We start from the raw sequence: 129,673 nt of genomic DNA on the forward strand, positions 1-129,673 counted from the left end.
TGCAGTACGCTACCCGAAAACACGTAACCTGAAGTGTCCGTAACACTGTATGACTTTACAGTGGTACCTCGGGTTACATACGCTTCAGGTTACAGACTCCACTAACCCAGAAATAGTACCTCGGGTTAAGAACTTTGCTTCAGAATCAGAACAGAAATCGTGCTCCGGCGGCACAGCGGCAGCGGGAGGCCCCATTAGCTAAAGTGGTGAATCAGGTTAAGAACAGTTTCAGGTTAAGAATGGACCTCTGGAACAAATTAAGTACTTAACCCGAGGTACCACGGTAATGATAATTTATTTATACGCCGCCCAGGTAAAGGTAAAGGTAAAGGTACCCCTGCCCGTACGGGCCAGTCTTGACAGACTCTGGGGTTGTGCGCCCATCTCACTTAAGAGGCCAGGGGCCAGCGCTGTCCCGAGACACTTCCGGGTCACGTGGCCAGCGTGACAAAGCTGCATCTGGCGAGCCAGAGCCGCACACGGAAACGCCGTTTACCTTCCCGCTGCTAAGCGGTCCCTATTTATCTACTTGCACCCGGAGGTGCTTTCGAACTGCTAGGTTGGCAGGCGCTGGGACCGAGCAGCGGGAGCGCACCCCGCCGCAGGGATTCGAACCGCCGACCTTTCAATCGGCAAGTCCTAGGCGCTGAGGCTTTAACCCACAGCGCCACCTGTGTCCCTATATACGCCGCCCAACAGAATATTAAAAACACAATAAAACATCAAACATTAAAAACTTCCCTAAACAGGGTTGCCTTCAGATGTCTTCTAAAGAAAAGTCAGATAGTTGATTATTTCCTTGACATCTGATGGTGTCAGATCATTTCTGATCAGCCCTCTGCCTGATTCCCTGTAACCTCATTTCTCGCAGTGAGGGAACCACCAGAATGCCCTCAGAGCTGGACGTCAGTGTCTGGGCAGAACGATGGGGGTGGAGACACTCCTTCAGGTATACTGGGCCAAGGCCATTTAGGGTTTTAAAGGTCAGCACCAACACTTTGAATTAGGCTCAAGCATGCTGGTCAAATGAGGCTGGTTATCCCACATTCTGAATCAAAGTAACATGTTTTTCCATTAAGCTAGGTGCAAACTATTTGTAAAACAGCAATGCTTAAATGTCTGAAATATCTTTGCAAGGGTGGATGATAGGGAGAAAACCCTAACTGGTTCATGCCCCTGTGAGCTCTCATTGGCCACATCCCGATAACTTCTTGGTAGCCCCATTGGGTCTAGTGGGCACCAGCTGCCACCAGTTCTCCCCCTGCTGTCAACACTTTGAATTGTGCTTGGAAACGTGCTGGGAGCCAATGTTATTCCTTGGTGTGGAGGAGGAGATAGGCTGTATAGAGAGATCCTTCTAAACTTTGGATCCAGCAACTGTTTAAAGATAAGGCAGGCTAGCTTCCTCTGTTGGGGGAGATAGGCTCTGTGATGGGCCATTAATGGAAACCAAGGAAAGGGGCTCTATATGAGCCACTAAATGGATGACACACAAACACCCAAGCTCATGGTCAGTTAGAAGACAAAGCCAGAGTTTGGAGTGCAGTTAGGCAGCGATGTGACTCAGAAGTAAAGCAGCAAGCTGGAGAGCAAGCTGGAGAGTCAGAGCAACGCTTGAGAGCAATGTTGGATTTCTGTTTGAATCCAAGTCTGGGAGAAACAAGACCCTCTTGGGGTGCTGATGCTGTAAGCTAAAGGTAAAGGAACCCCTGACCATTAGGTCCAGTCGCGGATGACTCTGGGGTTACAGTGCTCATCTCACTTTATTGGCCGAGGGAGCCGGCGTACAGCTTCCGGGTCATGTGGCCAGCATGACTAAGCCGCTTCTGGCGAATCTGAGCAGCGCACAGAAACGCCGTTTACCTTCCTGCCGGAGCGGTACCTATTTATCTACTTGCACTTTGACGTGCTTTCGAACTGCTAGGTTGGCAGGAGCAGGGACCGAGCAACGGAGCTCACCCCGTAGCGGGGATTCGAACCGCCGACCTTCTGATCGGCAAGTCCTAGGCTCTGTGGTTTAACCCACAGCGCCACCCACGTCCCGCTGATGCTGTAGATATGTGTAAATAAGCCATCTATCATAAAGACACCATAGTCTCTGCTGTGCTTCATTCCCACAAACCCTGGTTAAGCGTGCCTGGAGCCTCTGGAATCTCGCACCGCTTAGAGATTGGGGAGGTCACCAAAAATACGCAAAGGTGTGGAAAGCATGCTAGCCTTTGTGCACAACTCAACTTACCTGAAGGCCTACCTTTAAAAAATAACTCAACTTAAATTAAAAATGAGATCTAGGCAGGAAGGAGTTTTTTTGGGGGGAGGGGGTGGCGAAAGAAGCTAAAGAAGTTAACGTATCTATGAAGAACATTTACAAAGTCCCAATTTGACTGAAGAGGGTAGTAAACCTAAGGGGGAAAATACTTTTTACTTCTTTAGATAGTCAGGCTACCCTGTTCTTACATTGATATCCCTTTGAGAACTCAAAACAGCTTACATATTGCTCCCAGAGAGTCTTCTGCTAAACAGCCTGCTAAATTTCAGCAGTAAAATTGCATCATTTTATTTTTAGACTATTCCCCCCAAATCTCACAATACATTTTAACCCTTCCATGTTACCCCCATTTTCAGATGGGGAACAAAGGCTGGGAGACTTGTTCAAAGTCAAACGTATCAACCTGGCTTGGAGGATTCATGACTGAAATGCAAGCTGTTTACGCTTTCCTGTTTTTGTTTGTTTCGTTTGCATTTAAGATAAAACAAGGGCACAGATCAGCTGAAGGTAAACATTTTTAATCCCCATGGTTTATTGGGGGAGAGTTAGAATGTTCCCTTGAAATCAGCGGAAGACAAATGTTCCCAACTTTGACTAGATGGGTACATCTGTAGTTGCCGGTTTGGAAAGCTTCATTTATACCAGGGTTTCCCAAACTTGGGTCTCCAGCTGTTATTAGACTACAACTCCCATCATCCCTAGCTAGCAGGACGAGTGGTCAGGGGATAATGGGAATTGTAGTCCAAAAACAGCTGGAGACCGAAGTGTGGGAAACTGATTTATACTGAGCTGGTTCACATGCAATGCTAGACCATAGTTAAAAATAAACCACCGTTTAAAACAAAATTTCAGTGTGTTGGTGAATGCCACTCTAATATTGTAGCTGCTTTGCTCCTCACCCGGCTCATCCTTTTCAGCAGCCAGAAGGAAACAAGTCACAGCACTGACCAGTGTCTGATTTGTTTATCTCCAAACAAACCATAAAAGGAAGCCAAGATTTGTTCCTGGCTGTTTGTGGTTTGCACATGACGCTAAACCAGAAAGCTTGTTTGTTTCCTCCCATGTACTTAAAAGGAGAAGTGGTGGAACAGCACCATGGCATTTTAAGACAGCACGCACCAGCACATTGCCCATTTGTGGTAAACCATTATTTATTTTTAACTTTGGTTTCAGATTACATGAGAACCAGCATATCGTGCTTGAAGCTTGAGGCAAAATGACAAAACTACAGCTATGCTGGTTCTTCCAAAAATGTTGGTCAGTTGTTTATAAAACCCAATAAAATGAATAAATAATGTTCATCAATTAAAGATAAATTAAATTGATTAGCTCCTGACCCAGGTAAGATGAAGTTGCAGCACTCCTGCTAGAACGGTTTCATTATCATTTAACAAGGATTGTAAGACGCCCACACAAAAGCAGTGTAGTGTATGCAGCTAGAGAAAAGGCCATAATGTACTGACAGAAGAGATGGCCGTCCAGAGCTGGGTTGTTTTTCTGAAGGAGGTGCTTAAATCTACAGCAGTAGGAAGGAATTCAAAATACTACAATCCACAGTTAGTATTATTTCTTTTACCAGTGAGAGAGCTCAGGATATGGGCACTAGAAGAAAGAGTTTTTAAAACAGATGATGCGCTCAAGGAGGAAAGTTGATAGCTGCCAAACTATACAATAGCTAAAAATACAGGTGAAACTCGGAAAATCAGAATATTGTGGAAAAATTCATTTATTTCAGTAATTCAACTTAAAAGGTGAAACTAATATATGAGATAGACTCATGACATGCAAAGCGAGATATGTTATAATTTTGATGTTTATGGCGTACAGCTGATGAAAACCCCAAATTAACAATCTCAGAAAATTAGAATATTAAATGAAATCAGCAAAAAAGGGGCCCAAACCAAGTACTGAGTACAGGTGCATGCTTCTACTTCTCAGAGGTCCAATATTGCTCTATTTGCAGTCCTTGTTTTGCTGATTTCCTTTAATATTCTAATTTTCTGAGATTGTTAATTTTCATCAGCTGTACGCCATAAACATCACAATTATAACAAATAAAAGCTTGACATATCTCGCTTTGCATGTCATGAGTTTGTCTCATATATTAGTTTCACCTTTTAAGTTGAATTACTGAAATAAATGAACTTTTCCACAATATTCTAATTTTCTGAGTTTCACCTCCATTTCCAGAGTATCTATCCTTATCCAACAGAGGAAGAAAACTACCAGGAACCATAAATCTCCCTATCTGTCTAGTATGAGAATTCTAATGACAGCACCTTCCCAGTGTGGTCTTCTTCCCAATGCTCACATAAAACAACTGAACTGCACAAGAAAAATATAAGATTCTTCTCAATAATTTGCAGGGCATGAAAGTGATATAAATTATTTTCCACAAAGGAGACTTGCACTTCTTGTCTGCTTGCTCCTTTGCTTAAGAAACAATACAATGTACAATAGAGAAATGGGCATGTGTATGTAGGACAATTCTCTCTCTCCCTGCCTCTTATTCTAGATTTACAAAATATGAGTTCTATTAAAGCAAAGTACGCCACCCAAGCTTACTGTATCTATGCAGAGTTGTGCCCTTCTGCTCTAGAACATCGCTTCTCCATAAATGACCTATGTGGTAACTTGATTTCTAACTTGAAATACTTCCATACAGCTTCCACCAAACAGGTAACACAATAATATAGTACTCCGAGTTTGTTTTTTAAATTAAATGTTCATCTGGGAACACTAATGGGCACCAGAGTGCCTGGGGCAACCCAGTCAGATGAGCAGGGTACAAATCAATCATCATCATCAACTTTATTTCTCTGACACTGACAAAGTTTCTCCTCCTCTTGATGTTGAAATATATTTTAATTACTTATAGACGGGCCAGCATCGCTCTAGATATCAGATCGTACTGCGTTCCAAGGAAAGCTCCGAGCAACACAAGCTATTCAGCTGAATTTGGCTGCTGATCAGCCCAGGAATTAATTCAGAAGTTTAGTCTAAGCATCTCCAGGATATGACCTTAATAGCTTGCCCTGAAGGATGATACCTCCCTGTTTGGTTAATAATAGAAAATGTCCTTTAGGCAGGCAAGATAATTAATTAGTAACTAGGTTTCCTAATTCTCCTCCCTCAGAGGGAATATTTTCTTTCTCGTTTTTGGGGTGGTTTTTTTTTGCAGATTAATGGAGAGTTTGTTGCATTATTTAATTATTTTAATTCATTTTCTTACATTTATGTCCTGCCACGTCTCCTGTCCTGGAAGAAAGTGTGGTACTTGTGTTTTCCAGACAGGAACTGGCCAGACCTGTTGAGTTTTATCCAGGTGGTGGCTTCATGTGCCTTCATACCATATTCTTGGGAAATTCTTCTGAACTAAGTCAGTTTGGAGGAGTCTGCAGCCTCTCGCAAGTTTGCACATTCTCAGCCTTTCATTTCATGCTGCCCACAGAACCAGAACGTGTCACGCAACAAGCTATTATTAAGCTCCAGGAAGTCCACCATTAGGATGGAATGACAGCCTCTTACTTACTTCGTACAGCTGGCCCATCGTAGCGCTGGTGGGAGGAATGGTGTTGTTGACAAAGAAGAACAGGGCGTCCTCTGGCCTCAGGTGGATTCGCTTTCGGATCAAGAAGTAGAACTGGCCAACTACAGTTGGTGGGGAGAGGAAGAGTAAAAAAAAAAAAAAAAGCTATATTGGCAATCACTCAAATTTCAAAACCCTGTACCGCATGGGTAGGCAAACTAAGGCCCAGGGGCTGGATCCAGCCCAATCGCCTTCTAAATCTGGCCTGCGGATGGTCCGGGAATCAGCGTAGTTTTTACATGAGTAGAATGTGTCCTTTTATTTAAAATGCAACTCTGGTTTATTTGTGGGGCCTGCCTGGTGTTTTTACATGAGTAGACTGTGTGCTTTTACAGGGGTACTTCAGGTTACATATGCTTCAGGTTACGGACTCCACTAACCCAGAAATAGTACCTCAGGTTAAGAACTTTGCTTCAGGATGAGAACAGAAATCATGCGGCAGTGGCGCGGCGGCAGTGGGAGGCCCCATTAGCAAAAGTGGTGCTTCAGGTTAAGAACAGTTTCAGGTTAAGAACGGACCTCCAGAAGGAATTAAGTTCTTAACCCAAGGTACCACTGTATTTAAAACGCAACTCTGGGTTATTTGTGGGGCATAGGAATTTGTTCATTTTCCCCCCTTCAAAATATAGTCCGGCCCCCCACAGAGTCTGAAGGACAGTGGACCGGCCCCCTGCTGAATAAATTTGCTGACCCCTGATGTACAGTTTCAGAGATAAATAGCTGAGGGGCCACATTTCCCCACATATACGTGTCCACATGCCGAGTTCTTTCTTGGAGGCCCTATTCTGGTAACCCCTGACTTCTCAAGTGAGGTGGAGGGTGACAAGAGGGGTCCTTCTCAGTTGTGGCCCCCCAGTTCTGGAACACTCTCCTCACGGAAGATTAATCTGGCATCTACTCCCATGCTTTGTGATAACAAGACTTGATTTGCCCAGTGCTTCTTAAACATTAACTTTTTAAAAAACAAAAACCATTGTTCTATCCTTCTCCTACGTTGTTCTAGTTTTGTGTTACCCAACTCCTGTTTTATTATATATACTTTTGGTTTCTTACTGAAATTCTTATTGCTAGCTGCCCTGAGATCATCGCTGAGGGGAAAGATACAAAAGTACTAAATGAGACTCTTAATCTCAAGGTTCAAGACCCATGTTGGGCAAAAGATTCCACAACGTACACATAACTGGCTGTAAAGTAACATAACATTATATATAATAAAACTGTAATTTAATCGTCATATCAAAAAATTGCAAACTGGTCGCTGGCTGCTCTCTTACCCCCCCACCCTATGGCCATAGTGGTGCAGCTGGGGGAAAATGATGTGGCAACTATTGATTGCCTTGCTTTGTGCTCCCACCTCAATCCAAAAGGGATTTGGAGACATTGGCTGCCTTATTCAGTGAGAATAATTTGGTCTCACCTGTTGCAGAGGCACACCTGGCGCAGTGTTTCCCGCCCGGAGGCCGCTAAAAGGGCCAGGAAGCGCATTAACTCTGCTGTTTGTGGGAAGGTATTGGAGCTGGGTGGTTTGGTATTCCCCACCCTAGCATTTATTTTAAGGCGAAAGCCCTTTACCGGGCGGATGGAGTGCACCTTTCTGATTTGGGGAATGATATTTGGTGGGATGCTGTGGCTGAAAAATTAGGTTCCTGGTTGGGTTTGTGAGTGGTTGGTGGCGAGCGTTAAAGCTCGGGTGGCGGTTAGGCATTGGTTATAATATGCTGGTGGTGGAGGGGTCAGGATAGGCTGTGCCTGCCCCTCCTATTGCGCTGAAGGGAATTCCGTTAAAGGAATCCTGGGGCTTGCCATGATTTCGTCCAATCCCTGTCATGGGACCAGGGCCGGCAAGCTTTTGGGGAGCTGCTGGGGTGAGCGGCGTGGGTCCGACGCTTAGCTCAAATGACCCCCAAGTTTGACTTTCCCTTCTACTGGCTACCGATCGGACCTCGGGATGTCAGTTCTGTCCCAGGCGGGGGGACAGGTAGTCATAACCAATGTCTAAACAACCACTCACTGATTTTGTATTTTAATAAAGTTGTGGCCAAAAACCAAAACTAAAATTACGTGTTATGTGTGAAGTTATTTGAGGCGTGGCCTGGGGACCTACACACACAAAGCGTGTTCTCCAATAAATGAGAGCACGTGTCGCGGTGTGGGCCGCCGGGCCAGGCCTCTTGTTGCCAGGCAGGTTAAGAGTTGTTGCCTGGCATTGTGATTGGGTAACCGGGTTGCTGGGGCAAATTGTATGTTGCAAATTGGGCGGGTGGGACCATAGTCTTTAAATACTGGTGCACTCTGGTTTCTCTTTCTCTTTGCAGAGAAAAGATGGCAATTCCTGATAGCAATAACGTATCATATTACTATTAACCTTCTATATGTTTTTGTTGTCGTAAAGTCCAAGGATAGTCAGGTCTCTGACAGGCAACTTCTGCGTTCCTGTGGACTATTTTGGCTGGAAAAAGCCTACTGGAAAATCTCCTGGAAACCTTGTCGCTGAAGAAGCCCAATGGGCAAAACAAGGGTATATATCCTGAGAACTGGTCTATCATCAGCTGCCTTATTGTTACTAAGTAGCTCTGTTTGTTACACTCTCAAGACTTAGGACTGTGCAGAAGGCAAGTTCGTTTGTTACACTTTTAAGACATAGGACGATGCAGAAGGAAGATATCAGTATGAAATGGCATTGCCAACAGGAACTGTACATTGTAATCGTTGGACTTGACAATCTTTGGACCTGACTATCCTTGGACTTTACGTAAGAATTAAGTATGTAACCAGAGGTACCACTGTAATACAACCTAGGGAAGTTATAAGTGCCATCATGGTGAAATTTAAATCCAGAACTGCAATTTCCCCACTGATCAATCTTATTTAGATTTGTTTTATAGAACTATAAAAGAATAAATACTTGGTATGCAAGAGGATAAATGGCCAGGGTACAATTCTCTGCTGGGGGGGGGGGCAAAGTAACCACAAGGTTAACTTTGTTTTGTTATTTTGGTCCTAATTGGGGGATGACAACTAGCAGATGGATGGCCTGTAATCTCTATGATGGATGCTTAGCAGCTGAGAAATCTGAACGCTGGCAACTGTTGTAAACAAAAATTGCCCTTTTCCCTTATGGGGTATCCAAGAGCCCATATAGAGTCCTTACATAGGATCCCTATTGGTAGGAGACAATAACAGAGGCCAACCAGAGAATACTGACAAGCAAAGCAGCTAGTAAGCCTGATCTTTATTGATCTGTTGCAACAGGGTGCTCCCCTCACCCGCAGGAGAGAGAAGGGACCCAGAAAAATGGCACACAAGGCCTTATAAAGACTTTTGAAATTGCCACCTTGTAGATCAAGACCACCCCAGATACATCATACCAACATCAGAGAAAAGGGGGTCTAAAACAGAAATTTGAATGTTGTTTTTCTCCTGTCGTTGTTTATCTCCTGTCTGGCAGGTTACTTGATTGGATTTCCTGGGGAGCCTGGCTAGTCTTTTGTAATGATAAATACTTAGTTCCTGGGCCAGGTCACAGGCTCACACCCTATTCATATCTTAAATGTGTCCTTAAGGCAGGGTTTGTGAAGGAAAGAGACAATGGGAGGTTTCCCACTTTGACCTTGCAGAGAAAACATTTGCTCAGTTTAGGAATCAAAATGGTTCCAGCTTGGCCTTCCTGTGCTGATCTATGTATGTGCATAGTTGGTACACTTATGAACATTACCATATATCTAAGACCATAAAATTCCTATCACACAACCTGTTAAGGTTGTTTTCAAGAACAGCTTCACCCAAGGTGTCGAGAACCACTGAGTTAAAATTCCATGAAACTGCATTCACCAGAGTTTCTCATGCTGTGCTATGAAGATAACAAAAAGTTTTCCCGAAGGCAATAAGACTGAGGGAAAGAGGATGCCACCAACTCTATCACTTGTTGAAAAACCTTCCTTAAAGACCAATGCAAAAACAGATTACAGAATGTGACTTGTTTACCTGTGAGATCAGATGGAACCAGGTACTTCCTCTTGTCCAGATCAGGTACTCTGGCTTTGGGCGCCTTCTCCACAATAACCTGGACAAAAAAAGGAGCAGGAAGAAAAATAAGAACAAAGAGAACAAGAGAAGCTATGCTACCTTTCCCTGTAACTGCAAATTCTCCCTGTAGAGCTTAATAAGGAAAGAATGCACATCAAAATTCAAGCCAAGTAAAACACAGCAATGTGAGGGTCCTCAGTTGGATTAGAAAGAAAATATCCCATGAACTTTCCACAGTAGGAACACAAGTCGCATAACAAGAAAAATAGCAACAAGAGATGATTGTTTACACCCACAAACTTTTGACTCCTCTTCATAGTTTCTAAGGCTACCTAATACTTACACATATATAAATCTGGGTTATTCATATGCAACTTCATTCAGCCTGTTAAAGCTGCTGTTTTGAACGTGCATTATATATATATACACACACACGCACAGCACTGCTAGTGGGTCTAGACCTCAAAATCAGTTTCGAACTTTAATTATTATACATATATTTTTCTCAGAAATGTTTCTAGTTTTGTGTTAGTACAGAGTGACTCTGAATATATTGCAAAAGAAATTACTTAAACAACTTTCCATTTGCCTGTAAAACTTCAAAACAACTGCTTTCAGATACGCCAGTGGCAAAATGTGTTGTCCTTGACCCAAAATGTGCTGTCCTTGGCCCAATATATCTGTATCTAGACACCATTTAAAAAAAACTTTCCTTGGGCTGCCTCTAAGGGAAAGTTTGTTGAAATTGCTGTGTGGTGCAATTGCATCTTTCGCCTAGCAAATTTTCTCACTTGAGCCTACTTTTATCCTTCACTTTTTATATCCAAACAAGTCTTAAATCTTTGTCTCAGTAACACAGCCATGGAATATTTATTCACCTCCACTGAACAAGTTTAAAATGCCCCCGACTCCATGAATTTAAAAAACAACAACAACCCAACAACCGTTGAATTGTTAGCTTTCCTAATTTTCCACAGCAGGCATTCCATGGGGTCAGGTTGGTCACTGCATGAAAACCTGTCCATTTCATTAGTTTCCCCTAGTTCATATAACAAGACATATATATTGAAGTTTATAGACCTTACTGGTGAAGAGAGAGAGAGAGAAAGTGTGTGTGTGTGTGTGTGTGTATGCTACAGGGGGTAGGAAACCAATGAGTTAAGAGACAAAGGAATTTGGGGGGGGGGGCAGGGGAGCAGGGCTGGATCCATTCGGAGCTAAGGCCCTGCACATGTATTTTTCAATTGCAAAGAGCACCAAAGAAGGTGCTTTGAGGCACAATGAGATAATCCTGTTTGTTTGTGTTATTTCTTCTGAAATTAAGGGGGGACCATTGAAAGTATCTTGCACAGGGACCCTGCAAAATCCTGGGAGAACACCAGTCCAAGAGGACATGCACTATGGAGTACAAAAACAAACAAGGTGGTTAGCGATGCAGCCTTCTTGCGTTAGTAAAACATAAGAAGATCACAAAGACATTTGAGCTGAAAGGTATCATCTCAGCTATCGCCACCTCTTTCTCATCCCTTGTCCTCGCTTATCCCTAATTTAAAACTCTGCAATGTTTTATTTTGTTGTTGTTGTTTTTTTAAAAAAATAATATAGCTGCAGAAAGCAAAGATCTCGTAAACGTAATAGCAAACTCAGTTCACTCTGGGGGGATCATTATGTAGCCTTGCACAGGAGGGAGACCTGGGGGAATCCCAAGAGCTGCAAAAGTAGCGGGGGGGGGGGGAGGGACAACAACTCAGTGCAGTGAGAACTGAGCATGTGCAAAGGGCACAGAATGATGACCAAGGATGCAGAATAGGAAACAGGAGAGGAAGAGGAATGGAAAAGAATGTTTAGGAAGCATGGCTGGCTGGCTGGCTCCTCCTGAACAGTAACCTTCCAGGAGACAATCATTTTGTTGCAGGCCCTACTTGTTTTGTAGAAAACAAAGATAACGCTGGCTCTTGGCAGATATGTCTGTCATTAGGTAGCATCTGCTGTGGCCACGGATCTGTTATAGAAAGGAAAAGGGTGCATGCTGGGTGCACTGCAGTGGAAAAGCCGGTGGAACGCAAGGATGCTCTGGCCCACCCTTGCCAGGCGTTTCAAAGGATCTTCCCACACAGACAATTGTACCTTTTGGTACGTAAAGCCTGTGCTTTGCCAGTGTGGATTTCATTTCTGCCACAGGCCAGAGGGAGCCTCACCAGACACCTGCATGAAGCTGAAAAACGCCCTGCACAGTCACAGAACAACAAAAACAAAGGCTTCAGACGGGATCCGTCTTCCATTCTTCCTGCAAATGAAGCACCATACTAGGCCAAAAGCACTTGCCACAAACTCGGCTGCCTTATGCTTTTATTCCAGCCTTGGCCTAATCCCCTACTCTTCCAGCCCTCAGTTACACAGTCTGTTCTTCTAGTTCTGAGATTGTTTACAGTTTTATCATCACCATCATCATGCCAGACATTCCTCCCCAGGAATTCCCCTTGGGCTGATGTACTGAAATTGCCGCACTGATCTGATCCTGTGTCATCTCCCTTCAATGTGGGAACACCCCCCACTCCCCAGGCTAAGTGGTTGCCAAGAACATCTGACAGGTTGGGAATATTTCGACACAAGTATCCAACCGCTCCTATAAGGCAACCTCAGTCTGCCCATCTGCCAAACGGGGGGGGGGGGGAGGAAACAACATTAATGAAATGAAACTATCTTGGCGGCAAGGGGCACATGACGAAGGAGGAAAATAATACAGTAATAGCTGCGCTTTGATATTCTGAATTGAAGCTCATTTCGTTCCGGTTTAGACAGATATCCGGAGTCATGGCAAAATTGTGAAGCAAGGTGCGCACTACTGCAAGCACGGATTGCTTTGAAGGGCCAGAAAAAGATGGGGCATATGTGAGGCGCTTGTGAGACCATGACTTTGCTTTTCCTGCGTCCTCCCTGCTCCAGTTGCCTGCTTATTACTCTGGCACTGAAGGACCAGGAGATGGAGAGGCTCCAAAAGCAGGCCAGAATCTATGCATCTCAACATTTGGGATGGTGGAGGGGGGAGAGAGCTCCCGAATCTCCTTCTGAAGGTGACATCATTAACACATCCATTGTCCTTCTGCCTCCATGTTTGCTTGGCGGCGCGTGGGGGGGGGGTGTGTGTGACGAGGGAGGTGGCACAGGGGATTTTAACTCCTTCCTCTCCACCAGACCTCAAGTCCAGGAAAGCGCAGGAGCCTTTGCATTCCGACCCTCTAATATTGGGGACCTGGCAGGCCAAAGGCACCCGTCTCCTCCCTCCCTTAAATCTTTAATCCTGCTTCCCTCGCCTCCAAACAAACCCCCCAGCCAAGATCATGCACACACAAAAAAAGCACGATTATTGCACCACTCACAGGCACCCGATCTGGATATTTCTTCCGGATTTTCTCCCCTTCTTTTTTCCTGTACTCGAAAGGGTGGTCTTCCTTGTACTGGAACTTCATGGCTTGTCCCAAGACGCCAAGTCTCTTCTTTTCTTTCCCACCCCCTCTTTTCCTCCTTTTCTCTCTCTTCCCTCCGAACCGGCAGCTCGCAAGGCCTGCAAGGATCTGGAGGACGAAAAAGCGATCCCGACGCTGCAACCCCGCGCGCTATCCTCTCGCTCGCTTGTTTCTCCAGCAGCTGATCAAAGGCCACCCAGTGCGCACGCGCGCGCCTTCCGAGCCCGGGCATTGTGACGTCGCCGGCGCCGAATCTGCATCGGCCTCCCGCCGGCCCGCCTCTTAGATTGCACCATTGCAAGGGCTGCGAGCGGGGAGGGCCGTCCGCCTGCAAAAACGCACGCCGAGTCTCTCGGCTGAAGCTCCGGCTGCACCGTCCTCGAGAAGATCGCCGTCCTGGTGCCACAACCAAGTGCCTTGCAGTTCTGCTGGCTGTTAACGGAGAAGGGTGGCAAAAGCGTCACATTTCCTGGGCCAGCAACCCTCGGGGTGGTCAGTGGAGCGCTCCCACTGCCCCCCATTAAAGGAGCTGCGAAGTCCCGTCTTGGCTGGTGGGAAAGTTATAGCATAGGATGTAAAACAGTAAATTGATGGTGATAATCAATCAAACACTCACAGGTGTTTTGCATGCTACAGTATAGATATAAATCTGGGCATGTGGATATAAATAGATAGCAACCTTGTTTTTGAAAAATTTATTGACATGTTTATAATATAGGTAAAGGTAAAGGGACCCCTGACCATTAGGTCCAGTCGTGGCCGACTCTGGGGTTGTGGCGCTCATCTCGCTTTATTGGCCGAGGGAGCCAGCGTACAGCTTCCGGGTCATGTGGCCAGCATGACTAAGCCGCTTCTGGCGAACCAGAGCAGCACACGGAAACACCGTTTACCTTCCCGCACTTTGACGTGCTTTTGAACTGCTAGGTTGGCAGGAGCAGGGACTGAGCAACAGGAGCTCACTCCGTCGCGGGGATTTGAACCACAAACCTTGTGATCGGCAAGTCCTAGGCTCTGTGGTTTAACCCAGAGCTCCACCCGTGTCCCTTAATTGTAGGGATAGAACTACCTAAATTGTATAGAAATTTATTCATGTATACGACTACAGCGGCAGGAACGCTACTTGCCCCAAAATGGATAGAAGCAGAAGTTCCAGCAAAGGAAGAATGGATACAAAGACATACGGAATATGCAGGAATGGTGAAACATCGAAAAAAATAAGAAATCAAGATAACAAACTTTTTATAAAAGAATGGAAATGGTTTATTGAATATTTGCAGATAATTGTAAACAGATAAAGACAGTGGCAGGATTATTGTAATAACCTGCAGTTACATAAGTGTGTGTGTGTGTGTGTGTGTGTGTGTGTGATAAATAAAAGAATAAGTTACCGGTAAGTTAATTTGGATAGGCATGTATTCGACAAGTGCCAGAGTGCATGGAAATGCTGTTTACCTTCCCGCCGCAGTGGTACCTATTTATCCGCTTGCACAGGGATGCTTTCAAACAGCTAGGTTGGCAGGAGCTTGGACAGAGCAACGGGAATTCCCTCCACCGCGGTGATCCGACCTGCCAACCTGCCGGCTGTTCTTTCCAAGAGGGAGAGGGCAGGTGGGCAAGCCATGCAGGTAGCTGCTCCTAGTCGCTGTCATTTGTATACAAGCAAGCATGTACATACCCAGTTTAAAAATTGTGACCTATGAGAACAGCAGGATAGGTTTAAACTGGGGATATTTCCTTCCGTGTTTTTGTAGCCAGAAAGAGAAATCTAGCTACAGCCTCTGTTAATCATTTGCTCAGACTGGGCAAAAGGTAGGCCATGCAAGTCTAGCAGGTTTTCCAAATGCTTCTCCTGCCTATGGGGCCAATCCTATGGCGAGATGGCCACCTGTCATGGATGCGTTAGTTGAGATTCCTACATTGCACGGGGTTGGGCTAGATGACCCTCGGGTTCCCTTCCAACTCTACAATTCTATGATTCTGTGGTTCTGTTATTCTAAGTGGGCATGACGGTCAGAAGCAGCCATCTTTGCTGCTCAGGGTAGCCCATCCATGAGGCAAACTGAGACAGCCACCTTAGGCAGAGGAATCCACAAGGCGACTCCATTGGTGTGCCCTCCTCACCGCTGCCCTCTCCGCCAGAGAAGCAGCTATGGTGGCTTCTAGGTTCCAGTGATACCTTGTTAACCCCTTACTCAAGGAAACAAGGGCGGCTCAAGGAGGCCAGGCCCAGTGAGCACAGGAACTTGCCCTGGTCAATCTTGCCCCATGAGTCTAAAGGCCTTCCCACAGTTACCGAATTCTCCTCCTCTCCCAGATCCTTCCCAAGCAGTCTGAGACAGTTGTCATGCCTGTCTTTGTTCCTCTCTCGTCATACCTCTTCTGGTTCTGGGAGAACAGTAGGCAAGGGAGCTGGTCGCTGCAGGAGGAGGAGGCACACTACCTTCTTCACCAGCCTGAGTCATCCCTGCCTTTTGAACACCCTCCACTCCAGCTTCCGCTTCTGCCTCTGGTTCCGGACTTCTCTCTGTCGCAGACTCTCTCTGCTCACTAAGCCCTGTTACCTCTTCAGCTTCAGACACTTCCTCCTAGGCTGCTCCCTCTTCTCCCTCTGACCACTCATTGTAGTTCTACCACCAATACCCAGGCTCTCAGCCTTCTTCCCTTGGGGTTCCCCAGCTGGTGCTTCCCTCTACACCTCTGCACCCAACTAAGTCCATGACAGGGGCCTTGCTTAGAGTGTTTGACTAGGACACAGGAGGCCAGGGTTCACTCAACTATCAAGCTCAATGGGTGACCTTGGGCCAGTCACAGTATCTCTGTCTAACCTACCTCTCAGCGTTCTTAGGGAGGAGGACCATAAACATCAGCCTTGGAGGAAAGGTGGGATAGAAATGGAACATTCACATAAACGATGCAAGGATTCTTAACCAGAGTTTCCTTGCCTTAAAGCATGGGTTCCCAGTTTTTGGTCCATGGACCAGCTTCATTCAGTTGGTCCACAGCACATATGCATTAAAAATTAACATTGATTTTTTAATTGTATTTTTGCTGCTATTCCCTATATTGTGTTTTCTTTTATTGCCATTTGAATTCTACGGAATGCAAATGATAATACAATCAAATACGGTATTAAGAAATAAAACAGGCATTAAAAATACAGCTACAAAGAAAAAACTGTCTAGCATAGGGCAGTGCAATTCCTACAGCAGGGAGGAAAAATCATTAAGTGATCCACCAATACCATTAGCAATTTTCAAGTGATCCATGTTGGGGGGGGGGGGTGAGAGTTTGGGAACCACCAGATTTCAGAAGCACATGTGGTTTTCAGTTGGACACCATCACCTAACACTCACCAGCTGAAATTGTCTGAGATCTTTGTTATTTCCTTCCCCCCCAATAATTTTTATTATCTCTTTTCCAAATATCTTAAACACAATACAGCTTAACAATATTATTCTCCTTTCAATCTATATCTTATCCGAATTAACTTCCCTCCACTCCTCTTCTGGCTTCTCTACATTGCTCTTACTTAAGCGTGATTACTATATATACATTCTATAAATGTCTATAATTCCTTAATAAATGTTTGCATTATACTTTAAACATACCTTCCTTATTATATTACAGCATTACATATTGTGGTCTAACCAAATGTTTACAATAAACGTTATGAGTTTAATTTCAGTCCTGTGAGCGTCTTTATTTATGTACAGTTTTCTCTAAGTATACCATAAATTTGGACCATTCTTTTTGGAATTTCTCATTGCCCTGCTATCGGATTCTTCCAGTTGGCCTTGCTATTTCCCCCCCAAAAAATAATAATTAAAAAATAAATAAAAAGAAATCTTTGTTATTTCCATGCCACAGCACTGCAGATAAACACCTCCAGCTTTGCTTATAATTTGCAGCGCTGATCTAACTATCACATGCAGCACAGAACTGTCTCTTCCCTACCCAGCTGGGAATTAGCTAGTCACACTGATGTGGCTGGTGGGGGTGAATCAGTGCAAGGCAGTGTCCCTTTTGCAGGGCACATGGCATTGTGCACAGTCCTGCTGCGACTCAGGAGCTTGTGGAATGAATGCTGCTGCGCTGTGTGAAGAGAAATCCTAGCAACTCTGCAAGAGGAAGGGAGGAGGAGGAGGAATAGACAACAGCAGCATGACTCAGGAAAGTGCCCTCTTCTCCTGCTGGATGTTCCTGTTTCGTAACTTTCTGCTGCTGCCGCCGCTGCCGCCACCCCCTTCTCTCCTCTTGTCCTGGACTTGAGCTGGCCCAGCTAATTCTTAGCATTTCCAGGTCTTGTGATCACCTGCCTGAGGCTGAGTCCCGGTGTAAACAACTGCGTCAGATGACCTTCAAAGCAAAGTCAGAATTGTGAGCAGAAGGCACAGCAGGGGGAGAACCGGTGGCAACTGGTGCCCCCTAGACCTGATGGGGCTCCCAAGAAGTCATGGGGTTGTGGCCAATGAGAGCTCACAGGGGCATGGTTTTCTCCACCCTTGCAAAGATATTGCAGACATTTAAGCATTGCTGTTTTGCAAATAGTTTACACCTCACTAAATGGAAAAACATCTTACTTTGGTTCAGAATGTGGGATAACCAGCCTCATTTGACCAGTATGCTTGAGCCTACAGTGGTACCTCAGGTTACATACGCTTCAGGTTACAGACTCCGCTAACCCAGAAATAGTGCTTCAGGTTAAGAACTTTGCTTCAGGATGAGAACAGAAATCATGCTCTGGCGACGCAGCAGCAGCAGGAGGCCCCATTAGCTAAAGTGGTGCTTCAGGTTAAGAACAGTTTCAGGTTAAGAACGAACCTCCAGAACGAATTAAGTACTTAACCTGAGGTACCACTGTAATTAACATTAACATTAAGAGTAAGCTGTCCTTTGTGGAATTATAGGGTCAGAACTACCTAAAATGTATAGAAACTTATTCATGTATGCTGCTACAGCGGCAAGAATGCTACTTGCCCCAAAATGGAAAGAAGCAGTGTGATAGGAATTTTGAGGTCTTAGATATACAGTGGTGCATCGCAAGACGAAATTAATCCGTTCCGTGACTCTCTTCGTCTAGCGGTTTTTTCGTCTTGCGAAGCAAGCCCATTGACGGCTTAGCGGCTTAGCGCTATTAGTGGCTTTTAGCGGCTTAGCGGATAAGCAGATAAGCGGCTTAGCGGCTTAGAAAAAGGGGGGGGAGGAAAAAAACCCCGCAGGAACTCGCAAGACATTTTCGTCTTGCGAAGCAAGCCCATAGGAAATTCGTTTTGCGAAGCACCTCCAAAACGGAAAACCCTTTCGTCTAGCGGGTTTTCCGTCTTGCGAGGCATTCGTCTTGCGGGGCACCACTGTATGTTAAATGTTCATAAGTGTACCAACCAAGCACATACATAGATCAGCACAGGAAGACCGACCTGGAACCATTTTTGATTCCCAAACTGACCAAATGTTTTCTCTGCAAGGTCAAAGGAAAATGGAAAAGCCTCCCCGTTGTCTTTTCCTTCACAAATCCTGTCTTAAGGGTATGTCTGTGTTTGAATAGGGTGTGAGCCTGTGACATGGCCCAGGAACTAAGTATTTATCATTACAAAAGACTGGCCAGGCTCCCCAGGAAGTAAGCAGGCAATCCAATCATGTGACCATTAAACAGGTAACCTGTCAGACGAGATAAACAAGTCATTCAGATTTCTGTTTTAGACCACCTTTTCTATGATGTATGTATGATGTATGGAGGGGTGGTCTTGAGCTCCAGGGCAGTGAATTTAAAATGCCTATATAAGGTCTTGGGACGCAGGTGGCGCTGTGGGTTAAAGCCTCAGCACCTAGGGCTTGCCGATCGAAAGGTCGGCGGTTCGAATCCCTGCGGCGGGGTGCGCTCCCGCTGCTCGGTCCCAGCGCCTGCCAACCTAGCAGTTCGAAAGCACCTCCGGGTGCAAGTAGATAAATAGGGACCGCTTACCAGCGGGAAGGTAAACGGCGTTTCCGTGTGCGGCTCTGGCTCTGGCTCTGGCTCTGGCCAGAGCAGCGATGTCACGCTGGCCACGTGACCCGGAAGTGTCTCCGGACAGCGCTGGCCCCTGGCCTCTTAAGTGAGATGGGCGCACAACCCCAGAGTCTGTCAAGACTGGCCCGTACGGGCAGGGGTACCTTTACCTTTACCTTTATATAAGGTCTTGAGCGCCATTTTTCTGGGTTCCTCCTCCTCTTCTGCGGGTGAGGGGAGCACCCTATTGCAACAGATCAATAAAGATCAGGCTTACTAGCTGCTTTGCTTCTCAATATTCTCTGGTTGGCCTCTGTTACTTTCTCCTACCAATAGGGAACCTACGTAAGGACTCTATATGGGCTCTTGGATACCGCAGAAGGGAAAAAGGGCAGATTTTGTTTACAACAGCAGAAGTCCCAGCAAAGGAAGAATGGATACGAAAACTTATCGGGATATGCAGAAATGGCGAAACTTCCCGGAAGAATAAGAAATCAAGATAACAATTTTTAAAAATAAAAGAATGGAAATGGTTTATTGAATATTCACAGATAAATTGTAAACAGATAAAAACATTGGCAGGATTATTGTAGTAACCTGCAGTTTCATAGGAGCATATATTTAAAGTAGATGAATAAAAGAATAAATTTAATTAATCTAAAATATGCAGGAAATGTACAAAAAATAATAATTAAGGAACCGCAGAAAGAGGAGGAAGGAAGACGAGTTTTGAAATGTTAGAATGACTGTACTATTGAAACTATTGAAATATATATAACTGAAAATCATATATATATATATATATATATATATATATATATATATATATGAAAGCTTAGCGATAGTACTGTTCTTGTTGCTTTGCTAAAATTGTACTGTGATCTACTTTACAGGGTTGCTGTGAGGATAAAAGACTATGAAACGCTTTGGCAAATTTAAAATGCAGTTACGAAAAGTAAAAAGCTGCAGGGGGTGATTCAGACAAGAATGCAGTTTGCACAGCCTGTTGGAGCATAGATTACACCCTGCATGCTTCCCCTTATACAAAGATACAAATATGGGGATGCCTGTTCCAGCACACAACCACACATCGGATTTCCTGATGACCTACATATAATGTCCATTGTTCTTAGATCTGAATATCCTGGTTGTGTCCCAGATTCTTTTTCCTTGCTATTTAGGTCAAGTCTTCATGAATCCAAATCTGCCTCCCGCATCCCTCCACCAATTCAAAATCTGGGTCCACGCCTTTGCTCCCGTTAGCTCAAGGTGGTTTTTGTGGGTCTCCTTTTCTCTATGCCTATTTTATCCTCACAGCGACCCTGTGATGTAGGATAGGCTGAGAGAAAGTGACTGGAAAAGACCACATGTTTGATAAGCTAAAAATTTGTTTATGTACTTACAAACTCTTCAAGGATCAGGTTCATGAGCTTTTCCATAAATCAGCCAGAACAGCTGCGTAGGCAGTGAAACTTGGTTACGCTATAGTGGTGGAAGTTCCTAAATTATTGGTATAGGAACTAAAGAGTGGCCTTTAAGAGTCATAAGGCTCTTCACATGCTGAGCATCTCAAGTAGGCCGGGGGAACAAAGGTTTGATTACTTAGTCCCTCCGAAGGTGGGCTAAGCCTGGCAGAACAGCTTACTCTTAAAAAAAAATATGTATTTGTACTTTTCAAGTTTATACATTTTGTCAGGGAACTGCCATCGGAGAGTCAGGTGGTGGAAGGGCTCAAGGAGGCTAGGAGACCCTCGGATGCTGAGGAAGGAACCAGCAGGGGGAGAGAGAGAGTTCCCGCAGAAACTCAGTCGGAGGGAGGGCTCCAAGATACTTCCAGTGAGAACAGCGGAGAAGTCTCAGGACCTCCGCTGGGGACGCCTACTCCGCGCAGGAAACTGTCACGCAGAGAATCCAGAAGGAGAGTTTCTGTTAAGGAACTCTTATGTTGGCGTAAATTCCGGAAGCGCCCACTGACGGATTCTGCCAGCGATTGAGGTAGCCATGCTCCCATGGCTCTGCGGTCTGGGAGAGTCTTTAGAAACTGATTGCATGAGTTGAGAACTCAACCATTTACGCACAAGCAGCCCCTTAACCCATAACAGCAATCCGTCAGTCTTCGGGGAGGTGGATGTCAGGGAACTGCCATCGGAGAGTCAGGTGGTGGAAGGGCTCAAGGAGGCTAGGAGACCCTCGGATGCTGAGGAAGGAACCAGCAGGGGGAGAGAGAGAGTTCCCGCAGAAACTCAGTCGGAGGGATGGCTCCAAGATACTTCCAGTGAGAACAGCGGAGAGGTCTCAGGACCTCCGCTGGGGACGCCTACTCCGCGCAGGAAACTGTCACATAGAGAATCCAGAAGGAGAGTTTCCGTTAAGGAACTCTTATGTTGGCGTAAATTCCGGAAGCGCCCACTGACGGACTCTGCCAGCGATTGAGGTAGCCATACACCCATGGTTCCGCGGTCTGGGAGAGTCTTTAGAAACTGATTGCATGAGTTGAGAACTCAACCATTTACGCACAAGCAGCCCCTTAACCCATAACGCATTTCACTAATTTTACCATCATTTTGACATTTCAAAACTCGTCTTCCTTCCCCCTTTTTCTACAGTTCCTTAAATTTAATTTTAATATTTTCTGCATATCCAAATTAACTTAATTTACTCATTTATTCATCTTATGAAACTGCAGGTTGTTACAATAATCCTGGTAATGTTTTAATCTGTTTACAATTTATCTGTAAATATTCAATAAACTTGATTTCTTATTCTTTCGGTAAGTTGCGCTATTTCTGCATATTTCCTAAGTTTTTGTATCCATTCTTCTTTTGTCGGGACTTCTTCTTTCCATTTTGGGGAGAATAACATTCTTGCCACTGCAGTCTTAGGTGAATAAATTTCTGTACTGTTTAGGTAGTTCTAGCTCTATAATTCCCAAAAGGAAAGCTTCTGGGTTGTTGTTTTTAAACAAATGTTATTTTAAACATATTTTTCAATTCATTATATATCATTGCCCAGTAAGCTTTAACCTTACTACAAGACCACCACATATGATAAAAAAAATTACCTTCTTTCTCTATGTATCCCTAATCTTTCTTGGGCTAGACTCGCTTTCATCAGGCACATCATTTTTGATAACCCATGAAGCTTATGCAATAATACGGTGTAATAAGGTTCATATAGTTAAAGCTATGGTTTTCCCAGTAGTGATGTATGGAAGTGAGAGCTGGACCATAAAGAAGGCTGATCGCCGAAGAATTGATGCTTTTGAATTATGGTGCTGGAGGAGACTCTTGAGAGTCCCATGGACTGCAAGAAGATCAAACCTCTCCATTCTGAAGGAAATCAGCCCTGAGTGCTCACTGGAAGGACAGATCCTGAAGCTGAGGCTCCAATACTTTGGCTACCTCATGAGAAGAGAAGACTCCCTGGAAAAGACCCTGATGTTGGGAAAGATGGAGGGCACAAGGAGAAGGGGACGACAGAAGACGAGATGGTTGGACAGTGTTCTCGAAGCTACCAGCATGAGTTTGACCAAACTACGGGAGGCAGTGGAAGACAGGAGTGCCTGGCGTGCTCTGGTCCAGGGCGTCACGAAGAGTTGGACACGACTAAATGACTAAACAACAACAACAATACTGTTATAGATTTGGGAGGAGGACAAACCCCCACCCCTGCCAAATGGTAGTATTTTGATGAGTGGGATGTGAAGGGAGAATGCAAGCTATAGAGGAATTCTTGAGCTATCCAAAACGACCTGGCCAAGCTAGGACCATTAAGAAACAATAGAGAGCAACTGACAGCCATTGGCAATGCCTGTGAACATAGTCTGGGGGTTTGGAAGGTTGTCAGAGTAACTGTGTGTTTTGAGATGACAGGAAAAGAGAGTCTGGTAGCAAAGGGTTCCGTGAAGGAGAAGGAAGGAGGTTTGTCTGGGATTCATTTTTGGGTAGACTCGCAGCAGGCAGTCTGGGGGAGATGCCTGGGTTCCAGTGGTGTAGCGAGCCACTCGGATGCCCGTTGTGGGGGCATGTCCTGCAGCCGGGGGTGGGGCGATCCACCCGTGGGGGCGGGGTGAGCCTCTCTGATGCTTAGAGCCTCTCTGCCGCCTCGCCCTCAGCTGTAGGGCAGTTGAGGGAGAGGCAGTAGGCAGACACAAGTCCCACGCTGCTGCTTCAGGCAGCGCAGAACCTGCAGGTGTCTAAGTCACCATATCACTCCTAAAAAGTTTCGTGAGCTCAATTTTTAAAAAACTCATTTTGTCACACCCCCCTCAGTGATGACACATGAGGCAGACTGTACCCCCCGCACCTGCCTTACTCCGCCACTGCCTGGGACTCCTGGAATGTTCTGCTGTGGTGGACAAGCCCCTCTTGATATTACCATGCTGTAAGATCTGGACTCCCTTCACGCAGAGTGAAGGTGTAAATAGGTGAATAAACTATGTTTCTTAAAGCTACAAGAGTCTCCTCCATGTCTCCATTCTTACTTCTCCATAGGAGAAGGTGAAAAAGGAATAGGTAAAAGGTAAAGGACCACTGGACGGTTAAGTTTAGTCAAAGGCGACTACAGTGGTACCTCGGGTTACAGACGCTTCAGGTTACAGACTCTGTTAACCCAGAAATAGTACCTCAGGTTAAGAATTTGCTTCAGGATGAGAACAGAAATTGTGCGGCGGCAGCGGGAGGCCCCATTAGCTAAAGTGGTACCACAGGTTAAGAACAGTTCCAGGTTAAGAACAGACCTCCAGAATGAATTAAGTTCTTAACCCAAGGTACCACTGTATGGGTTGCGGCGCTCATCTCGCTTTAAGGCCGAGGGATCAGGTGTTTGTCCACAGACAGCTTTCCAGGTCATGTGGCCAGCATAACTAAACAGCTTCTGGTGCAACAGGACACTGTGACGGAAACCAGAGCACACAGAAATGCCGTTTACCTTCCCGCCGCAGTGGTGCCTATTTATCTACTTGCACTGGCATGCTTTTGAACTGCTAGATTGGCAGGAGCTGGGACAGAGCAATGGGAGCTCACCCCGTCGCGCAGATTCACTCAAAAGGAATAAACCTAGGGGGAGGAGAACATTTCTGTACTTCCTGGTTACCAAATAGCAAAGAAGCAAGCCAGAGGAGCTGCTTCATCCCTGAGCAGATCACACCCTTTCTTCTGTTGCAATTTGTTTAGTCGTTTAGTCGTGTCTGACTCTTCGTGACCCCATGGACCAGAGCACGCCAGGCACTCCTGTCTTCCACTGCCTCCCGCAGATTGGTCAAACTCATGCTGGTAGCTTCAAGAACACCATCCAACCATCTCATCCTCTGTCGCCCCCTTGGTCAAAACTCTCCACTATGACCTGTTCATCTTGGGTGCCCTGCTCGGCATAGTTCATAGCTTCTCTGAGTTCTTCAAGCCTCTTCGCCACGGCAAGGCAGTGATCCATGAAGGGGATCTGTTGCAATACGCACAAACTATCCACAGTGAACCATTTATCCACCCAGTCATCCAACAGTACAGTATAGTCTGGCCAAGTTCCAAAAATAAATGCAGATATTTCAGGAAGTAGAAATAGAGAAATGCATAAACAAAACTATAGGAAGAGATTTGCAATGTCCACTGTTGCTCTCTCTCCTCTCTCTCTGTTAAAGGTAAAGGTAAAGAACCCCTGACAGTTAAGTCCAGTTGCAGACGACTCTGAGGTTGCAGCGCTTATCTTGCTTTACAGGCTGAGGGAGACGGAATTTGTCCGCAGATAGTTTTTCCAGGTCATGTGGCCAGCATGACTAAACTGTTTCTGGTGCAACGGAACCCCGAAACCAGAGCAGCACACGGAAACACCTTTTACCTTCCCACCAGAGCGGTACCTATTTATCTACTTGCACTTTTTGGCATGCTTTCGAACTGCTAGGTTGGCAGGAGCAGGGAGCGAACAACAGGAGCTCACCCTGTCGCAGGGATTCAAACTGCCGACCTTCTGATCGGCAAGCCCAAGAGGCTCAGTGGTTTAGACCACAGCGCCACCCACATGTCTCTCTCTCTCTCTGTTAGGAAATATTAATTAAATAACCAAGCTGCCAAACTAACAACCATTCCCTTCTTTACATCTGCCCTGTAGAGTGTGCTTCTGAGCATGCTCAGAACAGCTCCCACATCTACCCAAAAGCTAACCCAATTGACCTTACATTAGCTGGGTTGCAATAACAAAAGAGGAGGGTGTGGGGAATGGGAGGTTGGCTCACCTGAAAGGTGGATTTCCTGGGAGTCTGTCCATCAAGTGGGTTATACTGCCACCTATTATCTGAAATCAGAAAATGCACTGGGAATTTAGCTTAACTATGGTGCTTGGAGTTCTGACAAGTTCATTTCATGATGAGACAAACCCAGGATACAGTGGTGCCCCGCAAGACAAATGCCTCGCAAGACAGAAAACTCGCTAGACGAAAGAGTTTTCCATTTTGGAGGTTCTTCGCAAAACGAATTATCCGCTAAGCCGCTAAAAGCCGCTAAGCCACTAATAGCGCTAATCCACTAAGCTGCCAATGGGCTTGCTTCGCAAGACGAAAAAAACCGCTAGTCGAAGAGAATCGCGGAACGGATTCTTTTCGTCTTGCGAGGCACCACTGTACCTGCGATCAGTACAAGTGCAGTACAGACAAACAGAGAGGGGGAGAAAGGCAGAGAAAAATCAGTGCAACCAATAAGAAAACACACGGGTGCTTGATAATAAAAGAATACAGTGGTACCTCGGGATGTGAACGGGATCCGTTCCAGAGCCCCGTTCGCATCCTGAATAGAACGTAAGACACGACGGTGCATCTGCGCATGGGTGGGTCGCATTTTGCCGCTTCCGCGCATGCATGTGACGTCACTTTGAGCATCTGCGAATGCGTGATTGGCGAATCCCGGAAGTAACGCACTCTGTTACTTCCGGGTTGCTGCGGAGCGCAATCCGAAAGCGCTCAACCTGAAGCACATTCAACCCACTGTAATAACTTTTATGATTGTTACAGCACCCTAAAGACACCCACTCAGAACACTCAGGATTAATAAATGGGTGCATTTTTGCCTAGATTAGCAGGATATGGAGAAGGACTGCAAGCCTGTTCCTAGGAACATCAGAAGCATATCCTCCAACATTCCTCAGATGAAAAGAAGGACATTTCTTGTTCCCCCACAACTGACCCTCCATGAAGCCTGCATTTTGTGTGTGTGTGCGCCCGTGCAGAGCATTTCCTATCTGTAGAAAGGGGAGCGCCCCCACCATGACACCAAAGGTACTCAGCACACATACCCTTCACTGTCCTGACAAAAACCCTTAATCCCTATGTTATTTTATTTCATTCTTTGGTGGATTTGCAAAAAGAAACACACACATCAAAAAATAAATTTTAGAAAGAGGCAGGATTAGACACAGATGCACAAAGCATTTTTTAAAAAAGCAATCGAGACTCCTTGCGCTCGGCTCCCCCTTTCTTCCAGCCCTGACCTCTGCCTGCATCTCAGAGGAGGCACATCACACAGGGCTGCGTCCCAGTGGCAACAGCCTCTCCTCCTCCTTCCCTGCTCTCCAACAGCCACTATGAGCTGCCCAAGGGAGGATGCTAGCAGTGGTGGCCATGGACAAGCCAGGGAGAGGCAACGGGGTGTTCGCTTCCAGATGCCACCACTCTGGACAAATGCCATCTCATCCTCCTCCCTGAGCTCAGCGTTGGTACTGATGGGGGAAATAGGGCATCTCAGGATCAAATCAGAAGCCAGGGTGGCCTCCGTAACTCTGGGACTGTCCCTGGAAAACTGGGACACTTGGAGGGTATGCAAAAAGGTTAGGCGTGTCGACATGCAGAGGGCCGGGAGGCCAGCTGGGCCGTCTCCTCCCAGCCATCCTGCTGCGAAGACCATCACCTCTGCTCTGACGTAAATCAGCGACTCGGGCTTCTGAGACAGGGCACACTATCAGCAGATCAAACTGCACACACAGAATAGGCTGGAGGCTTGTGGAAGCATACTATAACTACAGAGCTCAACCTCAAGAGCCAGTGTGGTGTAGTGGTTAAGAGTGGTGACTTGTAATCTGGTGAACCGGGTTCGCATCTCCGCTCCTCCACATGCAGCTCCTGGGTGACCTTGGGCTAGTCACACTTCTCTGAAGTCTCTCAGCCCCACTCACTTCACCGAGTGTTTGTTGTGGGGGAGGAAGGGAAAGGAGAATGTTAGCCGCTTTGAGACTCCTTAAGGGGAGTGAAAGGCGGGATATCAAGTCCAAACTCTTCTTCTTCTTCTACAGATTTATTAATCATAAATCAGAACAAAGAAACATGTCGTCTCTCTCTCATGTCGTCTCAGAGAGAACAGAAAAAGCAAAAGCTATACACAACGGAAGTCCCCAGCAAGCTGTGCTGGAATGTAAACGTACATGTGACATGCAACAATTCCACACGTCTGCTCCTTAAGGTGGAATGGAAATATCAACAAGGAGAACCCACTTCCTCCTTGTCCGAGGAAACAGAGGGAGACAGCAGTCCTTGCTCAATAGACTCCAGAAATGCCTCCTTAATTTGAACAGAAGACAGAGGCAGCACTTGTGGACTACAATGATCAGCAGGAGGGAAAGATTGAGAGTGCAGAAAGGTAAAGGACCCCTGGATGGTTAAGTCCCGTCAAAGGCGACTATGGGGTTGTAGCACTCATTTCACTTTCAGGCCGAGGGAGCCAACGTTTGTCCACAGACAGCTTTCCAGGTCATGTGGCCAGCAGCACTAAACTGCTTCTGGCGCAATGGAACACCGTGATGGAAACCAGAGCATTTACCTTCCTGCTGCAGCAGTACCTATTTATCTACTTGCACTGGTGTGCTTTTGAACTGCTAGGCTGGCAGGAGCTGGGACAGCTATGGGAGCTCACACCGTTGCGGGGATTTGAACCGCCAGCCTTCTGATCAGCAAGCCCAGAAGGCTCAGTGGTTTAGACCACAGTGCCACCCTTTTCCAGGTTGAGAGCGCAGAACCTGCTGTTGATGAAGTAGACCGGCAGATGGCACCAGAGGCTGGTGCTGAGCATATCGGCCAAATAGGGGCTGCCATGGCGTCACCTGGCCAGCAGGGGGAGTGGCAGACGGCCCTCTGTGCTGATGCAATGCATCCCACCTGCTGTGGCAGAGGAAGTTCAGTAGAGGGAGCCTGGAAACTGCTGGTGAAGAATAGGTTGTTATGTGGCAATAGGTGCAAACGAAGACGAACCCTGTGAATATGCCCACATCAGAGGGGCCCATTGGGGAGTCAGACAAAACAGCTATCTTGGCCCCCTTTCAACTGTGGTCCTCACCCAATTGCTTATCACACCTGCAGTGTTTTTGGGCCAATGTTTTGCAGAGAGTGCTCAACCAAAGGAGGATTTTAGCTAGCCATGTTTCCAAAAGGAGAAAAAAAATGGATTTTATTGGGTGTATAAAGCACAGAAATAATACAAATATAATAGCCACCCCTCCCCTCACACCCTCCTTATTTCTTCCTACAATAGCTTTGCAGTGATGGAAGACATCGTTTGCCAAAGTCAAAGATTGAGTGTTGTTCAGTGCTCACATTTCAAACGACAAAGATTTTTAGCACCTATAATGAGAAGGCCCCCTGGCCAGAACCCCTCTGACATGATTTTATATCTCCTTGCAGACACAGATAAGTATGTGACCTGGCGTGTAGCACTCTTTGCAACTGCCGCTAGGAAAATGAGAGCAAATTATATAGCCAAGGTAGCCACCAACTGTAAAGGAGATGAATTTATTTGACCCTATCTACATCAAGCTATATTCTATCCTTATAACCAAACTCTGAATATAATTGCACATTGTATTAATTAACATTATTTTTTAATATATTAGTGGCCATGTGATAATTTTAGCTTATAAATTTTATTGTTTAATGTCTTAAGTTGTATATTAAGGTACTTTTATAGCTCTGTTTAGAGTAGGTAATGTCTTGATAATATAAATGTTTTAAGTTTTTTTGTATCAATCCAGAATATTTTCTTATAATTGTTGAATGATTCTGTGTACATTGCGGCAGCCTTTGGCTATGTGCAATAAAGCTGACTGACTGACCAACGACAAAGAATGAGAGCCGTAGTCTGAGGAAATAGTGGAGCTACCAGAAGAGTGAGCATTTGATCTTTCCGTCATGACATCCAGATTTACGTGTAAATTTACGTAGCAAATAAAGTGTCTGGCTTCTCCTTCCCTTAGGAGGCCCTGGTGTTGTGAGTGTCTTCTTGGCAATTGCCAACTTCCAAACATTTGTACAGCACAATCTGTGTAAGGTCTTGTAGGTTTATCTACCGTATTTTTCGCTCTATAAGATGCACCAGACCACAAGACGCACCTAGTTTTTGGAGGAGGAAAACAAGAAAAAAAATATTCTGAATCTCAGAAGCCAGAACAGCAAGAGGGATCACTGTGCAGCGAAAGCAGCAATCCCTCTTGCTGTTCTGGCTTCTGGGATAGCTGCGCAGCCTGCATTCGCTCCATAAGACGCACACACATTTCCACATTTTTTAGGAGGGAAAAAGTGAGTCTTATAGAGCAAAAAAATACGGTATGTCTGAACGATTGCCAGGCATGCGCCAGCCAGAAAGCAAGTTAAACAGCTTTGACTGATTTAAATGGCATTTCCAACACTCCAGGTAACACAAGCTGAATTTCCCAGAATTTGTTTTGGCACAACTAATAAGTGCCATGAAGTGTAGATTGAAGAATTATAATAACAGCACACACAAAACGAAATTAGTGCTAGCGAATAAAATCTGTTTCCAGTTCAAAAATTGGACAAATACTTCCATAGCCAGTTGATTTAGCTTAAACTCATTAAATTAGCAAATGGCACAGATACTGGCATCATATTTATGTTATTTATTAATAGCTTCTACAATAGTTTATTGATTTAAAGTATTTTATAGCAATACAAACAAGAAACAAAAAACAAAAAAACCAGTAGGAAAGGAACCAGCAAAGCAAGTCTGTTTTCTTGGATGGGTTAGTACTATACAAAGTCAGATCAATATATTCATAAACAAGGACTCAGCTATTCAGCAGCAAATAAAACGTTTTAATTGTGTTGTGTGTTTTAAGTGCAATATACAATGTGACACTAGATGGCAATGGTGAGCCTTATGGAAAATTCAATGTATTTTTCAAAATGCTTTTTTAAAAAAATAATAATAATTTCAGAACGGTTTTTATATGTGTGTAGATTCCACCCAAGAGCAATATGGGGGTGGGGGGTGGGAAGGGAGAGAAGAGGGCAGATGGAAAAAGGATAAACTCCAGCAGAACCCATTTGGCATATAGATCATGTGGAACTCTAAATAGGAGTCCCAGGTCTCAGGATGTTTTATGTTCTTTGTGCTTCCAGCTAAAGGTGGCCTTTTCTTTTGCTGCAAAAGAAAAAGGTCTCCCAAACATAATGCAATCGGGGAGCTGTCCGATCCTTCCAGTATTTGATTTAGCTAATAGGATTTGCAGGGACCAATCTCATTGCCCTCCATCAAGGCAGAGGACACCAGGAAGTAATGGTGTACAGCATCAACATTTGAATTAATACAGGACAAGGCTAGATCATAAGTTTTGAGTGCTGTCCTGGCTTCACTACAATGCCAGTGCAAATCTGTAGATGAAACATGTTTGTGATAGAGGAAAGGGAGGGAGGTACATGCCAGAAAAAAACAAGCTTTTGTTGGAATAAATGTAACCTAGCTGCAAGAACAACAAAGGTCCGTATAGTTAAAGCTATGGTTTTCCCAGTAGTGATGTATGGAAGTGAGAGCTGGACCACAAAGAAAGCTGATCACCGAAGAATTGATGCTTTTGAATTCTGGTGCTGGAGAAGACTCTTGAGAGTCCCATGGACTGCAAGAAGATCAAACCTCTCCATTTTTAAGGAAATAAGCCCTGACTGTTCACTGGAAGGACAGATCCTGAAGCTGAGGCTCCAATACTTTGGCCACCTCATGAGAAGAGAAGATTCCCTGGGAAAGACCCTGATGTTGGGGAAGATGGAGGGCACAAGGAGAAGGGGACGACAGAGGATGAGATGGTTGGACAGTGTTCTCGAAGCTACCAGCATGAGTTTGACCAAACTGCAGGAGGCAGTGGAAGACAGGAGTGCCTGGCGTGCTCTGATCCATGGGGTCACGAGGAGTTGGACATGACTAAACGACTAAACAACAACAACAACAAGCTGCAAGAAAGAAAAGCTGCCAGTACCACAGGCTCAGATGTATGCGGCTATTCAGCTCCCTTTTCTAATCTGCCATCAGGCCACCTTGCACTGAATTTGATGGCTGAATCAAGGAACGGAAAGACCCCAGGTTTGTTTACTTCCTGCAGTGTTAATAGTTTGTAATTCAACCATCACGCTTCACCCAGGTCCTCAGGCATGGAAAAAGAGACCCAAAGAATTAATCGCACACCACATCTTTTTTTAAAAAACCAAAACAAAACAGTATTTCCCCCACTCAAATACTTTAATGGCCTCCTTCAATTAATCACCATTCTCACTAATCATGTAATGATAACTAGTGATAGTTTAAGGATTAAGGACTCAAAGGCAGGCAACCTATTATGTACATCATTAAGAAGAAAACACCACACAAAAACTCAAGGCAGGAACGGATGGTCAGTGAATAAAGATAGATCATGAATTGAAATTCACTGCAAACATTTGTGTTGTGCTTCCAGGTTATATTTTACAGCATTAGTGATCGATTTAAGAGTCCAAGAGAAATACAAACTTTGGAAACGCATGTAAAATCTCTGCTTTTGCATACAGTGTATTGCCACATTGCTACAGGTTGCATGCAATTTATTTAATGCATCGTGCAAATAATAATAATAATAATAATAATAATAATAATAATAATAATAATAATATATTTATACCCTGCCCATCCGGCTGGGTTTCCCAAGCCTCTCTGGGGAATTTGAGAATTGTAGCATTAGAAAACACTACAGCTACCAAAGGAACATAATTTGAAGTGGTCTTGGCAGTACTTGATTATGATCTGGTTCATCAGGAGCCTTGGCTTGATGGTTGATCTGCTTGTTGTCCTTTCTCGGCGTCCACCGACTGTTTCTCCTCCAGCTGTGACTCTGGAGCTGGTTCTCCACTTCTAGCCACTCTGAATCTACTCATGTGCACAGCCTCCTCGTAAATGGGGGGTGTCTCCATCCCAGCAGGGTAATGTATGGCTGGGAGAACGCTGTGGGAATGAGCTACTGCAAGCATTCTTCTAGCAGCTGGACCAAACACCGAATGGAAAGCTGAAAACAAGAAGAACACACAACTCTCCAGGTTACTTCCAGTACCTTAAATATCAGGAATGAGCGAGGATAAGAATGACCCCAATGCTGTGACTGATTGATGGTCGAGGGGGCTTCTGCCAAAGGAATGCGCACTGCAGAATGCATACAGAGTGCACACAGAATTTATTGTCCAAGATAACACAGAAGAGACGTAGTGGGAGGGGGCAGGGGGGGGCCATGGCCCTGGGCACTCATTTTTAAGGGGTTGCAATCAGGTGCCCCCGCAACGGGCACAGAGTCCTGGCAGCTGAGGGTTTTTATTAAAAAAAAATTATTGACAATTTCAACAACAAATTATCAAAACACATCATCTTCATTATTTCCCCCCATTCCCCCCACCTCCCCAACAAACCCTCCCCTCCCCCTCCCCCCTATGACTTCCCTCAGCTTCTCTCTGATTTCTCAACCAATGTTAACTTCTGCATATTATAAAATGGTATACATCCTTATATTATCCGTCTACTATGTTTATCCTCAATAATTTTGTGTATGTTTACTCAAGACCTGCCAAGGAGCCCGATTCATTTTGCTGTCTTTTTAAATAATTTGCAAAAGGTTCCCATTCTTCTTTAAAGTCACAGTTGTCCTTGTCTCGTAATTTGTGTGCCAATTTTGCCAGTTCTGTGTAGTTCATCAATTTTTCTTGCCACTGTTCTTTTGTCGGGGTTTCCTCATTCTTCCATCCTTGTGCAATCAAGACTCTTGCCGCTGTTGTTGCATAAATCAATAAATTCTTTCTTTTCCTTGGCGGGTCTTATCCTACAATCCCTAACAAAAAGGCATTTTTGGCAGCTGACGGTTGGCGGCAGGTGGCTTGGTTTAGTGGGCAGGTAGGGACGCGGGTGGCGCTGTGGGTTAAACCACAGAGCCGAGGACTTGCTGATCAGAAGGTCGGCGGTTCAAATCCCCGCAGTGGGGTGAGCTCCCATTGCTCAGTCCCTGCTCCTGCCAACCTAGCAGTTCGAAAGCACGTCAAAGTGCAAGTAGATAGATAGGTACCGCTCCGGTGGGAAGGTAAACGGCGTTTCCGTGCGCTGCTCTGGTTCGCCAGAAGCGCCTTAGTCATGCTGGCCACATGACCCGGAAGCTGTACGCCAGCTCCCTCGGCCAATAAAGCGAGATGAGGCCACAACCCCAGAGTCGGCCATGACTGGACCTAATGGTCAGGGGTCCCTTTACCTTTAAGTCAGAGTGGTGGGCAGAGTGGAGGCAGTCGGTGAGGAGCCTGCTGGAGGCGGGCTCCGTTCACCCTCCATTGGGCTCCACACATGCTCCCCTGGCGTTCTCCTCCCCATTGCAGCTGCCCAGTCCACCAGGAGGGCACAAAACTTGCCCCGCCCTGTGTGCCAGCAATCCACGCTATGCCACTGTAGCTGCTTCTACAGCTCTGGATATTGATACCTACCTAGGGGCAGAGAGAGGCTGCGGCTGCAGTTTCTTTGTGCCTGGCCCGGCAGTTTTGGCGGAAAGAGGAGGGTGGGCGCCAATGTTGCCACCCACTCTCCTGGACTGTGGCACCCGAGTGTACCCTCTGCACCGCTTTGCAAGCTCCCTGCATTCTCCACCCCTCCTTGGGGGACATCTCTGCACACCCGCCCCGGGCAGCCTTTCCATACGCTCCACCGCTGAATACATTAAAAAAACTGTAGCATCTCTTCATGGGAAGGAAGCAAGACTGGGATAACGGAAATGCAAAACGATCTGCTTCTTCCTTGGATGAAATGTCTGAGACCGCTCTGCACCATTACTGGTTTTGCCTCAAAGGCAGATGGAGATTGGAGTAGAGTCCTTTCTATTGATTTTTTTTTAAAGTTTATTTTAAATTTTTATTTGATTTTTCAACTTAAAGTTTTACAGAGATATATCACACATAAATCGTTAAAACAAGATTCCAAGGAATCTCCTGGACTTCCATCCTTCCCTATGTAGGTCCTATTATTAATCATTTCCTCCCGGATCTTTTATAATACAGTGGTGCCTCGGGTTACATATGCTTCAGGTTACATATGCTTCAGGTTACAGACTCCGCTAACCCAGAAATATTACCTCGGGTTAAGAACTTTGCTTCAGGATGAGAACAGAAATCGTGCTCCGATGGCGCAGCGGCAGTGGGAGGCCGCATTAGCTAAAGTGGTGCTTCAGGTTAAGAACAGTTTCAGGTTAAGAACGGACCTCCGGAACGAATTAAGTACTTAACCCGAGGTACCACTGTACTCCAAACCTTTTAACTCTTCCATTATGTCCAGAATCAACCTGAAACAACAAGTGATATTCCAATCCTACTAACGATTTTAACTGTTTACAATGGTCTTTAACATAAGCTATAAATTTCCCCCATTCTTTATTAAAATTTTGGTCTTCCTGATTTCTGACTTTTCTGGTCATTTTAGCCATTTCAGCATACAGTGGTACCTCGGGTTAAGAACTTAATTTGTTCTGGAGGTCCATTCTTAATCTGAAACTGTACTCAACCTGAGGTACCACTTTAGCCAATGGGGCCTCCCGCTACCACCACATGATTTCTGTTCTCATCCTGAAGCAAAGTTCTTAATCCGAGGTACTATTTCTGGGTTAGCGGATTCTATAACCTGAAGCGTCTGTAACCTGAAGCATCTGTAACCTGAGGTAACACTGTAGTCCGTTAACTCGATCTGCCATTCTTCTCTAGTAGAAACCTTTCTATAGATTTTAAGCAGCTAGCAAGGGACTAGTATGGTTGCTCAACTCACAAGTGATGGTGCTTTGAAGAGTGCTGTCGTGATCAAATGCGATGACTGTGACTTCATAGGGCTGGGAGTTGTCGTCTTCCCCGGCTGGGTGGCAATGAAGGCAGCAGTACCTCACACAGACAGAGACGAGGCCGCAGAGGAGCAGCAGCCCAACCATCACAACCACAAGCCCAGAAGTGGGGGGGAAAGAAGGGGAGAGTCAAAACCACTGCCATTTATTGTTCATACTAAGTAGGAACATGGGCATAGCCTATGGTTACCAGACGTCCCCGTTTCCCAGGGACAGCCCCCAGATTTACAAATCCGTCCCTGGACGAAATCCGTCCCCAGAATGTCCCTGGATTTCATTTAATGTCCCCGGATTTATATTTTAAGTGTTGTAGATTTATTCGTAGGAAATGGATGTTGCATGATTGGTTCAACGGCACAAGGCACATCATATGGGGACTTCCAGCGACGCAAAATGGCGGGTGCCACAGCAGCGAGCAGCTCCTGAAGCCAGCCAGAGTCAACTGCGCTACCAGACTGGCTCCGGGCTGCTGAGACTGCCGCTGCTGCCACCACTGCCAAGGGGGAACCGGGGACGCCCGGTGCATCAACTGGGGGAACCGCTGACACACACACACACACGTGCGCGACCCAAATCGAGCCAGGCGCAAGAGCGCCCAGCCAACTGCCCAGCAGCTCTCCGGGGCCAGGAAAACCCTGGAGCCGACACAGGGAGAAGGAGGAGAGGAGAGGAGAAGGAAGAGAGAAAGAGGAAGGAGAAAAAAGAGGGGAGCCCCGACCTTGCCGCACCGCTGCCACCACTCAGGAGAAGAGGTAGGAGAGCAACAGGAGGGCAAGGACACGTGGCTGAGCCCAGGACCGACCCGAGCCTACTCCATGGCGGCTAGCGCTCCAAGACAGCAGGCCAGGGCCCAGTGGAAGACCATGTGACAGAGGAGACCACAGAAGAGAAGATATTACTTCTTAAATTTTTTTAATAACTTTTTAAAAATATCTCCCCCCCCTTTTTTTTAAATAAAAAGTATCTCTGGATTCCTTGAAAAAAATCTGGTAACCTTAGCATAGCCAGGCTTTATGTTGGGGGGGGGCAGGCTTCATGTTGGGGGGGGCAGAACCTCAGTTAGTTAAGTATTTTCATTGATTTACTTGATTTAGGGGGGAAGCTGCCCCCTGTCCCCCCCCCCAGTTGTAGGAACCCAAACATCATGAATCAAGTGATGAGCAGATTTCCCAGCACTCCATCCTTTTGTTCCAAAATAAGTCCGTTTGCCCCTTCTCGGGTTGGCAGGTTTGTCGGCGGCCCCCCAGGCCTCCTCTGTGAATCGGCCTATCGTCCTCCAGCCGCCAAATTGGCCAATGGCGGGAAGAATTAGAGGGCAATCCCCTGGGCGCGGGAACAACTAGCCAATACCGATGCTTGGCCCCATGCCCAGAGCAAGGATAAATTCCTAGCCTGCTGGGCATTTTGGCTTCTCTCTCGCTGCGATGGTGCACACACCCCATTTGAATGGCAATGCCCATCAACCTTTGAGGGGCTTGGCCACCTCAAATACTTTGGAGTACATAGGAGTTGGTTCCTATGTCTGCAGTTTGTTCCAGAAGCAGAGCAATTCAATTTGTTCCTTCAGTCTACAGTCGTACCTTGGAAGTCAAACGGAATCCGTTCCAGAAGTCTACTCAACTTCCAAATCATTTGGAAACCAAAGCACAACTTCTGATTGGCTGCAGGAAGCCCCTGCAGCCAATCAGAAGCCATAGAAGCCGCATCAAACGTTCGGCTTCCTAAAGAACGTTTGAAAACTGGAACACTCACTTCTGGGTTTTGATCATTTGGGAGCCAATTTGTTCAGGAGCCAGGGTGTTTGAGATCCAAGGTATGACTGTATTTGCCCTTCCTGTCCCACTCCCCCCGCCCCACATCTAGAGTGACAAAACACTACCCAAAGGCACTCTTGAACTTTGTTTCTGTGTGGTGTTTTATCAATGCACATGTGCAGATTTGGTAACTGAGAAGAAAAAATATATGAACTACTGTTGGAACCTACTGTAAACCACATGTGCACATTGGTCTTGAGAAATTTAGAAGCAGGACATCAAACAATGAAGAATTTCTAATTTACCAATACAGTGGTATTTTGGTAGTCAAATGCCTTAGTTGTTGAACAAATCAACTCCCGAATGTCGCAAACCCGGAAGTGAGTGTTCCGGTTTGTGAACGTTTTTTGGAAGCCGAACGTCTGACAGTGCTTCTGCAGCTTGGTTTTTGAACCATTTGGGGGGTCAAACGGACTCCCGAAATGGGTTAAATTCAAGAACCAAGGTACGACTGTATCATTTTGGAAGGACACTGGATGCGAGGGGACACTTCCTCCTCATCTAGTCCCTGAATCCAGAGGGATATAATATTAGGGCTGCTGGCTGAGGTAGTAGACTTGAATGTGCACCATAGCATTTTAATCTGCAGGCTTTACAGGACTCACATGTCCTCTGCATTAACAATCCATCTATGTAGAAAACTAGTACAACGATAATATTATGGCTAGTCCTCTCTCTGTAATGGTAGTTTTCTATGCTGGGGTATGTTAATATTTTAAACAGAGGTGTTCTAGCCCTATTCAAAGTGGATCTTTTTGGAATTAATGGTCATTTAGGCCCATTAATTTCACTTGCTCTACTCTGAGCAGAAATCAGTTGGATACAAGCCCCAACCTGCAGATTAATGTGGCACAGCCCTAGCACAGGTTTGGGTCTTCAGTGAAAATTAGGCTTCAATGGAAATAGAACTCAGCACTGCACAGAAACTCCAGGCTGTCACAATGCACATTCCAGGACAGCTTGCAGCTGGTGGCATCATTCATCAACGCAAACATCACACAACTGACACAGTTACAACATGGTTTTTTCCCCCAAAAAGAATCTTACCAGATGTACCAGAGATGGATCCAGTTTTGGCTTGAGCAGCTTTGGGGAGAACTGGCGATTCAAGAAAATGTTAATATCACAGAAATAAAAGCCAGGTTTGCACATCCATGAATGCCCCTATTTCCCTTTGCTTGGTTTCTCGAGATTTGTTAAGAAAGGCAGGTATGAATATATTAGATTAAATCAATAAATGATTTGGTTTTGCAATCTGCACAGTTACTTCAAACATCTTAAGCCTCAGCCATCTCTAATACTTCTTTTCTTTGAACATCCCAAGTGCAGATAAACACAGGAAGATTACTGGGTGATAACAGAGGGCTGACAATGAGATGCTTATTTGAAAGAAGGCGGGCAATATAAGCTTTTAAAGTGAGACTGTTCCTTTCAAGACCACGTTCAGCTGGTTCCAAGTAGCTCAGATCTCCTCTTCTGCACATACAATTTCCGCAGCGCTCACTGACATTATTTAAGGATCTCTCTAAGCCTGGTCCTAAGAGGCAAAGAGGTCTAGTGGCCTTCAAAACTTGGATTCACGTTTGAAGCATGTGGTCTAGGGCTCACCTTAAGACTAATTCTGGAAAGCTTGCTTTGCTGGAGAGGGTGTGATACCCCCCCCCCCGATACTCCCACACCTATGGTGAGATTGTGAGAAAGTGCAGGGGTTCTGCCTTAAAATATTTGCAAACTGGGCAAGTAACCAAGCCCAAAATCACCCCAGAGCCAGCATTGACATGCATCTCCATTTTCTGGGGAAGAATGACAATTCCCAGACATTGCAAATCCACAATGACAAAACTCTTAGTGGCAGAGTGACTCAAATTTTCCAAAAATTGGGGAACATCTGAACACATTTCCATGAAAAATTGTTAAAGTAGGCTATGGCAACTGGGCGTTTAGGAGAAATTGACACAAGAACATAGGGAAACCCACACCAACAAGTTCCAAGTGACCCAATACAATATCCGTTTCCCTGCCTTGTTCATAGCTGTTTTCCTTTTTTTAAGGGAAATTCCCTTATTCCGAATAGGATTCCTCGCAAGAAAAGGGAAAAGTTGACAGCTATGGCCTTGTTACTGAAGGGGATTCAGATAGGTGGCCCCCAAGTCCCCCTCTTATTTTGGACGTTGGAAGTTGGATGCCAAGTTCCCCGAAATTTCTTGGGAGTCTGTAACTTCTGGTCAGACTCTTTAAAATGGCTGTTGCAGCCCCCTGCACAACGAAACCAGTTAGGAAACGATGGCGTTTGTTTCACCACTAAATACACTTTCTCGAGGACCCAAGCTTTCCTTACAGGGGTCAGCAAACTTTTCCAGCAGGGGGCCGGTCCACTGTCCCTCAGACCTTGTGGGGGGGCGGACTATATTTGGTGGGGGATGAACGAATTCCTATGCCCCGCAAATAACCCAGAGATGCATTTTAAATAAAAGCACACATTCTACTCATGTAAAAACCCACTGATTCCTGGACTGTCGGCAGGCCGGATTGAGAAGGCGATTGGGCCGGATTCGGCCACCCAGACCTTAGTTTGCCTACCCATGATGGAGACCATTGCCAAAGTGTGTGTGTCTCCCCCTCCCTCAACCTTCCCCCTGAAAACTGAGGCAAAATTTCACTTAATTTCACTCAAAATTTCAGTCAGCTGCAAGAAGCAGTTAATTCCATGAACATACTCACTGGTCAGTGCCTGAACAGCTCTCCTGCAGTGTCACCTGAGGAACCTTCAAGAGATGAAAAAGTCAAAGTGGCTTTTATTCTTTCCTCTTCATCCATTCCATTTTTAAATCATAGAACTGGAAGGGACTCTGAGGTTCATCTAATCCAACCTGAATATGCAGCCAGGCCATACAGGGATCAAACCTGCAACCCTGGATGGACATTGGGAACGCAACCGGGAAAGGGGGGAGGGAAATTTGGAATCCAAAGGGTGTTAAATTATATTTTATTCTTTTTTTAAATTCTTTTATGTTAATCTGTATCTTATATTAAAGAGGGGAACTCGTGGAAGGGAACAGGTCGATTTTAGGGGATGGGAAAATATTTTTTAAATTGGGTTAATGATAATAATTTTAAAATTTGGGGTAAGAATTTGTTGAATCTATTTGAAAGAATTGGAATACAAGAGGGGGTGGGGAGGGGGAAGTCCTGGAAAGATGATATTGAAAATAAGGCCTTAAATTTGGATGTTTTTCTTTTTTTTTGTTATATTTGAAAATCTTTAATAAATATTATTAAAAAAACAAAAAAAAACAAACCTGCAACCCTGGCATTATCAGCACCACACTCTAACCAACTGAGCTATCTTTGCCCTCTTCCTCAAGGGATAAAATATTAATTTTTGTTCTCCACCCCAGCCAGATATTTCATTCTCCTCTCTCTCTCCACCACATGACTTAGAGAGGCTTTCTACATTTTACAATACAGATCCCTATTTGAATTCTAATTTCCTGCTGGCTTTCCTTTCTGGCCAAACTGAAATCCAAGGTGCCTTACCTGAGACAGACATGTCAGAGCAGAGATGGTCACAACTTGGCTCGTCTTCCCCATCAGTGAATCTTCTGTTGCTCAGTCTTCTGTTGTCCGAAGCTGGGACCTCCTTGCAACCTCAAGTTCATCATGCGCCATCTTCAAGCTGGCATAAGAGACACTGAAATTGCCTGGGGGCGCCACATCTCACAGCTTTTATTCTTTATACTTTTGCCCCCATCACGTAGCCTTTCTTAGAAATTCACACTTCCTATCTTTTAGCTCTGATCGATCTTCTATAAGGACACACACAGAAATATAGGCAAATTGTACATGCATAATCTCAGTAGCTTATACCTCAGAAAGTCAAAGAAAGCTGAGGAGTGTCTTCTCCTGGTGCCCTGTAAAAAGTGCTCCTGTATCACTCTACCTGTCCCCTTGCCTTCACCACCTCAACCCCCAGAACATAGTTCAGGATAAAGCAACTGACCTTCTGCTTTACCTAGGTTGAGAGGTCTGTTCCTCTGCCTCCTGCATCTATGTCCTTATCGCTTTTCAATGAACAAGAGGCGATACTTGAAAAACGACGGAAAAAGCATTTCCCAGTATTCCACCCATGTGTTCCACTAATCCCCCATGGCCTCCCTTGCTCCAAAGTTTCAAAAAAAGCACCAAAGGTATAAACATTAATCTGTAGCAAATGATTGCTACTTCCCTGTTTAGACCCACATGCTTTCCACGCTTTTTACTTTAGTGCCGTTTGGCTTTCTTCTCTCAATTCTCCCTCAAGCGGTTACATTAAACAGTCTCTTAACGGCCTGTTTCCCCCTTGTATAATAACCACTATTACATTCCTGCATGTTCCACATATAAATACATGAGCTGAGCATGCAGATTTGTATATAGCAGTAGGGGAGAAATGGTAAACATTTCCGAAGAATCCATAATTCAAATTTCAGTCGGTCATAACACAATCGGTTTTTGCGCTTAATAATCCTTCTGCTCTGGGGCTGTATTGCATCTGAAAAAATCTGGCAGGTGTTTTACCCTCTGCTACAACCGTGACAACAATTAAGCTGGTGAATCATTACTCTGGCATAATTTTCCGAGGCAGTGAGCAGAACCGATGGATTTTTTTTAAAAAAAAAATAGCAGTCACGCAACTAGAATTTAAACAGGCATGTCAGGTGTATATGCTCCAAGGAGAACAGCATGCATATAAAAGTGCAGAAATACAGACAGCAGCATGTTGACACGGATGCTAGATCCAGAAACTGACTCTGTTTGGTGCTGGTTCAGGAGCACCTGACCCCCAAACAGAACTGAATATTTTCCCCTAAATATTTTGCCCTTCAAGGTCAAGGTCCTGAGTGGAATACCGAGAAATACTTTTCCATTCATTTTTCAGGCACCACCACTTCTTCGCTGCAAAGCCATAAGCACATAAATGCAGAAGGGGATCTTTGCAAAAACCCCATCTGAAAGGGCCCTATATCTAATAATCTAATGGGCAAATAAAAATTATAAGTTTTTTTCCCCATATGTTGCTCTGCAGGTTTAAATTATATAAATATTAATGCTAAGATAAATTTATGCTGTAAAAATGGCAAAGCTCCGTTTTGCGTGTGCTGTATATGTGTCAGCCAACAATTTTCAAAAAGCAATTGGCAGAACAGGTAAACTAATTCTGCACAGTGGTACCTCGGGTTAAGAACTTAATTCGTTCTGGAGGTCCGTTCTTAACCTGGAATTGTTCTTAACCTGAGGTACCACTTTAGTTAATGGGGCCTCCCACTGCCGCTGCACCGCAGCCATGAGATTTCTGTTCTCATCCTGAAGCAAAGTTCTTAACCCGAGGTACTATTTCTGGGTTAGTGGAGTCTGTAACCTGAAGCGTCTGTAACCTAAAGCGAATGTAACCTGAGGTACCACTGTATTTGTTTGCTCCGAAGGTCTCCTCACTGAATTCAACCTAATGAGATGGGAGAATTAAGGAAAAGGAACGTATGCCATACTAATTGTTCTTTGAGAAAGCCAAAGAGCAGAAATTAGGTCCATTCCGCATCAATTCAAATTTCTGAAAAACAACAGACATATTTTCACATGATTCCCTGTTTAAAAATAGTCTTTACTGGGGAGAAGCAAGAGCAGAAGAAGCCACATCCACAAAGATAAGCAGAAATGTTGAGTTTTTCCAGCATACCCAACTGCCCCCAGCTCAAATATACAGTACATGATGATGATGCTGATGCTGATTTTATTATTTGTACCCTGCCTATCTGGCTGGGTTGCCCCAGCCACTCTGGGCGGCTTCGAGCATACAATAAAACATTAAAACATTGTATAAAACATAATAAAACATTAAACATTAAAAAACTTCCTGAAACAGGACTGCCTTCAGATGTATTCTAAATGTTGCATAGTGACTTATCTCACTGATATCAAGAAGATTTTTCAGCACAAAGAACAATCTTGATGCCTTGGTTAAGTTTCAGCACTTAATGACTCTGCATGAATGTTTAGTCATGAAATTGGGGTTAAGATTTGGGAAGAAACAAGATTAATGTTTTGAAACATGTCTTTTGTTCTAGAGCTTCCTTTATGAGACAATCCCCTTTCAAACCAATATATTCCCCAGCATTTTAAAATGTAAAGGTAAAGGCACCCCTGACCATTAGGTCCAGTCGCGGACAACTCTGGGGTGCGGCGCTCATCTCACTTTATTGGCCGAGGGAGCCGGCGTACAGCTTCCGGGTCATGTGGCCAGCATGACTAAGCCGCTTCTGGCGAACCAGAGCAGCACATGGAAACACCGTTTACCTTCCCGCCGGAGCGGTACCTATTAATCTACTTGCACTTTGACATGTTTTCGAACTGCTAGGTTGGCAGGAGCTGGGACTGAGCAAGGAGAGCTCACCCCGTTGCTCAGATTCACTCAAAAGGACCACAGTGCCACCCACGCCTTTCCAGCAATTTACTAAACAGATAATCAAAGTTATAACTACTAAATCAAGCCCACCATTTTCCAAATGAATATTCCATATCTAGATGAGTGGAAAGATAATGCTGCAGTACTATCAGAGATCTGCTTTCTCCAGAATGTTATACAAAATTTGTTGTGTTTGATGATTCCTCTTCAAGGTGAAAACTTGTATTTCCTTCTAGATTCTCAGATTTGTTGGGTGCAGCAGGGGTTTTCCAGCATTTTACTAAACAGAAAATCAAAGTTGTAACTACTAAATCAAGCCCACCATTTCCCAAATGAATATTCTATATCCAGATGAGTAGAAAGATAAGGAACAGCTGCAGAACTATCAGAGGTATTCTTTGTCCATAGAGTTATACAAAATTTGTTGTGTTTCATGATTCCAAGGTGACAACTATTTCCCTCTGGATTTTCAGATTCTTTGGGTGCAGGAGCTTTTGCCAAGCGATTTCTTAAGCGCTATTTGAACATCTTTGTTTCTCAGGCTGTACACCAAGGGGTTCAACAAGGGAGTCACCATTGTGTAAGAGACAGAAATAAAAGTGTCCTCATCTAGTGTGTATCTGGATTTGGGCCTTAAATAGATAATGGAAGCACAACCAAAGTGCACTACGACCACGATAAGATGGGAGGCACAAGTGGAAAAGGCTTTATGCTTCCCAGCCGTTGTGGGGATTTTCAAGACAGTGTTAACAATTAAAAAGTATGAGAGAAGGATGAACAGGAATGAGCAAAATACAACCAAAACACAAATAATGAAAATGACAATTTCTCCTATGTAGTTTCGGCCACAGGCTAATTCAAGCAAAGGTGCTAAATCACAAAAGAAGTGCTTAAGTTTATTTGGTCCACAGAAAGGCAAAGTAAATATGATTATAGTCTCTGAGGTGGAAAAAAGAAATCCAGTTGTTGCTGAACAAGCCACCAGCTTGGTACCGAGTCTTTGATTCATCAGAATCTGATAACGTAAAGGTTTGCATATGGAGACATATCGGTCATACCCCATCACTGCTAGAAGCATACAATTTGTACACCCAAAGCCCAGGAAAATGCACATCTGAGTGGCACAACCAATGAAGGAAATGGTCTTCTTTTCTCTTAGAAGATTTGCAAGCATATTGGGGATAATGACAAGTGAGTAGCAGATTTCTGAGAAGGAGAGGATGGAGAGAAAGAAGTACATGGGGATGTGGAGGTTGCAGTGATGATGATTATATTTGCCATCAAAGTGACCAGGTAAATTAGAGAGAACACCAGAAACAATGGAATCTGCAGGTCTGGGAAATTGGAAAATCCAGCAAGGATAAATTCTGTCACCACTGTTTGATTTCCTCTTCCCATTGATGCAGCATCTGAAAATAAACTTTAAAAGCGTTACAGATTGCAACAGTGCTCGTCAGCTGATGTTTTATACAAAAATACTGGGGGGAAATGCTTGTTCATAAAATTATTTTTTATTTTTTGTTATTTAGTAAATTTACGTACTGCCCTTCAAGTGAATATCACAAGCCAGTTTGCAACATAAAAACACAAAATGCATAACGTGACTGTAAAAATGCAATAACAATAATAACTTACAAGGAAGCAGGTTGGATGTTGAGCTCTTCCAAGTGACAGCAATTTGCCACAATATCCTTTATATGATGTTTTTATTTAGCATGGAACGATGTAAACACTTAGAAATCCCACCTGATATCATCTCCACGGTGTTTCAAAACGTAAAATAATCAACCATCTTATTATCAGTGGGAGTTGTTAAAATCTACAACTAATGTAAAAATACATGTAATTTTATTGGGTGTATTTTCCCCCCTAAAACTGTTGACTTAATCTATATCGATACATTTTAGTATGTCTACTTGATTTTCAATTTTTATTTTATCATGATGAATATTACAGTTTGTTCTGGTCTTTCTGATTAAGTGGTTTGTGAATATTGTTTAATAAATAAAACAGCTGGGTTAGCTGCATCAAAGTGACCTCCTCCGGATACAAGTGTGGGCAGTGTGTATGGAGGTACATGTCATGTGACAAAGACACATGAGAGCAGAAGTGTTAAGTCGTGGGTTGACATAGCAGACGACACAGCGATTTCTCCAAGCAGCTCTTTATTTTGTAAGCTGGAATAGAACTGACGCAAACAGCTCAGCCGGCCTGCTTTTATAGGCAGCCAGCTGTCAACATTGTAGCAACAACAACCCAGAGTTTCCCGCCTAAAATAACTGACGTGGACCTGAGTGAAAACTATCTACAGACCTGAGTGAAAACTATCTACAGTATCCCCCTGCTGGCCCAGGGTGAAACTTCACTACATAACAAGAAGCAGCAAAGCAGGCTGGGAAGTGCTGGGACAGCACAGTCATTTGGGCCTACTAAAGTTATTCAGGCCTAACTGCCAACTGTTGAATCACCCCGACATGTGACTTAGTAGCCAGTTTATCTTTTGTGCTCTCTGTAAGATGTGAGAGTCTGTCTGCTTCAGCTATGAACAGTGTTGAATAGTGGGTAGACATAGGAGACGATGCAGCGATTTCTCCAAAGCAGCTCTTTATTTGTAAGCTGGAACAGAACAGAACTGAAGGGTTCAACCAGCCTGCTTATATAAAGCTCCACAGTAACCATTTTCTGTAACTATCCAATCACTGAACGTCACTTTCGATCCCTTATTTGCATATGTGGACCTGAACTATCTACAGTATCCCCCTGCTGGCCCAGGGTGAGAACTTCAGTACATAACAAATATTATGTGTTTTATTTTAATTATCTCATATTTATCCGCATTTGATAACTTTTTTTCAGCGGGGGTGGAGCAATAATGGGAAGTTGAGGGACCTGCACAGTTCCTTGGGGCTGTCGTTTTCATTTCACGTGAAGGATCTCAGAGGCTCCTCTGAAATTTAATTGATTGATTTCCCCCTCATCTGAAAATCTCAGGGCATAAAAATACAAGATAGAAACGCAAAATACAGAAGAAAAACATAAACAAACAAAAACCACCCCCCTTTCCCACAAACACATTTAAAAGAATAGAAGATGTTACCTCAGCCCAAGGCCTCAGTTGACAACAAACGTTTTTGCTTGGTACCTATAGGTAGTATAATGAAGGCAGCAGGCGAGCCTCACTTGGGAGAATAAAGCCCCTTTTATAAAAATTCCTCCTCCTTCTTGGTGCCCGCTTGTGGACCCAGAAACATGTCACCTCTTCCTTCAGCATTTTCCTTGGAAATGCAGACAGGGCACTGGAAGAAAAAGGGAGAGAGGGTAATGTCTTCTGCTCTGAATCTCTCTCTGTGTGTTGGGGGGCAGGCAGGGGGCAGAGAGAGTTAAAGGCCAAAGGTCTGGTTATAGAAGAAACCTTATTGCCTGGTGCCTAAAAATATATGATGGTAGTCCCAGTGCAACTATACAACTGTGAAGCCTATTCTATGTGTGGTAAATTTGTCTGTGAAAGAGTTCTGCATCTTGCCAGGGAGATTGAGAATCTTAAGTTCCTCTTATGCTTTTATCCATTTTTTGTTTTAGATCACTTTTTTCAGATTCGTTGCTTTTGTTAACATTTCAGTTTAATATTAGTTCAATAAGGGGCTATATTTCCTTTTCAAGGGGGATTCAGCATCATAAGTTGGTTTGTGGTGTCGTTTATCTGGGTCTGAGGTAACTTCTGTTTCTGCTTGTCTTACTTTTGTATTGTTAAACTTTGGCTGTATCCATGCTACACATTTAAAGTTCTGTGATACCATTTTGAATGGTGGGGTTGGGGCTCCCTCAGGGTGAAATCCCCAGCTCTCATTCCCCACCCCAGGGTGTGGAGGGCATCCTTCAAAGTCACTATGGCCTCATACTCCTTCCAGTATTGGAGGCAGCCTAGCTTACCTCAGAGGGTTGTTGCCAAGATAATTTGGGCAGGGATAGTACATCATGTATACCACCTTGAGTTCCTTGGAGGAAAGGTGGGGTGTTCAAGTAAAAATAAAGCACCAAGGAAGACCCCCTGAGAGTACAAATGTGTTTTTTGGAAGCTGCCTAGAGGTGGTGAGTTAGCCAGGTGGAAAGAGAAGGTGTAGCCCACACCCTAAAATGAAAAGGCAAGAACTTTCAAACCACTGGAACAGATAATACACAATGACTAAATGAGGAAGAGCCGGCCAGCCAACACCTTGGGGAGACAGGCGAGTTTTTATGAGGTGTTGGAAACTGGATCACAGTCAGGGCCCATTTTTTCTTCTTCAATTCCCATAGGGATGCGAGGCAGGGGGTGTTTGGGGGAAACTATAAGGGAAGCCCAGATCCAGCTGCCCTGGTCCTCCTGGTGAGGGGTAAATTAAGGGGCAGGGCAGGTGCTTGGAAGTTGGATGAGGATACCAAGTGTTGACATGGGACTGACATGGAGAGAGAGAGAGAGAGAGAGAGAGAGAGAGAGAGAGAGAGAGCGAGAGCCCACAGTCCATTGGGTGAGGTCTTGGCCAAGATCTGACTTCACAATGGGCTGCAGAATGTTTTGTTTCCCAGGAAACCAGGTGAGTTGTTTGAAAGAATCCTGAGATCAGTTAAAAGCTCATTCAACTGTCTCCTTCAGATCAGTTGACACTGCAGATGTCTGTCTCCTTCAGAGAACTGTCTTTTTTGGATCAGTTGACATCGGAAACATCTGTCTCCTTCAGACAACTATCTTTAGCTCAATTGAAAGCCCAGACAATGGTCTTCTGCCTCCCCTACTGCCACAGAAGGTAAGGTAAGTGGGGAAGATGGGAGACATTCTGAAGCCTTGTTCTCCCCCCCACCCCATCGGCAGTTTTTAAAGATGCTCCTTGGTTATTTGACCTTCATAAATCCGATGCTCACAGGGAGTGTTCTGGTTAATTTTCTGAGTTTTTTGGGTTTGTCTCCATCCAAATGGCAGGAGAATTACCACCTCCCCGTTCCCCCCAAATCAGTAAAATGCTCTCCCCACCCCCAATTCTATCACCCACAAATAGGAATTTCTAGGAGCTCATATTTCACTCAGCCCTAAAATACACACTCCACCTCTGCAGGGCTCATACCTGCACCCTTAAATACTCCATCCCTCAGGTGCATTTCCAGCATCTTGAATTGGCCAAGATCTGACTTCACAATGGGCTGCAGAATGTTTTGCTTCCCAGGAAACCAGGTGAGTTGTTTGAAAGGATCTTAAAAGCTCACTCAACTGTCTCCTTCAGTTGACACCAGAGATGTCTTGCTGCTTTAGGGAACTGTCTTTTTTTTTTTGATCAGTTTACATCGGAGACATCTGTCTTCTTCGGAGTCCAGTAAGTAAATTTTTATTTATACCCCTCCCTTCCCGGCCTAGATCGGGCTCAGGGCAGCTAACATCGAACGTCAAATACATTAAAACAGAAACAATTGATTAAAATACAGCTTAAAAATTAGAATCAGGAAAAAATCAAATGACTGCCCATGAAATTACAACCGTAGGGGTCAATTTAGCATCATAACACTGGGTAACTAGCTAGCTACTTACTGTCTAGTGTGGAAAGTGGAGCAAAGGACCTTTTTGGGAGAGCAGACCCTGGGATCAGTTCTGCACTCAAAATGAAAAATTGTGTAACTGTGCAAAGAGATGTAACCGGCTGCAACCTTTGTCTGTTTAAAAAAATGTGGTGACTTGACACATAGGTAAGAGAGGCTTTCCAACAGAGAGGTGCCAAAATCTCCTCAAAATGTGTGGCTGATGGGCACCATCTGCAAGGAAAATGGAGGAGGAGGCAGCCCTCACCTGGATTTGGAGAGCTTATTCTCATTTATTTGTTTTTATCTCTTTTTCACATCCACCATGTCCACTGCTGGTTGAGCTCATGGAAGCACCCCAGAGGGACTGAAAGATAGATTTTTAAAACCTCATGTATAATAGCACTCCCTTGAGCCCCATTGATTTATAATTATTGATATTAATTGAATTTATAAATTGATTTTTACTAGAGAGTTTCAAAACAACTTGTAAAGATTTAAAAGGCCAAGATGCCATAAAAGCAGACAGTAAAATACACAAAATCCTCAAAGTGTTCTCCACTGGCAATGTGTAACGAGGGAAATACATATCTCCTTCCTTCCCCTGCTAAAAAGCTGAACCCCAAGAGAGGCCCATAATCAATTTAGGAGGCTAGAGACGTTTAGCACAGACTCTTTTATGACACCTCAGCTTGTCCTCTCCTCTGCATAAAAACCAAGTCCCTGGATCTGTGGTCCAAGGCAGACCCCTCCTTGCTGCAGGACAACCTCTTGGATTTCGCGGACCTGAGCTTGCAGAAGTGGAATGACACTATTGGTCGTGATGACACTTCCTCATGTCTCCATGGGAGGTCCAGCCATTCACAGGGAATAGGGTCATTCTGTGGCTCATACCTTCAGAAGAATGGGGAGCGCCTGGTGAGTTATTTGCTGGGAAGTGGGTCCTTTGCCCTTGTAAGTGTAGACTGCAACTTTTGAATTCTCAAAAATGGCCATGAGTGAATTTCCCTCCAGCCAAGACCAAAATAGTTTGTAAAGTGGGACCTCTCTAGCATTCTGATGCAGGGCCAGGGGAGCAAAAAGGGAGTGGGGCTTCCTGTCCCTGAGGGGTGCTGTAATGTCTTCAAGGAAGAAGAGAAATCCCTAGATGAACGAGGTATGCATGTTTGCATGTTGCACTGGTAACCAGAACCACCAGCTGCATACTGCTGTCCAGGTTGGCAAAGGACCATTGCTCAGTTGTAGAGCATGTGTTTTTGCATGTGAAATCCCCAATAGGATCTGCAGGCGGGGCTGGGAATGCCCCCTGATAGAATCCCTCTAGAGAACTGCTTCTGCCAGTCAGTGTCAGGAGTGCCTGCAGGAGCCAGGCCCTGTGACCGGTAGGGCTTCGCAGGACTGGGGCTTTCCTAAGTTTGTTCTGAAGAGGCAAGGCACGTCCGCACAGGTGAGGCCTATTGGTAACTCACAGCACCTGGTGGCAAGAGCTGGGAAGGGATATAAGGTCAGCATTTCCCTTTGGCTCTTTGCCACAGCAACACGCTTCCTGCCTTGCTACATTTGGCTTCTTGACTCCTTGCTTCCTGATCCTCAGACCCTTGGCTCCTTGACTCCTGGTTTCCTGACCCTCGGAGCCTTGGCTTCTGGACTCCCGGCTCTCTGACCCTCAGACCCTTGGCTTCCGGACTCCCGTTCCTGTCCCACCCCGCCATCTTGCCCCTGGTCCTGACATCCTTTGACCGCCCGTAAACCAGACCGTGACAGTCAGTGTTGACCATACTGAGCTAGATGAGCCAATGTGGTTTGAGTCAGTAGAAGACAGCATCCTGTGTTCTCATTTAAATCAACCCTTTGGGACTGTGAGGACTGGAATCTTATTTTATGTTTAAGCATGGGAGAAACTAGGCTTTATTTCCCCTGGGTCAAAGACCCAGTTTGGCACCTCCCCATGAACATTTGCGCGCACACATACAAATATGTTGGGAGTCTTAATGGCGCTCCCCTGGAGGCCTTAAAAAACCTGGCTAGCCGCCCTCACCCCTGTAGCTCTGGGTCATAACTCTTTGGTGGAGCACATGCTCTGCATGCAGAAGTTCAATTCCATATGGCAGTGATGGCGAACCTTTTAGAGACCGGGTGCCCAAACTGCAACCCCAAGCACACTTATTTATCGCGAAGTGCCAACACGGCAATTTAACCTGAATACTGAGGCTTTAGTTTAGAAGGGAAGGGTGGCGCACCTGTGTGGAGAGAGAGTGGAGCAATACAGTGGTGCCTCAGTTTTCGAACAGCTTAGTTCTCAAACTACTTGGAACCCGAACACTTCAAACCCGGAAATGAGTGTTCTGGTTTTCAAACCTTTTTCGGAAGCGGAACATGCTCTGTTCTGAGTATAACTTCTACTTTGAGTGCCACACTTCTGTTATGAGAGTGAGGGAAGGCGGGCTGGGCGGCAAGCAAGTAGGCCTCTGCCACCCTCCAGCGCTGAGTCCCTCCGCCACTGCCGCCACAACAGCAACTACCCCCTCCAACTCCTGCAGCCCCGGTGCTGAGTGAGGGAAGGCTGGGCCGGGGCGGCAAGTGAGCAGGCAAGGGATGTTGGTGCCACACCCCCTCCAGCCTGCTCCTGCTTGCAGGCAAGTGCAAGTGGGATCAGGCTGCTCTGCTAAGGAGCGTTGCTGCTTGCACGGGAACAGGAGCTGGATCGGGGCTGCTCAGCTGGGGAGGTGCAGGCTCCATCACACTTTCCATTGAGGGGTTTGTGGCTGCACTCCCCTCAAGGGAGTCGTTTAACGAGCTCCCACCTCCGCATCAGATCCTCTGCAACCTGAAGGCAGCCAGGCTAATAGTTGCTGAGGTTGGGGAAGGTGGAGGCAGCCCAAAAGCTGCATCTGAGAGCCCCTGCACCACCTGAAGGCCGTGCTCCTAAGCTGAACTGCCCACCCCCCCCTCGCATGGGGTGCAATGGGTTCTCCACCACTGGTATAGCCTTTCTTTGGGCATGGTTCTGAAAGAAATTAAAGTTTGAGGTTTAAATTATATGAATATGAATGCTAAATAAATGCATATTGAGAAATTACAATGCTCTATTTTGTATACAATATATTGTTATGTCCTTGCCAACACGTTACAGAAAGCAAATGTCAGAAAAAAAAACATATGAAGGCAAAAGAGCAGAAATCAAGTGTGTTTGGTTACATAAATTCCAACCTTTGAAAAAGCAACAGATATGATCCCCTCTTTAAAAATAGCAATTACTGGGGACAAGGATAAACAGAAAAAGCCACCTCCACAAAGATAGGCAGAAATGGACCCCAACCGAAATATACGGGTACCAGCCATTCAACAATAAATATTTTGACACTTCAGTCTCAGCACTATATGAACTTGAAATAGTTCTGCCGGAATGTTTGGTAGTGAAAATGAGGGCTAAGATTTGGGAGAAAACAACAGTCATCTTTCGAAATGTTTCATTTGTTGCAGAGCTGAATGATTACAGGTTCATTTATGAGAAAATTCCCACAACCCAATTTATTTTCCAGTGATTTACTACAGAGAAAATCAAAGTTGTTTGTAAATGCTAAAGCAAGGCCACATTTTTCCAAGTGAATATTTCATATACAAATGAATTTTTAAAAAGATGAGAAAAAGCTACAATACTATTTGAGGTGTTCTTTGTCCATTAAACTACAGATACAGCATTTGTTGGGTTTCATAATTCCTCTTCAAAGTGGATAACGCTTAATTTTCAGATTCTTTGGGTGCAGGAGCTTTTGCCAAGCGATTTCTTAAGTGCTATTTGAACATCTTTGTTTCTCAGGCTGTAAACCAAGGGGTTCAATAAGGGAGTCACCATTGTGTAAGAGACAGAAATAAAAGTAGTCTCATCTAGTGTGTAACTAGATTTGGGCCTTAAATAGATAATGCCAGCACACCCAAAGTGCACTACGACCACGATAAGATGGGAGGCACAAGTGGAAAAGGCTTTATGCTTCCCAGCCGTTGTGGGAATTTTCAAGACAGTGTTTGCAATTAAAATGTATGAGAGAAGGATGAACAGGAATGAACAAATTACAACCAAAAAAGAAATAATGGTAATGACAATTTCCCCGATGTAGTTTCGGCCACAGGCTAATTCAAGCAAAGGTGATAAATCACAAAAGAAGTGCTTAAGTTTATTTGGTCCACAGAAAGGCAAGGTAAATATGATTATAGTCTCTGAGGTGGAAAAAAGAAATCCAGTTGTTGCTGAACAAGCCACCAGTTTGGTGCAGAGTCTTTGATTCATCAAAATCTGATAACGTAAAGGTTTGCATATGGAGACATATCGGTCATACCCCATCACTGCTAGAAGCATACAATTTGTGCACCCAAAGCCCAGGAAAATGCACATCTGAGTAGCACAGCCAATGAAGGAAATGGTCTTCTTTTCTCTTAGAAGATTTGCAAGCATATTGGGGATAATGACAAGTGAGTAGCAGATTTCTGAGAAGGAGAGGATGGAGAGAAAGAAGTACATGGGGATGTGGAGGCTGCGATCAAGCCGTATCGTAGTGATGATGATTATATTTCCCATCAAAGTTATCAGGTACATAAGAGAGAACACCAGAAACAACATAACCTGCAGGTCTGGGAAATTGGAAAACCCAATAAGGATAAACTCTGTCACTATTGTTTGATTTTTTCTTCCCATTGATGTAGAATCTGAAAATGAACTTTAAAGATGTTAACGATTTCAACAGTGCTTGTCTGCTGATGCTCTTTACAAAAATACTTTGGGACAGGCTTGTTCATAAAATGATTATTTATTTTTTGTTCTTTATTAAATTTATGTACTGCCCTTCAGCTGACTATCACAGGCCACATAAAACAACATAAAAACACAAAATGCATAATGTGACAGTAAAAATGCAATAGCAATAACAAACCATTTGATGTGCCTTAAACAGCACACTATACAGCTGCCTGAGAAAAGGCCACCTCCATTTGCCCAATGGTAGAACCGGCCTTAGTAGACCGAACCTAGCACAACAGTTGTGCAACCAGCAAAATAATAGACCTTTTATGACATTCACTTTACCAACACGTCTACACTGCAGAGTTGAATGTCTGATATCTCCCTTTCGAGGAATCCTGGGAATGTCTGCTCCCAACTTAGTGAGGCAATAGAGCCAGTTTACAAAACTGTATTTTCCATCGAACTAAAATTTTAGCAATCAAACAACATCTTGGCATAGCTCATCACCATAGATTACAATTCTGTATTCTTATAATTGATGTAATTCCACTGTGAATGAATGTCTGGCTACAGCCCACAAACTGATGAAGGAGCACAGAGGCAAGTGAGCTGAAGAGTTTGAGGCTTCACAATATTCCTGTCAATTGAAAAATTAAGACCACTAGAATATTTTATTGAGGAGCATGCCTATCTTAACCTGCCTTTTAAACAGTCATGCAGTCAGTGTCTATTCCAAATTGTAGCACCTCTGCAGCGTCTTCACAAGTCCTGCTATGCTACCTCATACTCCTTCAGGAAAATATTGGATCTGGAGCATTGTGCATGAAAAACAGTAACTCTGCCATTGAGTATGAATCTTGTGGCCAAGATAAAAAAGAGTCAGGTGCTTTGAAATTGTTCTTATTTACCTTTAAAGTGGCATAGACAAGAGCATGGGTAGGCAGACTAAGGCCAAGGGGCCAGATCCAGCCCAATTGCCTTCTAAATCTGGCCCTTAGACAGTCTGGGAATCAGCATGTTTTTACAGGAGCAGAATGTATGCTTTTATTTAAAATGCATCTCTGGATTATATGTGCGGCATAGGAATTTGTTCATCCCCTCCCCCCCAAAAAAATATAGTCTGGCCCACCACAAGGTCTGATGGACAGTGGACTGGCCCCCTGCTGAAAATGATTGCTGATCCCTGGACAAGAGCATCTGAAGGGCTGAATGAATGAATTCAAAACAAAGCTTCAGAACCTCAAACAGCAATAGACTTACAAGGAAGCACGATGGATGTTGAGTTCTTCCAAATGACAGCAGTTTGCCACAATATCCTTTTTATGATGTTTCTACTGAGCATGGAACAATGTAAACATGATTATAAATCCCACCAGATATTATCTCCATGGTATTTCAAAACATAAAATAAACCAACCATCTTATTATCAATGGGAGTTGTTAAAATCTACAAGAAATAATTAACAATACATGTAATTTTATTGGGTGCATTTTTTCCTAAAACTCTTTACTTCATCTCTATATTGATACATTTTATTATGCCTACTTGTTTTCCATTTTTTCTTTTATCATGATGCATATTACAGATTGTTTCGGTCTTTCTGATTAAGTGGTTTGTGAATATTGTTTAATAGATGAAAATAGCGTACAGGACAAATGGCTCTGGGTTAAGCCACACCCATCGTCAAAAAGGCAGGGAAAGTTCCATCTCATGAAACCTAACATCTCACAAGGGTACTGAAGACATCAGGGTTCAAGGAGATGAGCATAAACTGAATATTTTCACAGACTATATATTACTGATGCTCCACAATCCAAACTAAGCCCCTTTTCCTTTGCAGAGGATACTAAATAATTTCATGGCAGTATCTGCATTCTCAATGACTTCTGGACCCAGGTGTTCAATCTAATTCCTATTATTGCGGGTCAACCCTTGGCAATGGATCCAGATTTGGCATTACTTTCTCTAGAAAGCAATACAACCCAACCATTGACCACTATCCTCTTGTATTTATGTTCTAAGCAGCGGCTAAAATCTCCATTGCTAGTCACTGGAAATCCAGATCCCCATCCCGTGATCATTGGTTAAGGAAGGTTATGGGACATCGCGCTTTCTGAACATCTAACATGTCAGAGAGGGCTTAGCGGCGGGGAGACGAAAACAGGCTGTTTCTATTCCATTTGGTAGCTCTTTCTATCCTTTGGCAATGCTGAGCCAAACAAGCATCAACCGTCCCATAGCTCAAATAAACATATGGAGAAGTTTTGTCACTCACAGTTGATATTATATGGTAAACAACTGTCTTCGGCATCTACGTTTTGAGCAGCATTGCATGAATGCTTCTTTTTCCCCATTGTTGTTGTTGGAACCATAGCATCTTAGAGTTGAAAAGGACCCAAGGGTCTCCGTCGGCTGTGGTGAGGACAGCAAGGCCTGCTCCCTTACAAAGCCTTTACCAGCTGGCCTAGGGGGCAAGGCCCAGGCCCTCACACTTCCAGCTATAAAGAAACTCTTCTGGCAGAAACGACCTTCTTGGCTGTTGAAGCCACTATTGGTCTCATCAGCTCAATCCACCAGAGCCTGTCTTTGCTCCTTGAAGTCCTCCTTGACACACAAAGACACAAATACACACACCAATTAATCCAGTAACTTCTTTCAATACTGCCTGCCATTCCCATTCTCCCCAGATAACAACTTGCTTGCTCTGCTCAGACTGAAGTGAGGAAAAGTTGCTGAAAAATGGACACCATTCAGACCATTCCCTCCCAACCACACCACACAGTAGAGTTGCAGCCAACCCTCTTCCACACTACTGAATCAGGTTGGACCTTTCTTCAGATATTTCATATTTTTGAGAGAAGGAAAATCAGCCTGGCAGCTACATTGTTCTGGAATACTAACTGAAGGACAAAGCCACTTCCAACCTCAGGAGGAGGTGGTGGTGGTGCGCGCTTCACACCCCAACACGCGTGCGGAGGCTGGCTTCCAGCCCCGCACAATCAGGGGAATCCTTGGGCCGCATCATCCCCGGGCCAGCCAATCGGCTGGCTCAGGGGGTGTGGCTTGCCTCATTTAAGGCAAGCACAGCCCGGGATCTCCCTCTCGTCACAACTTCTTTGGTTTTGGCGGTTAGGCATTGGTAGGGGTATTGTTATGTAGATGTGTTGGGGGGGGGAGCGCCATCACCTCCCCTAAATTTTGAAGGGTAGTCCGGTAAAGTATTCCGGGGAGCGTGGCCTCGTCTGAAGCCTATGGAGGTTTCAACCCATCACATTGGTTTTGCTCAATCGGGTCACGTTTTTGAGCTATGGCCACATGTCTTTTTTTTTTTACGTTTTTGTTCACATGTACGCTTGTGTGGAGCATTTTAGAAGAAGTTGGTGGGGGTAAAATGCCATGTCGAATAATTGTTTTGATTGGAAATGATTATTTTAATTACAAGAAGTATTCAGGTCCGATAGTTCTGGGTGATTATGTCGAAAAGGGATCAGTTTGAAGTCACAAAACCTCAAAATCTTCCATAAATTGGTGCGGCTGGGATCAACAGAAAGAACCGGAGCAGCCTCAAGTATCCTGATCTTCAATCAGCACGTCGTCCTGTAGCTCATTGTGATGAAATTCCAGTGCCTATCTTCGGAGAACTTCCTGACATTAGTGACGAAGATGCCTCCAGTGTTGAAGGACATGAAGAAGAAGAAGTGGTTCTTGAAGATGATGCTCCACATCCATTTTCCCAAAAGGAGTTGAATGATCTAGTTCGCGACCTGAGCTTGTCAAAGGACTCTGCCGAACTGTTGGCATCCAGATTGAAGGAAAAAAACCTCCTCTCTGACAGTGCTTGCATCAGCTTCTTCCGCAACAGGCATCAAGAGTACCTCCGTTTTTTCTCGGAAGAGAAGGACTTGGTGTACTGTGCAGATATTGTGCAGCTTCTGCTCAAGCTTGGAGTGCCACAATATGAACCCAAAGATTGGAGACTGTTCATTGATAGCAGCAAGCGATCACTGAAATGTGTTCTGCTACACAACGGCAACCAGTTTACCTCTATACCCCTGGCTCACTCGAGTACACTGAAGGAAAACTATGAAGCGGTGAAGTATGTGCTGGAGAAAATTGGTTATGATCAGCATAAGTGGTTTATTTGTGTTGACCTGAAGATGGTGAACTTTTTGTTGGGACAACAGTCTGGCTTCACCAAGTACCCATATTTTCTGTGCATGTGGGATAGTAGGGACCGTGCTCAGCATTACACGAAGAAGAACTGGCCTGTGCGGGAGGAATTGGTGCCTTGCAAAGAAAGGAACGTCATCAACAACCCTCTGGTGGACAGAGACAGAATACTCTTCCCACCGCTGCACATCAAGCTCGGCTTAATCAAGCAGTTCACCAAGGCTCTGGACAAGGATGGTGACTGCTTCACTTACTTGTGCCAGGCTTTTCCAGGATTGGAGAAGTTGAAAGTTGGCATCCTTGACGGTCCTCAGATCTGTCAGCTCATCAGAGATCCAGAGTTCAGAAACTCAATGAAAGAAGTGGAACTGGAAGTGTGGAAGGCATTTGTTCTGGTAGTGAAGAACTTTCTTGGCAACAATAAGGCCAGAAACTACACAGAACTTGTCAACAACATGCTGACTGCTTTCAGAAACCTGGGCTGCAACATGAGCGTCAAGATGCACTACCTATTTTCACATATGGACCAGTTTCCTGAGAACCTGGGTTCAATGAGTGATGAGCAGGGGGAGAGATTCTATCAGGACATGAAAGAGATGGAGACCAGGTATCAGGGTAGCTGGGACGCAGTCATGATGCCTGACTACTGTTGGACTCTGAAGAGAGACCTCCCTGCCGCTGAGCATTCCAGGAGTTCCAAGAAACGGAAGTTCAAGCCCTGAAGTTTGAAAAATGGTGAAGCAACATGCAATTTACGGGTACTTACCTTTATCAATGCCCACCATTCAGTTTACAGTAAACCTGACCTGATGGAGAGAAATGGGTGCCATTTCCTGATTCAGCAGTGCAAAAATACCCCAAATCAGTTGTAGAAATCTAGACAACATTCAAAAAGTAAAAAATCTTGCCCAGTGTTAGCTATGAATGTTTGTATGTGATGCCAGTAAAAGGTTTGATGGTGATGAAAAAGCAGATTCCCTCCTTAAAAAATACCATCACAGGGGACAAGGAAGGGCAGAAAAAGCCACATCCACAAAGATAAACAGATACGTACCCCAAACTGACCCCAAAAGAAATATACAGGTACCAGCCAGGGACCTGGGCAGGGGGAGAATTCATGCCGCTGCCCGAGAGAAGCTGCGCGCTGCTATCCCATAAGCCAGGACAGCAAGCTGTGATCCCACTTGCTGTCCTGGCTTATGGGATTCAGAATATTTTTTTTCTTGTTTTCCTCCTCCAAAAACTAGGTGTGTCTTATGGTCTGGTGTGTCTTATAGAGCGAAAAATACAGTACTTAATTCATTCCGGAGGTAGGTTCTTAACCTGAAACTGTTCTTATCCTGAAGCACCACTTTAGCAAATGGGGCTGCTGCGCCGCTGCCGCGCGATTCAGTTCTCATCCTGAAGCAAAGTTCTTAACCCGGGGTACTATTTCTGGATCAGCGGAGTCTGTAACCTAAAGCGTCTGTAACCTGAAGCGTATGTAACCCGAGGTACCACTGTATACGGGTACCAGCCATTCAACAAGAACAATTTTGTCACTTCAGTCTCAGCACTATATGAGCTTGAAATAGTTCTGCGTGAATGGTAGAGAAAATGTGGGCTAGGATTTGGGAGAAAACAACAATAATCTTTAGAAAAGTTTCCTTTGTTGCAGGGCTGAATGATTACAGGTTCATTTATAAGAAAATTCCCACAACCCAATTTATTTTCCAGTGATGTACTAAAGAGAAAATCAAAGTTGTTTCTAAATGCTAAAGCAAGGCCACATTTTTCCAAATGAATATTCCACATACAAATGAATTTTTAAAACGATGAGAAAAAGCTACAATACTATTTGAGGAGTTCTTTGTCCATTAAACAACAGATACAGTATTTGTTGGGTTTCATAATTCCTCTTCAAAGTGGATAAGGCTTAATTTTCACATTCTTTGGGTGCAGGAGCTTTTGCCAAGTGATTTCTTAAGCGCTGTTTGGACATCTTTGTTTCTCAGGCTGTACACCAAGGGGTTCAATAAGGGAGTCACCATTGTGTAAGAGACAGAAATAAAAATAGTCTCATCTAGCGTGTAACTGGATTTGGGCCCTAAATAGATAATGCCAGCACAACCAAAGTGCACTACGACCACAATAAGATGGGAGGCACAAGTGGAAAAGGCTTTACGCTTCCCAGCCATTGTGGGGATTTTCAAGACAGTGTTTGCAATTAAAATGTACGAGAGAAGGATGAACAAGAATGAAGAAATCACAACCAAAACACAAATAATGAAAATGACAATTTCACCTATGTAGTTTCGGCCGCAGGCTAATTCAAGCAAAGGTGCTAAATCGCAAAAGAAGTGCTTAACTTTATTTCGTCCACAGAAAGGCAAGTTAAATATGATAATGGTCTCTGATATAGAAAAAATAAATGCAAGTGATATTGAACAAGCCACCAGCTTGGTGCAGAGTCTTTGATTCATCAAAATCTGATAACGTAAAGGTTTGCATATGGAGACATATCGGTCATACCCCATCACTGCTAGAAGCATACAATTTGTGCCTGCCAAGCCCAGGAAAAGGAACATCTGAGTAGCACAGCCAATGAAGGAAATGGTCTTCTTTTCTCTTAGAAGATTTGCAAGCATATTGGGGATAATGACAAGTGAGTAGCAGATTTCTGAAAAGGAGAGGATGGAGAGGAAGAAGTACATGGGGATGTGGAGGCTGCGGTTAAGCCGTATCGTAGTGATGATGATTATATTTGCGATCAAAGTTACCAGGTAGATTAGAGAGAACACCAGAAACAACGGAATCTTCAGGTCTGGGAAATTAGAAAATCCAGCAAGGATAAATTCTGTCACCACTGTTTGATTTTCTCTTCCCATTGATGCTGCATCTGAAAATAAACTTTAAAGGTATTACAGATTTCAACAGTACTCATGAGCTGATGTTTTATACAAAAATACTTGGGGAGAGGCTTGTTCATAAAATAATTATTTATTTTTTGTTCTTTATTAAATTTATGTACCGCCCTTCAGCTGACTATCACAGGCCACATAAAACAACATAAAAACACAAAATGCATAATGTGACCGTAAAAATGCAATAGCAATAAAAACCCTTTGATGTGCCTTAAACATCACTTAAACAGGTTTAAGGATTTAGATTTGGTGGGCAGAGTGCCTGAAGAACTATGGATGGAGGCTCGTAACATTATACAGGAGGCAGCAGCTAAAACCATCCCAATGAAAAGGAAATGCAAGAACCAAAGTGGCTGTCTAATGAGGCCTTACAAATAGCGGGGGAAAGAATGCGAGCAAAATGTGAGGGAGACAGTGAAAGATACAGAAAATTGAATGCAGATTTCCAAAAAATAGCAAGGAGAGACAAGAAGGCCTTCTTAAACGAGCAATGCAAAGAAATAGAGGAAAGCAACAGAATGGGAAGAACCAGAGATCTGTTCAAGAGAATTTGATATATGAAAGGATCATTTTGTACAAAGATTACCATAATAAAGGACAAAAGTGGTAAGGACCTAACAGAAGCAGAAGACATCAAGAAGAGGTGGCAAGAATACATGGAGTAATTATGCCAGAAAGATATGGATGGCTCGTACACCCCAGGTAGTGTGGTTGCTGACCTTGAGTCAGACATCCTGGAGAGTGAAGTCAAATGGGCCTTAGAAAGCACTGCTAATAACAAGGCCAGTGGAAGTGATGGTATTCCAGCTGAACTATTTAAAATTTTAAAAGATGATGTTGTTAAGGTGCTACACTCAATATGCCAGCAAATTTGGAAAACTCAGCAGTGGCCAGAGGATTGGAGAAGATCAGTCTACATCCCAATCCCAAAGAAGGGCAGTGCCAAAGAATGCTCCAGTTACCGCACAATCGCACTCATTTCACACGCTAGCAAGGTTATGCTTAAAATTCTGCAAGGAAGGCTCAAGCAGTATGTGGACCGAGAACTTCCAGAAGTGCCAGCTGGATTTAGAAGAGGCAGAGGAACCAGAGACAAAATTGCAAACATGCACTGGATTATGGAGAAAGCTAGAGAGTTTCAGAAAGACATCTACTTCTGCTTCATTGACTATGCAAAAGCCCTTGACTGTGTCGACAACCACAGCAAACTATGGCAAGTTCTTAAAGAAATGGGAGTGCCAGATCACCTCATCTGTCTCCTGAGAAATCTCTATGTGGGACAAGAAGCTATAGTTCGAACTGGATATGGAACAACTGATTGGTTCAAAATTGGGAAAGGAGTACGACAAGGCTGCATATTGTCTCCCTGCTTATTTAACTTATATGCAGAATTCATCATGCGAAAGGCTGGGCTGGATGAATCCCTAGGCAGAATTAAGATTGCCGGAAGAAATATCAACAACCTCAGATATGCAGATGACACAACCTTGGTGGCAGAAAGTGAGGAGAAATTAAAGAACCTTTTAATGAGGGTGAAAGAGGAGAGCGCAAAATATGGTCTGAAGCTCAACATCAAAAAAACGAAGATCATGGCCACTGGTCCCATCACCTCCTGGCAAATAGAAGGAGAAGAAATGGAGGCAGTGAGAGATTTTACATTCTTGGGCTCCATGATCACTGCAGATGGTGATAGCAGCCACAAAATTAAAAGACGCCTGCTTCTTGGAAGAAAAACAATGACAAACCTAGACAGCATCTTAAAAAGCAGAGACATCACCTTGCCAACAAATGTCCGTATAGTAAAAGCTCTGGTTTTCCCAGTAGTGATGTATGGAAGTGAGAGCTGGACCATAAAGAAGGCTGATCGCCGAAGAATTGATGCTTTTGAATTATGGTGCTGGAGGAGACTCTTGAGAGTCCCATGGACTGCAAGAAGATCGAACCTATCCATTCTGAAGGAAATCAGCCCTGAGTGCTCACTGGAAGGACAGATCGTGAAGCTGAGGCTCCAGTACTTTGGCAACCTCATGAGAAGAGAAGACTCCCTGGAAAAGACCCTGATGTTGGGGAAGGTTGAGGGCACAAGGAGAAGGGGACGACAGAGGACGAGATGGTTGGATAGTGTTCTTAAAGCTACCAGCATGGGTTTGACCAAACTGCAGGAGGCAGTGGAAGACAGGAGTGCCTGGCGTGCTCTGGTCCATGGGGTCACGAAGAGTCGGATACGACTAAACAACTAAACAACAACAAGAACAAACATCACTCCATACAGCTGCCTGAGAAAAGGCCGCCTCCATTTGTCCAATGGTAGAACCAGCCTCAGTAGACATAACCTAGCACAACAGTTGTGCAACCAAGAACATAATTGTGCCACCCTATAGACGTATTATTACATTCACTTAACCAATAAGTCTACACTGCAGAGTTGAATGTCTGATATCTCCCTTTTGAGGAATCCTGGGAATGTCTTTTCCCAAGTTAGTGAGGCATTAGAGCCAGTTTACAAAACTGCATTTGCCATAGAACTAAAATTTTAGCAATCAAACAACATTTTGGCATAGTTCATCACCATAGATTAAAATTATGTATTCTTTTAATTGATGTAATTCCACTGTGAATGAATGTCTGGCTACAGCCCACAAACTGATGAAGGAGCACAGAGGCAAGTGAGCTGAAGAGTTTGAGGCTTCACAATATTCCTGTCAATTGCAAAATTAACAGCTTCACAAGGCATAACTCTGAACACCACTAGAATATTTTATTGAGGAGCATTCCTATCTTAAGCTGCCTTTTAAAGAGTCATACATTTGGTGTCTATTCCAAATTGTAGCACCTCTCCAGGGTCTCAGGTTGATGTCTTCACTAGTCCTGCTACCTCATACCCTTTTGGAAAAATATTGGATCTGCAGCCTTCTGCATGAAAAGTAGTAAATCTGCCATTGAGTATGAATCTTGTTCCCAAGATAAAAAGGAGTCAGGTGCTTTGAAATTGTTCTTATTTCCCTTTAAAGTGGCAAAAACAAGAGCATCAGAAGGGCTGAATGAATGAATTCAAATCAAAGCTGCAGAACCTCAAACCACAATAGACTTACAAGGAAGCACGATGGATGTTGAGTTCTTCCAAATGACACCAATTTGCCACAATATCCTTTTTATGATGTTTCTACTGAGCATGGAACAATGTAAACATGATTATAAATCCCACCAGATATTATCTCCACGGTATTTCAAAACACAAAATAAACCAACCATTTTATTATCAATGGGAGTTGTTAAAATCTACAAGAAATAATTAACAATACATGTAATTTTATTGGGTGCATTCTTCCCTAAAACTGTTGACTTCATCTCTATATCGATACATTTTATTATGTCTACTTGTTTTCAATTTTTTTCTTTTATCAGGATGCATATTACAGATTGTTTCGGTCTTTTTGATTAAGTGGTTTGTGAATATTGTTTAATAAATAAAAATAGCGTACAGTACAAATTGGCTCTGGGGTAAGCCACACCCATTGTCAAAAAGGCAGGGAAAGTTCCATCTCACAAAACCTAACATCTCACAAGGGTACTGAAGACATCAGGGTTCAAGGAGATGAGCATAAACTGAATATTTTCACAGATTATATATTACTGATGCTCCACAATCCAAGCTAAGCCCCTTTTCCTTTGCAGAAGGTACTAAATAATTTCGTGGCAGTATCTGCATTCTCAGTGACTTGTGAACCCAGGTGTTCAATCTAATTCTTATTATCGTGGATCAACCCTTGGCAATGGATCCAGATTTGGCATTACGTTCTCTAGAAAGCAATACAACCCAACCATTGACCACTATCCTCTTGTATTTATGTTCTAAGCAGCAGCTAAAATCTCCATTGCTAGTCACTGGAAATCCAGATCCCCATCCCGGTATTGTTGGTTTGGAAGGTTATGGGACATTGCTCTCTCTAAACATCTAACATGCCAGAGAAGGCATTAAAAAACTTTGAGGAAATAAGGGAACACATCTCAGACTGGTTCCAATACCATCAGTTATTTGAAAAATTTAAAACTGACAAACAAAAGGGGTTCTCAACAGAAATTTCCCGATTCGAATCTGATCTTGTAAATTCTAAAAGAAAAATTCTTTCCAAAACTTATCGACTCCTTCTTGACTGGACAGTCAAGGAGGAGGAGGCAACAGTGGCAATGGTGAGGTGGTCCCAGGATTTTGGCCATTCAGTAACCATGGCCCAATGGGAAAATTTATGGAAGATCAATTGGAAATTCACAAATTGTTGAACACCATCCAGACCATTCTATCCCAACCACACCATACAGTAGAACTGCACCCAACCCCTTCCACACTACTGAATTTTGCTGGACCTTTCTTGATATATTGTGTGTTTATGGTAGAAGGAAAATCAGCCTGGCAGCTACATTATTCTAGAATGCCAACTGAAGGACAAAAACATTATGTGGTCCAATGCAGGAAAATCGGGGGGTGAGGGGTCCACTCAGACATGATAGCACTGCAAATTAACGATCCAAATGCATATCTGATTATGTAATGGGAATATAATATGATATAGCCTTTCTTTGGGCATGGCTTTGAAAGTAATTAAAGTGTCAGGCTTAAATTATATATATATATATATATATATATATATATATATGCTAAAATAAATGCATATTGAAAAATGGCAATACTCCATCTTGTGTACAATATATTATTACATTCTTGCCAACACTTTATAAAAAGCAAATGTCAGAACATACTACATGAAAGCAAAAGAGCAGAAATTAAGTGTGTTTGGTTACAAGATATCCAACTTAAAAAAAGATTCCCCCTTAAAAATAGCCATTACTGGGGACAAGGAGGGGCAGAAAAAGCTACCTCCACAAGGATAAACAGAAATGTACCCTAACCTGAACACAACCAAAATATACGGGTGGCAGCTGTTCAACAAGAACAGTTTTGACACTTCAGTCTCAGCACTATATGAGCTTGAAATAGTTCTGTGTGAATGATTGGTAGAGAAAATGTGGGCTAGGATTTGGGAGAAAACAACAGTAATCTTTAGAAAAGTTTCCTTTGTTGCAGGGCTGAATGATTACAGTTTCATTTATGAGAAAATTCCCACAACCCAATTTATTTTCCAGTGATGTACTAAAGAGAAAACCAAGGTTGTTTGTAACTGCTAAAGCAAGGCCACATTTTTCCAAGTGAATATTTCATATACAAATGAATTTTTTAAAAGATGAGAAAAAGCTACAATACTATTTGAGGTGTTCTTTGTCCATTAAACTACAGATACAGTATTTGTTGGGTTTTATAATTCCTCTTCAAACTGGATTACGCTTAATTTTCACATTCTTTGGGTGCAGGAGCTTTTGCCAAGCGATTTCTTAAGCGCTATCTGGACATCTTTGTTTCTCAGGCTGTACACTAAAGGGTTCAACAATGGAGTCACCATTGTGTAAGAGACAGTAATAAAAGTAGTCTGATCTAGCGTGTAACTGGATTTGGGCCCTAAATAGATAATGCCAGCACACCCAAAGTGCACTACGACCACGATAAGATGGGAGGCACAAGTGGAAAAGGCTTTACGCTTCCCAGCCATTGTGGGAATTTTCAAGACAGTGTTTGCAATTAAAATGTATGAGAGAAGGATGAACAGGAATGCACAAATTACAACCAAAACACAAATAATGAAAATGACAATTTCTCCTATGTAGTTTCGGCCGCAGGCTAATTCAAGCAAAGGTGCTAAATCACACAAAAAGTGCTTAAGTTCATTTGGTCCACAGAAAGGCAAAGTAAATATGATTATAGTCTCTGAGGTGGAAAAAAGAAATCCAGTTGTTGCTGAACAAGCCACCAGTTTCGTGCAGAGACTTTGATTCATCAAAATCTGATAACGTAAAGGTTTGCATATGGAGACATATCGGTCATACCCCATCACTGCTAGAAGCATACAATTTGTGCATGCAAAGCCCAGGAAAATGCACATCTGAGTGGCACAGCCAATGAAGGAAATAGTCTTCTTCTCTCTCAGAAAATTTGCAAGCATATTGGGGATAATGACAAGTGAGTAGCAGATTTCTGAGAAGGAGAGGATGGAGAGGAAGAAGTACATGGGGGTGTGGAGGCTGCGATCAAGCCGTATCGTAGTGATGATGATTACATTTGCGATCAAAGTTACCAGGTAGATTAGAGAGAACACCAGAAACAATGGAACCTGCAGGTCTGGGAAATTGGAAAATCCAGCGAAGATAAATTCTGTCACCGCTGTTTGATTTTCTCTTCCCATTGATGCAGCATCTGAAAATAAACTTTAAAGGTATTACAGATTGCAACAGTGCTCATCAGCTGATGTTTTATACAAAAATACTTGGAGAGAGGATTGTTCGTAAAATGATTATTTTTTGTTCTTTATTAAATTTATGTACTGCCCTTCAGCTGACTATCACAGGCCACTTTACAACATAAAAACACAAAATGCATAATGTGACCGTAAAAATGCAATAGCAATAAAAACCCTTTGATGTGCCTTAAACATCACTTAAACAGGTTTAAGGATTTATATTGGTGCACTGAGTGCCTGAAGAACTATGGATGGAGGCTCGCAACATTATACAGGAGGGAGCAACGAAAACCATCCCAATGAAAAGGAAATGCAAGAAAGCAAAGTGGCTGTCCAATGAGGCCTTACAAATAGCGGGGGAGAGAAGGCAAGCAAAATGCGAGGGAGATAGTGAAAGATACAGGAAATTGAATGCAGATTTCCAAAAAATAGCAAGGAGAGACAAGAAGGCCTTCTTAAACGAGCAATGCAAAGAAATAGAGGGAAACAACAGAATGGGAAGAACAAGAGATCTGTTCAAGAGAATTGGAGATATAAAAGGAACATTTCGTACAAAGATTACCATAATAAAGGACAAAAGTGGAAAGGACCTAACAGAAGCAGAAGACATCAAGAAGAGGTGGCAAGAATACACGGAGGAATTATGCCAGAAAGATATGGATGGCTCGTACACCCCAGGTAGTGTGGTTGCTGACCTTGAGCCAGACATCCTGGAGAGTGAATTCAAATGGGCCTTAGAAAGCACTGCTAATAACAAGGCCAGTGGAAGTGATGGTATTCCAGCTGAACTATTTAAAATTTTAAAAGATGATGCTGTTAAGGTGCTACACTCAATATGCCAGCAAGTTTGGAAAACTCAGCAGTGGCCAGAGGATTGGAGAAGATCAGTCTACATCCCAATCCCAAAGAAGGGCAGTGCCAAAGAATGCTCCAACTACCGCACAATTGCACTCATTTCACACGCTAGCAAGGTTATGCTTAAAATTCTACAAGGAAGGCTCAAGCAGTATGTGGACCGAGAACTTCCAGAAGGGCCAGCTGGATTTAGAAGAGGCAGAGGAACCAGAGACCAAATTGCAAACATGCACTGGATTATGGAGAAAGCTAGAGAGTTCCAGAAAGACATCTACTTCTGCTTCATTGACTATGCAAAAGCCCTTGACTGTGTCGACCACAGCAAACTATGGCAAGTTCTTTAAGAAATGGGAGTGCCAGATCACCTCATCGGTCTCCTGAGAAATCTCCGTGTGGGACAAGAAGCTACAGTTAGAACTGGATATGGAACAACTGATTGGTTCAAAATTGGGAATGGAGCACGACAAGGCTGCATATTGTCTCCCTGCTTATTTAACTTATATGCAGAATTCATCATGCGAAAGGCTGGGCTGGATGAATCCCTAGGCAGAATTAAGATTGCCGGAAGAAATATCAACAACCTCAGATATGCAGATGACACAACCTTGGTGGCAGAAAGTGAGGAGAAATTAAAGAACCTTTTAATGAGGGTGAAAGAGGAGAGCACAAAATATGGTCTGAAGCTCAACATCAAAAAAACGAAGATCATGGCCACTGGTCCCATCACCTCCTGGCAGATCGTAGGGGAAGAAATGGAGGCAGTGAGAGATTTTACTTTCTTGGGCTCCATGATCACTGCAGATGGTGACAGCAGCCACGAAATTAAAAGACGCCTGCTTCTTGGGAGAAAAGCAGTGACAAACCTAGACAGCATCTTAAAAAGCAGAGACATCACCTTGCCAACAAAGGTCCGTATAGTAAAAGCTCTGGTTTTCCCAGTAGTGATGTATGGAAGTGAGAGCTGGACCATAAAGAAGGCTGATCGCCGAAGAATTGATGCTTTTGAATTATGGTGCTGGAGGAGACTCTTGAGAGTCCCATGGACTGCAAGAAGATCAAACCTCTCCATTCTGAAGGAAATCAGCCCTGAGTGCTCACTGGAAGGACAGATCGTGAAGCTGAGGCTCCAGTACTTTGGCAACCTCATGAGAAGAGAAGACTCCCTGGAAAAGACCCTGATGTTGGGGAAGGTTGAGGGCACAAGGAGAAGGGGACGACAGAGGACGAGATGGTTGGATAGTGTTCTTGAAGCTACCAGCATAGGTTTGACCAAACTGCAGGAGGCAGTGGAAGACAGGAGTGCCTGGCGTGCTCTGGTCCATGGGGTCACGAAGAGTCGGATACGACTAAACAACTAAACAAGAACAAGAACAAACATCACTCCATACAGCTGCCTGAGAAAAGGCCGCCTCCATTTGTCGAATGGTAGAACCAGCCTCAGTAGACATAACCTAGCACAACAGTTGTGCAACCAAGAACATAATTGTGCCACCCTATTATTATTACATTCACTTAACCAATAAGTCTACACTGCAGAGTTGAATGTCTGATATCTCCCTTTTGAGGAATCCTGGGAATGTCTTTTCCCAAGTTAGTGAGGCATTAGAGCCAGTTTACAAAACTGCATTTGCCATAGAACTAAAATTTTAGCAATCAAACAACATTTTGGCATAGTTCATCACCATAGATTAAAATTATGTATTCTTTTAATTGATGTAATTCCACTGTGAATGAATGTCTGGCTACAGCCCACAAACTGAGGAAGGAGCACAGAGGCAAGTGAGCTGAAGAGTTTGAGGCTTCACAATATTCCTGTCAATTGCAAAATTAACAGCTTCACAAGGCATAACTCTGAACACCACTAGAATATTTTATTGAGGAGCATTCCTATCTTAAGCTGCCTTTTAAAGAGTCATACATTTGGCGTCTATTCCTAATTGTAGCACCTCTCCAGGGTCTCAGGTTGATGTCTTCACTAGTCCTGCTCAGTCCTGCTACCTCATACCCTTTTGGAAAAATATTGGATCTGAACCCTTCTGCATGAAAAGTAGTAAATCTGCCATTGAGTATGAATCTTGTTCCCAAGATAAAAAAGAGTCAGGTGCTTTGAAATTGTTCTTATTTCCCTTTAAAGTGGCAAAAACAAGAGCATCAGAAGGGCTGAATGAATGAATTCAAATCAAAGCTGCTGAACCTCAAACCACAATAGACTTACGAGGAAGCACGATGGATGTTGAGTTCTTCCAAATGACACCAATTTGCCACAATATCCTTTTTATGATGTTTCTACTGAGCATGGAACAATGTAAACATGATTATAAATCCCACCAGATATTATCTCCACGGTATTTCAAAACATAAAATAAACCAACCATTTTATTATCAATGGGAGTTGTTAAAATCTACAAGAAATAATTAACAATACATGTAATTTTATTGGGTGCATTCTTCCCTAAAACTGTTGACTTCATCTCTATATCGATACATTTTATTATGTCTACTTGTTTTCAATTTTTTTCTTTTATCAGGATGCATATTACAGATTGTTTCGGTCTTTTTGATTAAGTGGTTTGTGAATATTGTTTAATAAATAAAAATAGCGTACAGGACAAATTGGCTCTGGGGTAAGCCACACCCATTGTCAAAAAGGCAGGGAAAGTTCCATCTCACAAAACCTAACATCTCACAAGGGTACTGAAGACATCAGGGTTCAAGGAGATGAGCATAAACTGAATATTTTCACAGATTATATATTACTGATGCTCCACAATCCAAGCTAAGCCCCTTTTCCTTTGCAGAAGGTACTAAATAATTTCATGGCAGTATCTGCATTCTCAATGACTTGTGGACGCAGGTGTTCAATATAATTCCTATTATTGTGGGTCAGCCCTTGGCAATGGATCCAGATTTGGCATTACGTTCTCTAGAAAGCAATACAACCCAACCATTGACCACTATCCTCTTGTATTTATGTTCTAAGCAGCAGCTAAAATCTCCATTGCTAGTCACTGGAAATCCAGATCCCCATCCCGGTATTGTTGGTTTGGAAGGTTATGGGACATTGCTCTCTCTAAACATCTAACATGCCAGAGAAGGCATTAAAAAACTTTGAGGAAATAAGAGAACACATCTCAGACTGGTTCCAATACCATCAGTTATTTGAAAAATTTAAAACTGACAAACAAAAGGGGTTCTCAACAGAAATTTCCCGATTCGAATCTGATCTTGTAAATTCTAAAAGAAAAATTCTTTCCAAAACTTATCGACTCCTTCTTGACTGGACAGTCAAGGAGGAGGAGGCAACAGTGGCAATGGTGAGGTGGTCCCAGGATTTTGCCCATTCAGTAACCATGGCCCAATGGGAAAATTTATGGAAGATTAATTGGAAATTCACAAATTGTTGAACACCACTCAGACCATTCTATCCCAACCACACCATACAGTAGAACTGCACCCAACCCCTTCCACACTACTGAATTTTGCTGGACCTTTCTTGATATATTGTGTGTTTTATGGTAGAAGGAAAATCAGCCTGGCAGCTACATTATTCTAGAATGCCAACTGAAGGACAAAAACATTATGTGGTCCAATGCAGGAAAATCGGGGGGTGAGGGGTCCACTCAGACATGATAGCACTGCAAATTAACAATCCAATTGCATATCTGATTATGTAATGGGAATATAATATGATATAGCCTTTCTTTGGGCATGGCTTTCAAAGTAATTAAAGTGTCAGGTTTAAATTTTTATATATATATATATATATGCTAAAATAAATGCATATTGAAAAATAGCAATACTCCATTTTGTGTACAATATATTATTACATTCTTGCCAACACTTTATAAAAAGCAAATGTCAGAACATACTACATGAAAGCAAAAGAGCAGAAATTAAGTGTGTTTGTTTACAAGAATTCCAACTTTGAAAAAAGATTCCCCCTTAAAAATAGCCATTACTGGGGACAAGGAGTGGCAGAAAAAGCTACCTCCACAAGGATAAACAGAAATGTACCCTAACCTGAACACAACCAAAATATACGGGTGGCAGCTGTTCAACAAGAACAATTTTGACACTTCAGTCTCAGCACTATATGAGCTTGAAATAGTTCTGTGTGAATGATTGGTAGAGAAAATGTGGGCTAGGATTTGGGAGAAAACAACAGTAATCTTTAGAAAAGTTTCCTTTGTTGCAGGGCTGAATGATTACAGTTTCATTTATGAGAAAATTCCCACAACCCAATTTATTTTCCAGTGATGTACTAAAGAGAAAACCAAAGTTGTTTGTAACTGCTAAAGCAAGGCCACATTTTTCCAAGTGAATATTTCATATACAAATGAATTTTTTAAAAGATGAGAAAAAGCTACAATACTATTTGAGGTGTTCTTTGTCCATTAAACTACAGATACAGTATTTGTTGGGTTTTATAATTCCTCTTCAAACTGGATTACGCTTAATTTTCACATTCTTTGGGTGCAGGAGCTTTTACCAAGCGATTTCTTAAGCGCTATCTGGACATCTTTGTTTCTCAGGCTGTACACTAAAGGGTTCAACAATGGAGTCACCATTGTGTAAGAGACAGTAATAAAAGTAGTCTGATCTAGCGTGTAACTGGATTTGGGCCCTAAATAGATAATGCCAGCACACCCAAAGTGCACTACGACCACGATAAGATGGGAGGCACAAGTGGAAAAGGCTTTACGCTTCCCAGCCATTGTGGGAATTTTCAAGACAGTGTTTGCAATTAAAATGTATGAGAGAAGGATGAACAGGAATGCACAAATTACAACCAAAACACAAATAATGAAAATGACAATTTCTCCTATGTAGTTTCGGCCGCAGGCTAATTCAAGCAAAGGTGCTAAATCACACAAAAAGTGCTTAAGTTCATTTGGTCCACAGAAAGGCAAAGTAAATATGATTATAGTCTCTGAGGTGGAAAAAAGAAATCCAGTTGTTGCTGAACAAGCCACCAGTTTCGTGCAGAGACTTTGATTCATCAAAATCTGATAACGTAAAGGTTTGCATATGGAGACATATCGGTCATACCCCATCACTGCTAGAAGCATACAATTTGTGCATGCAAAGCCCAGGAAAATGCACATCTGAGTGGCACAGCCAATGAAGGAAATAGTCTTCTTCTCTCTCAGAAAATTTGCAAGCATATTGGGGATAATGACAAGTGAGTAGCAGATTTCTGAGAAGGAGAGGATGGAGAGGAAGAAGTACATGGGGGTGTGGAGGCTGCGATCAAGCCGTATCGTAGTGATGATGATTACATTTGCGATCAAAGTTACCAGGTAGATTAGAGAGAACACCAGAAACAATGGAACCTGCAGGTCTGGGAAATTGGAAAATCCAGCGAAGATAAATTCTGTCACCGCTGTTTGATTTTCTCTTCCCATTGATGCAGCATCTGAAAATAAACTTTAAAGGTATTACAGATTGCAACAGTGCTCATCAGCTGATGTTTTATACAAAAATACTTGGAGAGAGGATTGTTCGTAAAATGATTATTTTTTGTTCTTTATTAAATTTATGTACTGCCCTTCAGCTGACTATCACAGGCCACTTTACAACATAAAAACACAAAATGCATAATGTGACCGTAAAAATGCAATAGCAATAAAAACCCTTTGATGTGCCTTAAACATCACTTAAACAGGTTTAAGGATTTATATTGGTGCACTGAGTGCCTGAAGAACTATGGATGGAGGCTCGCAACATTATACAGGAGGGAGCAATGAAAACCATCCCAATGAAAAGGAAATGCAAGAAAGCAAAGTGGCTGTCCAATGAGGCCTTACAAATAGCGGGAGAGAGAAGGCAAGCAAAATGCGAGGGAGATAGTGAAAGATACAGGAAATTGAATGCAGATTTCCAAAAAATAGCAAGGAGAGACAAGAAGGCCTTCTTAAACGAGCAATGCAAAGAAATAGAGGGAAACAACAGAATGGGAAGAACAAGAGATCTGTTCAAGAGAACTGGAGATATGAAAGGAACATTTCGTACAAAGATTACCATAATAAAGGACAAAAGTGGAAAGGAACTAACAGAAGCAGAAGACATCAAGAAGAGGTGGCAAGAGTACACGGAGGAATTATGCCAGAAAGATATGGATGGCTCGTACACCCCAGGTAGTGTGGTTGCTGACCTTGAGTCAGACATCCTGGAGAGTGAATTCAAATGGGCCTTAGAAAGCACTGCTAATAACAAGGCCAGTGGAAGTGATGGTATTCCAGCTGAACTATTTAAAATTTTAAAAGATGATGCTGTTAAGGTGCTACACTCAATATGCCAGCAAGTTTGGAAAACTCAGCAGTGGCCAGAGGATTGGAGAAGATCAGTCTACATCCCAATCCCAAAGAAGGGCAGTGCCAAAGAATGCTCCAACTACCGCACAATTGCACTCATTTCACACGCTAGCAAGGTTATGCTTAAAATTCTACAAGGAAGGCTCAAGCAGTATGTGGACCGAGAACTTCCAGAAGTGCCAGCTGGATTTAGAAGAGGCAGAGGAACCAGAGACCAAATTGCAAACATGCACTGGATTATGGAGAAAGCTAGAGAGTTCCAGAAAGACATCTACTTCTGCTTCATTGACTATGCAAAAGCCCTTGACTGTGTCGACCACAGCAAACTATGGCAAGTTCTTTAAGAAATGGGAGTGGCTGATCACCTCATCTGTCTCCTGAGAAATCTCCGTGTGGGACAAGAAGCTACAGTTAGAACTGGATATGGAACAACTGATTGGTTCAAAATTGGGAAAGGAGTACGACAAGGCTGCATATTGTCTCCCTGCTTATTTAACTTATATGCAGAATTCATCATGCGAAAGGCTGGGCTGGATGAATCCCTAGGCAGAATTAAGATTGCCGGAAGAAATATCAACAACCTCAGATATGCAGATGACACAACCTTGGTGGCAGAAAGTGAGGAGAAATTAAAGAACCTTTTAATGAGAGTGAAAGAGGAGAGCACAAAATATGGTCTGAAGCTCAACATCAAAAAAACGAAGATCATGGCCACTGGTCCCATCACCTCCTGGCAAATAGAAGGAGAAGAAATGGAGGCAGTGAGAGATTTTACTTTCTTGGGCTCCATGATCACTGCAGATGGTGACAGCAGCCACGAAATTAAAAGATGCCTGCTTCTTGGGAGAAAAGCAGTGACAAACCTAGACAGCATCTTAAAAAGCAGAGACATCACCTTGCTAACAAAGGTCCGTATAGTAAAAGCTCTGGTTTTCCCAGTAGTGATGTATGGAAGTGAGAGCTGGACCATAAAGAAGGCAGATCGCCGAAGAATTGATTCCTTTGAATTATGGTGCTGGAGGAGACTCTTGAGAGTCCCATGGACTGCAAGAAGATCAAACCTCTCCATTCTGAAGGAAATCAGCCCTGAGTGCTCACTGGAAGGACAGATCGTGAAGCTGAGGCTCCAGTACTTTGGCCACCCCATGAGAAGAGAAGACTCCCTGGAAAAGACCCTGATGTTGGGGAAGGTTGAGGGCACAAGGAGAAGGGGACGACAGAGGACGAGATGGTTGGATAGTGTTCTCGAAGCTACCAGCATGAGTTTGACCAAACTGCGGGAGGCAGTGGAAGACAGGAGTGCCTGGTGTGCTCTGGTCCATGGGGTCATTAAGAGTCGGACACGACTAAACAACTAAACAACAACAACCATCACTCCATACAGCTGCCCAAGAAAAGGCCGCCTCCATTTGCCCTGTGGTAGAACCGGCCTCAGTAGACAGAGCCTAGCACAACAGTTGTGCAACCAAGAAAATAATTGTGTTACCCTATAGACATATTATTACATTCACTTAACCAATAAGTCTACACTGCAGAGTTGAATGTCTGATATCTCCCTTTTGAGGAATCCTGGGAATGTCTGCTCCCAAGTTAGTGAGGCATTAGAGCCAGTTTACAAAACTGCATTTTGCATCGAACTAAAATTTTAGCAATCAGACAACATTTTGGCATAGTTCATCACCATAGATTAAAATTATGTATTCTTTTAATTGATGTAATTCCACTGTGAATGAATGTCTGGCTACAGACCACAAACTGATGAAGGAGCACAGAGGCAACTGAGCTGAAGTGTTTGAGGCTTCACAATATTCCTGTCAATCTCAAAATTAACAGCATCACAAGGTGTAACTCTGAACACCACTAGAATATTTTATTGACAAGCATGCTTTTCTCCAGCTTCCTTTTAAAGAGTCATACATGTCTATTCCAAATTGTAGCACCTTTCCAGGGTCTCAGGTTGATGTCTTCACTAGTCCTGCTAAGCTACCTCATACCCTTTTGGAAAAATATTGGATCTGGAGCCTTCTGCATGAAAAGTAGTAAATCTGCCATTGAGTATGAATCTTGTTCCCAAGATAAAAAAGCATCAGGGGCTTTGAAATTGTTCTTATTTCCCTTTAAATTGGCAAAGACAAGAGCATCTGAAGGGCTGAATGAATGAATTCAAACCAAAGCTGCAGAACCTCAAACCACAATAGACTTACAAGGAAGCACGATGGATGTTGAGCTCTTCCAAATGACACCAATTTGCCACAATATCCTTTTTATGATGTTTTTATTGAGCATGGAATGATGTAAACAAGTTTATAAATCCCACCAGATATTATCTCTACGGTGTTTTATAACGTAAAATAAATCAACCTTCTTATTATCAATGGGAGTTGTTAGAATCTACAAGTAATAATTAACAATACATGTAATTTTATTGGGTGTATTTTTTCCTAAAACTGTTGACTTCATCTCTATATCGATACATTTTATGATGTCTACTTGTTTTCCATTTTTTTCTTTTATCACGATGAATATTACAGATTGTTTCGGTCTTTTTGATTAAGTGGTTTGTGAATATTGTTTAATAAATAAAAATAGCGTACAGGACAAATGGCTCTGGGGTAAGCCACACCCATTGTCAAAAAGGCAGGGAAAGTTCCATCTCACAAAACCTAACATCTCACAAGGGTACTGAAGACATCAGGGTTCAAGGAGATGAACATAAACTGAATATTTTCACAGATTATATATTACTGATGCTCCACAATCCAAGCTAAGCCCCTTTTCCTTTGCAGAGGATACTAAATAATTTCGTGGCAGTATCTGCATTCTCAGTGACTTGTGAACCCAGGTGTTCAATCTAATTCTTATTATCGTGGATCAACCCTTGGCAATGGATCCAGATTTGGCATTACGTTCTCTAGAAAGCAATACAACCCAACCATTGGCCGCTATCCTCTTGTATTTATGTTCTAAGCAGCAGCTAAAACCTCCATTGCTAGTCACTGGAAATCCAGATCCCCATCCCGTGATCATTGGTTAAGGAAGGTTATGAGACATTGCGCTCTCTGAGCATCTAACATGCCAGAGATGGCTTAGCGGTGGGGAGATTAAAAACAGACGGTTTCTATTCCATTTGGTAGCTCTTTCTATCCTTTGGCAATGCTGAGCCTAACAAGCACCAACTGTCCCATAGCCCTAATAAACCTATGGAGAAGTTATCCGTATGTTTAGTTGATATTATATGGTATTTTATTGTTGATATTATATAGTAAACACCTGTCTTGGGCATTTTCATTTTTAGCAGCATTGCATGAATGGTTCTTTTTTCCATTGTTGTTGTTGGAATCATAAAATCTTAGACTTGGAAGGGACATGTCATGAATGAGCCAGCTCCCAGTGAAGGAAGCAGTTACGAAGAGAGAGGGTTAAATGACAGACAAGAGGAGCCTTGGCCAGGGTCAACTCCTCCGCCCCTTGGAATGACAACTGATAATGTTGCACGTGAGCAGGAACCTAGCCAAAGCTGTCAGGAGTTTCAAACAGGAGCGAACAGAAACATGCGTAGTTCATCAGAAAAGGAAGAGACTGAGCTAAGCCAATAGGTATGGAGAATAGGTGAAGGGGCAGGTTGTTAGATAGGAAGAAAAACAAAAGAATTAGGGCTAGTAAGTTCAATATCTTCCATCATCACAGGAAGGAGTCGGAAGGGTCGTCATGATTAGTGGAAAATGGTGGCACTGTAGAATCATCTGGAGAACACTGTTATTGGAATAAATCTTCCTTTTTAATTAACCACACTGGCTGCGTTATCAAGTCCTGACAGGACTCAAGGGTCACCATTGGCTGTGGTGAGGACTGCAGGGCCTGCTCCCTTAAAGGCCTTTCCAGCTGACCTAGGGAGCAAGGACCAGGCCCTCACACTTCCAGCTATAAAGGGACTCCTGTGGCAGAAACTGCCTTCTTGGCTGCTGAACCCACTATTGGTCTCATCAGCTCAATCCACCAGAGCCTGTCTTCGCATACGGGAGAATTCCTCCTTGACACACAGACACACACAGGCACTATAGCTAATCCAGTAACTTCTTTCAATACTGCCTGCCATTCCCATTCTCCCCAGGTAACAGCTTGCTTGCTCTGCTGAGACTCTGTGCGGAAAAGGTGCTGAAGAATGGACACCATTCAGACCATTCTATTCCAACCACACCATACAGTAGAATTGCACCCAACCCCTTCCACACTACTGAATTATGCTGGACCTTTCTTGATATATTGTGTGTTTTATGGTAGAAGGAAAATCAGCCTGGCAGCTACATTATTCTAGAATGCCAACTGAAGGACAAAAACATTATGTGGTCCAATGCAGGAAAATCGGGGGGTGAGGGGTCCACTCAGACATGATAGCATTGCAAATTAACGATCCAAATGCATATCTGATTATGTAATGGGAATATAATATGATATAGCCTTTCTTTGGGCATGGTTTTGAACGTAATTAAAGTGTCAGGTTTAAATAATATATATATACACATATGAATGCTAAAAGAAATGCATATCAAAAAATTACAATGCTGTATTTTGTATACAATATATTGTTACGTCCTTGCCAACATGTTACAGAAAGCAAATATCAGAACATACTACATGAAAGCAAAAGAGCAGAAATTAAGTGTGTTTGGTTACAATAATTCCAACTTTGAAAAAACAGATTCCCTCCTTGAAAATAGCCATTACTGGGGACAAGGAGGAGGCAGAAAAAGCAACCTCCACAAAGATAAACAGAAATGTACCCCAAACTGAACCCAACCAAAATATACGGGTGGCAGCTATTCAACAAGAACAATTTTGACACTTCAGTCTCAGCACTATATGAGCTTGAAATAGTTCTGCGTGAACAATTGGTAGAGAAAATGTGGGCTAGGATTTGGGAGAAAACAACAATAATCTTTAGAAAAGTTTCCTTTGTTGCAGGGCTGAATGATTGCAGGTTCATTTATGAGAAAATTCCCACAACCAAATTTATTTTCCAGTGATGTACTAAAGAGAAAACCAAAGTTGTTGGTAACTGCTAAAGCAAGGCCACATTTTTCCAAGTGAATATTCCATATACAAAAGAATTTTTAAAAAGATGAGAAAAAGCTACAATACTATTTGAGGCATTCTTTGTCCATCAAACTACACATATTTGTTGGGTTTCATAATTCCTCTTCAAAGTGGATAGCGCTTGATTTTCATATTCTTTGGGTGCAGGAGCTTTTGCCAAGGGATTTCTTAAGTGCTATTTGGACATCTTTGTTTCTCAGGCTGTACACCAAGGGGTTCAACAACGGAGTCACCATTGTGTAAGAGACAGAAATAAAAATAATCTGATCTAGCGTGTAACTGGATTTGGGCCTTAAGTAGATAATGGAAGCACACCCAAAGTGCACTACGACCACGATAAGATGGGAGGCACAAGTGGAAAAGGCTTTTCGCTTCCCAGCCGTTGTGGGGATTTTCAAGACAGTGTTTGCAATTAAAATGTATGAGAGAAGGATGAACAAGAATGAACAAATTACAACCAAAACACAAATAATGGTAATGACAATTTCACCTATGTAGTTTCTGCCACAGGCTAATTCAAGCAAAGGTGATAAATCGCAAAAGAAGTGCTTAAGTTTATTTGGTCCACAGAAAGGCAAGGTAAATATGATTATAGTCTCTGAGGTGGAAAAAAGAAATCCAGTTGTTGCTGAACAAGCCACCAGCTTGGTGCAGAGTCTTTGATTCATCAGAATCTGATAACGTAAAGGTTTGCATATGGAGACATATCGGTCATACCCCATCACTGCTAGAAGCATACAATTTGTGCATGCAAAGCCTAGGAAAAGGAACATCTGAGTAACACAGCCAATGAAGGAAATGGTCTTCTTCTCTCTTAGAAGATTTGCAAGCATATTGGGGATAATGACAAGTGAATAGCAGATTTCTGAGAAGGAGAGGATGGAGAGGAAGAAGTACATGGGGATGTGGAGGCTGCGGTCAAGCCGTATCGCAGTGATGATGATTATATTTGCCATCAAAGTAACCAGGAACATAAGAGAGAACACCAGAAACAACATAACCTGCAGGTCTGGGAAACTGGAAAACCCAACAAGGATAAATTCTGTCACTATTGTATGATTTTCTCTTCCCATTGATGTAGAATCTGAAAATGAACTTTAAAGATGTTACAGATTGCAACAGTGCTCGTCAGCTGATGTTTAATACAAAAATACTGGGGGAGATGCTTGTTCATAAAATGATTGTTTTGTTTTTTCTTCTTTATTGAATTTATGTACTGCCCTTCAGCTGACTGTCATAGGCCACTTTACAACATAAAAACAGAAAATGCATAACGTGACCGTAAAAATGCAATAATAACAAATTAAAGAACAAGCCATTTGATGTGCCTTAAACATCACTCCATACAGCTGCCTGAGAAAAGGCCGTCTCCATTTGTCCAGTGGTAGAGCCGGCCTCACTCCATACAGTAGACAGAGCCTAGCACAACAGTTGTGCAAGCAAGGAAATAATTGTGTCACCCTATAGACATATTATTACATTCACTTGACCAATAAGTCTACACTGCAGAGTTGAATGTCTGATATCTCCCTTTCGAGGAATCCTGTGAATGTCTGCTCCCAAGTTAGTGAGGCCAGTTTACAAAACTGCATTCTGCATCGAACTAAAATTTTAGCAATCAGACAACATCTTGGCATAGTTCATCACCATAGATTAAAATTCTGTATTCTTTTAATTGATGTAATTCCACTGTGAATGAATGTCTGGCTACAGCCCACAAACTGATGAAGGAGCACAGAGGCAAGTGAGCTGAAGAGTTTGAGGCTTCACAATATTCCTGTCAATCTCAAAATTAACAGCATCACAAGGCATAACTCTGAACACCAATAGAAAACTGAGGAGCATGCCTATCTTAAGCTGCCCTTTATAGAGTCATGCAGTCAGTGTCTGTTCCAAATTGTAGCACCTCTGCAGGTCTCAGGTTGCAGTCTTCACTAGTCCTGCTAAGTCCTTCTACCTCATACCCTTTTGGAAAAATATTGGATCTGGAGCCTTCTGTATGAAAAACAGTAACTCTGCCATTGAGTATGAATCTTGTTCCCAAGACAAAAAGGAGTCAGGGGGCTTTGAAATTGTTCTTATTTCCCTTCAAAGTGGCAAAGACAAGAGCATCTGAATGAATGAATTCAAATCAAAGCTGCAGAACCTCAAACCACAATAGACTTACAAGGAGTGGCACGATGGATGTTGAGCTCTTCCAAATGACAACAATTTGCCACAAGATCCTTTTTATGATGTTTTTATTCAGCATGGAATGATGTAAACAAGTTTATAAATCCCACCAGATATTATCTCCACGGTGTTTCAAAACGTAAAATAAATCAACCTTCTTATTATCAATGGGAGTTGTTAGAATCTACAAGTAATAATTAACAATACATGTAATTTTATTGGGTGTATTTTTTTTCTAAAACTGTGAACTTCATCTCTATATCGATACATTTTGTTACATCTACTTGTTTTCAATTTTTTTATTTTATCATGATGAATATTACAGACTGTTTCTCTGTAAGGTGCAGATTGGTCTTTCTGATTAAGTGGTGTGTGAATATTGTTTAATAAATAAAAATAGTGTACAGGACAAATGGCTCTGGGGTAAGCCACACCCATCATCATATAGGCAGGGAAATTTCCATCTACAAGTACAATGCTAGCACAACACCTAACATCTCACAAGGCACTGAAGACATCAGGGTTCAAGGAGATGAACATAAACTGAATATCTTCACAGATTATATTTTACTGATGCTCCATAATCCAAGTTAAGCCCCTTTTCCTTTGCAGAGATACTAAATGATTTCATGGCAGTATCTGCATTCTAAATGACTTCTGGACCCAGGTGTTCAATCTAATTTCTATTATCGTGCGTCAAACCTCAGCAATGGATTCAGATTTGGCATTACTTTCTCTAGAAAGTAATACAACCCAACCATTGACCACTATCCTCTTGTACAGTGGTACCTCAGGTTACATACGCTTCAGGTTACACAGTCCGCTAACCCAGGAATAGTGTTTCAGGTTAAGAACTTTGCTTCAGGATGAGAACAGAAATCGTTCTCCGGCGGCGCACGATTAACCTGAGGTACCACTGTATTTATGTTCTAAGCAGCAGCTAAACTCTCCATTGCTAGTCACTGGAAATCCAGATCCCCATCCCGGTATTGTTGGTTAAGGAAGGTTATGGGACATTGCACTCTCTGAGCATCTAACATGCCAGAGATGGCTTAGCGGCAGGGAGACAAAAACAGTGTTTCTATTCCATTTGGTAGGTCTTTCCATCTTTTGGCAATGCTGAGCCTAACAAGCATCAACCGTCCCATAGCCCAAATAAACCTATGGTGAAATTCTGTCAGTCACAGTTGATATTATATGGTAAACACCTGTCTTGGGAATCTACATTTTGAGCTGCATTGCATTAACGGTCCCCCCCCCCATGGTTGTTGTTGGAATCATAGAATCATAGATTTGTAAGGGACCCAAGGGTCACCATCAGCTGTGGGGAGGATAGAAGACAAAGAAGAAGAAGAAGAAGAGTAGTAGTAGTAGTTTGGATTTGATATCCCGCTTTATCACTACCCGAAGGAGTCTCAAAGTGGCTAACAATCTCCTTCCCTTCCTCCCTCACAACAAACACTCTGTGAGGTGAGAAATGTGACGAGCCCAAGGTCACCCAGCAGCTGCAGGTGAAGGAACGGGGAATCGAACCCGGTTCACAAGATTACAAGTCCACCACTCTTAACCACTACACCACACTGGCTCTCTTAAAATACATAAATACATACATAAAATAAATACAGGGCCTACTACCTTACAAGGCCTTTCCAGCTGGCCTAGGGGGTGAGGCCCAGGCCCTCACACTTCCAGCTATAAAGGGACTCCTGTGGCAGAAACTGCCTTCTTGGCTGCTGAACCCACTATTGGTCTCATTAGCTCAGCCTGTCTTCGCATACGGGAGAATTCCTCTTACACACACACACACACACACACACACACACACACACACACACAACCCAATTAATCCAGTAACTTCTTTCAATACTGCCTGCCATTCCCATTCTCACCAGATAACAGCTTGCTTGCTCTGCTGAGACTCTGTGCAGAAAAGGTGCTAAAAAATGGACACCATTCAGATTATTCCCTCCCAGCCACACCATACAGTAGAATTGCACCCCTTCCACACTACTGGATCATGCTGGATCTTGTTTCAGATATTGCATATTTTCTGAGAGAAGGAAAATCAGCCTGGCAGCTACATTATTCTGGAATGCCAGCTGAAGGACAACAACCTCCTGTAGTCCAATGCAGGAAAATCAGGGGGTGACGGGTCCACTCAGACATGGTAGCACTGCAAATTACATATCAAATTACACATCTAATTAAGTAATGGCCAAATAAAATGTTATAGCCTTTCTTTTGGCATGTTTCTGAAGGTCATTAAAGCGTAAGGCTTAAATTATATAAATATGAATGCTAAGATAAATGCATATCGAAAAATTGCAATGCTCCATTTTGTATACAATATATTGTTACGTCCTTGCCAACACGTTACAGAAAGCAAATGTCAGAACAAATCATATGAAAGAAAAAGAGCAGAAATTAAGTGTGTCTGGTTACATGAATTCCAACCACTGAAAACGCAACATACCGTATTTGTCACCCTATAGGACGCACCAAGCTTTTTGGGGGGGGGGGAATAAAGAAAAAAAATATTCCTTCCCACAGATATCTGCCCGAAGCGCGGGGCGCTCTGCTTCAGCGCACCCCATGCTCCGGGCAGCAGGCTGCTATCCACAGCCTAGGGAGCCCTGCGGCAACTCCCGCGGGCTCCCCAGGCTTGCTTATAGCTTCCTGAAGCCAGTAAAGCGAGAGGGGTCGGTGCGCACCAACCCCTCTCACTCTCCACGCTTCAGCGACAGCCTGCATTCGCCCCATAGGATGCACACAGATTTCCCCTTCATTTTTGGAGGGGGGAAAGTGTGTCCTATAGGGCGAAAAATACGGTATATGATCCCCTCTTTAAAAATAGCCATTACTGGGAAGAAGGAAGGGCAGAAATAATTATGTACCAAAGATAAGCAGAAATGGACACCAAACTGACCCCAACAAGAACAATTTTGACACTTCAGTCTCAGCATTTTATGAGCTTGAAATAGTTCTGCGTGCATGATTGGTAGAGAAAATGTGGGCTAGGATTTGGGAGAAAACAATAGTAATCTTTAGAAAAGTTTCCTTTGTTGCAGGGCTGAATGATTAGAGGTTCATGTATGGGAAAATTCCGAAAACCCAATTTATTTCCCAGTGATGTACTAAAGAGAAAATCAAAGTTGTTTGTAAATGCTAAAGCAATACCACATTTTTCCAAGTGAATATTCCATATACAGATGAATTTTTAAAAAGATGAGAAAAAGCTACAATACTATTTGAGGCATTCTTTGTCCATCAAACTACACATATTTGTTGGGTTTCATAATTCCTCTTCAAAGTTGAAACAATCTACCGGTGGAGAAGCCCTCACGGAAATACACAGCAAAACAGCAGTTTTAAAATGCACCAGCAATTCAAACAAACGCTGAGACTCACACTGACCACGTGCGCAGTACGCGCTCATAGAACCCACCCCCGTAGCGCTCAGATTTCCCTCCTTTCGAGCACGCTGCGATGCTGCTGACAAAGACAGGGAGTGTCTGTTTTAAAATTGGAGAAGAGCAGCACACACACACACACATACAGAGTGATTGATTTAAAATCGGAAAAGTGCAGCACACACACACACAGAATGTTTGATACAAAGTCGGAGAAGTATTTTTGTTTTTTGTTTTTTTTAAGATGTTGCCAGCAAGAGCAGCCTCAATCACACAGGATATCCAGGCAGGAATAAAGCAACAACTCGCCAAAGAGCAAGGAGGGAATTAAAGTAAAGGAGTAAGGGGGGGGGGGAATTAAAATAAAGGAGTATGGGGGCAATTAAAGTGACGAAGTAAGGATTTAAGGTCAAACGTTCAGCAATCGTTCTTACACCAACCACTCAGACACTCCGATTAAATAAATCAAACCAATACGCCGTAAGTAGGGTAGAATTAGCAGCATAAAATAAAATTAAAATTAGCACTCTCAAAAACGCATCTGTGCTGGAAACACACACTGGAAGACCCCCTACACAGCGAAAAGGCTTTGGGATCAAAGATGAAACTAGGGGGGTATTCTGTGAAAAGTAAAGGGGGAAATGATGGTGGGGAGGAAGGAGGATTTAAAGACAAGGAGAAAGGAAAAAGTAATCACAAAAGTAATGAAGGAGGATTTGAGGGCAAAACTTCCCTTTCTCAAAAGTCTTCTTCAAAGTTAGCTCCACATGGCCGCTTCTATGCAGGAACACGGAGGTGAGGATCCTCCTGACTCGCCCAGGATGACAAAGAGAAATGAGGCCGGGGGGGAGGCTGGCACTGCAGCATAAAGGCTGCTGGACACGCCCCCCCATGGCACCTGGTTGGACGGCCACCGGGGGGGCGTGAGTGCCAGCCAGGTGAGCTGGAGGCAGGGGGCAACGCCCCCTGCTAGGAGCGGTGCTCGGGCTCCCGTCCACAACCACTACCCTCTCATTCAGGGAGGAGAGTCTTTTTCCAAGTGAATATTCCATATACAGATGAATTTTTAAAAAGATGAGAAAAAGCTACAATACTATTTGAGGCATTCTTTGTCCATCAAACTACACATATTTGTTGGGTTTCATAATTCCTCTTCAAAGTGGATAGCGCTTAATTTTCACATTCTTTGGGTGCAGGAGCTTTTGCCAAGCGATTTCTTAAGCGCTATTTGAACATCTTTGTTTCTCAGGCTGTACACCAAGGGGTTCAACAAGGGAGTCACCATTGTGTAAGAGACGGAAATAAAAGTGTCCTCATCTAGTGTGTATCTGGATTTGGGCCTTAAGTAGATAATGGAAGCACAACCAAAGTGCACCACGACCACAATAAGATGGGAGGCACAAGTGGAAAAGGCTTTCTGTTTCCCAGCTGTTGTGGGGATTTTCAAGACAGTGTTAACAATAAAAAAGTATGAGAGAAGGATGAACAGGAATGAGCAAAATACAACCAAAACACATAGAATGAAAATGACAATTTCTCCTATGTAGTTTCGGCCGCAGGCTAATTGAAGCAAAGGTGCCATATCGCAAAAAAATTGCTTAACTTTATTTGGCCCACAGAAAGGCAAGGTAAATATGATAATGGTCTCTGATGTAGAAAAAATAAATGCAAGTGATACTGAACAAGCCACCAGCTTGGTACAGAGTCTTTGATTCATCAGAATCTGATAACGTAGACTTCCGGTTGGCGCCGGCGCTAATGGCGGCTCGCTCTCCGTTCTCCGGAGAGAGAGCTGCTCCGCGAGTTCGGGTCTGACCGCTACGGCGAAGCGGGGACCCCTAAAATCACAGGCGCGGAAGCCTGTGAGCAAGGAGACTCGGTGGGCATCGTTTGCGCCCCCTTTTACTGCGAAAGAGCCTTTTTAAAGGCTCCGGAGGAGCATCGGGGGAGCGCAGAGCTGAGAGTCGCTACCCAGCTCGTGGAGTGAAGCCGCATCGCCATTAGCGGAGAGCGCCGACTTCTTCCTGTTATTTGGACTGAAAGAGACTCCCGTGAGTAGGATTGGCAACCCTTTCGGGACTTTAAATTTAACTTCTTCAAAATTTGGCCGAAAGTGGGGTTGGTTAACAAAGGAAGTCTGCCTTCCCCAGATTGCATGACTGCTAAAGCAACGGACTTGGTAAGCTGCAATTGACATCTTTTAAGGAAATTTTTAAAAAAAGGATTAACCCCAGCATTGACTTAAGTCCTCCCCCCTAGGGAGCAGGAACGGGGGGGGGTGTGAAAAAGAAAGGAAACCTGCAGGGAAATTTTTTAAGGGACAATCTACCGCAGACTCTGTCTCTGGGAGCGGACTGCCTGAGTGATACACTTTGACAGGGAGCTGTCAAAGACATTGCAAAGAGGAGACTTTATTTGATACAATTTATTGAGACTTTGTAAAAATTATACGGTTGCAACTAAAAAGACTGAGAGAAGTTTTTAGTAACTTTTCCCTCTGAGGGCTTTTGGATTCATTGTTTCTTTGCTATACTGAAGATTTCAGCTCCCTCTAGAGGGCTGGAAGTAACAGTTGCAACACGATTGTTAGTCACTGGTTTTTTCCATTCAAACCTGTTCCTGTGAGAACGACCTTGGGACATGAGCGGCCCTGGAGATGAAATAGCAACAAGATCCAAGTCCAAGGCAGCACATAAGAAAAGGGGCTCCTTATCAGGACTATTGCCAACAGGCCCAGGTGGACAGGAAAAGGGAATAAGTGCATTCATGGAGTCAGTGACGCAGGCATTATTGAAGATAAATGAATCTTTAGAAAGATTGAACAAACAGAGTACAGAAAATACTAAGCAACTGGCAGATCTAACGGCAAAATTGGATTTAAACACGAAGAGCGTAACGTCTAATACACAGATTATACAACAGTTGGTAGAGGAGAACGCCACAATAAGGAAAATTGCAGAAGAGGCTAAATCTACTGCGGAATCTACACAGGAAAATTTAGTTCCTGTTTGTAGGAGGCTTGACCAGCATGAGGTGACCCTTTCTTTATGGGACATGCAGCGTAAGGAGAAGAACTTAAGACTTAGGTTGGTTCCTGAGAGTGAGGGGGACAACCTAGTGGACTTTCTCACAAAAGAAATTTCAGACTTCTGGCAGGAAAACCTAGAGGGAACAGAATTTGAGATTACAACCGCCTTCAGATTGGGTAGAAGGCAAGGCAGGAAGATTCCAAGGGACTGCCTGATTACATTGAGGTCGAAAGAGGAGAGAGACAAGATACTTAGTTTGCATTACCAGAAAACGCTTCAGATTCAAAACGTCTCTGTGCAAATCTACAGGGATATCCCAAAATATGTTTTGGAGGTGAGAACTCAGTTTAAGACTTTGGTGGACCTGCTGAAGAAGAACAACATACCTTTCAGGTGGGAGTTTCCACAGGGTTTGTCCTTCAACTTCAGAGGAAAGAAAGTCAAGATAAAAACTGTACAAGATAAAGAACAGTTCCTACATAAACACGGAGAAGACCTGGTGAAAGGGGTCCTCAACTCAACTGCAGACACAGACTTGGGGAATTTGACATTTGGACTCAAATCACCAACGGACGAAGAACAGCTGCAGGGTGCAGTTGGAGGTAACTAACTAACAATGTCTCTGAGAATTTTAACTTGGAACTGTAATGGACTGAACCTTCCCAGAAAAAGGCGTGAGGTTTTTCACATTTTGAAGAAAGAACAATTGGATCTGATTTGTTTACAAGAAACCCACGTGACAAGAGCACACAGAAGATTACTTATAAATAAAAGATTGGGACAAGAATTTATTTCATCAGATAAAGTTAAGAAAAGAGGAGTGGTGATATACGCAAAAGAAAAATTGGCTCCAAGACAGATTTTTAAAGATGAACAGGGCAGAATCTTGGCAATTGAGATACAGATTCAAGGAGAAAAAATTTTGATATTTGGAATTTATGCACCAAATGAAGGGAAGGCAGAATTTTATAAGAAATTACATGAGACACTAACAAATTATCTGGATTACAAGGTGATTTTATTAGGCGATATGAACGGGGTTGTCTCTACAAATATGGACAAAGCACAAAGACAGGTGATCTCCAAGGACGGGAGACTACCTAAGACTTTTTTTGAAATGACTGACAACTTGGACCTGATCGACATTTGGAGAATAAGAAACCCCCTCGAGAGGGAGGGAACATTCTTTTCAGAATCACAGATGACCTGGACAAGAATAGATCAAATATGGATTACTAGTGGGATGGCTCCTAAGATAAAGAAAGTGGAAATCTGCCCAAAGACATGCTCCGACCACAATGCAGTAAAGATGGAAATGAAAATAACAACAGCTGGCTCTTTCAGATGGAGAATGAATGACACCCTATTTAAAGATCCAGAGGTGTACCAAAAGGCCCAAAAGACTTTGAAGGACTATTTTGAGATAAATCTAAGGACAGAAGTGGAGAAACGAGTGATCTGGGACGCAAGCAAGGCCGTGATGAGGGGTTTCCTGATACAGCAGAATTCCTTGAAAAGGAGGAAACAACAGGAGAAGAAAGATAAAATTCTGGAAAAGATAAAAGACAGTGAAAAGAAACTGAGATCCAACCCAAAGTCACATGAGATCTTGAGACAAATCAAACTGTATCAGAAGCAATATATGGAATTGATGAACCAGGAGATTGAATGGAAAATTAAACGAATGAGACAAAAGACATTTGAATCGGCAGATAAATGTGGGAAACTCCTGTCATGGCAACTGAAGAAGAGACTGAAATTGAACACAGTTACAAGTTTGGAGGTAGATGGAAAGAATATTTCGAAACCAAATGAGATCAGCAACTGCTTTCAGAGCTATTTCAGAAGATTGTATGCACAAGGGCCGGAAAATGAAAGAGACATTGAAGAATTTCTTAAGAAATATGGATTACAAAAAATTTCGCAACAAAGTATAGCGTTTCTAAATGAGAAAATAACTGAACAAGAAATTGAGGGTGCCATTCAAAACATGCAACTGGGGAAATCTCCAGGGCCAGATGGACTAACCTCCAGATATTACAAAGCCTTGAAAGACTGGATAATTCAGCCACTTAAGGAGGTTTGCAACGAGATATTAGAGGGGAAAAGGGCACCTGAGATGTGGAAAGAAGCCTTCATCACACTTATACCAAAGACTGAGGTTGATAAAAAACAGATCAAGAACTACCGCCCTATATCACTACTTAATGTGGATTACAAAATTTTTGCAGACATTTTGGCAAAAAGACTAAAGAAGGTGCTGGTGGAGGAGATTCATAGAGACCAGGCAGGCTTTCTCCCGGGTAGGCATATATCTACTAATGTAAGGAATATAATTGACATTATAGAAATGCTGACAGTGAACATTAATACGAAGGCAGTTCTAATTTTTGTGGACGCGGAGAAAGCCTTTGACAATATATCTTGGAAATTTATGAAAAAGAATCTCCATGGGATGGGGGTAGGTCAAAGGTTTGAAAATGGTATAAGTGCAATTTATTCTGAGCAAAAGGCGAAGTTAATTGTAAATAATGTGGTTATGGATGAACTACCTATAGAAAAAGGGACACGTCAGGGGTGCCCAATATCCCCATTACTTTTTATATCGGTCCTGGAGGTCCTGTTAAATATGATTAGGGGAGATCAGCTGGTAAAAGGGATTCAGGTCGGAGCCAGACATTACAAATTAAAGGCTTTTGCAGATGACTTAGTACTGACCTTGCAAGAGCCAGACACTAGTACCAAAAGAGCCTTGGAATTAATTCAAGTATTTGGCCAGGTCGCAGGATTTAAGTTGAATAAACAAAAAACTAAGGTACTGGAAAAGAACTTAACAAATGTTGAAAGGGAAAGATTCCAAGAGGAAACTGGGTTAGTGGTGGCAAAGAGTGTAAAATACCTGGGGATTAACATGACATCTAAGAATGTGAACTTATTTAAGGACAATTATGACAAGTGCTGGACTGAGATAAAGAAAGATTTAGAAATATGGTCAAACCTGAAGCTTTCCTTGTTAGGTCGAATTGCTGTGATCAAAATGAATGTATTGCCTAGAATGTTATTTTTGTTTCAGACATTACAAATTGTTGATAAACTGGACTGTTTCAAGAAGTGGCAGAAAGACATATCTAAATTTGTCTGGCAGGGCAAAAAGCCCAGAATTAAGTTTAAGATACTTACCGACTCTAAAGAAAGAGGGGGGTTTGCCCTGCCGGACTTAAGACTTTACTATGAATCGGCAGCTTTCTGCTGGTTAAAAGATTGGCTACTTCTTGAAAATGCAGACATTCTAGTGGAATAGAGAAAGAGGATAAATTTATATTTAATTGGGCAAGATAGGTTGCTGAATAATGGTACTAAATTAAGGATGCAAAAAGGGAAAGGTATGGGGAAGTCCGGGAAAAGAGGGTTATGAAAATAAGGTTATGAAAACATGAGTTGTTTTTTTTTGTTTGTCTGTTTCTTTTGTTGTTTTTTGTTTCTGTTAAAAAATTGGAAATTAATAAAAATCTTTTATAAAAAAAAAAAAACAGAATCTGATAACGTAAAGGTTTGCATATGGAGACATATCGGTCATACCCCATCACTGCTAGAAGCATACAATTTGTGCACCCAAAGCCCAGGAAAATGCACATCTGAGTGGCACAACCAATGAAGGAAATGGTCTTCTTTTCTCTTAGAAGATTTGCAAGCATATTGGGGATAATGACAAGTGAATAGCAGATTTCTGAGAAGGAGAGGATGGAGAGGAAGAAGTACATGGGGATGTGGAGGTTGCGGTCAAGCCGTATCGCAGTGATGATGATTATATTTGCGAACAAAGTTAGCAGGTAAATGAGAGAGAACACCAGAAACAAGGGTATCTTCAGGTCTGGGAAATTGGAAAACCCAGCAAGGGTAAATTCTGTCACCACTGTTTGATTTTCTCTTGCCATTGATGCAGCATCTGAAAATAAACTTTAAACGTATTACAGATTGCAACAGTGCTCGTCAGCTGATGTTTAATACAATAATACAGGGGAAGAGGCTTGTTCATTAAATGATTTTTTAATTTTTTGTTCTTTATTAAATTTATGTACTGCCCTTCAGCTGACTATCACAGGCCACTTTACAACATAAAAACACAAAATTCATAACAGGACTGTAAAAATGCCATAATAACAAATTAAAGAACAAGCCATTTGATGTGCCTTAAACATCACTCCATACAGCTGACTGAGAACTGCCTGCTTCCACTTGCCCAATGGTAGTGCTGGCCTCAGTAGACAGAGCCTAGTACAACAATTGTGCAACCAGCAAAATAGTTGTGTCACCCCATAGACATATTATTACATTCACTTGACCAATAAGTCTACACTGCAGAGTTGAATGTCTGATATCTCCCTTTCGAGGAATCCTGGGAATGTCTGCTCCCAAGTTAGTGAGGCATTAGAGCCAGTTTACAAAACTGCATTTTCCATAGAACTAAAATTTTAGCAATCAGACAACATTTTGGCATAGTTCATCACCATAGATTAAAATTCTGTATTCTTTTAATTGATGGAATTCCACTGTGAATAAATGTCTGGCTACAGACCACAAACTGATGAAGGAGCACAGAGGCAAGTGAGCTGAAGAGTTTGAGGCTTCACAATATTCCTGTCAATTGCAAAATTAACAGCATCACAAGGCATAACTCTGAACACCACTAGAATATTTTATTGAGGAGCATGCTTTTCTTCAGCTGCCTTTTAAAGAGTCATACATGTCTATTCCAAATTGTAGCACTTCTCCAGGATCTCAGGTTGATGTCTTCACTAGTCCTGCTAAGCTACCTCATACCCGTTTGGAAAAATATTGGATCTGGAGCGTTCTGTATGGAAAACAGTAACTCTGCCATTGAGTATGAATCTTGTTCCCAAGACAAAAAGAAGTCAGGGGCTTTGAAATTGTTCTTATTTCCCTTTAAATTGGCAAAAACAAGAGCATTAGATGTGCTGAATGAATGAATTCAAATCAAAGCTGCAGAACCTCAAACCACAATAGACTTACAAGGAAGCACGATGGATGTTGAGCTCTTCCAAATGACACCAATTTGCCACAGTATCCTTTTTATGAGGTTTTTATTGAGCTAGGAATGATGTAAACAAGTTTATAAATCCCACCAGATATTATCTCTACGGTGTTTCAAAACGTAAAATAAATCAACCTTCTTATTATCAATGGGAGTTGCTAGAATCTACAAGTAATAATTAACAATATATATAATTTTATTGGGTGTATTTTTTTTTCTAAAGCTGTTGACTTCATCTCTATATCGATACATTCTGTTACATCTACTTGTTTTCCATTTTTTTATTTTATCATGATGAATATTACAGACAGTTTCTCTGTAAGGTGCAGATTGGTCTTTCTGATTAAGTGGTGTGCGAATATTGTTTAATAAATAAAAATAGTGTACAGGACAAATGGCTCTGGGGTAAGCCACACCCATCGTCATATAGGCAGGGAAAGTTCCATCTACAAGTACAATGCTAGGACAACACCTAACATCTCACAAGGCACTGAAGACATCAGGGTTCAAGGAGATAAACATAAACTGTATGTTTTCACAGACTATATCTTACTGATGCTCCACAATCCAAGCTAAGCCCCTTTTCCTTTGCAGAGGATATTAAATGATTGCATGGCAGTATCTGCATTTTCTTCTGGACCTAAGTGTTCAGTTTAATTTCTATTATCGTGGATTAAACCTCGGCAATGGATCCAGATTTGGCATTACGTTCTCTAGAAAGCAATACAACCCAACCATTCACCACTAACCTCTTGTATTTGATTTCTTAGCAGCAGCTAAAATCTCCATTGCTAGTCACTGGAAATCGAGATCCCAATCCTGGGATTGTTGGTTTGGAAGGCTATGGGAAATTGCTCTCTCTGAATATCTAACATGCCAGAGAGGATTTAGCCACAGGGAGACAAAAACAGACAGTTTCTATTCCATTTGGTAGCTCTTTCTGTCTTTTGGCAATGCTGAGCCTAACAAGCGTCAACCGTCCCATAGCCCAAATAAACATATGTAGAAGTTATGTCACTTCTCCATATGTTTAGTTGATATTATATGTTATTATACAGTTGATATTATATGGTAAACACCTGGCCTGGGCATCTATGTTTTTAGCAGCATTGCATGAATGGTTCTTTTTTCCATTGCTGTTGTTGGAATCATAGAATCTTAGAGTTGGAAGGGACATGTCATGAATGAGCCAGCTGTCAGGGAAGGAAGCAGTTATGAAGAGAGAGGGTTAAATGGCAGACAAGAGGAGCCTCGGACAGGGTATGTACAGGTACCAGCCATTCAACAGGAACAATTTTGAAACTTCAGTCTCAGCACCTCCACAAAGATAAACAGAAATGTACCTCAAACTGAACCCAACCAAAATATACAGGAAGCCGCTATTCAACAAGAACGATTTTGACACTTCAGTCTCAGCACTTATGAGCTTGAAATAGTTCTGCGTGAATGATTGGTAGAGAAAATGTGGGCTAGGATTTGGGAGAAAACAACAGTAATCTTTAGAAAAGTTTCCTTTGTTGCAGGGCTGAATGATTACAGGTTCATGTATGGGAAAATTCTGACAACCCAATTTATTTTCCAGTGATGCACTAAAGAGAAAATCAAAGTTGTTTGTAAATGCTAAAGCAAGGCCACATTTTTCCAAGTGAATATTCCATATACAGATGAATATTTTAAAAGATGAGAAAAGGCTACAATACTATACTAAACTACAGATACAGTATTTGTTGGGTTTCATAATTCCTCTTCAAAGTGGCTAACGCTTAATTTTCACATTCTTTGGGTGCAGGAGCTTTTGCCAAGCGATTTCTTAAGTGCTGTTTGGACATCTTTGTTTCTCAGGCTGTACACCAAGGGGTTCAACAAGGGAGTCACCATTGTGTAAGAGACAGAAATAAAAATAGTCTGATCTAGGGTGTAACTGTTTTTGGGCCCGAAATGGATAATGCCAGCACACCCAAAGTGCACTATGACCACAATAAGATGGGAGGCACAAGTGGAAAAGGCTTTTCGCTTCCCAGCCGTTGTGGGAATTTTCAAGACAGTGTTTGCAATTAAAATGTATGAGAGAAGGATGAACAGGAATGCACAAATTATAACCAAAACACAAATAATGAAAATGACAATTTCTCCTATGTAGTTACGACCACAGGCTAATTCAAGCAAAGGTTCTATTTCACAAAAGAAGTGCTTAATTTTATTTGGCCCACAGAAAGGCAAGGTAAATATGATTATAGTCTCTGAGGTGGAAAAAAGAAATCCAGTTGTTGCTGAACAAGCCACCAGTTTGGTGCAGAGTCTTTGATTCATCAAAATCTGATAACGTAAAGGTTTGCATATGGACACATATCGGTCATACCCCATCACTGCTAGAAGAAAACAATTTGTGAATGCAAAGCCCAGGAAAATGCACATCTGAGTGGCACAGCCAATGAAGGAAATGGTCTTCTTCTCTCTCAGAAAATTTACAAGCATATTGGGGATAATGACAAGTGAGTAGCAGATTTCTGAGAAGGAGAGGATGGAGAGGAAGAAGTACATGGGGGTGTGGAGGCTGCGGTTAAGCCGTATCGTAGTGATGATGATTATATTTGCGATCAAAGTTACCAGGTAGATTAGAGAGAACACCAGAAACAATGGAACCTGCAGGTCTGGGAAATTGGAAAACCCAGCAAGGATAAATTCTGTCACCACTGTTTGATTTCCTCTTCCCATTGATGCAGCACCTGAAAATAATCTTTAAAGGTGTTACAGATTGCAACTGTGCTCATCAGCTGACTTTTCATATAAAAATACTTGGGGGAATTACTTGTTCATAAAATTATTATTTATTTTTCTCATTTATTTTCTTATTTATTAAATTTATGTCCTTCAACTGAATATCACAGGAAAGTTTACAAAAAAGTTTATAAAAGTTTATAAAAACAGAAAATGCATAACAGGACCGTAAAAATGCATAATGTGACAGTATCAAATTAAAGAACAAATGATTATATGAGCTTTAAACATCACTCCATACAACTGCCTGAGAACTGCCTGCTTCCACTTGCCCAATGGTAGAGCCGGCCTCAGTAGATAGAGCCTAGCACAACAATTGCGTATGTAGGTCCCCAAGCCACCCCTCAAAATAATTCACAAATCACACGTAATTTAAGTTTAAGGTTTTTGGGCACTATTTTGGCCCCAACTTTATTAAAATACAAAATCTGTGAGTGTTTGCTTAGACATTGGTTATGACTATCTGTCCCCCAGCCTGGGACAGAACTGACTATCCGAACTCCATCGGAAGCCAGTGAAGGGAATGACCGCTCCCCACCTAAAATGGGGGGCGCCCTTTGCGTGGACGTGCGCAGCCCCTGGATCTGGAGCGGCTCCAACAGCATAGGCTTGGCTTTGCCTTCCCTCAGGTGGGATACCTGGAGGTCTCCGCCTACCTCAGTCAGTTGTCCAATCCCACCTGGGGGAAGCGTTGCCAAGGAGACCAGGCCAGGTAGGGGAGGGATTACCTGCCCACACAATAGAGGGAGGATCTTACCTGGGAATCCTCACTTGGCTCCAGAGCTTCTCCCACCCTACCCACCCTCAGTTAATGACCCCTCCACCACCAGCTTTTTATAACCAATACCTAACCGCAACCTTACAAGTTGTGACAAATTGCTAAGTAGTAGGCAAAAACCAAGTGGCACCAGCCAATCAGCCAAATGGCAAAATTGTTACTAGGCCCCTGCCCCAAGGCAGACGACCCCATGACAGGCAAAGCAAGGTCAACCAGAACACAGGGCGGGCGGGCGGGTAATCCGATGCACTCTGCTAAAGAGAAAGCAAAAGGCAGAGTGCCCCAATATTTAAAGACTATGGTCCTACCCACCAATTTGCTACATGCAACCCAGCAACACGGTCAGCCAATCATCGCACCAGGCAATGATTGGCAGCCCACACCGCAACCCGTGCTCTCATTTTAGGGAGAACACGCTTTGTGCAACCAGCAAAATAGTTGTGTCACCCCATAGCCATATTCACTAGACCAACAAGTCTACACTGCAGAGTTGAATGTCTGATATCTCCCTTTTGAGGAATCCTGGGAATGTCTGCTCCCAAGTTAGCGAGGTGTTAGAGCCAATTTACAAAACTGCATTTTCCATCAAACTAAAATTTTAGCAATCAGACAACAGCTTGGCATAGTTCATCACCATAGATTAAAATTCTGTATTCTTTTAATTGATGTAATTCCACTGTGAATGAATATCTGGCTACAGCCCACAAACTGAGGAAGGAGCACAGAGGCAGTGAGCTGAAGAGTTTGAGGCTTCACAATATTCCTGTCAATTGCAAAATTAACAGCATCACAAGGCATAACACTAGAATATTTTATTGAGGAGCATGCCTATCTTAACCTGCCTTTTAAAGAGTCATACATTTGGTGTCTATTCCAAATTGTAGCACCTCTGCAGGGTTTCAGGTTGATGTCTTCTCTAGTCCTGCTAAGCTACCTCATACCCTTTTGGAAAAATATTGGATCTGGAGCCTTCTGTATGGAAAACAGTAACTCTGCCATTGAGTATGAATCTTGTGCCCAAGATAAAAAAAGAGTCAGGGGCTTTGAAATTGTTCTTATATCCCTTCAAAGTGACAAAGACAAGAGCATCTGAAGGGCTGAATGAATGAATTCAAATCAAAGCTGCAGAACCTCAAACCACAATAGACTTACAAGGAAGCACGATGGATGTTGAGCTCTTCCAAATGACAGCAATTTGCCACAATATCCTTTTTATGATGTTTTTATTGAGCATGGAATGATGTAAACAAGTTTATAAATCCCACCAGATATTATCTCTACGGTGTTTCAAAACGTAAAATAAATCAACCTTCTTATTATCAATGGGAGTTGTTAGAATCTACAAGTAATAATTAACAATACATGTAATTTTATTGGGTGTATTTTTTTCCTAAAACTGTGGACTTCATCTCTATATCGATACATTTTGTTACATCTACTTGTTTTCCATTTTTTTATTTTATCATGATGAATATTACAGATTGTTTCTCTGTAAGGTGCAGATTGGTCTTTCTGATTAAGTGGTGTGCGAATATTGTTTAATAAATAAAAATAGTGTACAGGACAAATGGCTCTGGGGTAAGCCACACCCATCGTCATATAGGCAGGGAAAGTTCCATCTACAAGAACAATGCTAGCACAACACCTAACATCTCACAAGGCACTGAAGGCATCAGGGTTCAAGGAGATGAACATAAACTGAATATTTTCACAGATTATATATTACTGATGCTCCACAATCCAAGCTAAGCCCCTTTTCCTTTGCAGAGGATACTAAATAATTTCATGGCAGTATCTGCATTCTAAATGACTACTGGATGCAGGTGTTCAATCTAATTCCTATTATTGTGGGTCAACTCTTGGCAATGGATCCAGATTTGGCATTACGTTCTCTAGAAAGCAATACAACCCAACCATTGACCGCTATCCTCTTGTATTTATGTTCTAAGCAGCAGCTAAAATCTCCATTGCTAGTCACTAGAAATCCAGATCCCCATCCCATGATCATTGGTTAAGGAAGGTTATGGGACACTGCGCTCTCTGAACATCTAACATGTCAGAGAGGGCTTAGTGGCAGGGAGACAAAGACAAGCTGTTTCTATTCCATTTAGTAGCTCTTTCTATCTTTCGCCAATGCTGAGCCTAACAAGCATCAACCGTCCCGTAGCCCAAATAAACATATGGAGAAGTTTTGTCACTCACAGTTGATATTATATGGTAAACAACTGTCTTGGGCATCTACGTTTTGAGCAGCATTGCATGAATGCTTCTTTTTTCTCATTGTTGATGTTGGAACCATAGAATCTTAGAGTTGAAAAAGACCCAAGGGTCACCGTCGGCTGTGGTGAGGAGTGCAAGGCCAGCCTTTACCAGGTGGCCTAGGGGGCAAGGCCCAGGCCCTCACACTTCCAGCTATAAAGAAACTCCTCCGGCAGAAACTGCTTTCTTCGCTGTTGGACCCACTATTGATCTCATCAGCTCAATCTAATTCATTTCTGGTTACTGTTGAATGGTCACTTTAAAATGTGAAGGTTCATTATTGCTTCACAAGTTGTGTATGTCTTTAAGGGCCAGGGCCAGGGCAAATAACGAGGCCCAGTCTTACAGCTGTGAAACATAGCTGCTGAGTTGTGTTAATCAAGCTGTGTCAGCAATTGGGTATAGTATATAAGGAGCAGCACCTAGCTCTACCATTACCCTGGGGGATGTGTTGGTGGTTGGGCTATGTTTGTTGTTGTTATCTTTAGTGTAAAAATGAGTTTTTGTTTTTGTTATTAAAACCTTGTTTAAGTTATTTTTTGAGTCCCTTTTTAATGCATGGTCTCCTCAGCAAGCTCTCTGCAGCGCTACTAAACTGCAAATAGCCAGCAGTTACATGAATTCCAACCTTTGAAAACGCAACATATATGATCCCCTCTTTAAAAATAGCCATTACTGGGGACAAGGAAGGGCAGAAATAATTATGTACCAAAGATAAGCAGAAATGGACACCAAACTGACCCCAACAAGAACAAATTTCACACTTCAGTCTCAGCATTGAAATAGTTCTGCCTGAATGTTTGGTAGTGAAAATGAGGGCTAGGATTTGGGAGAAAACAACAGTAATCTTTAGAAAAGTTTCCATTGTTGCAGGGCAGAATGATTAGAGGTTCATGTATGGGAAAATTCTGACAACCCAATTTATTTTCCAGTGATGCACTAAAGAGAAAATCAAAGTTGTTTGTAAATGCTAAAGCAATACCACATTTTTCCAAGTGAATATTCCATATACAGATGAATTTTTCAAAAGATGAGGAAAAGCTTCAATACTACTTGAGGCATTCTTTGTCCATTAAACAACAGATATTTGTTGGGTTTCATAATTCCTCTTCAAAGTGGATAATGCTTAATTTTCACATTCTTTGGGTGCAGGAGCTTTTGCCAAGTGATTTCTTAAGCGCTATTTGAACATCTTTGTTTCTCAGGCTGTACACCAAGGGGTTCAACAAAGGAGTCACCATTGTGTAAGAGACAGAAATAAAAGTCGTCTCATCTAGTGTGTAACTAGATTTGGGCCTTAAATAGATAATGCCAGCACACCCAAAGTGCACTACGACCACAATAAGATGGGAGGCACAAGTGGAAAAGGCTTTACGCTTCCCAGCCGTTGTGGGAATTTTCAAGACAGTGTTTGCAATTAAAATGTATGAGAGAAGGATGAACAAGAATGAACCAATTACAACCAAAAAAGAAATAATGAAAATGACAATTTCTCCTATGTAGTTACGACCACAGGCTAATTCAAGCAATGGTGCTAAATCACACAAGAAGTGCTTAACTTTATTTGGTCCACAGAAAGGCAAGGTAAATATGATTATAGTCTCTGAGGTGGAAAAAATAAATGCAAGTGATACTGAGCAAGCCACCAGCTTGGTGCAGAGTCTTTGATTCATCAAAATCTGATAACGTAAAGGTTTACATATGGATACATATCGGTCATACCCCATCACTGCTAGAAGCATACAATCTGTGCACCCAAAGCCCAGGAAAATGCACATCTGAGTAGCACAGCCAATGAAGGAAATGGTCTTCTTTTCTCTTAGAAGATTTGCAAGCATATTGGGGATAATGACGAGTGTGTAGCAGATTTCTGAGAAGGAGAGGATGGAGAGGAAGAAGTACATTGGGATGTGGAGGCTGCGGTTAAGCCGTATTGTAGTGATGATGATTATATTTCCCATCAAAGTTACCAGGTACATGAGAGAGAACACCAGAAACAATGGAATCTTCAGGTCTGGGAAATTAGAAAATCCAGCAAGGATAAATTCTGTCACTATTGTTTGATTTTCTCTTCCCATTGATGCAGCATCTGAAAATAAACTATAAAGGTGTTACAGATTCCAACAGTGGTTATACCTGATGTTTTAGGGGGGGGGGAATACTTGGGGGAAATGCACTCATAAAATGTCTGCGTCCAAGTTTATGAGGTATTAGATCCAGTCTACAAAACTGCATTTCCTTGAGAAATAAAATTTTATCAATCAGAAAACATCTTGGCATAGTTTATCACCGTAAATTAAAATTCTGTATTCTTTTAATTGATGTAATTCCACTGTGAATTAATGTCTGGCTACAGCCCATAAACTGATGAAGGAGCACAGAGGCAAGTGAGCTGAAGAGTTTGAGACTTCACCATATTCCTGTCAATTGCAAAATTAACAGCATCACAAAACATAACTCTCAACACCACTAGAATCTTTTCCTGAGGATCATGCCTATCCTAACCTGACTTTTCATGCAGTCAGTGTCTATTCCAAATTGTAGCAGCTCTCCAGGGTCTCAGGTTGATGTCTTCACTAGTCCTGCTAAGCTATCTCATACACTTTTAGAAAAATATTGGATCTGGAGCCTTCTGCATGCAAAGCAGTAACCCTACCTTTGAGAATGAAGCTTGTGCCCAAGATAAAAAGAGTCAGGTGCTTTGAAACTGTTCTTATCTCCCTTTAAAGTGTCATTTGAATGACTAAACCATTCTGCAGTTCAAAGAAAAACCTGCAGAACCTCAAAACACAATAAACCTCTTCAGTTATCAACCAGGAAATATATATATACCAAATAATTCTTACAAGGAAGAAGGTTTGGTATTCCAAATGACAGCAGTTTGCCACACTATACTTTTTACAATGGTTTTTTCTGAGCATGGAATAATGTAAACAAGTTTCTAAATCCCACCAGAAAAACTTAAAGTAAGTCAACCATCATGCTACCAATAGGATTTCTTAAAATGCACAGGTAATGTGAATATTGTTTAATAAATAAAAAACCCAAAGTCTAAAAGGTGAGGAAAATTCAATCCATAAGTACAATGCTAGCACTTTCTAATATCCTCAGAAGCATTGTGAAGATTTGGGGCTGGTTCATTAATGAGAGATTTCAGAATGATTTCCATGAAGTATGGTAAAACTGAAAATCTAGTAAAGAATCAAAATCATCTAAAGAAACGGATTTGGTTGCACAGGGTGCTTACAGATGAGCCCAGGTGTAAGAAGAGCATACGTAAGAAATGGAAGGAAGGAGAAATCATGAACAGCAAACAGTTGCAGGGAGAAGATCAGGTAGCCCAAGCTCTGGATGAACTCCTGATTGCAAGAGGTTAAATATAAAAATCATAAAGGTTTCTTTGGCTATGTTCAAAGCATGAGGAAGAACAAGCAAGTAGTATGTCCTCAGTATGGAGATGATGGAGAAATGCTATTGAGTGACAGAGAAAAGTTGGAAAACCTAATTCAAAATTGCAGGGCCTAATGAGCTCCTCCCGAAGGTACTAAAATATTTTATTTCAATTCTATTCATAGAATAGACAATAGGATGGCATACCTGAGACAAGACAAAAACGTTGTTCTGAAGCAGCCCCGAAAGGATGCTCTGCAAGGATCGACGCCTCTTGTGAAATAGGTGAAGGGAGAGAAGTTTGCAAAAGTATGCATTGCATGGAGAAAGCGCTTAGAGAAAAGCTTTATTCCCTCTCTCATAACTCTAGAACTTGTAAAAGGTGGTACAGTATATTTCTTCAGGGCAGCTCATAGTTAAACTGTATAGAAGGTAGTGATGGTCCCCAACCTAAATGACTTTACAGTACAAGGGGATTAGGTACATCCAAGGAAGAGGGGGGGGCTATCGATTACTATTAGCTGGGAGGCAACAATGCCCTAAGATCTTATGATGAACAACGGTATATAAATCTAATAAATAAAATGGAAACCACAGGAGGAGAAGGGCAATTTTTTTTTAATAATAATTAAAAAAAAGATTTTATTTCAGAGCCTCTATATATCTATATAGAGGGACGCAGGTGGCGCTATGGGTAAAAGCCTCAGTGCCTAGGGCTAACCGATCAAAAGGTTGGCGGTTCGAATCCCGGCGGCGGGGTGCGCTCCCGCTGCTCGGTCCCAGCGCCTGCCAACCTAGCAGTTCGAAAGCACCCCCGGGTGCAAGTAGATAAATAGGGACCGCTTACCAGCGGGAAGGTAAACGGCGTTTCCGTGTGCGGCTCTGGCTCGCCAGAGCAGCGATGTCACGCTGGCCACGTGACCCGGAAGTGTCTCCGGACAGCGCTGGCCCCTGGCCTCTTAAGTGAGATGGGCGCACAACCCCAGAGTCTGTCAAGACTGGCCCGTACGGGCAGGGGTACCTTTACCTTTTATATATCTATAATCTATAATCTTTGAGAATTATTGAAGAACAGATGAGGTCCCCGTGCAGAGGAGGCAGGCAAATGTTGTCCTGATCTTCAAAAGTGGTGGTGGAGAAGACCCAGGTAGCTACTGACCTGTGAGCTTGACATCGATACCAGGAAAGGTCTTAGAACAGATAATAAAACCATTTGTCTGTGAGCACATAGAAAAGATTCTGTGATTACTAAGACCCAGCATGGGTTTCTGGAAAACAAGCCATGCCAGACGAATCCCATTTAATTTTTTGACAGAGTTACAAGCATGGTGGATCAGGAGAATGCTATGGATATAGTGTGTCTTGATTTCAGTAAGGCTTCTGTCCCCCATTTATATTCTTGTGGAGAAGCAGCTAAAACGTGGGTGGATGAGGTATCTGTCAGGTGGATTTGTAGTTGGTTGAGTATGAGGACCTCACACATCAGACCGCCCTAGGGACATAGTCATCTGATTCTAGAGATATCAAGCTAAAGAAGCTATTTTCAAAGCATTGCTCCATTTCCATGAACTGAAATGTGGGTTGGATTTAATAGAAATATTCGAGGTTCTCTGTCCAGGGATCCTTTCCTGCCACAAAGCTTTTAGTCAATACACTCTGGCTTTCAAAACCATGGGGATCCTCTATCAGTGGATCCTTCACATTGCTAGTGCAAGATAATGGCAAATTCTGGGTAATTAGTGATGACCAACAGGCAGGAAACCTCCTCTGGTACCTCAAAATTATGCTTAATCAATCTAAACGTGGGCTTACTGTCCACTTATTCCTACCCTCTGCTTCCTCTTACTTAACCAGTTACTGATCCACAAAAGGACCACTCCTCTTATTTCTTATTTCTGCTATGAAACTGGTTTATTTTTAAAAGAATCAAATAGCAACAAGCTCTCTAACTGTCCCTGAAGTTCATATTTTAGCAGAAGAAAATAACCACCCCCAAGTGTCTTGTTTGTCTAAGAGAACAACAGAAGGGAATTAAAACTGATAAATGCAATTATAAGTTCAGGTGTCCCTCAGAAATCACTTATTTGAAAAGTGCCAATTTCCTAATGATGCCCTCGGTGACTTATCTCTTCTCTGCTGTGCTGGGAAATTGGAAGGATGATTTGAGACGGGAAAATGAGGCAATATTCAGCTTTGTTTCTCTTGGTATCTAACAAAACCAGAGTTCAGTGTCTGCACTTTTGGCCCTGCTTCTGGTATGGGGCACAGTGCTTTGACCCCTGTCATGTTCTCTTAAAATACACCGGTTTGTTGCTGTTCCCTTGACTATCCACTAGGGGGAGAACCTTCTCCCCTAGACCTGACTGAACTTTGCTTTAAATTCCCTTTAACTTTTTCCCTTCCTCTTATTTGGTGGTTCTTCCTCCTTATTTAAGTATAAGAATTATTACCACCAGAAAAATAGTAGGTTTTATTGTGGTGTCTATGATTTTTTTTTTTTAAATTGTCATTTGATTTTTACAAATTCCTTCACACACATAGTATTATCACAAATATCAAACTTTACTCAATATTCTTTTGAATCTCAAGACTCCCCTCCTCCCCTCTGTGGACTCTTTAACTAACTTTTTAAACTGCATATAATAAATCTGTCTAGTTTATCATCCTCCATTGTATCCAAAGTCTATGTGTGATTACAAGATAAAAAAATTCCTTCCAGTAGCACCTTAAAGACCAACTAAGTTAGTTCTGGGTATGAGCTTTCGTGTGCATGCACACTTCTTCAGATACCATTTTTATTTTGTTTTGACTATGGCAGACCAACACGGCTACCTATCTGTAACTGTGATTACAAGAGTTATTTACAGTGGCGTAGCGTGAGTTATCAGCACCCGGGGCAAGGCAAGTAATTTGCGCCCCCTAACCCATGGATTTGCGCCCCCTAACCCGTGGATTTGCGCCCCCTAACCCGTGGATTTCCCTAACCCCCAGATGTTGCGCCCGGTGCGGCCGGCCCCCCCTGCACCCCCCACGCTATGCCACTGGTTATTTAAAGCCTGCCAAAGATTTCAAGTGTGGTGAGAGCCAGTGTGGTGTTGTGGTTAAGAGTGGTGGACTCATAATCTCGTTCCTCCACAAGCAGCTGCTGGGTGACCTTGGGCCAGTCACACTTCTCTGAAGTCTCTCAGCCCCACTCACCTCACAGAGTGTTTGTTGTGGGGGAGGAAGGGAAAGGAGAATGTTAGCCGCTTTGAGACTCCTTCGGGTAGTGATAAAGCGGGATATCAAATCCAAACTCTTCTTCAAGTGTTTACAGTGGTCTTTCAAGTACATTGTATATTTATCCCATCCTCCTGATTTCTGACTTTCCCGGTTAATCTTGCCATCTCTGCATAGACCAATTTCATCTGCCAGTCCACCCTAGTAGGTATCTTGTTGTCTTTCCATCTCTGGGCAAGGAGCGTCCTTGCAATGGTTGTAGCATGGTGTCTATGATTTTTTTTTGTTTGTTTGTTTGTTTTGTTTGTTTTGTTTTTTTATTTTTGTTTTTTTTGGAGGAGGGCCCTAGGAACTGCAGCTCAGGAACTGAAATCCACCACCCTACAAAAACTGCATTTAATGAACAATCTGATGCACCGTTTATGCTGGGAGAGGAGGACATACATCACCACTATTTTGGTGGACTTCCTGCCATAGCCAAAGCATGCTTAGCCTGGAAGTTGAGACGGAGACCACACCAGTAAAAGGTAAAGGTACCCCTGCCCGTACGGGCCAGTCTTGACAGACTCTGGGGTTGTGCGCCCATCTCACTTAAGAGGCCAGGGGCCAGCGCTGTCCGGAGACACTTCCGGGTCACGTGGCCAGCGTGACGAAGCTGCATCTGGCGAGCCAGAGCCGCACACGGAAACGCCGTTTGCCTTCCCGCTGGTAAGCGGTCCCTATTTATCTACTTGCACCCGGAGGTGCTTTCGAACTGCTAGGTTGGCAGGCGCTGGGACCGAGCAGCGGGAGCGCACCCCGCCGCAGGGATTCGAACCGCCGACCTTTCGATCGGCAAGCCCTAGGCGCTGAGGCTTTAACCCACAGCGCCACCTGCGTCCCATGACCACACCAGTAGAAAGCACAAAAAATGGCATACACATGGCACCCACAATGTCCCTCGAAACACTCCCAGAGCTCCCTGGCCCCACAAGTCCGGGACTGTGCTGGTGACAACATTCACATGCCATGTGGACATGGTGCTTCTAGCACCTCCTAGCTCATCTCTTCCCCGGACTGCTCACCCGTGTCCCACCTCCATGACCCAAGGTCTAAGTCCTCTTCTATGTACTCCCTGGGGAACTCGCACATGCATACACCAGCGATCCAAGCAGAGTTAAGTCTAGTGGCCATTTAAACTTTAAATCCTCTAGCGCAACAGCACCCCCTAAGGGGGCTGTGTGTGTAACTGCAGGTACTGGCCCCAATTTGGCGGAATGCTCTGTCACAAGAGACCTGTGACATCTTTCTGCAGGGCCTGCAAGACAGAGCTGTTCTGCCTGGCCTTTGGTTTGCACTCAGTCTGACCGTAATGTTTCCCTCCCCTTATGGTTTTGATCTATGGGTTACTATTAAAATGAGGCTGCATTTTAAATTGTATTTTAGCTGTATTTTAAATTGGGTTTTTTCTTCCGTTTCCCTTTTACCCTATTATGTTTTTATTGTAATTTTACTGGTGTTAGCCGCCCTGAGCCGCACTCTGGCTGGGGAGGGCGAGGTATAAATAAAATTATTATTATTATTATTATTATTATTATTATTATTATTATTATTATTAGCAATGGAGAACTACAGAGACCCAGTGGCAGAGCTTCATGCTCTGGCACCAGGGGTGGAGAGCAGGCAGGGGCATGGCTGGCACGCATCCCAGGGGGCATGGCGTGTGTCCCGGGGGTGTGGCGCACATCCTGGGGGTGTGGCGCATCACCTGCGGGGGCGGGGTGCCCAGTGCAGGGGGGAGCCAGGATTGTGGCGCCCCACCAGGATTGTGGCGCCCCACCAGGATTGTGGCGCCCCCTCTTCCTCCGCCAGTGCCCAGACCTGCCTGTCAAACCATGTGTGTGAAATAAGTTTAGTACTAGCGGAAGTTATTAATCTTGGCCAGTTTTATGAATGAAAGCTCAGGAAAAACATGAAGGAACTCCAGAAACTGTATGAACATGGGTTTAATTGTAAATAAAAGTCAAGCCGAAGATCACTACCTAAACCAAACCATGAACTGCCACGATCTCCAAGGTGCAGGATAACGTGGGCAGAATCCGGTCTTGGCAAATTGCCAAACAGGCTATCAGAACTGGTGTTAGGAGAAAAGGGCAGCTATCAATGCACAAATAAAGAAATGTTTGACACAGATAAGGTGAATAGCGTATGGCAATGACTGTGATTGAATGTGAAAGCAAATGTTAATGTACGCCTGAAAGGTGAAAGATGAGTGGAGACTCGCCATTCAGATATCTTGATTGACAGCTGGCCTGTCAAGTTTCAGATATCTTGATTGACAGGTGACCTATCAATGGCGAAATTTACCAGAAAAATAAGAAATCAAGATAACAAACTTTTTATAAAAGAATGGAAATGGTTTATTGAATATTTGCAAACAAATTGTAAACAGATAAGAACATTGGCAGGATTATTTCAATCAATCAATCAAATCCGTTTATTGTGAGGACCATGCCTGTGCACAAAAATCAACACTAAAATCAGTAGTTAAAAATATTAAAATCCATTACATACTATGCCAACAAAACCTTCTTCCCACAAAGTAGAAAAGGAGGGAAAACGAACAGCGAGTTAAACAGACGATGAAGGGGTCTTTACATTGTCGTTCATAAATCTTTCCCTGGCTTTCATGGCCTTCATCACAAAGACTGCTACCACATGGATAATACGTGGGTTTGCATCAACTAACAAAAATTTTACTCTATCTTCAGGACTGGTTATAGAGATGGGTATAATTTTCAGCAATGCGTCTCTAAAGCCCGAGTAAATGGGGCAATAGAGAAAATAATGTGTAAGATCCTCTTTAATTTTCATAAGGCAAGGACATAAACAATGTTCAACTGGGGTTTTTGTGTATCTACCGGTCAGATAAGCAGTTGGCAATGTTTGAAACCGTGCCATGGTGAAAGCTCTCCGAAGGGTGGGATCAGTGATCTCCACCAAGTAGTTGGCACAGATTTTGACTGCTTTTACTCGTGGGAACCAGTAGGAAAACCCAGAGTTTTTTATCTTGGTGGAGTCCAAAGAGGCGTCTTTTTCAAAGATCCATTCCCGAACTTTATCAGGGCTCCACAATTTGAGAGTATTAAACTCTGGTAAGTTGTATCTGGATAAAATGTCTAATAGACTTTTATGCCAAGTGGTATTATGTTGTAATGATACAAAGGCTTGTTTAGCCAATAGGGTGTTCGGGGCATCTATAAGGTTGATGAAAAAACGCAAGAATCTTAAATGGGCCCTAGCAGACACAGAAGGTAGTCCTACTTCCACTCTTAGGAGAGCTGCTGGAGTACTCTGAGGGAGGCCTAGAATTCTTCTGAGATAAAAATTTTGGAAGGTTTCAAGCCGTTCTAACAGCTTCTGATTCCATCCCCAGAGTTCTACTCCGTATAACATCTGTGGAATCACTTTTCCAACAAAGGTTTTTAGTGCCGGGGTCACCAGTTGCCCACCCCTCGAGTAAAAAAAGCTGAGCAGAGCACCAGTTGTTCTACGTGTTAGAAGGGCTACAGTCTTGAAGTGGGCAGACCAGCTAGATGTAGCTTGGAAAGTGATACCGAGGTATTCAAAGAGGAGACATTGTTCAATTTTGTGTTCATCTAGAGACCATCTAAATGTGTGGCGAGCTCTAGTAAATACCACAATTTTTGTTTTATCATAGTTTATCTTTAGAGAGTTTTGGGAACAATAAGCTGCGAGCCCCTCCAGCATGCTGAGTAGACCCCTTCGAGTGAGTGCCATGACCGCCATGTCATCACCATATAGCAGTATATTCAGGTGTTTGCCTTCCAGGGCAGGGGCTGATGACTTATACTTTGCCATATGTTGAACAATGTCGTTTATATAGAAATTAAAGAGGAACGGCGCTAACAAACAGCCCTGTTTAACCCCTTTCCCCAGTGGCAGTGGGTCAGTATAGTTGCCTGACATCCCAGTTCTGATTTTAACTGTGGTGTCTGAATGTAACTCTCTAAGTATTTTGAGAAGTCGTCTATCAATATCTGTGTCATTTAGTTTTTGCCATAATTTGTCCCTACAGATTGAGTCAAAAGCGGATGTAAGATCTACAAAAGCCACAAAAAGTTTGCTCTTATGTGTCTTTGTATACTTATCTATCATTGTCTGTAGTACCAAACATTGGCCTATTGTACTATGGCCCTTTCTGAACCAGGCACTATATTATAATATAGTGGTACCTCGGGTTAAGTACTTAATTCGTTCCAGAGGTCCGTTCTTAACCTGAAACTGTTCTTAACCTGAAGCACCACTTTAGCTAATGGGGCCTCCTGCTGCTGCTGCACTACGGAAGCACGATTTCTGTTCTCATCCTGAAGCAAAGTTCTTAACCTGAAGCACTATTTCTGGGTTAGCACTATTTCTGGGTATTTCTGAGTCTGTAACCTGAAGCGTATGTAACTCGAGTTACCACTGTAACCTCCAGTTTCGTAACAGTGTATATTTAGATTAATAAATGAACAAATTGAGTTAATTTGGATATGCTGAAAATATTAAAAATAAATTTAAGGAACCGCAGAAAGAGGGGGAAGGAAGTCAGGTTTTGAAATGTTAAAATGACTTTAAAATTATTGAAATGTAGTAACCTGATATATAGATATAGATACACACACATCAGGTGACCTGTCAAGGACTCACATTTCCATAAAACACCACCTCTTTCTGTGACATGTTGTGATGTTTGTATTACACTTTTAGAGGTGGGATCGGGGAGTGGGGGACAGCTTTTAAAGAAGTTGCATCCTTTCTTTGCGGCTTCTTCTTCTGATGTTATTTTAGTCGTAGAAACCTTGTTGCAACAAACTAAAGATCAGGCTTACGAGCTGCATTGCTTTTTATACACCTGGTTGCAGTTTCTTGCTTTACTCTAACCAACAAGCGGACCCCACAGGATCTTGAGTTCCTTGAGCTATAGCAGTGGTCCTTTAACAAAATTCAGAGTTCAACCTCCAACACCAGAAAAGATTTGAACCAGTCAGGAAGAGTACCAGTAGCATGACATCTGCATGGGCAGGTCAGCAATTTGGGCAGTCTCCTCCAACTGGCAGCTCAATTCTCTCCCACCCTCCACAACACTCTTTGGTCCTACCCCTCTTTGCCCACCCCCAACTGACTACCTCAATACACCCTTGGCAGCAGTTGTTGTTGTTGTTGTTTAGTCATTTAGTCGTGTCCGACTCTTCATGACCCCATGGACCAGAGCACGCCAGGCACTTCTGTCTTCCACTGTCTCCCGCAGTTTGGTCAAACACATGCTTGTAGCTTCGAGAACACTGTCCAACCATCTCGTCCTCTGTCGTCCCCTTCTCCTTGTGCCCTCCATCTTTCCCAACATCAGGGTCTTTTCCAGGGAGTCTTCTCTTCTCATGAGGTGGCCAAAGTACTGGAGCCTCAGCTTCACGATCTGTCCCTCCAGTGAGCACTCAGGGCTGATTTCCTTCAGAATGGATAGGTTTGATCTTCTTGCAGTCCATGGGAATCTCATGAGTCTCCTCCAGCACCATAATTCTAAAGCATCAATTCTTCGGCGATCAGCCTTCTTTATGGTCCAGCTCTCACTTCCATCACTACTGGGAAAACCATGGCTTTAACTATACGGACCTTTGTTGGCAAGGTGATGTCTCTGCTTTTTAAGATACTGTCTAGGTTTGCCATCGCCTTTCTCCCAAGGAGCAGGCGTCTTTTAATTTTGTGACTGCTGCCACCATCTGCAGTGATTGGCAGCAGTATCCTTTATATTTGTGCACCCTGAGATGGAGGCCTTCCTGTTTACTGAGTGGAAAGAGAGGACAAAGGATGCTGGCTCATCAACTTCCCTGCTAGCTTTGCCTCACGGTCCTATCCTGAGGCCTTCTGAAGCAAGATCATTCTAGGGCGTGGGAAAGGGATGCCTGCCTGCCTGCCTGCCTGCCTGCCCCTCCCTAGCAACAAAGGAACAACACTGTGCCAAAACCATTGCACAACGTTTGGGATGGAAAAGATCCAAAAAGGGAAAGGCACTAGGGTGTGGTTGAGACCCAGTCATTCCTGCAGGGGTTTTGTGCCTTGGACAGCAGGGTAGACGTTCGCAGGTAAACCAAAATGCTTGCTTACAAAGCTGTTGTATTACCAACCTTACAGTATGTTTGTGAAACATGGACTACTTATAAACGCCATCTCCAACTCCTCAAAAGATGCCATCAACAGTGTTTCCGAATTTTTTTACACAACACTTGGGAAGACAGGCAAACTAATGCCAGTGTACTGGAAGAAGCAAAGATCACCAGTGTCGAAGCAATGATTCTTCAACATCAACTTTGTTGGACTGGTTGTGTTGTTCGGATGCCCGATTATCATCTTCAAAAGCAACTACTCTATTCCATAGCTGTCAACTTTTCCCTTTTCTTGTGAGGAATCCTGTTCGGAATAAGGGAATTTCCCTTTAAAAAAGGGAGACATTGACGGATATGCTCTATTCCAAACTTAAAAATGGAAAGCGTAATGCTGGTGGTCAACAAAAGAAGTTTGAAGACTCTCTCAAGGCAAATCTTTAAAAATGTGGTATAAACACCGACAACTGGGAAACACTGGCCTGTGAGTGCTCCAGTTGGAGAACAGCCTTTACCAAAGGGTGTCATGGAATTTGAAGACGCTCAAACTCAGGACAAAAGGCAGAAATGTGCTAAGAGGAAGGCATGTTTGGCAAACCCTCACCATGATGAACTCCTGCCCAGAAACATATGTCCCCAATGTGGAAGGACGTGTGGATCCAGAATTGGCCTCCACAATTACTTACTGACTCAATGTTAAGACCGTGTTCATGTAAGACAATCTTACTCAGCTATGAGTGATCGCCAAAGAAGAATAAGACAGTGATGTATCACTAGATTCCTCATGGCACAAGCTCCATGTTCTCAACACCTTTACTTTCTTTGTTATGGAACTTGCAAGAGTGCATAATCAAGGGACAGAACAACTTGACTGCGTTGCAAAATTTTTTTGAGGGGAATGCATTCCAACGTGGATTCAGCATCATGCCAGCTGAAGGATGGGAGATGGTGTCCATTACAACATGTGCAGAAATCATAACTTCTTCATTTAGGTTCATGGGCAAAAAGAAGCAAGTATGGATAAGACACAAAAAGAGCCAAATTGGTTTTGAAGCACCATGTTCAGACCAACGGTACTTAGCAGGCCACCAGCCCCACAACACACATTGAGATGCACCCTTTAGTCTCACCGCCCCACACCTAAAAGAAATTGGAAATGTATCTAAATGTCAAAGCTGATTTCTCTACAGAATACAAAGGAATTAAATTTGGAAGGTTTTCATAAGTGTTTGCCTTGTGGGCTGCCATAGGCCTGCCCATATTCAGCAGTCTCAAGTTACAGTATAGGAAAACTGATTCTATTAACAGTAATCCTTCTACAGTAGTTGGTTAATTGGTTTGGCAACTTCCATGCACATGACGTGTGATGCTAATTATTTCCCGTGAGAGTTAAATGATAACCAATCAGAGGCAGCTACAGGAGAGCTATGAGATTAAGGTGAGGGTCAGATGCCTTGTCAATCCCAGCAGGTATATAAGAGGACAACCCGGCCTGCCCAGGCCATAGGGAGTAGCTCTGCTTCAGAATTACTGGAAGCTCTGGTTCCTAAAGCATGTCTAGGAGGTGGGGCCCATTCACCCATCCATCCATCGATCGATCCATTTACCTTCATCCAAAGATCTCAGGGCAGTTCACAGCATAAGAATGCCAAATAAAAACACAAAATCCACAAAAAGATCAAAAGCAAAACAAACCAATAACCCCCGCCTCCCACAAACACATTTAAAAGGGCATGTCAAAGAACACCACCAGAATCTTTTCTTGAGGATCATGTCTTAACCTGCCTTTTAAAAAGTCATAAGGTCAGTGTTTATTCAAACTTGTAGCTGCTTTCAAAGCAGTGTCTACCACTGAGTCTGAAATGTGTATCCATGACAAAAGGAGTCAGGTACTGTACTTTGAAACTCTCAAAAGTTGCATAGAAAAGATCTAAAACCTGCAGAACCTCAAGCCAAAATAAAGTTTTCCAGTTCTCTACCAAGAAGAAATATACATCAATTCCAACATGGAAGCAGGGTTGTTTCTGAACTGTTCTGAAAATGACAGCAACTTGCCACAATATCCTTTTTATGGTGTTTTTATTGAAGAAGAAATGGCCGCTTACCTGGTACAAGGGTGGGCAGCAGTTGTGACTCAGCCTGGCGCTCCCCCATCCTGGAGCCCCGCCATTTTGACCCAGCCATTGGCTGGGTTCCTGCCAATCCGTGAATTCTGGCCAATCCGTGGCAGCCTGGGGGAGGGGCCAGTGAGCAGACTGCATGGCTGGAGGCTTCCCTCTGATCCACTTACCTGGTCCTTTTTATGATGTTTTTATTAAGGAGGAAACAATGTAAACAAATTTATAACCCATGGTGGAGTTTCAAAGCATAAATCAGCCATCCTATTATCAACGGGAGTTGTTAAAATCTACAAGTAATAATTAGCAATACATGTGATTTATAGTCAGACATGTAATGTTAAGGCTTTATTATGTGACGATGAGATTGTTTTTCTGTAAACTGCAATTAGGTTTTCTGATTAAGTGGCATTTAAAATTGTTAAATAAATCAAAAAGGTGTACGGTACAAATGGCTCTGGGATAAGCCACACCCAGAGTCAAAAAGGTGAAAGAATGTACCATCCACATGCACAACACTAGCCCTTAAGAAAAAGAATCACAAATTGTAACTAACATGTGACAACAAATAACCATGAACCACAACGCAAAAGCAGCTCATTAGTCACTTTGTTTAGAGAATTACAATGGACAACCGGGTATTTGCATAGGCATATGAGAGGCACAGTAATAACTCCTGTCCATAATCCAGTAGATCCCTCCACAGGTTTCCATAAGGGGGCCTCCTTGTTTTGTCTTTGTAGTACGTATATGAAAAAAAATAAATGCCATTCAACATAGAAAGTCGAAGGATTTGATGTGATTTGCTTCTACAGTGGTACCTCGGGTTACATCCGCTTCAGGTTACAGACTCTACTAACCCAGAAATATTACCTCGGGTTAAGAACTTTGCTTCAGGATGAGAACAAAAATTGTGCTCCGGCGGCATGGCGGCAGCAGCAGGCCCCATTAGCTAAAGTGGTGCTTCAGGTTAAGAACAGTTTCAGGTTAAGAACAGACCTCCGGAACGAATTAAGTACTTAACCTGAGGTACTTGACAAATTAACTTTTCAGCCACAGCAACAGACCAAACTTTAGCATACCAAGACTCCTGTAGCGGAGTGCCAATGTTGGGCTTTTTCTAGGTGAGCTGCCACCAGAAGAAACATTAATTCTGACTATTTATTATTTACTAAAGTTCTCAGTCACTTTATCTTGCCCAAAGCGACTTGCAAACAAGCAGTTCTTTATAAAACAATTGCTCACTCAACTCATCTGTAATCCCAAACATGGCTGAGAGAGGAGAATGTACAACTGTCATATGACAGATTGTTTCTGTTTCTTTAAAGACAGCTGTCCAAAATTCATCTGCCGTGGCACGTTGCCACCAACAGAAATGTCCCTTTTGGCTGTGTACACACTCCTGCTTACTTTGCATCACTTGAGAAATAGTGTGCAAATGAAGTTAACCAGAATCCAAATCTATACTGCTGTTTTTTTAGGGAATGCTGTACTTGGACCCATTAGTCCTCAAACTGGCTTCGATCTGAATTGAGAAAAAGAACAACCTTTGTGTATTTTAAGCTTGCAATGTGTACAGAGTCTTAATCTGCTTCCTGTTCTACGAGTGGGGAGAGATGGCAGAAAGAGAGGGAGATTTCACAAACATTTGTTCCACCCATGCCCAGGGCTGACTTTTTCCCCTTTGGCTGCCTCCTCGTCATTGCACCGAGAGGCATCACTTTCTTAAAGTCCCTCATTCATAATTCTCATCATGAGGTGATTCTGTACCTTATTATCTATAAAATAAGACCCCCAATAAGATTTACTTGGGGGTAAGTCCTTTCGAACTCAGTGAGGTTTATTTCTGATTTAGACATCAATTGCCCGGTCCCTGCTCCTGCCAACCTAGCAGTTTGAAAGCATGTCAAAGTGCAAGTAGATAAATAGGTACCGCCCTGGAGGGAAGGTAAATGGCGTTTCCATGCACTGCTGAGGTTCGCCAGAAGCGACTTAGTCATGCTGGCCACATGACCCGGAAGCTGTACGCCGGCTCCCTCGACCAATAAAGCGAGATGAGCGCCACAATCCCAGAGTTGGTCGCGACTGGACCTAATGGTCAGGGGTCCCTTCACCTTTACCTTTGCCCTGGTTTATAAATGTTGGGTGGCCATTAAAAATATTGTTATCCCAAAATTATTACTAGGTGCTTATTGTAAACATTTAAGTCAGAAGAAAATGAAATGTGGAAATTTTGCATTTCAGGTCTCTCCCTCTTAATCGTCTTCATTCCATTGATTTTTTTTTTTAATCTCATTGCTCCCTTGCATTGAGATAGATGTAGGCAAATTAATAATGCAATCCTATACATGCCTAGGTAAAGGTAAAGGGGCCCCTGACCATTAGGTCCAGTCGTGACCGACTCTGGGGTTGTGGCACTCATCTCGCTTTATTGGCCGAGGGAGCCAGCGTACAGCTTCCAGGTCATGTGGCCAGCAGGACTAAGCCACTTCTGGCGAACCAGAGCAGCGCACGGAAATGCTGTTTACCTCCCCGCTGGAGCGGTACCTATTTATCTACTAGCACTTCGTGCTTTCGAACTGCTAGGTTGGCAGGAGCAGGGACCGAGCAACAGGAGCTCACCCCGTTGTGGGGATTTGAACTGTCGACCTTCTGATCGGCAAATCCTAGGCTCTGTGGTTTAACCCACAGCGCCACCCGTGTCCCCTGTACATGCCTACTCAGAAGCAAATGCTGTTGAGTTCAATAAGGTTAGAATACTGAAGTCTTAAATTCAGTTCTACGGACTTCTGAAATAATCTTCAATTTGTTCTCATAAATATTCATCGGGATTTCTAATGCAAATTCCTCCTAGTCAACACATTTTGGTACATATTAACACATTTTTGCAAGCAGTTTCCCCTAGTAGACATTTTGGTATATTATTTTCACCATGTGAAAATGTGTATAAATTTTTAATCACATGTCCCCAGAACATATGCAGTATTTGTTCATATTGTTTGGCTGGAGAACCGCACCACAAAATTCAGAGAAGTGCAAAATTCAGAGGATACCTTTGAGAAGTGTGAATTCGGGTGGCTTCTTGTTAAAATGCAAAGAAGATCAAATTTCTCCTCCAACCCTAGACAAGAGACAAATTCAAGTTGCTACTGAGAAATTAAAAATGAGCAAGTCACTAGGTACAGACGGCATCCGTCTCTGAAAAGATAGGTTGCAACTGGCCAGTAACAAATGACAAAATCTCCTGCTACCGGTGACTCAGCCAAAAGGCAATCTAGGAACACACCCAAACTGTGAGTCAGCTCTTTTAGGAGAACTATGACTCCATCTAGAAGAGGCAAACACACCACCTTGAGTTCATGTGCACTCCACTATTGTCTGGATTTTGCCTCACTTAGCCCACAGCTGAGCCCAAACGCTGGCACAAGAAACCAATTGCTGCACTTGGAGCAGATGAAAAAGATGCAGTATATTGATGACACTGCACACCCAAATGTCAGATGATCTTCCTTAAAGGGCTGCATTTTAAGCTTTGGGGTAACAAAACTGAATCTTGCACTCTGTCCAGGTCAGGTTCTACAGAGCAAGCAGAACTTACTCAATACTACTACTACTACTACTACTACTACTAATAATAATAATTTTTATTTATACCCCGCCCTCCCCAGCCAAGGCCGGGCTCAGGGCGGCTAACAAGCAATAATAAAAACAAGCTGAATGAATACAACTTAAATAAAAGATTAAAATACAACATTAAAACATTGAAACATTAAAATATTAAAATGCAGCCTCATCACAGGAGGAGAAAGGAAAAAGAAAGGGGGGAGAGAATCAAATTGGCTCCAAGCCAAAGGCCAGGTAGAACAACTCTGTCTTACAGGCCCTGCGGAAAGAAATCAGATCCTGCAGGGCCCTGGTCTCAACCAAGTTTAATCAGAAAGGGGTGGAATAACTGCAAAGAAGAGCTGCTGAGAGGTTCAACGAATCATGAGCAGGTCACACACTTTCTTAAAAAATAAAACAAAACTATACCTTTCCATTACAAATTTTCACATTTCAATCAATATAACCATACATTCATAATGATTGACTTTCCTCCCCCCCCCCCCATGGTTCCATTTATTTCTTCATTTCAACTGCATGTTCTATTTACTCCATATGTTTTATTTTCTTCAACACTTGAAACTGCTAGATGTACTCCAACTCTGCTAACGTTTTAACTTGTTTAACATAATTCTTCAGATATTCTGCAAACATTTTCAATTCTTCCTTAAAGACTGATCTCTTATTCTGTTATTTAGATTTGCTAATTCCATATATTCCATCAATTTCATCAGCCACTCCTCTTTTGTTAGTGTTATTTTCTGTCTCCATTTCTGAGCATAAACCACTCAGGCTGCTGTGGTTGTGTAGGGAAATAGATTTTTTTATCTGTGGGGACATCCATACCTAATATGAATATTGTGAATCTCTGTGAATATTGAATAGTAAGAACTTTCTGCAATGTGCTCTATGTGAGGCTACCTTTGAAGGTGACCCAGAAACTACAACTAATCCAGAATGTGGCAGCTAGACTGGTGACTGGGAGTGGCCACTGAGACCATATAACACCGGTCTTGAAATACCTACATTGGCTCCCAGCACGTTTCCGAGCACAATTCAAAGTGTTGGTGCTGACCTTTAAAGCCCTAAACAGCCTCAGCCCAGTATACCTGAAGGAGCGTCTCCACCCCCATTGTTCAGCCCAGACACTGAGGTCCAGCTTGGAGGGCCTTCTGGCGGTTCCCTCCCTGCGAGAAGTGAGGTTTCAGGGAACCAGGCAGAGGGCCTTCTCGGTAGTGGTGCCCGCCCTGTGGAACGCCCTCCCATCAGATGTCAAGGAAATAAACAACTACCTGGCTTTTAGAAGACATCTGAAGGCAGCCCTGTTTAGGGAAGTTTTTAATGCCTGATGTTTTATCACATTATTATTATTATTATTATTATTATTATTAATTATTATCATCATCATCATCATCATCATCATCATTAATTGTGTTGGGATCCACCCAGAATGGCTGGGGAAACCCAACCAGATGGGTGGGGTATAAATAAATTATTAATATTATTTCCTTGTCTTATCCCTTCCTGGCAACCTACCGTGAGGGTTGGATCCTCTGATGCCTGACACCTCAGTCCTGCCAGTTCATGACACTTTGCAGTTTTGGCTTATACTCTTCCTCCACCATCTCTCATTAGCTCTGACTTGAATAAGCAATGGTGGGAAGAGGAAGAATGGTTGCCTACACAGTTAGAAGAAGGTACAGTGGTACCTCAGGTTGCATACGCTTCAGGTTACAAACTCCGCTAACCCAGAAATAGTGCTTCAGGTTAAGAACTTTGCTTCAGGATGAGGACAGAAATCGTTCTCCGGCGGCGTAGCAGCAGCAGGAGGCCCCATTAGCCAAAGTGGTGCTTCAGGTTAAGAACAGACCTCCGAAACGAATTAAATACTTAACCCGAGGTACCACTGTATTGCCAAAAAGAAGGAGGTGGTGGTGGTATTGATAGCTTTACTTTTGGAACAAGTGTATTACCCTGCATTTTGGCTTCCGAAACGTTCAACAACCAAGGCGCCACTTCTGATTGGTAGCAGGAGCTTCCTGCACTCAAGCGGAAGCTGCGTTGGACGTTTGGTTTCTGAAAAACATTTGAAAAACGGAGCATTTCCTCCTCTGTTTTCAGCATTCAGGAACTGAAACGTTCCAAAACAGAGGCGTTCAGGAGCCGAGGTTTGACTGTACTTACTTCTGTGGGCAGAAAGAAAAATCTTATTTTTTGTGGTCCAAGAATAAATTTATCACAGGACCTTCATGCTCTCTAATCCTATGTAGCAAATGCTTGACAAGAGCAAACCATTATGCATCCCTGGAAATGATTATATGCTAAGCTGGCCTAATGAATCTGCTGAGAACACTTAACCCTGTCTCAAGTAAGTAGGCAAGCAACTGCTGACGTTTCAGAGAAGAATGAACAAGGCAATAGGTGTCTTTGCTTTCAGTAGCCTGCAGAGCAAGTTTGAAGGGCACAAGCAGCAGTATGACGTGCAGGTATATATTGTTTTGAAATTCAAGAATTACCCAGTTCCCAGACACACCTTTTGTGGAATGTGCAATTTAGAGTATCAACCTAGCAACATACCGTATTTTTCGCCCTATAGGACGCACCGTCCCATAAGGTGCACCTAGTTTTTTGGGGGGGAAATAAAGGGGGGGGGAATTATTTTTCCCCCAGGCGCGGGGCTGGGGGGGGGGAGGCCCGAGCTTCCCCCAACCCCAGTCCCCAAACAGGCAGCTCTCTGCAAGCCGTGGGAGCCCAGGGCTGGCTCCCGCCACTTGCGGAGAGGTCCGCGAAGCCTGGACGCGCTGAGCTCAGCGTGCGCAGGCTTCGGCATGCAAGCAACTCCCTGCAAGCAGCGGGAGCGCTCCGCTGCTTGCGGAGAGGTCCGCGAAGCCTGGAGAGCGAGAGGGGTCGGTGCGCACCGACCCCTCTCGCTCTCCAGGCTTCAGCGAAAGCCTGCATTCGCCCCATAGGACGCACACAAATTTCCCCTTCATTTTTTGAGGGGGAAAAGTGCGTCCTATAGGGCAAAAAATACGGTAATCAGTGCAAAAATATATTAGAATAAAAGTTGTTGTTTGTAATCCACAACTATGAGTTTCCTTGCAGATAAAAAAGTCATTCCACATGATATTTGTCCATTGGCTTAATCTGCACAACTGGTCTGAGTAAAAACTGCAGTTTGTAAGACAGTAGCTCATAACTGCAGGTATCCTCACAATAACAGAAGCTACAAAATGTACCTTTCAGCATGCAAAATCTGAAGATGATAATCATAAAGCTGCCTTTGAAAAGTGTTCGAAAACTTCAACTGGCCCAAAAAGCTACAGGCAGTTCGTTTCCAAGGGCTGGTTATAGAGTGCACACGACTCCCTTGTTACAACAACTCCACTGGCTACCAGTCTGTTTCCAGGCACAATTGGGGCTGCCATATTTCAAAAAGTAGAAACCAGGAAAGACCCCCTGAAAGTGAGCTTTTAAGGAAGCCACACACAAAAAATGAGTTTTGTTTTGTTTTTGTTTTTTACAGAAATGCCAACAAACACTATTTTTCAAATGACTTGCCTAAGATCCAGGACAAAGCGCCGCCTTTTGGAAATTCCCCGGACATCTGGGAAAATCCATATTTCCTAGGCTACAGTGTCTCCCTCCTTGTTGTCCTACCAGCTGATGAAGGCATTTTGGAACTGGCTGAGATATATATATATAGATATAGACACACACACACACACACACACACACACACACACACACTGCTTTAGTTCTACTGGACTTCAAATACTCCTTGACTGTTATATTTTATGTGTTTTTAGCTTTTAGTATTTTATCTGTGTTATTTTAATTTGTGAAAGCCGCCTTGCGAAAAGGGTAGGATAAAAACAACAACACTGATGATAAATTAGCAAATATTTGGCCATGAGACAAAGAGTGTTCAATGTGCTTAATTTTAATTCTGCAATACGTAGTGTGCAATAGCTATTTCCCTCTCCCAGTCCAGGCTCAAAAGGCAGTTTAAATACTGAGTGATCTATACAGGTGATCGACTCACATGCAGCCACATATATGTGTGGCACCGGGAAATCCATCCAAACCCAGAAATGGCAGGAGGGAGCTGGAGAGTCCTTGTGGCTGATGAGAGGACCCTCCCTGGAGCCTGAAGAGAACATCAGTGAGGGTGAAGGAAGCCCCGAAGAGACTGGAGATGCAGCAGAGCTTTGTAGATGCTGCTCAGCCTCCCCACCTAACAGCTGAGGTGTGAGGTAGCGCAGCAGCAGCAGCCACTCTCCTGCATGTCCTCCAGCCTCCAGCTGGCCCCAGCACTTCAATTCTAGTTGTGGATATTTTTTGATACTATATTTTTGGTCTGGATTGGAGAGAAAGCAGCAAGGAGGGTGTTTAAAGGTGTTTAGAGGGTGCTCCCCTCCCCAGTTTACGCAATTTCATTTATGTGCGCCGGGGCCCAGAACATAACCCCCACATAAGTGGGGAGAGGCCTGTATCCAATCACGTGCTGAATGTCAGCGATTCAGGTTTAGTCAGATTCCCTTTGACTTCACTGGAGAGTTCTGCCTCCTTGTCTGTTCTTTGACGATTTCGCTGGATGTTAACTCAGAAGTAATTTCAATATTTATAGGAAGACTTGCTTGGCGAGTCCTCTGAATGACCTTTCACAACATTTATTAACTGCCTCTTGTATCCCATAAAAATAGCTGTTAACAAATGCATGTAAATTACAGTGGTCAGGAATAATGTAACAGTCATCGTGACTGTTGTAATAATTGTTTCTGAAACACAAACCGCCAATTTGCTCCAACTTGCATCTAGAAAGGAACCCTGGGATGACAGAGGGTTTAATGTAGATTTGAAGAAGTTTGTGTCTTCATTTGTGTGTGCACGCCCATGTGTGTGTGGTGTCCTTATGATGTCCTCTTCACCCAAGTGGCAGCTCTCTCATACACCCCAGCTAAATGTAGATTTTTTCAATCTGTGGCTAATTCATTATGGGGAGAAAATCCAACACGTGCGCGCGCGCGCACACACACACACACACACACACACGTGGTATATACATTTTAATGAATACATAAATAAAAATTGTGTGCTTGATGGGATTTCTTTTTAGTGCATGTTGTTACATTTTTCTTGGTGCTATCGTTCACCACAACCCCACTTCCATTTTGTTTCCATCCATTGTGTCCAGCCAAAAAAATGCAGCCTGCCCATTTCCACTAGCTGTTGCTGAACACACAATCTAGGTATTTCTGTTTTTAAAAACAGCTTATTTACATAGCAGCAGCAGCATGTATGTGTAATCATTATTGATGTTGAAGGTTACTGTTAATATGTTAACTCCTGTAAGAACAAATGGATGTATGGGTCACTAGGGGAGGGGTAGTACCTCTGGTGGGGGGCATGTCACGCTCCTTCTGAAATGGTCTGTCCACCTTTGTCCCCATCCTGCACTCAGCTCTCACCTGTGGATCCTAGAAGCTGTCAGCATTCAACAGGGCCCACATCCCAGGAATGGATTTGACTGGCTGGCTAAACCAGGTGAGGGTAAAGCCACTCCCAACATCAGGAGGGGGGGTTGCGGGCTCACGCCCACCATCACCCGTGTGGGGCTAGTTGCAGCCCCGCGCGATCAGGGAATCCTCGGGCCGTGTCATACCCAAGGCCAGCCAATCGGCTGGCTGCAGGGGTGGGGCTAGGGCCATTTAAGGACAGTGCGGCCCGAGAACGCCCCTTTTCCTTCTTTAGGCATTGGTAGGGGTATTATTATGCTGATGAGTTGGGGGGTGAGCACCATCACCTCCCCCAAATATTTAGGGGTAGTCCGATAAAGGATTCCGGGGGGCGTTGCCTCGTCCGAAACCTATGGAGGCTAGGGCCTAAAGCGCGCTCCCGAGCGGTGACCCCTCGGGGAGCACCTAGGGATGTGCATCTCAGGGGGCCCCCCTGTTGGAGTTAACCCCTTCCGGTTTTGCCGGATAGTCTGATAGGACCAATGCCTAAAGCCAATACCGCTCTTACCTATAATCAATAAGGTAAAGTAAAGGTAAAGGTACCCCTGCCCATATGGGCCAGTCTTGACAGACTCTGGGGTTGTGTGCCCATCTCACTCAAGAGGCCAGGGGCCAGCGCTGTCCGGAGACACTTCCGGGTCACGTGGCCAGCGTGACATCGCTGCTCTGGCCAGAGCCAGAGCCAGAGCCAGAGCCGCACACGGAAACGCCGTTTACCTTCCCGCTGGTAAGCGGTCCCTATTTATCTACTTGCACCCGGAGGTGCTTTCGAACTGCTAGGTTGGCAGGCGCTGGGACCGAGCAGCGGGAGCGCACCCCGCCGCAGGGATTCGAACCGCCGACCTTTCGATCGGCAAGTCCTAGGCGCTGAGGCTTTAACCCACAGCGCCACCTGCGTCCTAAGTTGTGGCCATTTTCACCCATCAACCTTAAATTCTGTGTCCTGTGTCTTTATTTTATTCCATCTGGGGGGTGGGGCGGGGTTCACCATGCAATCAATGGACCTCAGACTCTTGGTGAGTTAGAGACTTTCCCTACATGCGAAGACAGGATTCTGTGGATTGAGCAGATGAGACCACTAGTGATTCCAGCCATCAAAAAAGCAGATGGGGCTTGTCAACCTGGGAAGGTAGCCCATCTAGGAGAAGGAAAGCTCTGATCCTAAACCTCCGCTACCTTGCAGGATATTTGGGAAAAGGCTAAGGACTGAACTCTACACAAATCAGAAGCTGGGGTGCCAATTTGAATAAAATATGGGGGATGCAGGTAAGCCGTCTCCCACATAATTGATCACAAGGTGTGGTGCACACACACCATTTGAATGGCAATGGCTTTAGGGGGACCTGGGCCCATCAAATATTTTATTGGGTCCCTGGGCCCTAGGAGTTGACTCCTATGTCAAGAGTAGAATCCCTAAGGCACCTTGTATGCCTACTTCTCACAACTCCTGCCTCCATGCTGGTGCCAAATGTATTGCTCTGCTTTCCTTTGGACCACATCAGTGAGGCCGAGAGAGGGGTCTTGTCATCTGGGCATCCCAGCACCTCCATATACACTGTCCAGGAGGTCACTTTTGGTGCTATTAATGCAGCAGTTTGACTTCATCCCCAGAGGCACAGTCAACTGTCTCTTGAGACAAACAGATAGCAAGAACAATAGGAACAGAACATATTTTGCCAGAAGTGAAATGGTTGCAACAAAAGTGTTTGCATGGTCAGTAGGAAAAGGTACCTCCAACTATTCATTTATCTCTGGTCGCATCTAGATGTCAATAAGCCGTTACTGGAAGGCTATTAAAGTCTGTCTGTGACTCACTCACGGGTCAGTTCTGATGCAACACTGGGCAAGAATCCATTCGTTCTTGTTAAAGGCAGATTTTTGCAGAGGTTCTTCACATGCCTGTTCTTGCTTTATTCATGTACAACTGATTTAAGCAATCCTCTATAGTTCACTCCATGACACTTGTAGGAGGATATAGACTCAATGATGATGCATTTGCTCTCTGAACTCTCCACACCATATCTGTAGCACAGGCTGCCTCTAGAATATTTAGAACTAAAGCTTTTTGATCAAGTAAAGTAATCTGGGTTCTAGGCCCAATGTCTCCAGTTTGGTCCATAACAGCCCCCTGTCAACAGTGTCAAAAGCAGCCATAATATCTAGGAAGGCCACATAGAGACATTCTTTGTGGAGCCGCATGTACTTAGCGGCTAAATGGGATAACACCATGCAATTGCGTAAAGTGGATTTCCCTGGCCTAAACCCTGCCTGCTCTGGACCTATGATGTCCAGAGTTAAGCCAAGTAGTTAGTTTATTTAACAGATGTTTACAATTTCCCAATGTTTGATAAAGCCACTTCCGACCTCGGGCTTCACGCCCCCAACACCCGTGCGGAGGCTGGCTCCCAGCCCCGTGCGATCAGGGGAATCCTCTGCTGCATCATCCCCCTGGCCAGCCACTCGGCTGGCTCGGGGTGTGTGGCTTGCCGCATTTAAGGCAGTCGCGGCAGAGGAGCTTCCTCTTTGGACGCCGCTCAGCTGGGTGAATTTCCCACCCATCTGCCCTTCAAGGTTTCTCCTTTGAACTTGTTATGGACCTCGGTTGGTCGCCATTAAGGGGCCTGGTAGGAATTTTTCCACTTGGCAAATTGGCACCAGCCACTTGGTTTTTTCACCTACCTCGTAGCAAATCGTCACAACTTCCTCGGTTTGGCGGTTAGGCATTGGAAGGGGTATTGTTATGTAGATGAATGGGGGGGGAGTGCCATCACCTCCCCCAGATAGTAAAGTGTAGTCCCGTAAGGGATTCCGGGGGCCGGGGCCCCGTCCGAAGCCTATGGAGGCCAGGGCCCAAGGCAAGGCCCCGAGCGGTGACCCCTGGGGGAGTGCCTAGTTGATGTGCATCAGCAGGGCTCCCCCTGCTGGTGTTAACCCTTCCTGGCCTTCAGGCAGACAGACTGAAGCCGGATAGTCGATTAGGACCAATACCTAAGCCAATACCGCTCATCACCTGTAACCAATAAAGTTGTGGCCAATTTAAGCCCATGAACCTAAACATCGGTGTCCTGTGTCTTTATTTCTACTGGTGGGAGGCGGGAACTCGCCACGCAATAGACTTATTGGCCGATAGTTGGACGGCAGCTTTTTATCACCCTTTTTAAAGATTGGAATAATTATAGATTGCTGCCATGAGTTAGGCATAATACCAAATCTATCTATCATAGTGAACAATTCCGCTAGTATTGGAGCCCACCACTCTGACTCATCTCACTTTATTGGCCGAGGGAGCCGGCGTACAGCTTCCAGGTCACGTGGCCAGCATGACTAAGCCGCTTCTGGCAAACCAGAGCAGTGCACGGAAACGCCATTTACCTTCCCGCCGGAGCGGTACCTATTTATCTACTTGCACTTTGATGTGCTTTCGAACTGCTAGTTTGGCAGGAGCTGGGACCGAGCAACGGGAGCTCACCCCGTCGCGGGGATTTGAACCGCCGACCTTCTGATCGGCAAGTCCTAGGCTCTGTGGTTTAACCCACAGCGCCACTCTGACTTAGCTTTGATCAATTCAGATGGAATGGCATCAGGGCTGACAGCCTTTCCTGGTTTCATTTGGTCGAATAAACATATAACTTCGGTAATGGAGACAGGATGTTTGTATGTGATGCCAATAAAAGGTTTGGTGATGATGATATTTAGAACCGCTCTCGGAGCTTTCTGTAGCAAATTACTCAGGTGATACATAAACTCTACAGCGGTGGGAAGGAAACACCAAGGATGCAGACTCAGAGGAGCCATTCTCCAGTGCAGAAAATAATCTGCTTAGAAAGGAGTCTGGTTGTAGAAATAATCCTTCCCATCAGTTTTAGCCTTCTTAATCTCTTCCAAGTCAAATCTTAGGAACAGAGATGCATTTATTACAGTCAAGCCTTGGCTCCTGAACACCTCCGTTTTGGAATGTTTCAGCTCCCAAAAACCCGAAAGTAAATGCTCTGGTTTTTTTTATGTTTTCTGGAAGCCAAATGTCTGACGCAGCTTCCGCTTGAGTGCAAGAAGCTCCTTCAACGAATCAGAAGTCACACCTCGGTTGTTGAACATTTCGGAAGCCGAACGGGCTTCTGTAATGGATAACGTTCGACAACCGGGGTTTGACTATATATATGAGGCACCATAATGTGCTGTGGTCTAAACCACAGAGCCTAGGGCTTGCTGATCAGAAGGTCGGCAGTTCGAATCCCTGCAATGGGGTGATCTCCCGTTGCTCAGTCCCTGCTCCTGCCAAGTTAGCAGTTCGAAAGCACGTCAAAGTGCAACTAGATAAATAGGTACCACTCCGGCAGGAAGGTAAACGGCGTTTCCGTGTGCTGCTCTGGTTTGCCAGAAGTGGCTTAGTCATGCTGGCCACATGACCCGGAAGCTGTACGCCGGCTCCCTCGGCCAATAAAGCGAGATGAGCGCGCAACCCCAGAGTTATCCGCGACTGGACCTAACGGTCAGGGGGGTACCTTTACCTTTAAATACCCTTTGCAAAATGCAGTTTCTGTTTAGACCTCCCATACATATGGAAATTAAATAATTTAAACCCTATCCATTTCATTTCTAGCAATTTGAAATCCACAAACTTTTCTATTTCAGGATTTCCTAAGCTTTCTTTGGTTATGGCTCAAGGTGCCATCTGTAAGCATTCCTAAATGTAAACTGGCCGCAGTTAACATTTCTAAAGATGCACTCTATTGCTTTAAACCCAGAATATCTAGAAAAGCTCTTTGATGGAGTTCACTGTCACCCCAAGATACAGTAACACGTTTCATTTTTGACATTTGGGAACAGTGTCAAGTACTGTATTTTTCACTCTATAGGATGCACTTTTTCCCCTCCAAAAATTAAGGGGAAATGTGTGTGCATCCTATGGAGCGAATGCAGGCTCCTTGGCTTCAGCGATAGCAATGCGAAGCCTGGAGAGCGAGAGGGGTTGGTGCTCTCCAGGCTTCAGGGATAGCCGCCTGAAGACTTTGGAGTGCAGGGCAAGTTCCCGCTGCGTTCCAGAGGCTTGAGGTTCCTTTCACTGAAGCCAGGAGAGCAAGACTCTCATGGCTTCAGCAGAGAGGGAGAGCTGCGCAGCGCCCCTTCAGCCAAGCGGGAGGAGAAATGGAAGGGGCTTCTCCTGCCACTTCGTTGAAGGGGCACTGAGCAGAGAGGGGGAGAATTTTTTTTCTTGTTCTCCCCCTCTAAAACAAGGTGCGTCCTATGGTCCGGTGCGTCCTATAGAGCAAAAAATACGGTGCCTACATTTCTCAATAGTGTGTATGGAAGTCATTTTAAGACAATGATCACCATAGTTCATCTGAATATAAACAATGCAGAACAAGACAGCTCCCTGGATACTGTACCAGTCTTTGGGTTCCAGGGCAGAGCAGGAGTTGTACTCAGAAACTTGGAGCAGTTTTCGCCACAATCCAACAATAGCATGTCACTACACACACACACACAGAGAGAGAGAGAGAGAGAGAGAGAGAGAGAGAGAGAGATAATCATAGTGAGAGAGGCTACGGTTGTCTGACACATAGAATAATTCAGTGGAGAGAGGATAAAAGTTAAAACAGAGTCACACTAGAAAACGCAACACAGAAAGGACTTGTATGTACACATGTACACAACACACACACAAGGAAGTTTAACATGGCTTATCTTTACAGCACCCCCGGATTAAGACACTGTTGTCAGAGTGTACTTCGCATTTGACATTTGGAGCAGTTTGTGGTACGTTTGCCAAGGATGCTATAAAAAAAGAAAGTCAGAGTTTCCAGTGTGGTAAGATATTTTAGTAGCAGTTTTTCCGGCGATACGAAAATGCTGAGCGACCTGTTATTCCTATGGCAGCATCCTAGATACCAAAGTCTTTGGGTTCTGGAGGAAATACTCTGACATTTGAAGCAGTTTTCAGTTCAGTCATTTACAGTGTGCCCAGCTTGGTAAGGTAGAGCAGTTGTAGACTTTGTATGGATAAGCATAATGATATTTGGAACACATTTATAAAAAAATATAGTCTGTTATAAATAACCATATATTTATTTGGACGGCGTTTCCGTGCACTGCTCTGGTTCGCCAGAAGCGGCTTAGTCATGCTGGCCACATGACCTCAGAAGCTGTACATCGGCTCCCTCAGCCAGTAAACCGAGATGAGCGCTGCAACCCCAGAGTCGTCCACGACTGGACCTAATGGTCAGGGGTCCCTTTACCTTTACTTTTAACATTTATATACCTTTATACTAGACAAGCATATAGGAAATTGTAGTGGTATAATGTATCTTTTTTCTTTTCTTTTTATTCTTTTACAGTGGTACCTCGGGTTAATTACTTAATTCGTTCCGGAGGTCCGTACTTAACCTGAAACTGTTCTTAACCTGAAGCACCACTTTAGTTAATGGGGCCTCCTGCTGCTGCCGCACTGATGGAGCACAATTTCTGTTCTCATCCTGAAGCAAAGTTCTTAACCTGAAGCACTATTTCTGGGTT

The 129,673-nt window shown here is 43.3% G+C and overlaps 11 protein-coding genes and 1 long non-coding RNA gene across 17 annotated transcripts in view; 1 reads left to right on the plus strand and 11 right to left on the minus strand.

The window, feature by feature from the left end:
* Positions 1-13,563, minus strand: part of GABARAPL1 (GABA type A receptor associated protein like 1) — a 14,764-nt gene extending 1,201 nt beyond the window's left edge. Inside the window, exons 1-3 of the mRNA XM_079959897.1 lie at positions 13,265-13,563; positions 9,843-9,921; positions 5,802-5,920 (exon numbers count right to left, since the gene is read on the minus strand). Coding sequence (XP_079816023.1) covers positions 5,802-5,920; positions 9,843-9,921; positions 13,265-13,354 — 288 coding nt within the window. The 5' untranslated portion in view covers positions 13,355-13,563. The remainder of the gene's footprint in view (positions 1-5,801; positions 5,921-9,842; positions 9,922-13,264) is intronic.
* A 17,976-nt stretch (positions 13,564-31,539) lies between these two features.
* Positions 31,540-41,898, minus strand: TMEM52B (transmembrane protein 52B). The gene is made up of 5 exons (XM_079959918.1): positions 40,823-41,898; positions 40,007-40,050; positions 38,333-38,383; positions 35,402-35,571; positions 31,540-32,630 (listed from the first exon to the last, which is right to left on the minus strand). The coding sequence occupies exons 1-5, from the start codon at positions 40,874-40,876 to the stop codon at positions 32,380-32,382; spliced, it is 570 nt and encodes a 189-aa protein (XP_079816044.1). The 5' UTR covers positions 40,877-41,898; the 3' UTR covers positions 31,540-32,379.
* Positions 41,899-43,173: 1,275 nt separating this feature from the next.
* Positions 43,174-45,828, minus strand: LOC307206446 (olfactory receptor 10T2-like). The gene is given in 3 exon segments (XM_079959731.1): positions 43,174-44,981; positions 44,984-45,133; positions 45,360-45,828. Coding segments are annotated over 2 exon segments (927 nt in total). The 5' UTR covers positions 45,123-45,133; positions 45,360-45,828; the 3' UTR covers positions 43,174-44,193.
* Positions 45,829-46,506: 678 nt separating this feature from the next.
* Positions 46,507-121,242, plus strand: LOC307206583. 6 transcript variants are annotated; one of them, XR_013834381.1, is made up of 4 exons: positions 46,507-48,513; positions 48,980-49,069; positions 56,695-56,828; positions 78,708-78,987. It is a non-coding gene; the product is annotated as an uncharacterized lncRNA (long non-coding RNA). The 6 variants fall into 6 exon arrangements; XR_013834379.1 differs by lacking the exons at positions 56,695-56,828; positions 78,708-78,987 and adding an exon at positions 121,168-121,242; XR_013834380.1 differs by lacking the exons at positions 56,695-56,828; positions 78,708-78,987 and adding an exon at positions 121,168-121,242 and having other exon boundaries at positions 46,507-48,508.
* On the minus strand, positions 51,316-54,596 carry LOC307206440 (olfactory receptor 10T2-like). Its single transcript, XM_079959725.1, has one exon. It carries the CDS (start codon positions 53,959-53,961, stop codon positions 53,017-53,019), a length of 945 nt encoding a protein of 314 aa, XP_079815851.1. The 5' UTR covers positions 53,962-54,596; the 3' UTR covers positions 51,316-53,016.
* LOC307206442 (olfactory receptor 10T2-like) lies at positions 59,104-61,377 on the minus strand. Its single transcript, XM_079959727.1, has one exon. The coding sequence runs from the start codon at positions 61,042-61,044 to the stop codon at positions 60,100-60,102; it is 945 nt and encodes a 314-aa protein (XP_079815853.1). The 5' UTR covers positions 61,045-61,377; the 3' UTR covers positions 59,104-60,099.
* On the minus strand, positions 66,331-67,449 carry LOC307206166 (olfactory receptor 10T2-like). Its single transcript, XM_079958969.1, has one exon. The coding sequence runs from the start codon at positions 67,371-67,373 to the stop codon at positions 66,429-66,431; it is 945 nt and encodes a 314-aa protein (XP_079815095.1). The 5' UTR covers positions 67,374-67,449; the 3' UTR covers positions 66,331-66,428.
* LOC307206441 (olfactory receptor 10T2-like) lies at positions 72,099-73,763 on the minus strand. The gene has a single exon (XM_079959726.1). It carries the CDS (start codon positions 73,685-73,687, stop codon positions 72,743-72,745), a length of 945 nt encoding a protein of 314 aa, XP_079815852.1. The 5' UTR covers positions 73,688-73,763; the 3' UTR covers positions 72,099-72,742.
* LOC307206107 (olfactory receptor 10T2-like) lies at positions 79,819-80,843 on the minus strand (the record flags this gene model as incomplete). Its single annotated transcript, XM_079958901.1, has 1 exon — positions 79,819-80,843. The coding sequence occupies exon 1, from the start codon at positions 80,761-80,763 to the stop codon at positions 79,819-79,821; it is 945 nt and encodes a 314-aa protein (XP_079815027.1). The 5' UTR covers positions 80,764-80,843.
* LOC307206449 (olfactory receptor 10T2-like) lies at positions 86,359-92,236 on the minus strand (the record flags this gene model as incomplete). The annotated part of the gene is made up of 2 exons (XM_079959734.1): positions 86,359-86,995; positions 91,838-92,236. The coding sequence occupies 2 exons, from the start codon at positions 92,234-92,236 to the stop codon at positions 86,450-86,452; spliced, it is 945 nt and encodes a 314-aa protein (XP_079815860.1). The 3' UTR covers positions 86,359-86,449.
* On the minus strand, positions 95,087-96,144 carry LOC307206439 (olfactory receptor 10T2-like). Its single transcript, XM_079959724.1, has one exon. It carries the CDS (start codon positions 96,067-96,069, stop codon positions 95,125-95,127), a length of 945 nt encoding a protein of 314 aa, XP_079815850.1. The 5' UTR covers positions 96,070-96,144; the 3' UTR covers positions 95,087-95,124.
* LOC307206076 (olfactory receptor 10T2-like) lies at positions 100,212-101,263 on the minus strand. The gene has a single exon (XM_079958864.1). It carries the CDS (start codon positions 101,245-101,247, stop codon positions 100,303-100,305), a length of 945 nt encoding a protein of 314 aa, XP_079814990.1. The 5' UTR covers positions 101,248-101,263; the 3' UTR covers positions 100,212-100,302.
* Positions 121,243-129,673: the final 8,431 nt, after the last annotated feature.

This window comes from Podarcis cretensis (assembly GCF_951804945.1).
Source record: "Podarcis cretensis genome assembly, chromosome: 17".
Lineage (NCBI taxonomy): Eukaryota > Metazoa > Chordata > Lepidosauria > Squamata > Lacertidae > Podarcis > Podarcis cretensis.

Excerpts from the sequence above, each read along its gene's own strand:
- TMEM52B (XM_079959918.1), bottom strand. The coding sequence starts at position 40,876 with ATGGGGAAGACGAGCCAAGTTGTGACCATCTCTGCTCTGACATGTCTG. Across the intron at positions 38,384-40,006 it reads AGCTGTTCAGGCACTGACCA|TTCTCCCCAAAGCTGCTCAA; the intron begins GTGAGTATGTTC and ends TTGAATCGCCAG. Across the intron at positions 32,631-35,401 it reads TCTTCAAAGCACCATCACTT|CTTTCCATTCGGTGTTTGGT; the intron begins GTGAGTTGAGCA and ends TCTTGTTTTCAG.
- LOC307206442 (XM_079959727.1), bottom strand. The coding sequence starts at position 61,044 with ATGGGAAGAGAAAATCAAACAGTGGTGACAGAATTTATCCTTGCTGGA.
- LOC307206441 (XM_079959726.1), bottom strand. The coding sequence starts at position 73,687 with ATGGGAAGAGAAAATCAAACAGCGGTGACAGAATTTATCTTCGCTGGA.
- LOC307206440 (XM_079959725.1), bottom strand. The coding sequence starts at position 53,961 with ATGGGAAGAAAAAATCAAACAATAGTGACAGAGTTTATCCTTATTGGG.
- LOC307206076 (XM_079958864.1), bottom strand. The coding sequence starts at position 101,247 with ATGGGAAGAGAAAATCAAACAATAGTGACAGAATTTATCCTTGCTGGA.
- LOC307206439 (XM_079959724.1), bottom strand. The coding sequence starts at position 96,069 with ATGGGAAGAGGAAATCAAACAGTGGTGACAGAATTTATCCTTGCTGGG.
- LOC307206166 (XM_079958969.1), bottom strand. The coding sequence starts at position 67,373 with ATGGGAAGAGAAAATCAAACAGCGGTGACAGAATTTATCTTCGCTGGA.